Source organism: Bubalus kerabau, chromosome 2 (assembly GCF_029407905.1).
Source record: "Bubalus kerabau isolate K-KA32 ecotype Philippines breed swamp buffalo chromosome 2, PCC_UOA_SB_1v2, whole genome shotgun sequence".
NCBI lineage: Eukaryota > Metazoa > Chordata > Mammalia > Artiodactyla > Bovidae > Bubalus > Bubalus kerabau.
The window spans coordinates 24,650,118-24,794,296 of NC_073625.1; the positions used below are offsets into that span (position 1 = coordinate 24,650,118).

A 144,179-nucleotide genomic window follows, 5' to 3' on the forward strand; every position below is an offset into this window, starting at 1 on the left:
CATTCTCTGTTATTTGTGAGACTCCCATAATGCATGTTTTGGGCACCCTCCATGTACTTACATGCACCCTACACCATATTTTTACTTTTCTTTAGCTAATTCTTCATTTTGTTTAATGTACTATTAAATCCATTGAGTGAATTTTTCACTTTAATAGTTGTACTTTTCAAATCCAAAATTTCTGTCCTTTTTTTTTAACTTTTTACTGATATTCTGATTTTGTTAGTACACTGTTTTCAGTTTTCTTTAATTCTTTGTCTTTTTTTTTTAGCATAAACAGTTGTTTTAAAGTTTTTGTCAAATATCACATTGAACTTCCTCAGTGACTTTTCTGTCAAAGGTCATACTGTTCCTTTCACTAAATCCTACTTTTCTGTTTCTTTATACACCTTGTGATTTTTTTTGCTGAACACTGGACGTTTGAATATTATAATGTGGTACCTCTGAAAAGTAGATTCTCCCCCTTCCCAGTGAATTGCTGGGTTGTTTGTTTGTTTAAGGCTGTAGAAGTCTATCTTTCTTGTTACTTCCCTAAACAATTTTGCAAAACCTGTTTCTTGTGGGTAGTCACTAAAGCTTCTGTTCCTTAGCTTCTGTTCAGCTAGTGTTTTTGAATGCTAGGAGCTAAAACAACAAACAAACCTCTACCAAAAAAACCCCAAACATACCCAAAGAAAAGCAATAATAATAGCAAAACCCACCTCTTTCAGTATCTGCAGACTGGTTCTATGCTGAGGGGCTCCTTCAACACTTAATTACAAAACTACACTGCTGGAGTAAATTGCCCATGTATAACAATTAGAAGAGTGTACTGTGATGAAGTGCATTTTCAGCAGGCCATTTCCAGTAGTTGCAATTCCAACATAACATTTTTGCCTTTGCGAGTAAAAGGGCACTGAGTCTATTATCTGGGTATATTTGTGAAGACTTCAGGATATGAACAAATGCTTAAGACCATGCTTTTGTTTATCATCATTAAAGAAAGTATGGTAGGGCCATCCTGTACTAGTGTTTTTTCAATCACATGTTTCTCGAGTTGGGCTTATGAAACTTGAAAAGTATGTTTCTCAGAGCTGAGATTAAGCTGGATTTCAACAGAAATTGCTAGTTTTTCTACCCGTACATCTAGACAGCAGGGCACAGTCATTGAGTTATTGGATGAACTTGGTACTATTCTGGCTTCTCAGGGTCATCAACCCTTTGCTGCTGCTGCTGCTAAGTCACTTCAGTCATGTCCGACTCTGTGTGACCCCATAGACAGCAGCCCACCAGGCTCCCCCGTCCCTGGGATTCTCCAGGCAAGGACACTGGAGCGGGTTGCCATTTCCTTCTCCAATGCATGAAAGTGAAAAGTGAAAGTGAAGTCGCTCAGTCGTGTTCGACTCATAGCGACCCCATGGATTGCAGCCCACCAGGCTCCTCCGTCCATGGGATTTTCCAGGCAAGAGTACTGGAGAGGGGTGCCACTGCCTTCTCCCATCAACACTTTAGGGGTGAAGATTACCTCTCTCTCTCTGGGTTGTAAATATTGACTCTCTTAATGAAAGACTATAGAGATGGGTCATTGAAACTTCCTTCTGCAGGCAGGACATTTGCATGCTGTACATGTATACCTGTGGCGGATTCATTTTGATATTTGGCAAAACTAATACAATTTTGTAAAGTTTAAAAAAAATAAAAAATAAAACTGAGTAAGTAGATATACTTACCTTTTAAACACAGTCCTAGAATCATAACAAAGTAATTACTCATCTTAGTTCAAAATGTATAGCAAGCTGAGCTCTATGTTATAAAATGACATTTTTGACCTGCTAATTATATGGACACATACAGTGATGGTGGGCCTTTGCTTTTTCTCATATGTCTTGCTTTCAACTAACTTAATGGTTCAGTATAAAAGAAAAAAATAAAAACAACAAAACTGTCAACACTTGACCATGTCAAATAATCATGTTATTATTAATGACCATGTGATTAGTCATGTTAGTAATGACTTTGTCAATATTTGAGCAGGTAAAACCTGATGAGTTTTTCATCATGGCCAAAACATGTCATGAGCATTACTATCTAACTGCTAAGTTACTGCACAGAAATCTTGAACTAAGATTCTTCCTTTAGAAATGTGTATGGGTTGGAGATTTTGCCAACTTGGCACAAAAGAAAACATTCCAACCCTCTCATTATTCAAAAAGTAATTACATTAAAATCAGCTAAACAGATTACAAAGAAGGCAAAAATTGTGTCTTGTAATGAAGATACAAATTGTAGCCAGTGATTGGGATGTGTTTCCATCATCACTGGCATTTGTAATCCAGAAGCCTTAAACTTCAATATATGCAATTCAATATATAAGTCATTATATTAGAAAATGCCATTTAAAAACCTAGAGAAGTTGAAGTGGTTCTGGTATTTGAAGCAAATATGAAGCTATTTTATATGTTTATCCAGTGATTTTTAAATATTCCTTTTCTGTGGACAAAATTCTTAATTTCTTAAATATTAATTAAGCTGATTTTAGTGAAGCAAAGGAAAAAAATCACTTTGTAACAGTTTAAAAAATGTGAATGAAAATATGATGCATTATGTAGTGCAAGTGACCCCAGCATCTTCGTCATGCAAACAGGCTCTCACACCCCACTCTCTAATTCTGCACTCTTCAATGGATGATTCTTTCCCAAAACAAAATACTTCATTCAGCCATATTGGACCTGTACCTGCAAAAATCAGATACAACTGTATTAATAAGTATAGTTTAATGTTTATGTTTGCATGGAACAGTCATTAATTTATTCACTAATTTAACAAAAAATGTGTTGCTCATTATCCACACGCAAGCTCTGCACTCTATATTAAGATTCAAAAGTTAACTCCCTGCCCCAGAAAATTTTATTTTCCGTCAGTGTGTAAATGACAAAAACACTAAGTAATAAGAGCTTTCATGAAGTTCAGCTCTTCATACAGACTTTTATGAAATCATAGATTAATGAATTATTGGTTTTCTCTAAGGATTTAATAAAAATTTTATTTTAAAAAATAAGGAAGAAAATAAGCTTTACTAACAAATGGATATATGCTTAACTTAATGATCTAAACGTATCTGCTGCTGCTGCTGCTGAGTCACTTCAGTCGTGTGCGACTCTGTGCGACCCCATAGACGGCAGCCCACGAGGCTCCCCCGGCCCTGGGATTCTCCAGGCAAGAACACTGGAGTGGGGTGCCATTGCCTTCTCCAGTTCATGAAAGTGAACAGTGAAAGTGAAGTCGCTCAGTTGTGTCCGACCCTCAGCGACCCCATGGACTGCAGCCTACCAGGCTCCTCCATCCCTGAGATTTTCCAGGCAACAGTACTGGAGTGGGGTGTCATTGCCTTCTCCGAAACGTATCTGGTAGGAGGTATATCTAGAACATAAGCGACCCTGCAGTTCTTTTCTTAGCTTCCTGTGTGTTGCAGTTTGCATGTGTCTGGTTTACTGGGTATATTATCTATTTTTAATTAAACCAAGACTAACACGATCAGCAAAGGGCTAACAAACCTATCCTGCAAGAAGACTACAGATTATTAATTGCACACCCAAGCAAACAAGAAAATGGCAGAGGTAACACTTATACTGTTTGTCTGAAATCTTCCGCAGACACATTAGAAGGAAAAACAGGCTGTCAGCACAGGCTACCTAGGAGATAATTAACTAAACAAACTTAACTGCCACTTTCAAGATAAGCACATTATTTTATCAGTGAATAAGAAAACAACTCCTTTTTTTTTAAAGGAATTCATGGCAAGAAAAGATAACTTTAAAATGAATGTTTGGCAATGTTTTTCTGATAGTCTCTAAAGATTTTTTTAAGTTTATCAGATATAACAGTTTTTTCTTTCATACTTAAGACACTTGGGAACAGACTCTTTGAAAAACTTATAAATGAATGATTCCATTTGGTTTTGTTAAACATATAATATTGCAAACCTCCTGATGAATTTTCAAGAACATTTCATGTCATCAACAAACTGATGATTTAGCAGTGAAATTCCAATAAACACCTTTGCAAAACTGTGGATGGTAAATAAATATCTTAATACTGTAAGTATAATCAATAATGCACTTTTTCCATTTGGATCAATATGATGTTAAAGGGTTCTCTTTCAGTCACAAGAACTATATAAAGCATGTTTAGAAGCAAATTCAAAACCTAGAAACATACCTCTGTGGTAGCTCTAAAAGCTAAATGAAAATTTGTTTTTTACAGAGGAATATAAAATGGCACATATAATTCCATTACTCTTAACTGATTTTTCAAATAATCTGTGAGTTAAATAAAAGTTAATAATATGTGCATGGCTAGTGTGCATAATTGTATAGTAGTGGACAGGGCAGCCTGGCATGCTGCAGTTCATGGGGTCGCAAAGAGTCGGACACGACTGAACGACTGAACTGACTGAACTGATGTGCCTATAATATGCAACTAAATTAGCAGATACTGGAAATTTTGTAATCATGATGTGGATAATATTTGACCAAAGCTTAAAAAATGAATGAAGGTTTTCCATATATTGAAAAGATGTAATTCCATATAGTGGGGGCATCATGAAATGTATGATGTATTAAAACAGTGAATGATCTTCTGGCATCTGTAACAGAGTCCATTAATGGGCAGAGGAGGACTCTTTGTGAAGGTTTGATTGGAAGCTACGACCATGCTACAATAAACATTTTTGGATTGTAAGTCTCCAAAAAAATTAATAATATCATCAGAACTATATTTTAGAATTGTAAGTCTGGAAGAATGTGGAAGATGGATTGAAGAAAAAAAATCTAAAAGCTAAAGGAGCACTTAATAGGATGTTTACATAGACATTTTCTGTAAAGACATGTTTTTATTTACTTTTAGAATTAGGAAAGTGTAAGTTCCATATATAAAATAAATAGGTGTACTTACTTAATTTTTGAAAAATTTGTGCCTTCACTAGAAATATCCAAATAAAGACAAATATTAATAATATTTAGGTTTACATTTTCAAAGTAACTGGGAATAGTATATTTTTCATTTCACATAATAGTAATTAAATCATTAGTATCCAAATAATGTCTCTATTAGACAAGCAAAGGTTTTCCTGGGCTGATCAATTATGAGTAGCAACTTGGAGAGCTCAATTATTTTATGAAGTGTTTATAAGAGTAATAAGCCTTTTCAATTTGAATTTTTAAGGCAGATAAAAAGGAAAAAAGATTAGAGGAATATGATCTTAAAATCAGAAGCCTCACGAGTAATACTCTTTGGTTTTCAAATTGCTCTTACTAGGTATGTTGTGGTCCATTTTGTGTTTGTGAGTAATTGTGTGTATGAGCATGTTTGTGTGTGTGTGCATTTATTTTAAATATATAAGGTCTATCTAAACTTTTGCAAAACTGACCCAAAGAGCTACTCAACAAGATAAGCAAATAACAACAACTGGACAAATAATAAAGCTATTTCCCTGCTAACGCAGAAGGGAGCCAAAACAGTGGGGCATTTATAAATCGTATTTATTACAGTTCAGTTCAGTTTAGTTCAGTCGCTCAGTCCTGTCCGACTTTTTGCATCCCTATGGACTGCAGCATGCCTGGCCTCCCTGTTCATCACCAACTCCTCGAGTTTACTCAAACTCACATCCATTGAGTCAGTAATGCCATCCAACCATCTCATCCTCTGTCATCCACTTCTCCTCCCACCTTCAATCTTTCCCAGCATCAGGGTCTTTTCCAATGAGTCAGTTCTTCACATCAGTTAGCCAAAGTATTGGAGTTTCAGCTTCATCATCAGTCCTTCCAACGAATACTCAGGACTGATTTCTTTTAGGATGGACTGATTGGATCTCCTTGCAGTTCAAGGGACTCTCAAGGGTCTTCTCCAACACCATAGTTCAAAAGCATTAATTCTTCAGTGCTCAGCTTTCTTTATAGTCCAACTCTCACTTCCATACATGACTACTGGAAAAACCATAGCTTTGATGACAAAGTAATGTCTCTGCTTTTTAATATGCTGTCTGCTGCTGCTGCTAAGTCACTTCAGTCATGTCTGACTCTGTGCAACCCCATAGACGGCAGCCCACCAGGCTCCCCCTTCCCTGGGATTCTCCAGGCAAGAACACTGGAGTGGGTTGCCATTTCCTTCTCCAATGCATGAAAGTGAAAAGTGAAAGTGAAGATGCTCAGCCCTGCCCGACTCTTAGCGACCCCATGGACTGCAGCCCACCAGGCTCCTCCGTCCATGGGATTTTCCAGGCAAGAGTACTGGAGTGGGTTGCCATTGCCTTCTCCAAATATGCTGTCTAGGTTGGTCATAACTTGACTTCCAAGGAGCAAGCATCTATTAATTTCATGGCTGCAGTCACCATCCACAGTGATTTTGGAGCCCAAAAAATTAAAGTCTGTCACTGTTTTCATTGTTTCCCCACCTATTTGCCATGAAGTGATGGGACCAGATGCCATGATCTTAGTATTCTGAACATTGCGCTTTAAGCCAACTTTTTCACTCTCTTCTTTCACTTTCATCAAGAGGCTCTTTAGTTCCTCTTCACTTTCTGCCATAAGGGTGGTGTCATCTGCCTATCTGAGGTTACTGATATTTCTCCCTGTAATCTTGATTCCAGCTTGTGCTTCATCCAGCCCAGCGTTTCTCATGATGTACTCTGCATATAAGTTAAAGAAGCAGGGTGACGATATACAGCCTTGACGTACTCCTTTCCTAATTTGGAAACAGTCTGTTGTTCCATGTCCAGTTCTAACTACTGCTTCCTGACCTGCATACAGACTTCTCAAGAGGCAGGTCAGGTGGTTTGGTATTCCCATCTCTTTAAGGATTTTCCGGAGTTTATCATAATCCACATAGTTGGCACAGTTAATAAAGGAGAAATAGATGTTTTTCTGGAACTCTCTTGCTTTTTCCATGATCCAACCAATGTTGGTAATTTGATCTCTGGTTCCTCTGACTTTTCTAAATCCAGCTTGAACATCTGGAAGTTCATGGTTCACGGACTGTTGAAGCCTGGCTTGGAGAATTTTGAGCATTACTTTACTAGCATGTGAGATGAGTGCAATTGTGTAGTAGTTTGAGCGTTCTTTGGCATTGCTTTTCTTTGGGGTTGGAATGAAAACGGACCTTTTTTAATCCTGTGGCCACTGCTAAGCTTTCCAAATTTGCTGGCATATTGAGTGCAGCACTTTCATGGCATCATCTTTTAGGATTTGAAATAGCTCAGTTGGAATTCCATCATCTCCACTTGCTTTGTTCGTAGTGATGCTTTCAAAGGCCCACTTGACTTCACATTCCAGGATGTCTGGCTCTAGGTGAGTGATCATACCATCGTGATTATCTGGGTTGTGAAGATCTTTTTTGAAAGGGTTGTTATTTATTATAACTTATATAAATAAGCATGAATGAAACTTTTGGTTTTGTAGTTTTTGAGAGCATGAGAATAGCATGGTTCCATGGCCTCTGTACCCTGGGGACTGTGGTGCTTTCATTCTACAATTTGTAGATCTTGTCACCAGATTTATATCTTAGCAGTGCAGAATTTTTACAATCCAGGAAAAGAGAATTTAGTATGAGGATCCTCTCAATAGCTGAAGCGCCCAGAAGGGCCATCCCACAGGGGCAACTTAAGACGGATATTATTCAGCCATTGTGCTGCCATGTGAGTCTAAGTTTCTAGAAACCATAGTGGTGAAATTAATGAATATTAGAATGACAAAGGTGCAGTAAGAAATAAAAATGAACATGTAAGCCCACTGTTTTAAGGATTCATTGTGTGGCAGAAAATAGTCAAAGTACTTTTGAGCTGTTACCTTACTAAGTTCTCCATCTTAAAAAGTTAATAAATGCTATTTTGGGGTCATGATACTGTTATAGAAAGTGAAGGTCAGAGAGAAGAAGCCACTTTGCCCTAGGTCACATAGCTAGTGCATGATGGAGCCAGTATTCCTACCCTGGGTCTGCCTAGTGCCAGGGCCTTTCATCAGAGATTTACTGCAATCCCTTGCATCACTGTGTTGTGTTTGTGTGCTCAGTCGTGCCCGACTCTTTGCAGCCCCATGGACTGTGGCCCTCCAGGCTTCTCTGCCATGGGATTCCCCAGGCAAGAATACTGGAGTGGGTTGCCATGCCCTCCTCCAGGGGATCTTCCGTACCCGGGGATCAAACTTGCATCTCTTATGTCTCCTGTATTGGCAGGCGGATTCTTTACCACTGCACCACCTGGGAAGTCTCCCTTGCATTATTAGATTCCATCATTTAACAAATCTCCTTGCAGTACCTATATGAGTGAACAAAAATCAGAATCCATCCTCTCTTGGACTGACTTTCTAGTGAAGACCTTTGTTTTAGGTGAATGCAACAACTGAGGTCACAGAGATAATTAGTGGCAAAGCTGATTCCTGTATTTAGAACGCTTAACTCATGCATGCATGATAAGTTGCTTCAGTCGTGTCTGACTCTGTGTAACCCCGTGGACCATAGTCTCTCAGGCTCCTCTGTCCATGGGATTCTCCAGGCAAGAATGCTGGAGTGGGTTGCCATGCCCTCCTCCAGGGGATCTTCCTGACCCAGGGATCAAACCCATGTCTCTTAAGTCTCTTGCAGTGGCAGGCAGGTTCTTTACCACTAGCACCACCTGGGAAGCTCCCGCTTAGCCCATATTACAATGCTTTTCCCACTGAGAACACATAGATGTGATAAATACATTATGTAATTTAGTAACTCTGGTGTTACACTATACAGAAAAGACTCAGGCACAGTGAACATATTGAGTCTTTTTGTATATAATTTTACATATTTACTTCCAATAACTTTGTGAAATATTGGCAATTATTTCCATTTCACTGATAAATAAATTGAGACTCAGAAAGGATGTATGATTTTCTCAAAATAACAGAGAAAATAGGGGCAAGCAACAGAACATGATGACATTTAAAACTTGGTGCTATTCACTGACTATAGAGAAGCCCAAATAGAGTTATAAAAATTATTTTCAAGTATTTGCTATTTTATTTTTATATTAATATATTCAGGACTATCAACACTAAGGAAAAATTTATTTAATACTTACTTCCCATCTTCTTCCAAATTGTTTTCTGCATTAAAAATTAATGCCAAGGTAGAATAAAAGTCATAAAATTTTATCTTCATATGCACTTCAAAGATTAAAAAACAGATCTGTTTTTATTTCTGTAGGTAACAACAGTTACTGAAGGACTTTTGTCGTTGCTGCTGTCCTTGTTATTTTTTGCCTCTGAGCAATCCTTTCTACTAGTGGAAACCATGAAAAATTGATATATGTATTTTAGGGATGATTTTATTCTCTAATCCTACCTGTTTATCGTCTATTTCTCTATCTACCTAAACATCTATATAGCTACAATTTCCTTTACAATGTGAAAGCTGTATAGGAAGGAAAAACTGATTTTGTGTTTCCAAAAGCAGACAACAAAAACTGTCGTCCATGGCTTCTGCAGTTTTATGACTTGGTTTGTGATGCTTAACAGTGTGCTTGACAGAAGATACCATTTCCTCTTACTGCTAAGTCACTTCAGGCGTGTCCGACTCTGTGCAACCCCAGAGATGGCAGCCCACCAGGCTCCCCCGTCCCTGGGATTCTCCAGGCAAGAACACTGGAGTGGGTTGCCATTTCCTTCTCCAATGCATGAAAGCGAAAAGTGAAAGTGAAGTCGCTCAGTCGTGTCCGACGCTCAGCGTCCCTAGGCTCCTCCATCCATGGGATTTTCCAGGCAAGAGTACTGGAGTGGGGTGCCATTGCCTCCTCCGATTTCCTCTTAATACCTCTTTAAAACAAGACAAATATTGATATTTCTTTGAGGGACTTGAGTTTCTTTAATCTTTCATAACCACTGCTTTTATTTTTAAAAAGTAATCATATTTCAAAGAGTAGCCAGATACACAGTGACATGATGAGATTTGAGATTAGCTCCTGAATAAGATAAGTGAAGAAGCAAAAAATCACTAATGGTTAAAGCCTCTGAGTGAATTTTAATTACATCCAGTCAATGCTGGGTGACATGCATTTATATCACTTTTTAGACTTCTAGTTAGGAAGTGCTTTGTCAACAGCTTCTTCTTTGAGAAAAGCATTATTATTTTTTTTTTTTTTTAGGGAGTGGGGGGCCAATGTTAAAAATGAAGTGGGAATCAGACTAGAGAATGGGTAAACTTAGATTATAGTTCTAGATTCTAGTGTTTTGGTTTTGGAGAAGCCACTTATTTTCTCTGTTTTATTATATATGCAGAATAGAGGGGTGGGGCTGAAATAGCTCTAAGATTTCATTTACTTTTACAATTCTAAGATTCTGAAGAAGCAAGCTCTTTAGAAATGAGGTTTTTAAGGTTAAAGAACTTAGAAGGACTTTCTGTCCAGTGGAGAGACAAGGTAAGGCATGAAGGTTGACCCATGCCTCACAATCACCATAACACCTATGGAAATGTGGGTGTTTTGTGACAGTTCTGTCCGATTTCCTTAGTTTTCTAGGAAGAATGGGGCTATAACACCTTTCTCATAAGCACTGTGAGCACTAAATGAGATGGCATAGTAAACACTTGATAAACAGTATTATTTCATACTTAGTATTTCTTTGTTAGATAAGCAATGGAACAGGCATGTTACGAACTGTTAGGCTCTGTGAAAGTGAAAGTGATCATGTTAGCAGCTCAGTTGAATCTGCCAGGCTCCTCTGTCCATAGAATTCTTCAGGCAAGAATTCTGGAGTGGGCAGCCATTCCCTTTCTCCAGAGGCTCTTCCTGACCTAAGGATCGAACCCAAGTCTCCTGCATTGCAGGCGGATTCTTTACCATCTGAGTCACCAGGGAAGCCCTGCTTCTATACCAGCTTGCTGCTACTGCTGCTAAGTCGCTTCAGTCGTGTCCGACTCTGTGCAACCCCATAGACGGCAGCCCACCAGGCTCCCCCATCCCTGGGATTCTCCAGGCAAGAACACTGGAGTGGGTTGCCATTTCCTTCTCCAATGCATGAAAGCGAAAAGTGAAAGTGAAGTCGCTCAGTCGTGTCCGACTCTTAGCGACCTCATGGACTGCAGCCTACCAGGCTCCTCCGTCCAGGGTATTTTCCAGGCAAGAGTACTGGAGTGGGGTGCCATTGCCTTCTTACATAATTAACACATAAACATTTACATTTGAAAACTTTCAATGTGCAGGGATCAGAATGTAAGAATTGGCAGTTCTGATCTATTGATATATTTAATTTATCTTTGAGATTGTTTTCACTCCCAATCACTTAGGGATAGTTCAGAGACACAGAGTTTTATTTTTGATCTTCAATTTAGCTTTGTAATTCTTAAAATTCCACTCAGAAAATTGAATATGGAATGTGAAAGGGGTAATGTACAAAATACAGCATTTATGTTTAGAATTTTCTTCTGTTTCTGCTTTTACATTTGGAGCTTCAGCACCAACTCCTTTAAATTTAGGAGAAGATGAGATGGCTGCTCCAGAGCCAGTTCTTAGTTCGTTCATTAGCCTAGAGGCTCAGACATGCCTGAAACAAACTCTCGGACTACCACCGTCCCCTGATAAAGCTCATCCGAGTTTGCTACAGGGAGCCCACTGGGAGAGAAGAGGCTCCCTGCCTCCTCCTTGTTCCATGCAACAGCAAGCTCTCCTTAGGAAAAAGAAAGAACATTCCATTTGATGCAAAAGGTGCATCCAGATGAAAGAACCCATTTAAAGGCATGAGCTTTAAGCTTTGTTCCTATGAATCATTTTACTTGCAACACTAATTGTTCTTAAAAAGCTAATAAGGATTATCTCTAACAAGCCAGGTTTGCTATTTTAAAATGAGAAGGGAAAAAAAAAAAAGGAGAGGGGGAGACTGTGTCCAGAAAATGGTATTCTGTCTTTAACAGGAGAATTATACAAAGGAGGTAAATTTAAACTTTCATCTTCTTGTTTCAATTTTGATAATGTTGTACCATACAGCATTAATCTGATTCTTCTTACTTTCCTATGGGAATGACATGTAATTAAAACTTTAATGTACCTTCCTCCTCTTCTCTGCTCTACACCTCCCCACTCATACTTCTAAATTTCCTTGCCTGCTTCTCTTTTGCAGTCAAATTGCTTTCTTGTTTACCTCCTGAGTAAAACTGTAAATTTAAAATGGAAAAAGGAAGAGTTTAAACAGCTTCACATGAAATGATGGTTTGCCATGACTAATCCAGAATCAGTTTATGTTGTAAGCCTGTTTCTTAAAATACAGTGTACACTGAAGCAGATCATGAAGTTCATTTTTCAGATTCTTTTTCTTCAGAACAAATCACCTCAGTTCTATTTTTCTCCCAGCCCACCTTGCTTTACTATTTTAAACTTCTTATCATCATTCTTCAGTTGTTTGGGGCTGAAATCTCCACAGAGAGCTGCAACAGTGCTGGGTGTGTGTGTGCAGCAGAGCGGGGACCTTACTAGAGAACGTTACACAGAATGTTCTAAAGTCACACCTCCAAACTGCAGAAAACCACATTCAACTTTTCCACCCTTGGAACATCATGAATGTCACTCCACAATGTAACACCAATCTGACTTCTCTACCCTTCAACTTTCAGCTTCCCCGGTGGCTCAGACAGTCAAGAATCTGCCTGCAATGCAGGGAACCTGGGTTTGATCCCTGGGTTGGGAAGATCCCTTGGAAAAGGCAACAGCTACCCACTCCAATATTCTTGCCTGGAGAATTCCATGGACAGAGGAGCCTGGCAGGCTACAGTCCACGGGGTCACAAAGAGTTGGACATGACTTAGTGACTTTCACCTTTCAAAGAGGATGGTAAATGTGTAATTATACAGTTAGTCGTCTGCTCCCTGTGATCTTGTCACTCATGAGCAATGCTGTGAGTCTGGCTTCAAACTGGGCACTTTATAGATGCCACTTCTTTTCAGATTCAAAACAAATCTTTGCTGTTCAGTTGCTCCATCACGTTCGACTCTTTGCAATGCCATGGATGGCAGCACTTTGGGCTCCTCTGTCCTTTTACCATCTCCTGGAATTTGCTCAAACTTATGTCCATCGAGTCAGTGATGCTGCCCAACCATCTCATCCTCTGTCGTCCCCTTCTCCTCCCACCTTCAATCTTTCCCAGCATCAGGGTCTTTTCCAATGAGTCAGTTCTTCGCATCAGGTGGCCAAAGTACTGGAGTTTCAGCTTCAGCATCAGTCCTTCCAATGTATATTCAGGACTGATTTCCTCTAGGATGGACTAGTTGGATCTCCTTGTAGTCCAAGGGACTCTCAAGAGTCTTCTCCAACACCACAGTTCAAAAGCATCAGTTCTTTGGCGCTCAGCTTTCTTTATAGTTCAACTCTCACACACATACATGACCACTGGAAAATCCATAGCTTTGACTGCTAAGTCACTTCAGTCGTGTCCGACTCTGTGCCACCGCATAGACGGCAGCCACCAGGCTCCCCCGTCCCTGGGATTCTCCAGGCAAGAACACTGAAGTGGGTTGCCATTTCCTTCTCCAATGCATGAAAGTGAAAAGTGAAAGTAAAGTTGCTCAGTCGTGTCCGACTCTTAGCGACCCCATGGACCGCGGCCCACCAGGGTCCTCCGTCCATGGGATTTTCCAGGCAAGAATACTGGAGTGGGGTGCCATTGCCTTCTCCATAGCTTTGACTAGATGGACTTTTGTTGGCAAAGTAATGTCTCTGCTTTTTAATATGCTGTCTAAGTTTGTCATAGCTTTTCTTCCAAGGAGCAAGCGTCTTTTAATTTTAATGTAAATACATAGCCTCACTGAAAATGGATGCTAATTTTAGAGAAGTAGTCAGTATCTCGGAAAAATCTTGAGATGATTGTTTCCATATAGCCAAATGAATCATTTCACTTGAGACTAAACTCTATTTAAATAATAAGCTTCTTTTTTTTTTTTTTGGCTAGTATTTCAGAATCTTTATTTTATTCCTTTCTTACCAGTGTTTTAGACTAGAAATTCCTAGTGCTTTAGACTAGAAATCCCCAGAGGTATAAGTAAGAATGAATAAAATCTGGGGGAAAAGAGTATTTAACTTGTGAAACTAGGCCTTCAAGTTAATGTAATCTTAAGATAATAGTCTCCAGTTGTGTATTGACTGTACAGGCTTGAACCTCAATGGGAAAACAACTTTGAAATCTATAGCAAGGCTCTATATTCAGAAAAGGAATAGAGCCTGGGTATAATGTCTTATTCTGTTTCCTCCTACAGTTTATATTTGAAATGTTTTTTATACAATTATGTATTTTAAATAAATGGCTTTTCATGCTATAGATCCTAGTTACATAGAAATGGAATCTCTCTGAAAAAAACATTATAGAAACTCAGATGGGCAGATTAGTCTTCCTAAACAATTAACTGATTCATTTGATTTTCTAGTGATGAAGAGTTGGGGATTTTTGTCTTTTTCCCTTCTCTGGGGGAAAAGAATAAATCTATCTTTTCAGTGTTTAAAACATTTCACGTGGAGGTAAATTTTACAGGTACATGAATGATTTTGGTCTGACAATTTTCAAGCTGAGGAAGTTCTGAAAGTGTAGTGTAAATGGAAAAAACTGGAAATTCCAAAAATCTATTTGGTGGTGGCAACTTATGGATATTTTCTCTTTCCTTTGTTTCTTCTATTCAGAGCTTTAACACACAAATTAAAAACTGGTGGCCAGGGGCTTGAACAAAACAGAACAGAAACTTTCACCACTTTCTTTCTGTCTTGTCTTTAGCCTCTTTATGAAGTTAAATTATCCTTCTGGTCTTTAAAGACTTTGGAATCTAGATTCCTTCTAAAATTCATCTCTTAAATCTGATATAATAAATTCATTTAGGTAAAAGAATAAAGGATATAATTGTGATCTATTATTAATACTGCTTATGTGTTTAGCACAATGCATGACAGAGAGTTATTGCTCAGTAAATTGTAGCATAATAGTGCTAAACACAGGCTTCCCAGGTGACGCTAGTGCTAAAGGACCTGCCTGCCAGTGTGGGAGACGTAAGAGATGTGGGTTCACACCCTGGGTCAGGAAGATCTCCTGGAGGAGGAAATGGCCACCCACTCCAGTTTTCTTGCCTGGAGACTCCCATGGACAGAGGATTAACAATATGTTTCATTAATATATTTCATGAATTTAAGAAGTCTATCTTGTTTAGTCTTTTGATATAATAATTTGACATACTCCACTATTTTATTATTACACATAAGATTACCTGGTAATTGTTCAGTCGCCCAGTCGTGTCCTACTCTTTATGACCCATGGCCTGCAGCACACCAGGCATCCCTGTATTACATACCTGGTAATGCTGCTATGTTATGTCTATAATTCTGCATACAATCTCTATTGCCAATACCTCTCTAGAAGAATAACTAATGCAAGATGAAGTTGGTCAGATCTTTCTCTCTTTTTTGGTCACCATCAACTTCGGAGACACTAGTTACTTATCACATATGGACAGAAGAATAAATAAAGAGGAAATACTGACTTCAAAATTCTAGTTTATCTATATATGGCTACTTTCTTCTAACCTGTCCTTCAGAACTTATATATGTTTAATTATACATAAAACCTAATATAAGATGCCAGTGTAGGGGGAAAAAATGAGGTAGTAAAAATACCATGGGTAAACTTTCAAATATTTTATCCCCTGCAAATTTTCTCCCAAGCTCTTTCAATACATTCATAAAACATGTTACCAAGTCATCAGATGAAAATACACAAATTTACAGGCAGCAAAAGAACTACACAATTCAACCTCACATAGAGGGGAAAGTAACCTTTCCATTCCCTGTTTCCCATCACAGTCCTTAGAGGAGAAGTCATAACTGGCAGGCATAGGGAGCCCGTATAATTGCTCCTTTTTCTTTCAGAGTTTCTACTGCCCTTTCCGGAGAAGGAAATGGAAACCCACTCCGGTATTCTTACCTGGAGAATTCCATGGACAGAGGAGCCTGGCGGGCTACAGTTTATGGGTTCGCAAAGAGTCAGACAGGACTGAAGCGACTTGCAGGGCGTGGTGGCTGGGAGGTAAACGCAGAAACCGGTACCCCGCCCCGCCTCAGTTCCACAGAAGAGAGAATGGGGGAGCACAAGGCATTGCCCACAAGACCCAGAGAGGTCAGTGAGTGTCCCAGGAAGTCAGGCCTTGTCTGTAACTGACTGCTTCCTGTTCTGCTTTGCCGATCATTTCCCGCATTTCCTCTGTTACATTTTCTACTAACCAATTCAGTCTAAAGGATATGTAGACATTAAAAGGTGTCTAAGAGCATATGTCTTTTCCTTAAATCTCTTTCATTCCTACTTTCTAGGAAAGGCCTGTAAAAAAAAAAAGTCTACTTCCTTTTCTATATGTTCCTGTCTGTACTTGATTATACGTATTGGAGAATGCTTACATTTCATTAAAAAAAATTTACCTTTTCCAAAATAAGCTCGCTTATGCACACTTTGAACACCTTTGTATCCCAAGCTCCTGCAGACGACCAGTCCTCCACGCAGTTCCCAGCGGTCGTCACACACCGTACCCCACTGGCCTTCATGGAAAATCTCCACTCTGCCTTCGTGCGGGCCGCTGCCACCCACCAGTCGGACTGTATTAGACTGTCCTGTAACAGAAATAAACAGGGTTTAATTTTTTTATATATGCACATACTGCTTTATAATGCTTTTTCTTAAAAGAAAAAAAGCACAATTTTTCCAGGAAGTTCAATTACTGGAATAAGTGTTAAATTTTCTAGCCCCACCTATTGGTAAAGACTTTAATTGCAAACACTGTACTAGCAGACAAATCTGAAGAAGAAAGCTCTTCTTTCTTGTGAATCTCTTCCAGTAACTTTAAAATTTAACAGCCACAAGTCTGTTAATGTTATAGAGATTTTATGATATTTTATAATATCATAAACGTAAAAATAGGCCAAATACCCCATTCTTCACCAAGATAAAATAACTATAGTGACAACACGGATCTAGAAACAGCAAGGCTCTTCCTTGTTACAAGGTCCCTGGATTTTATCCCAAAGTGTTTTTCTTGTTTTGTAAAAGGATTAATGAGACCGGGATCAGATAATTTTTATTTTGAGAAATTGCTAAAGAAGTAAACTTTGGGAAGAAACATACCATGTCTAAATAGTAAAAGTAATTTTGCTCTGCAATGCCTAAGTAATTAAAATTGCCATACATGCTGTAAACTTTTATAAAATCTTAATCATGTGCAGCAATTAAAGTGTCTCTTTTTGCCTTCTTTAAAAGCAACATATACATTTCAAACCCAAGAACAGGTAAATAAAGTGGGTAATTAGTATTATAAAAAGTTTCACTTAGAGTTAGAAAATTTCTTTAAATAACCTGTACTGTTCTAGTAAGTTTTTGCTTAAGAATATTTGGCTAAAAATGAGGAAACAGAAAAGACAGAAAATAACTTTTAAAATGTATTTAGTGCTAAATAAAAATAACAATATTCTCTAATAATTAAAAAAGCCAATGAATTAAACACAATTCTACTTAAATATATCTTTTCAAATACAAGTTTGAAGGACATCATATTATAAAAAAGCACAATGTAACTGTTACAATAAAAGTATCTCTGTAATGTGAAAATGGAGTTTTAGGTTATGGGTTTTCAGAACTCAGTTACCTAAAGAAAGAGTAACTTTTTTTTTTCTAATTTCAGTAAATTTTGTTGGAACAGTAATCCAACAATGTGTAAAGGAAAATAAGCCATTTCCTACAAGCCTGACTGAGCCACTCAGAAACAGGAAAAGCAAACAAATTAAATGTAGTATTACAATTATTTTCTTGATTCTTCCAAAATGTTATTCAGTGCTAAATAATGAATTTATGCAATAATGCCCAGGTGCATAAGCCCTTTTTCACTTAATAAACATGAATTATAAGCATTAAAAACATTTTTTAAAAGGAAAATAGCTTGCTATTGCAGTATTCAAACTTCCAATTACTGAGTAACCCAATTGTTCACTGTAGATGCCTAAGAAATATGAAATGATCCAGCAGCAGATTGTGTAAAGTTTTAAAATGCTAGAGTCATATAATAGTAACTAGTGCCACTCCCAAATGTTTAAATTTTACACACGTCAGAAATACCTAAACACAATATGTTTACCACGATTCTATGAAAAAACAGATGTCACATTCAAACACGTGATTTTATGAGCTTGCCTTACTGCCCAAATAAGTGTACAGAAGTGTTCTCATTATGGGTTCTTACCCCCTTCAGTTCAGTTCAGTTGCTTAGTCGTGTCCAACTCTGCGACCCCATGAAAGGCAGCACGCCAGGCCTCCCTGTCCATCACCAACTCCCGGAGTTCACCCAAACCCATGTCCATTGAGTCGGTGATGCCATCCAACCAACTCATCCTCTGTTGTCCCCTTCTCCTCCTGCCCTCAATCTTTGCCGGCATCAGGGTCTTTTCAAATGAGTCAGCTCTTCGCATCAGGTGACCAAAGTATTGCAGTTTCAGCTTCACATCAGTCCTTCCAATGAACACCCAGGACTGATTTCCTTTAGGATGGACTGGTTGGATCTCCTTGCAGTCCAAGGGACTCTTCAAGAGTCTTCTCCAACACCACAGTTCAAAAGCATCAATTCTTCTGTGCTCAGCTTTCTTTATAGTCCAACTCTCACAATCATACATCACTTTTTCCCTTACATCTCTGAAAATGCCATTAAGGAAACTGGCTTGTCCTGGATCAGTGGTTCTCAAACTTTAGTTTGTCTTAGCTCAGGCTGCTACAACAAATATACCATAGGCCGATGGGTTAAGCAATATTAATTTCTCACAGTTCTGGAAGCTGGAAAGTCCACAAAACAAGGTGATGGCAGATTCAGGATTGGGTTTAGCCAACTTCTTGCAGCCAGCTGCCTCTTTCTGCTGTGCTCAGGTGGCCTTTCCTCAGTGTATGTTCATGCAAAAAAAGAAGTAGAGAATAGGTCTCTGGTCTCTTCTTGTAATACTACTAATAGAGGAAAACAGTAGAATGGGAAAGACTAGAGATACCAGGAAAATTTCTTCAGGAAAATTAGAGATACCAAGGGAACATTTCATGCAAAGATGGGCTCAATAAAGGACCAGAAATAGTATGGACCTAATAGAAGCAGAAGATATTAAGAAGAGGTGGCAAGAATACAGGGAAAACTACACTAAAAAGTTCTTAATGACTCAGATAACCACAATGGTATAATCACTCACCTAGAGCCAGATGTCCTGGTGTGCAAAGTCAAGTGAGCCTTAGGAAGCATCACTATGAACAAAGCTAGTGGAGGTGATGGAATTCCAGTTGAGCTATGTCAAACCCTAAAAGATGATGCTGTGAAAGTGCTGCACTCAGTATGCTAGCAAATTTAGAAAACTCATCAGTGGCCACAGGACTGTAAAAGGTCAGTTTTCATTCCAGTCACAGTGAAGGGCAATGCCAAAGAAGGTTCAAACTACCACCAACTACACTCATCTCACACACTAGCAAAGTAATGCTTAAAATTCTCCAAGCCAGGCTTCAACTGTACATGAACCGAGAACTTCCAGATGTTCAAGCTGGATTTAGAACAGGCAGAAGAACCAGAGATCAAATTGCCAACATCTGTTGGATCATTGAAAAAGCAAGAGAGTTCCAGAAAAACATCTACTTCTGCTTCGCTATGCTAAAGCCTTTGGGTGGATCACAACAAACTGTGGAAAATTCTTCAAGAGACAGGAATGCCAGACTACCTAACCTGCCTCCCAAGAAACCAGTATGCAGGTCAAGAAGCAACAGTTAGAACCAGACATGGAAGAAGGGACTGGTTCCAAATTGGGAAAGGAGTATGTCAAGGCTATATATTGTCACCCTGCTTATTTAACTTATATGCAGAGTACATCATGCAAAATGGCAGGATGGATGAAGCACAAGCTGGAATCAAGATTGCCAGGAGAAATATCAATAACCTCAGATATGCAGATGACTCCACCTGTATGGCAGAAAGCAAAGAGGAACTAAAGAGCCTCTTGATGAAAGTGAAAGAGGAAAATTAAAAAGCTGGCTTAAAACTCAACATTCAGAAAACTAAGATCATGGCATCCAGTCCCATCACTTAATGGCAAAAAGATGGGGAAGCAATGGAAACAGTGAGAGACTATTTTCTTGGGCTCCAAAATCACTGTGGATGGTGACTGCAGCAATGAAATTAAAAGCAGCTTGTTCCTTGGAAGAAAAACTATGACAAACCTAGACAGCATACTAAAAAGCAGGGACATTACTTTGTCAACAAAGGTCCATCTAGTCAAAGCTATGGTTTTTCCAGTAGTCATTTATGAATGTAAGAGTTTGGCCATAAAGAAAGCTGAGTGCCAAATAATTGATGCTTTTCAACTGTGGTTTGGAGAAGACTCTTGAGAGTCCCTTAGACTGCAAGGAGATCCAACCAGTCAATCCTAAAGGAGCTCAATCCTGAATATTCATTGGAAGGACTGATGCTGAAGCTGAAGCTCTAATACTTTGGCCATCTGATATGCAGAACTGACTCATTAGAAAAGACCTTGATGCTGGTAAAGATTGCAGTTGGGAGGAGAAGGGGATGACAGAGGATGAGATGGTTGAATGGCATCACCAACTCAATGGACATGAGTCTGAGCAAACTCTGGGAGTTGGTGATAGACAGGGAAGCCTGGCATGCTACAGTCCATGGAATTGCAAAGAGTCTGACATGACTGAGCAACTGAACTGAACTGAATCCCATGACAGCGACCCTACTCCTGACCTCGCTTAAACCTAATTAGCTCCTTAAAAGTCTACCTCCAAATACCATCCCATTAGGGTTTCAGTATATAAATATGAGGAGGGGGGCTCAAAGACTGTTGGTCTCACACCCAGAGTTTCTGATGCAGTAGGTTTTGAGTAGAACCCAAGAATCTGTGCTTTTCACAAGTTCCCAGGGACTTTCCCAGTGGTCCAGTGGTTAAGACTTCCTTTTCCCGGGCAGGGGGTGTGGGTTCGATCTGTGGTTGGGGAGCTCAGATCCCACATACCTTGCAGTCCAAAAAAACAAACCAAACAAAACAAAACCATAATACGGAAGTAATATTGTAACAATGCAAAAAAGTCTTTATCAAGTGGTCCACATTAAAAAAAATAAAATAAAAAACAACAACACAAGTTCCCAAGTGATGCTGATGCTATTAGGTTCCATACTTCGAGAAACACTAATCTAAAGTTCACGTTATACATTTTAAAGAGAAAGCACGTTATATAAGAAACAACTATTGATTCTTGTATTCAATCCTTTGACCTCATTTATTTCAAAAAGAATGGCTTGTAGATTTCTTCCAAATTCCCTGTGCTTGTAGGTGTTTAAGGGAGATTTAATTCCTTACTGCCAAATACGTTTGGATGTGCCTATGCTTATCTCTCACTTAAATATTTTGAGTTATAAATCAATTGCTGATAGCTGATCACACTTTGATGATCCCTGATCATCTCTGAACTAATAGAATGAAAAGAAGCAGGTCAACAGATTCATTCAAGTGTCAGTATCACACATGCAACTACTCTGTTTTGGAAAAAAGTTCATTTTATCATTTTGAAGTGCCTCAATCACAGCATGTTTCTCTATAAGATGGTAAATCAGAATTTTCTATGAATGTGGATGTAAATAATGTCTTGCTGCTGCCACTGCTAAGTCACTTCAGTCGTGTCCGACTCTTTGCGACCCCATAGACGGCAGCCCACCAGGCTCCCCTGTCCCTGGGATTCTCCAGGCAAGAACACTAGAGTGGGTTGCCATTTCCTTCTCCAAGGCATGAAAGTGAAAAGTGAAAGTGAAGACGCTCAGTCGTGTCCGACTCTTAGCGACCCTATAGACTGCAGCACACCAGGCTCCTCCGTCCATGGGATTTTCCAGGCAAGAGTACTGGAGTGGTGTGCCATTGCCTTCTCTGAAATAATGCCTTAGCATCACACTAATATAATTAGTCAGGTTTTTTTTTCCCTAATTGGGAAACTTTTTCCTTGTACTTAAGATTTAATAAGAGTAATTTTTATGATTTTTTTTTCTGGGTCACTATCTTAATTCCCTTCTTAACTTTATTAAATGTAGATTTTTTTTTCTAGAGTCAAATCACAGAAACACAGATAAACACTATGTGCCCACTTCATGACCCTCTGTATTAGTTATTACTTTGTAATTGGCTAAAAACAGAAACACAAATCAAAATGGGAAGAACTCCCCATGTCAAAGACCACAGGATTCTCTCAGAACTCAGTGATGCGAGAGTAGTCAGGCATCTGGACCAGCTAAATCAAGACGTGAACCTGCTCAGGACTCTCTCCAACTGTTATCCAAGAGTCTCTGTTATGTTGATTCATTCTTTTCTTTAATTGCCAGCTGGATATCTTTGTTCTTTAGAGAACATGTCTGTTATCAACTCTTAAATTTATATTTTACATTCTCTTTCTTACAGACAGTTCTAAAATACGAAGTCCTCTGATGGCCTAGTTTGGATGAGATTCCCATCTATGGACTCAACAGTTTGGGCCAAAGACATGGTCAGTTGTGTTCACATGGCATTCTTGGAATGGGGGAAGGAGAGAGGCATTTCCTGTGGAAGTTTTGAGCAAAGACAGTAAGCCCAGTTCATAAAACACTTCAATAACCTTGGTGTATTTATGATCACTAATTGTACTGTATGTTTAGCCTTGTGTTCTTTTTCATATCCCTGACTGTAGAGTATAACTGAAATTAAAAATGCAAGAGTTAGATAATCTGGATTCTACCTCTTCCTCTGACTCTGTTCATGTGAGCTATTAGACAGTTTAACCTCCAGTACCAAATTCTCCAACTGTTAAGAAAGAGTACATGATGTTTTCTCTTTTACTTAAACACATCTAAACACAACTTCTCTGTGCCAGGCATTTTCCTTGGTTCTATGAATTATTTGAATAAAGCATGTATCCTGTCCTCAAGACTCAAGAATCTTTGAGGCTATTATGAAGCTTAGTTTTGTAACAGGAGGGAAAGGGGCAGGGCACAACTTTGGAAAGAATGCCATAGCCCAGTAAAACTCATTCAGTCGTGTCTGACTCTTTGCGGCCCCATGGACTATACAGTCCATGGAATTCTCCAGCCCAGAATACTAGAGTGGGTAGCCTTTTCCTTCTCCAGGGGATCTTCCCAACCCAGGGATTGAACTCAGGTCTCCCACCTTGCAGGAGGATTCTTTACCAGCTGGGCCACAAGGGGAGCCCAAGGATACTGGAGTTGGTAGACTATCCCTTCTCCAGCAGATCTTCCTGACCCAGGAATTAAACTGGGGTTTCCTGCACTGCAGGAGGATTCTTTACCAACTTAGCTATCAGACATAGACCAAGGACACAACATAAACCGATTAGTATCAAATGGCTTCAAGATGGCAGACAAAGTCGACTTTGATTAGACCTTATCATCAATCAGCAAGCTAAATGTCGCATCCAGAGGCACCATGACAGTTCCAAGGCACTGTCAAAAGACTAAGGAGTGGGTGGAGGCTGATTTCTTGGAAATCTCCAACATTTCTGAAAAATAGTTGGAATAATTTTCCCACTCATTAGCATATGAAATTACCAAGCCTATAAAACGAACCATGCCACATTTTTGCAGAAAATCCTGCAGTATTCCAAAGGAGATTAGTGGAGACTTTTCAGTTCAGTTCAGTCACTCAGTCATGTCCAACTCTTTACAACCCCATGGACTGCAGCATGTCAGGCTTTCCTGTTCATCACCAACTCCTGGAACTTACACAAACTCATGTCCATCGAGTCAGGGATGCCATCCAACCATCTCATCCTCTGTCGTCCCCTTCTCCTCCTGCCTTCAATCTTTCCCAGCATCAGGGTCTTTTCAAAAGACTCAGCTCTTTGCATCAGGTGGCCAAATATTGCTGTTTCAGCTTCAGAATCAGTCCTTCCAATCAATATTCAGGACAGATTTCATTTAGAATGGACTGGTTGGATCTCCTTGCAGTCCAAGGGACTCTTCAAGATTCTTCTCCAACAACACAGTTCAAAAGCATCAATTCTTCAGCCCTCAGCTTTCTTTACAGTCCAACTCTCACATCCATACATGACTCCTGGAAAACCATAGCTTTGACTAGATGGATCTTTGCTAGCAAAGTAATGTCTCTTTCTAATATGCTGTCTAGGTTGCTCATAGCTTTTCTTCCAAGAAGCAGTTCAGTTCAGTTCAGTCAATCAGTCGTGTCTGAATCTTTGCAACCCCACAAACCACAGCATGCCAGGTCTCCCTGTACATCACCATCTCCTGGAGTTTACCCAAACTCATGTCCATTGAGTCGGTGATACCATCCAACCATCTCACCCTCTGTTGTCCCCTTCTCCTCCTACCCTCAATCTTTCCCAGCATCAGGGTCTTTTCAAGAGTCAGCTCTTCACATCAGGTGATCAAAGTATTGGAGTTTCAGCTTCAACATCAGTCCTTCCAATGAACACCCAGGCCTGATCTCCTTTAGGATGGACTGGTTGGATCTCCTTGCAGTCCAAGGGACTCTCAAGAGTCTTCTCCAACACCACAGTTCAAAAGCATCAATTGTTTGGCACTCAGCTTTCTTTATAGTCCAACTCTCACACCATAAATGACTACTGGAAAAACCATAGCCTTGATGAGATGGACCTTTGTGGACAAAATAATGTCTCTGCTTTTTAATATGCTATCTAGGTTGGTCATAACTTTCCTTCCAAGGAGTAAGTGTCTTTTAATTTCATGGCTGCAGTCACCATCTGCAGTGATTTTGGAGCCCCCCAAAATAAAGTCTGACACTGTTTCCACTGTTTCCCCATATATCTGCCATGAAATGATGGGACCAGATGCCATGACCTTAGTTTTCTAAATGTTGAGCTTTAAGCCAACTTTTTCACTCTCCTCTTTCACTTTTATCAAGAGGCTCTTTAGTTCCCCTTCACATTCTGCCATAAATGTTGTGTCATCTGCATATCTGAGCTTATTGATATATCTCCTGGCAATCTTGATTCCGGCTTGTCCTTCCTCCAGCCCAGCATTTCTCATGATGTACTCTGCATAAAAGTTAATTAAGCAGGGCAACAATATACAGCCTTGATGTACTCCTTTTCCTATTTGGAACCAGTCTATTATCCCATGTTCAATTCTAACTGTTGCTTCCTGACCTGCATACATGTTTCTCAAGAGGCAGGTCAGGTGGTCTGGTATTCCCATCTCTTTCAGAATATTCCACAGTTTGTTGTGATTCAGAGTCAAAGGCTTTGGCATAGTCAATAAAGCAGAAGTAGATGTTTTTCTGGAACTCTCTTGCCTTTTTGTTGATCCAACAGATGTTTGCAATTTGATCTCTGGTCCCTCTGCCTTTTCTAAATCCAGGTTGAATATCTGGAAGTTCACGGTTCATGTATTGTTGAAGCCTGACTTGGAGAATTTTAAGCATTACTCTGCTAGTGTGTGAGATGAGTGCAATTGTGTGGTAGTTTGAACATTCTTTGGCATTGCCTTCTTTGAGATTGGAATGAAAACCAACCTTTTCCAGTCCTGTGGTCACTGCTGAGTTTTCCAAATTTGCTGACATATTGAGTGCAGCACTTTCACAGCATCATCTTTTAGGATTTGAAATAGCTCGACTGGAATTCCATCACCTCCACTCACTTTGACCATAGTGATGATTCCTCAGGCCCACTTGACTTCACATTCCAGGACGTCTGGCTCTAGGTGAGTGATCACACCATCTTGGTTATCTGAGTCATGAAGATCTTTTTTGTACAGTTCTTCTGTGTATTCTTGCCACCTCTTAGTATCTTCTGCTTCTGTTAGGTCCATACTGTTTCTGTCTTATATTGAGCCCATCTTTGCATGAAACATTCCCTTAGTATCTCTAATTTTCCTGAAGAGATCTCTAGTCTTTCCCATTCTGTTGTTTTCCTCTATTTCTTTGCATTGAATGCTGAGCAAGGCTTTCTTATCTCTCCTTGCTATTCTTTGGAACTCTGCATTCAGAAGGGTATATCTTTCCTTTTCTCCTTTGCCTTTCCCTTCTCTTCTTTTCTCAGCTATTTGTAAGGCCTCCTCAGACAACCATTTTGCCTTTTTGCATTTCTTTTTCTGGGGATGGTCTTGATCAGTGCCCCTGAACAGTATCATGAACCTCTGAACATAGTTCTTCAGGCACTCTATCAGATCTAATCCCTCAAATCTATTTGTCACTTCCAGTGAATAATCATAAGGGAATTGATTTAGGTCATACCTGAATAGTCTAGTCGTTTTTCCTACTTTCTTCAATTTAACTCTGAATTTGGCAATAAGGAGTTCATGATCTGAGCCACAGTCAGCTCCTGGTCTTGTTTTTGCTGACTTTAAGGAGTTTCTCTATCTTCGACTGCAAAGAATATAGTCTATCTGATTTCGGTATTGACCATCGGGTGATGTCCATGTGTAGAGGCTTCTCTTGTGTTGTTGGAAGAGTTTATTTACTATGATCAGTGTGTTCTCTTAGAAAAACTTGATTAGCCTTTGCCCTGCTTCATTTTGTAGTCCAAGGCCAAATTTGCCCATTACTCCAGGTATCTCTTTACTTTCTACTTTTGCAATCCAGTCCCCTATAATGAAAAGGACATCTTTTTTGGGTGTTGCTGCTGCTGCTAAGTCACTTCAGTCGTATCTGATTCTGTGTGACCCCATAGACGGCAGCCCACCAGGCTCCCCCGTCCCTGGGATTCTCTAGGCAAGAACACTGGAGTGGGTTGCCATTTCCTTCTCCAATGCATGAAAGTGAAAAGTGAAAGTGAAGTCGCTCAGTCGTGTTCGACTCATAGCGACCCCATGGATTGCAGCCCAGCAGGCTCCTCCGTCCATGGGATTTTCCAGGCAGGAGTACTGGAGTGGGGTGCCATTGCCTTCTCTGTTTTTGGGTGTTAGTTCTAGAAGATCTTGTAGGTGTTCATAGAACTTCAACTTCTTCAGCATTCCTGTTCAGGGTATGGACTTGGATTACTGTGATATTGAATGGCTTGCTTTGGAAATGAACAGAGATCATTCTGTCATGTTTGAGATTGCATCCAAGAACTGCATTTCAGACTTTTTTGTTGACTATGAAGGCTAATCCATTTCTTCTTAGGGATTCCTGCCCACAGTAGTAGATATAATGGTCATCTGAGTTAAATTCACCCATTCCCATCCATTTCAGTTCACTGATTCCTAAAATGTCGATGTTCACTCTTGCCATCTCCTGTTTGCTCACTTCCAATTTACCTTGATTCATGGACCTGACATTCCAGGTTCCTATGCAGTATTTTTCTTTACCACATGGGACTTACTTCCATCACCAGTCACACCTACTACTGGGTGTTGTTTTTTCTTTGGCTCGCTCTCGTCATTCTTTCTGGAGTTATTTTTCCACTGTTCTCCAGTAGCATACTGGGCACCTACCAACCTGGGGAGTTCATCTTTCAGTATCCTTCCCCCCACCCCCCCATCATACTGTTTGTGGGGTTCTCAAGGCAAAAATACCAAAGTGGTTTACCATTCCCTTCTCCAGTGGACCACGTTTTGTCAGACATCTCCACTTTTAGGAGACTTTTAGTTCAGTTCAGCCCAGTGCAGTTGCTCAGTTGTGTCCAACTGTTTGTGACCCCTTGGACTGTAGCACACCAGGCTTCCCTGTCCATCACCAGCTCCTGAAGCTTCCTCAGACTCAAGTCCATTTAGTTGGTGATGCCATCCAACCATCTCATTCTCTGTCATCCCCTTCTCCTCCTGCCTTCAATATTTCCAAGCATCAGGGTCTTTTCCAATGAGTCAGTTCTTCACATCAGGTGGCCAAAGTATTGGAGACTTTTAGGAAGTATACAAATATGGATCCGTCCTCCCCTGAGGGACAAGTCCCCTTGGCTATGTATTTCATAGCCCAGTCTGCCCCAGACATCAGGCACAAAATTCAGAAAGCAACTTCTGGGCCTCAGACTCCAGTGAATCATTGGCTCCAATTGGCTTATTCAGTTTTTTAAAATATGGATATGGCCAAAAAGGCTGAACATACCCAGGAAAATATGCAAAAGACCCAAATGATTGCAATGGATTTTTCTGCTCAGAGACCACCAACTAATCTTCCCACTCATTAGCATATGAAATTGCCCAGCCTATAAAAACTAAACACAACACATTTCATATAGGAATTTGCCCTCTGTGATGGCCCACACGCTCTCTGTGGTGTGGATCTCTGAATCTGAGTAAATCCACTTCTTACCTATCACTTTGTCACTCACTAAATTCTTTTCACAATGATACATCAAGAACCTGAGCTTCATTAGGTCCTGAAACCAGGTACTGTGGGTTTTGGCAGGGTTCAAATCCCAGCACATGGGTTCAAGTTCCAATCTGAGGTACACAGTTTGAGTTTATTCTTCAAAATGAAATATAAATCTAAAGTTTTTACTTTTACAAGTTTTGAAAATTTTGAGATTTACATTTTAAGGTGAGAGTACTTGAATATATTATCATACTATTAAACACCTTACTTATTAATTTTTTAACTACTTTCTTATTTAATACTTAACCTTCTCAAAGAGGAGCTTTCAGCCCAATAGGTAGAACTTTAGCCGACAGACGAAGCTTACCCTATGGTTTCAGAAGGAATATATTTGACTTTTGTTATTTCCAAGCATGATGGATCTTGAAGAGGCTCATGGAGATCAGTAATGAGTAAAATACAGCCCTTAAGCCAATCCTAGCTTTCTGTTTATTTTGTAAATAAAGCTTTAGTTTATTTACTAAATAAACCTCAAAATTCTCCAAGCAAGGCTTCAACAATATGTGAACCAAGAACTTCCAGGTGTTCAAGCTGGATTTAGAAAAGGCAGAGGGACCAGAGATCAAATTGCCAACATCCATTGGATCATAGAAAAAAGGAGAGAGTTCCAGAAAAACAACTACTTCTGTTTTATTGACTACACCAAAGCCTTTGAGTGTGTGGATCACAACAAACTGTGGAAAATTCCAGAGACTGGAATACCAGACCACCTTACCTGCCTTCTGAGAAATTGGCATGCAGGTCAAGAGCCAACAGTTAGAACCAGACATGGAAAAACAGACTGGTTCCAAACTAGGAAAGGAGTATGCCAAGGCTGTATATTGTCACCCTGCTTATTTAACTTATATGCAGAGTACATCATGTGAAATGCCGGGCTGGATGAAGCCCAAGGTGGAATCAAGATGGCCAGGAGAAATATCAATAACCTCAGAGATGCAGATGACACCAGCCTTATGGCAGACAGCAAAGAACTAAAGAGCCTCTTGATGAAAGTGGAAGAGGAGAGTTACAAAGTTGGCTTATAACTCAACATTCAGAAAACTAAGATCATGGCATCCAGTCCCATCACCTCATGGCAAAAAGATGGGGAAACAATGGAAACAGTGACAACTTTATTTTCTTGGGGTCCAAAATCACTGTGGATGGTGACTGCAGCCCTATAATTTAAAAGACACTTGCGCCTTGGAAGAAAAGGTATAATCAACCTAGACAGCATATTAAAAAGGAGAGATATTACTTTGTCAACAATGGTCCATCTATTCAAAGCTATGGTTTTTCCAGTAGTTATGTATGGATGTGAGAGTTGGACTATAAAGAAAGCTGAGCACTGAAGAATTGATGCTTTTGAACTGTGTTGTTGGAGAAGACTCTTGAGAGCACTTTGGACTCCAAGGAGATCTAAGAAGTCCATCCTAAATGAAATCTGTCCTGAATATTGATTGGAAGAACTGATTCTGAAGCTGAAACTGCAATACTTTGGCCACCTGATGAGAAGAGCTGACTCACTGGAAAAGACCCTGATGCTAGGAAAGATTGAATGTAGGAGGAGAAGGGGATGACAGAGGATGAGTTGGTTGGATGGCATCACTGACTTGATGGACAGGACTTTTAGCAAGTTCAGTGAGTTAGTGATGGACAGGGAAGCCTGGCATGCTGCAGTCCATGGGGCTGCACAGAATTGAACATGACTGTGTGACCTAACTGAACTCAACTGAAAGCTTTAGTGGAAGGCATCCATGCCTGTTTGTTTACATATGATGTAGGTTTGCTTTCAGACTACACAGCAGAGTTAAATAGTCTAACAGAGACTTTCTGGCATGCAAACCAAAAATATTTACTAGCTGGTTCTTTTCTGAAAAAGCTTGGCAAGCCTTGGTATAATTGAAAACACAAGGCTAGTATGATAGTGGATTTCAGTAGGGAAAAACCTGCCACATGACCCCAGGAACCAATAAGGCTATAATTAATCTCTACTTACTTTTCCAGTTTAACGCTTTGGAAACCTCTTTGCCCCTCCTTTCTTGCTTCCTTTACTTCAGTTACATAATTACTCACATTTCCAAATAAGCCTTCCCTCCTTTATTCCTGGGGCTTTGGTGCCTCGATTCCCCCACACCCTCTCCTCCTCCCAGCCCCCCCAACACCTCCCATTTCTTCACCCCCAGCACCCAGTTTTGATAGGTACCCTTCTCAAGCTCGCACAGCACTGAAAGTGTTAGTTGCTCATCTTGTCTGACTCTTTGCCACCCATGGACTGTAGCTCACTAGGCTCCTCTGTCCATGGGATTCTCCAGGCAAGAACACTGGAGTGGGTTGCCATTTCCCTCTCCATGGGGTCTTCCCCACCCACGGATTGAACCCAGGTCTCTCACATTGCGGGCAGAGTCTTTACTGTTTGAGCTACCTGGAAGCACAGCACTACTGACCTACAAAGCACTGAAAACTGGTTTATTTTCACCCCCGAACTGACATCCTTCCAGTTATCTTTTCAATACCTGACCAAATATCACTTGATGAAGTGTGATGGTATAAGTGAATGAATTAATTTTGAGCTCCTCTTGATAGGTGATCTCTATTACCTGAGTGGATTAAATTGGCAAGTGTTTAAAATACCAAACACTGAAAGGAATAGAATTTAGTATGTCATCCGTCTCTAGAGAGAATGTTGTTTCTATGGGCAGAGCAGTAAAGGAAATTGCACAGGGAAGGTTGATTTTAAAAAAGAGTCATATTACAGGAAAAAAACCACATGGTCATCCACTAAGAGCCCTCTAATGTGGAATGGTCTGGTGGGAGGGTTTGATCAGAAGCCTCACAAATTCCAAAACCTGTTTTTGTAGGTTTAGCAGATTTATCTCTTAGTGGAAGACTAATGTTAAACAGAATCTTGGGACTAAATGGCAATTCAATTTACAACCAGAAATGTAATTGCTTCAAAAAACAGGAATATTTTTAACTACTTGACAAGGCCATTTTCTCTCTGTGGGCAATCTGTGCAAGAAGTCAAATCACAATCAGTGAATTATTCGTTTAATTAATTTATTAATTTACAATGAGGCATAGCAGTGAGATTTTGCCTCTGGGATTGGCCCATGCTCTTTTGCTTAACACATTTTTCTTTCTATATGTTAATATATTTCATCAGGTTAGGGGATTTTACATATCTCTGCTCTGATCCACTGTGGTTTAATTTTCTAAAGGCAGTCTTATTATACTTATTTCCTAGGGTTAGAAGGAAGAGTAGAGTACTGATAATTTTCATATATTTTTAAAAGTCTGCCTGTGGCGGATTCATTTTGATATTTGGCAAAACTAATACAATTTTGTAAAGTTTAAAAATAAAATAAAATTTAAAAAAAAGTCTGTAAGAAAGATAAAAACAATATGTGAAATACTTATTATACAAATAGCTCATTCATAGGTCTATAATCATAAGGTATCAAACAAAAAATAACGAGCAAGTAATTTACAGAAGAAGGTTTTTTAATCTGAGAAAATAACTTCAAATTAGTGCAAGTTAACCAGTTCAGTGGCCATTGTTGGTTTTTTTGTCTGTTTGTTTATTGAAGGCTTATTTTTAAAGGAAGAAGTAAAACAACTATATTAAATATTTGGAATAAAGGAATAGCTAAATTAATTATAGTATATACATTAGATGGATAGTTTTAGAGGCATTAAACATAACTGTCAAAGGAATAATGTAGAAAATGAAAAAAATGGTAATATAAAATTAAGTGATATTAATATTTTATTTTACTATGCCAAAAAGTTGATATTTAAAAAGACTAGAAGGAAGTATCCAAGAATATTGACAGTAATTTTGTATAGGAGACAGGAATTGAATATAAAATCTTTTTCTTATTTTCTGAAATTATAATATTTTTAAAATTAGGATTAATTAAAATAAGTGGTGGCCAGATATTCACTAATGTCCTTACTGTTTTAAAGGGTCTATTACTCAAATAAAGCCAAAATTCATAAAACTGAGGAAAAGAACAAGCTTAGAATGAGAGATCTTGTATAATGTTTTTTATATAAAAGAGAAAAAAATACCATCTACCATTTATGCAAACATACATATGTAGCAAATATACAGAAGCATGAATGGAAACAAACATGTAACTCCATGATGGAAATTTAACCTAGAAAACAAGACAGGCAAGCATAAATGTGACTTCAACTGTGCAAGTTAGCATACTTCTTAAAAAAAAAAAAAATATGTGCAGTCAGTATGGTAGAAAGACAACACCTCTAAAATGCAGGTGGTGTAGACATGATTATGTATCAGCTATTTGTTGTAAATGTTCTTTCTTCCTGTCTTTATATTTGAAATCTATTTTATTTAAAGAAATCTATTTTAAGTCTCATGTTCACAGGGCTACTGATGGAGCCATCCATGAGCCCAAAATAAATTATAGAAGTGCTTCATATGTAAGTCTTTTCTTGAAAGTTAGGAAAAAATATTATGAATCTGCATAGCATAGAACAGGAAGGCAGCAGGGCACAACCTTTAAAAGAATGACAGAGATGCTGAAGACACAGCATGGACTGGTTAGCACCAATGAGGTCCAAAATGGTGCACAAGTGAACTTCCACTAGACTTTCAGCCTCATTATGCACTCATTATAATACATCAGAAAGCTAAACTCACCTACAGACACCAGGACAGTTCTCAGCCCAGCCATAAAAAGCCTAAAGTGGGCAGTGCCCCAATTCCTGGAAATCTCCACTCCATCCCCAAAATAGTTGGAATAATACTCCCACTCATTAGCCTATAAAGACTAACCACCCCGTATTTTAGGGCCTCTTACCTTCTGAGATGGTCCAGACTCTATCTATGGAGTGTGTATCTTCCTGAATTAGCCATCTTTTACTTTACTATGACTCTTGAATTCTTTCCTGAGGGAAGCCAAGAACCCACACTAGGCACCGTCCCAGGGACTCGCCTGAGACCCCAGATGTGACCATCCTCTTGCACCCCACTTCCTTTCCTGCAACAAGCTCCAGCTTTCAAAATTTTAATTTGAAAAGTCAAGAAGAATGTGAATTCTGAGGCATCCCTGCATGTATCCAGCACTGCTACTTGAGTGGAAGAAAAGAATGGAGGTTAAAATGACTTGAGGAGTGTAGTTATTTCATTTCAAATATTATGATATTGCTTGCCTTATTGTCATGCTTTCTTTACTTTAAATCATTTAGTGGAATTACAATTTAGGTTTAAATTTATTACCCAATGGTGATTATTGTATCTGAGCTCCAAATGTAGCAAAAGTTTTTTGTAAAAGTCTAGTTGCAAGTTGACCCAGAAGTCCTTGTAATATAACAAAATTCCTCTGGAAAGGGACCTGATTTTTTTTTTAAGATAATTAGTCTAGTGAAGTACTTAACTATGAAAGGCACAATCTGGTGTGAAATAAAATTCATACTTTATGGCAAGATCAAAAAATTGAAACATAAAATTTTTTCTGCCCTTTGGCCTCTTCTGCCCCTAATGTTCACTGTATATCTGCATTGTGTATCAACCAGATCTCACCCATCAGCAGAAATACCTGCTCAACAATAAAGAGCAACAGTGTCCTAGCATCAAGACAATTCCTTAAAGATAACGTTCCCTCTAGAGCTTGTAAGGGGTCACATGACCTAACACAATGACCTGAAGATTTGGATTATGTAAACTATGAATAATAACATCATTTGATATACATCCCTCTGTCTCAAAAACTTACGCAACTGGGCCTTGACTTCTAATGGAGCTCTCTGAGATGCTCTTCCCAAGCTATCATCCTCAAATTTGGCTCAAATGAAAATTTCCATTTCTTCCTTCAATTGACAGATTAATTTTTCTTTTACAATGGATATCAGATGTCTGCAGAAATATGTTGAATTTCTTGGAAAAATAATTTAACAGATTTTGAATCTTGATCTGGAAGTTGAAGGAAACAAGTATTCTGGAAATCCCAAAACAAAGTAAAGAGGAGAAACAGGAGGGAGAAGATTCCAGCTGAGTAGGGGTGTGTAAAGTTTTTTGGCTGGAGGGTAGAGTCTGAGGATAGTGGCCAGTGAGGAAAATTTGGTGTCTAATCTAGTTGGTTTTCAACAGAGTCAAGTTCAAGGCTCAGCTTGAAGTTGTAGACTTTTCTGCTCACATTTCCTGTTAGGCATGATTATTCAGTAAAATTCTCTTACATCCCCAGGTAGAATTAGGGAACATTCTCAAATGAAGGGAGACATGTGGTGGTCATTGTTGGAAAGAGAGATGTGAGAGGGGGGGAAGCAACAACAAAGATGCGTGGGTGTGTGAGTTTCCTCAGGCTACTATAGTCAATGACCAACCCAGACAGCATATTCAAAAGCAGAGACATTACTTTGCCAACAAAGTTCCGTCTAGTCAAGGCTATGGTTTTTCCAGTGGTCATGTATGGATGTGAGAGTTGGACTATAAAGAAAGCTGAGTGCCAAAGAATTGATGCTTTTGAACTGTGGTGTTGGAGAAGATTCTTGAGAGTCCCTTGGACAGCAAGGAGATCCAACCAATCCATCCTAAAGGAAATCAGTCCTGGGTATTCATTGGAAGGACTGATGTTGAAGCTGAAACTCCAATATTTGGCCACCTGATGTGAAGAGCTGACTCATTGGAAAAGACCCTGATGCTGGGAAAGATTGAGGGCAGGAGGAGAAGGGGACAACAGAGGATGAGATGGTTGGATGGCATCACCAACTCGATGGACATGGGTTTGGGTAGACTCCAGGAGTTACTGAGAGACAGGGAGGCCTGGCGTGTTGTGATTCATGGGGTCGCCAAGAGTCGGACATGACTGAGTGAACTGAACTGAACTATAGTAAATGGTCACAAACTGTGCAGCTTAAAACAACAGAACTTTATTCTTGCAGTACTGGAGGGCAGAAGTCTGAAATCAAGATGGTGGCAGAGCCTTGTTTTCTTTGAAGCCTCTGGGGAGAATCTATCCTTCTTTGTCTTAAGTTTCTCATGGCTCCAGCAAGTCTTAGCATTCTTTGGCTTGTAACCAGATCACTCTAATCCTTGTCTCTGTCTCCACGTGGTCTTCACTGTGTCTCTATGGCATTCTCTTCTTTTCAAGGTGTCCATCGCTGGCTTCAGGGCCCACCAGAATCCAGTATGACCTCATCTTAGCTTAACTACACCTGCAAAGACCCTACTTCCTAATAAAGGCACATTCTGAGGTTTCAGGAGAAAAGGAATTGATAGAAACCCTATTAAACCCCCTATCACAGTTGTCACGGGGATTTGAAAGAGGAGATGAAGGGAATATAATTTTTTCATATTTTCATCAAACTGCTTTCTAAAGCAGGCACAATTCCAGGAGGTACTGGAATTGCCTTAGAATATGAGGGTGGTGCTCAATTTATTACAATTTTATTTCAGGATTAAAGGACTGACTGCCCGCCCTCACTGCGCCCCAGATTTCAGGACTGCGGAATAGCTGGGTAGCAGACATTTGGTTGCACTGGAAATTAGAGACTTAGCAAAATTAACAATGATGACAGTGAACACCCATAGTTCAATAACCAAAAGATTGAGAATATGTTGCATCAAAATAAATGTTAGTAAACCTTGATGATACTGAGTAAATATGTTACAACTTAAAAGTTCTTACTTTGCAGTGGATTAAGCAGGATGTGAGTGAGAACACAGCAGAATCGGGGGGGTGAGGGTAACCAGAGCGTCCAGGAAGGGTCCTGCAGGGTAAGCCACAGTGGGAGATATTTCTGGGACACTTCATGTGCAAGCAAGTAACTCCACTGGCTGTTCTAAGGAATCTGACCTTGAGATTCGCATTGTAGGGAGCACAGTAGCCAGAGAACCGGGTTAAGGGGGCAAATGATCCGTTGTGACCTGGGAATTCCCTGGTGGTCCAGTGGTTAGGACTCTGTGTGCTCACAAAAGAAACAATCTTGTATTAGTGTAAGATGATGTTTACTGCAGAACAGGAAGCCGGGACCCGGTTCTCTGAAGAAGGAAGGAAAGTCATTTGGACCTCCAAGCTTGTGGAGACATGGGAAGTGGCGTGTTGGGTCTCTCTGCTCCATCTGAACTCTAGCACATACCTGGGTGAATTACAAACTTTGCTGATGCAAAAGACCTGGCTGGAACTGTATTGATTTTGTTTTTGTTTTTTTCCTTCTCATTATCTCTGCTGAGAGTCAAGCTGTGAGACAGCTGGGATAGGTCCTAAACAGGACCAGTGCTAAGCCCTAGGCTCATTACTGATTTCAATCTCTAGTTCAGTTTACAAGACATATTAGTTATACACACTATTAAGGAATACATCTATTGCTTCTTAATGGAACACTATGTGTTTTTAGCAACCATTTGTGGAATCATATAAAGCTGAAAACACCACATAACTGTTGAGAATGATCAGTGTTTATGTAAGTTACGTGGAGCATCACTGCTCAGGGGACACTGCTCTGCTGAAGCCCAGTTGGGCCACTGAGGAAAGGACAGTGAGCAGTAAAACAAGAAACATGACGAAAGCAATGGGACATCCAAGCAGCAACATAATTGGGAAAAAAATGTGTTCAAATTGAGCCAGTTACTGAAATAAAGATAGAATATTAACAGGTAGCTTCTTCCTCTGGCACACATGAGTAGCTCTCAGCAAAGTAATGGAAGCTTGGTGAGCATTCCAGAAAGACTATGTTTCTGAGTTAATATTCTTTAGGGAGAGACTGGAGGCAGTGGCTGGAACAGGATATGAAGGAAGAAACATAAACAGAGATTAAATGAGAATACTTTCTTGGAATCTGACCTAGTGGAATTCATGTTTTAAGAACTTTTTCTTCCTTAAGGTCTTCAAATGATTACGGCCATCCTAGATAATCAAATTGCTCATTACAAATCTCTTTTTCTCCCTTCCTTCTCCCTCTCTCCACACCCTCCATATGATATATTCATGGTATTTATATATAAAAATATAGAAAACTAGTGTAGGAGTGTTGGATGGAGTCATAGAAACAAATAGGAACTTTGCAGATCAACACAGCAGGTTTTGCGTTTCTGTCCTACCACTTATTAGAGGTGAGCTTCAGTTTCTAATCTATAAAATGGGAATGATGATAAGACTTACCTCAAAGGCTCTTCTGAAGATCAGATGAGATAATGCATTAAAGCCCCTGGTGCTGAGCAAATGTTCTCCAAACACTCATTATTATAATTATTTTATGGTTGGAGAAGCAGCCTTGACTTTGGTCAGCTGATTGCTTTGAGAAAGACTGGGATTCATTCAAGGGTATGCTGAGTCCTCAGCAGTAATCAAATGAAAGACATACTGATATTTCATATCGTGCTATGAGTTTCATTGTATGTAGTCTTATTGGGTAAAAAGCACAGTAGAAAACATGGACATTAGTACTTGGTACCTTTAGGACAGAGCATCACACAAAGTATTTAATTGTACAGCAGGAATTCATTTGCCTGAAACACATACGCTTTGAAGTTAGGGTGAGAACACAGCAGACTGAGGACAAGCGTTAGAACTTGATGCAGACTTATTTTCTTTTTACTATATGTTATTAAATCGGGTGCCATGTGTGCATTTGAACTGGGCATTCAGCATCTACTTTTGTCTAGAGAAAAAGCCCTTCTGCCCTAATGTGGAAAGTTCAGGTTAGTATTTCACACATGTAAAGAAGTTCTTTGCAGTCTGGGGAGCCAGATAGCTTGTGAACTGAATCCCCTAGCATGGTGTCCCAGGGTGTCTGGGTTCAGGGTCATCCTGAGGCCAACGTAGACCAAGTCCTGTTGGAAGGAAAGATGGCTCTCAGCCGTCGCCTGGCCCCCAGCACAGAAAAAGGTAGGACATCCAATGAAACCATAGGCAAAGAGATCCGACTCATCTTCAGACATCTGCAATAATTGGCTCCTCAACGTTGCTAGTTTGCTAGCATTGAGGATGGGTGGTCTGATTGCTCCCTGCCCCTCTTCTCCTGGAGACCTTAGTGTCGAGCCAGCACAAACCCAGAGCACCACTGACAAATCTAATTTGTTTCAACCTTTCCTGGAGCTTTCTCATCAGCAGCGTCGTTGGCTCGTACTTCGTTCCTCAGAGCCCGAAACTCCTGTTTTATTAGCCTGACATTTTGTTCTGACCTGTGTTGACAGCTTCTGGCCTCTGGTGGGCACTCTGTTTAGTAGCTCCTTTTATTTATAACTTAACGCTCTTTACCTCGGCTCAGACAAACTCATTGATTTGTGATCTGGTCACACTTGCGTTGCTCTGTCTAATGTAAAATCTTATCCGAGTCTGCAGCATCTCTCTTTTTTGTCCATGGCATTTATTTGGCTTCTTGCATTTTCATTTGGCACACACTCATGTTCTGATTGTGGATTTAAATGTCTGCATTAGACCAGTGAGAAAGAATAGCTCCAGGTTAGAGAGACCCACCGGGAACTACGCCTTATGAGTGTTAAGCACGTCATGATTTTACAGAGCCATCTACATACATGGAGTATCTTATGTGACTCTCATGACAACCCTGTGAGGTGAGTGATACAATGCCCATTTCACAGGCGAGGGAATGAAAGTGGGCAGACACACAGGGATGCTACTGAGAATTCTCCTAGAACTTTAATATCCTGAATCCTGGGACTGTATGTGTTAAAACTTGAAGGGAAGGAAAGGTGAGGAAATTCCATCTTTTGATTAATAGAGAGAGATAGACATTCAAAATGAACAAGGAATCCCATAGCTTTCTTTTTTTGTAGTTTGTCTTTTCCTACTTTTTCTCCTTTCTCATTTTCAGCTTTTTTACCTACAAAAAATATCTCCAGTTTTGCTGAAATATTTCTTTTTCTCCAGGATCTATACAGAATATTTAAAGCACAAAGAATTGCTTAAAAAATGGTTTTCTTTATAGTTTTTATTGAGTAACATAACTAACACACTTAGAAACTTTGTTTTTACATGTGCGTTTACCAAGGATATTAAATGCAGCAGGCTGGTGAAAAGAGCTTTATAGAATAAAATAGTTTCAGCATTTTCTTCAGCATTATTTTTTTATGATCAAAATATTCTTGCTTGAAAGAGCCTGGTAATTTAAGGCAACAAATTTTGATTTTTTTTTTTTTTTGGCTAAAAAATGTTAAAGGAACTGCCCCAGCTCCACTTGACTTCATGATAAAACTTGAAAAACATATGCCATAAACTGGAGAATAAGAAGACAAAGTAAACGAAGCAAATCAAAGTCAATTTACCTTTTTAAAATTCTAAGGAATTGAAGACTCTTGATCCCCTCTGAACACCCACAGAGCCCAGTTCCTTCCCCCATCTAGCCCTGCTCTAATGCATAACTGCTTGTGTCCATGTCTATGTTTTTCAGGGACAATCAGTTCTGGAAGGCCAGAGACAACAGCTATCTTATTAGCTGTTAAGTCTAGCTCCAGGAGGTATATGGTAAACATATGCTGAACAAACAAATGGATTCCTTTATGGCATCACTATCTCTGGCTGAGACTGATATGTTTGAGGGTAAAGAACTCACATATAATCTGTTACCATGAAATTTCTCCTGGGAGCCAATGGATTCGGGAGACACTAGATGAGTGGGTAGCAGAGTGATCCTGGCCTGGCTCTGAGAAGGGTAGGAGAGAGCAGTCTGCAAGTCAATCCATGGAGGCATCCCAGCTCAGGGACAGTGGTCATGGAGAGGTGCTGGAGAGCGGACAGGTATGAGCAGGGGAGCAGAGGCCCCAACAGCACCAAAGGACCAGGAGAGGAAGGCATGCGGAAGCTGACACCACGTGGGAACCAAGGTCGTTTGGAGGAGCCACAAGGGAATCCTGGAGTCAGATGTGCTGATGACTTGTCCAAAGATGAAGGGCCTTTTAATGAGATGGTAGCACGGGGTGTCCCGCCCAACCCACCTGATCTTCAAAGGGGCCTGCCCTAATACGATCAGGGAGTTATCCTGGTCCTGACACATATATGAAAGAGGAAATAAGAATGAAATTAGAACATGCTCCAGCACCATACACAAAAATAAATGCAAAATGGATTAAAGGCCTAAATGTAAAACCAGGTACTATCAAAATCTTAGAGGAAAACATAGAACACTCTCTGACAAATATCATAGCAAGATCTTTTTTGACCTACCTCCTAGAGTAATGAGAATAAAAACAAAAATAAGCAAATAGGGCCTAAGTAAACTTATAAGCTTTGGCATAGCAAAGAAAATCATAAACAAAATGAAAAAACAACCCACAAAATGGGAGAAAATATTTGCAAAGTAACCGACAAGGGATTCATTTCCAAAAGATACAAACAGCTCATGGGGCTCAATACCAAGGAAACAAACAGCCCAATCAATAAATGAGCAGAAGATCTAAATAAACATTTCTTTAAAGAAGATACACACATGGCCAAGAGGCACATGAAAAGATGTTCAACATCACTAATTACCCGAGTGAAAGAAAGAAAGTGAAGTTGCTCAGTCGTGTCCGACTCTTTGCGACCCCATGGACTGTAGCCCACAGGCTCCTCCGTCCATGGGATTTTCCAAGCAAGAATACTGGAGTGGATTGCCATTTCCTTCTCCAGGAGATCTTCCCGACCTAGGGACTGAACCCGGGTCTTCTGCATTGTAAGCAGAAGCTTTAACATCTGAGCCACCAGGGAAGTCTGAGCCACCAGGGAATTACCAGAGTAATGCAAATCAAAACTACAATAAGGTATCACCTCACACAGGTCAGAATGGCCATCATTTAAAAATCTACAAATGATAAATGCTTGCAAGGGTGTGGAGAAAAGAGAACCCTCCTACACTGTTGGTGAGAATCTAAATTGGTATAGCCACTACTAAGAACAGTATGGAGGTTCCTTAAAAAACTAAAAATAGAACTACCATATGAGTCAGCATTCCCACTCCTGGGCATATATCCAGAGAAAGCCATAATTGGAAAAGACACATGTATCAGAGTGCTCATTGCAGGACTATTTACAGTAGCCAGGACATGGAAGCAATCTAAATGTCTATCAACAGAGGAATGGATAAAGAAGAGGTGGTGTGGAAAATTACTCAGCCATAAAAAAGAATAAAGTAATGCTGTTTGCAGCAACATGGTTGGAGCTAGAAATTGTCATACTAAATGAAGTAAGTCAGACACAGAAAGACAAATATCATAAGATACTGATTATATGTGGAATCTAAAAGAATGGTACAAATGAACCTATATGCAAAATGGAAACAGAGTCACAGATACAGAAAAGAAAAAAATATTAAAAAAAAAAATAACAGTTACCAAGCGGGGAAGGGATAACTTGGGAGACTGGGATTTTCATATACACTCCACTATATGTACAATAGATAACTAACAAGGACCTACTGTATAGCACAAGGAATTCTACTTTACACTCTGTAATGATCTATAAAGGAATAGAATCTAAAAAAGAGTGGATATATGTATATGCATAACTGATTCACTCTGCAGTATAGCAAAAACTAACACAACACTATAAATCGACTATGTGTGTGTGCACTAAGTCGCTTCAGTTGTGTCCAACTCTGCAACCCTATAGACCGTAGCCCTCTAGGCTCTTCTGTCCATGGGATTCTCCAGGCAAGAATACTGGAGTGGGTTGCCATGCCCTAGTCCAGGGGATCTTCCCGATCTAGGGATTGAACCCGAGTCTCTTATGTGTCCTACATTGGCAGGTGGGTTCTTTACTATTAGTGCCACCTGGGAAACCAAATCAACTATATTCAAATAAAACTTAATTAAAAAAAGCTGAACCCCCCCCAAACAAAATAGGAAGTCAATGATTATTTTCATTATATTTGAATCACACTTGAAAAATATTTTTAAAAATTATAGCAAAATAATTCAACATCAATTTTCATATATCAGAATTAATTGAAGATGTGGGGGATAAGGCACTTTCATACAGAATAAATTGGTGCAACCTTTTAGGAGCCATTTGGAAGAATCCACCAAATTGTAAAATGCATGTCACCTTTGAATTATTGATTCTACTTCTAGCAAATTCTCTATTAAAAAACATTCCCAAAAGATCATGTAAGAGAGTGCTGAAAGTAGCATTGTTTCTTAAAGCCAAGCTAAAGCAAACAAAAATCATCAAGTGTTCATCATTAGGGAATTGAATGACATATTATGCCAATTAGGGCAGCACTATATTAATGGAATAGTGTGTAGCCACTGAGAGAGAAAAAAGTACCCTAAGTATTGCCATGGCAGATGATTGGTATGCTAACTTAAATAAGAAGACAGACTACTCTGTGTAGATGTTTTTGGATATGATTCCTTCTGTGTTTCTGAAACAGTATGGAATTATATACTCTCCATGGGAGGATACATGGAGAGGAATCTGGAGGCTATGTACACACATTTACACATGGAAATTTCTCTTAACACTTATTCAAAGAAAGCAAGCACATAAACTTCAAAACAGCCATGAAAATATGTGTAACTGAAAACATTTCTGAACACATCTGAAAGCAAAAAATGCTCAAAGCATTTCCTCAAGTAACAAAAGAAAGGGTGGGTGTTTGGTTAAACAGGCTGCAAAATAAAGGTTTCCCTTATTTGCCAAGCTTGGCCACAGTCAAGGTTAAGAAACTCAGAGAATGTCTTAAGAAAAGACAAAGAGGAGATAAAGAACCAAAGATGGAGAGTCCCATGAACAGAGGAACCTGGCAGGCTACAGTTCTTGGGGTTGCAAGAGTCATACATGACTTAGTGACTAAACCACCACCAAAGGAAGAAATAAATTTTGAGATAAACATGCAGATAGAGAAGAATTACACAGGAGCTCAATGAAAATAAGTGGGTGATGGGGGAAAGGGGAAGAAATGGAATAAAAAGTAAACAGTTGATCAAAGTGATCACATCAAATAATAAATGGACACAAAGGAGACTTTTTCCTATCCATGGACTGTAGCCTGTCAGGCTCCTCTGTCCATGGGACTATCTTGGCAAGAATACTGGAGTGGGTTGCCATTTCCTTCTCCAGGGAATCTTCCTGATTCAGGGATCAAACCCACGTCTCCTGAATCTCCTGCATTGGCAGGCAGATTCTTTACCACTGAGCCACCTGAGAAGCCCTTGATACAATAACAACAACACTAATAATCACTGACTCACACTAAAACACTTTGAGGATAAACAATACTCAGTACTGTTCAATTTAAGGGCGCACACAGTTCAACAATGAAGCAATTACGGAAACGATTGTAGAAAGCATCATGTGGGTACACCACACTTAAATGGCTGGCATTCACAATGGTGACCCTAAGCTGCCTAATGTGTCATCCACACACACTATTAGGTTAAAATAATTATTTTTAATAAGACAGAAAAAATAGCACTGCAGTTTTAAAACAATAATTACAATGGAGAACTGCTAGATTTTTATGGTTCCATGAAAGGATTTGCCAAAATCTGTCTCAATCAGATTCCTGATGGGTAAAGATCATGATCATCTCTGTGTGTATCCCCTATTCTCACAGCACACACATATACACATTACACGCAGTGCCTAGCTGCAGGATGCAGAGGAGCAACGCATTGGTTTCTGAGAAGTCAAATGTGAATTCCCTTTCAAAATTTTTTCATTGTATCTGGTAGGTTCAGACTAGACATACAAGTGTTGACTTATAAAGATAAGTCATCTAATATTTAGTTTTCCAGGTCCGATTTACAAATCCTCTACACTAGAATATAAAATCACCATTCCATTCACAGAGAGTCCTGTTGTGGAATCTATGCTATTGCAGTTTTGAAAGTCTGGGATATTGAATATTACTTGTCAAGTTTTTAACAAAACAAAACACAAAAAATCCCAGCTGTCACAGAATTAGTCTGTCAGGGTTCTTAGATTGTGCAAATTCCTATATGTAACATTTCAGTTATTTTGGTTAGTAGGTAAGGAGGCTGTAATTGTTTCTATTCATAAGCTTGATTTTCCTTCAGCAGATTGCAATTGGCTTGAAAATTGAGCAATTTTCTGTGTGAAATTTTTAGAACATTACACTCATCACAAAAACTAAATACAAATGGGTAATGAGATTTAGAGTTGTGTAATTTAATCTATTTGCTTTATTCCAATTAGCACAGTTTACTTGTAGAAAACTGTGGCTGACTTTCAGAGCATCTATGGATCAACACTGAAGTTCTCAACCTCTACCTCAAGCGTAGCCCACCAGCGTCACAAGCTTGTTTATTACAGAGGCACAGAGGGAAAAAACCAAGAAATTATAAACTTACTTTGCATGCTTCCACTCCCTTTTTCTCCCTTCTGGCCTTTTTGTCCATTAAGTCCTTAAAAAAAAAAAAAGGGAAAAAAATTAATTTAGGCAATTCACAATGCTTGCCCTAAAAGGAGACAGAGCATGGTAAGGTCATCAAGAACATCAATGTATAACAACCTACAGATGCTCAGACATAATAATGTTGATGATGATGATGATGATGATGATGACAATAGCTATCATTTTAGAAGGCTATTATGAACTTGGCATTTTATGGGTAGGTCCTTTACATACATTATCTCCGATTCCTTACCAGGGCATTAAGTGTTCCATTTTCCTAAAGTAAGCAAAACTGAGGAGTAAGCAGTTTGTTTGGGGTGTGTGCATGCTCCTTTTTGTCCTTTTTATCTGTGTCTTCCTCCCTTCCCCAGAAAGTCTAGTGTCCACCATCTCATCCCAAACCTTGATTTTCCATTCCTTTACAATTTTTCTATCTTACTTTCTATTTCTTTTTTGTGTGGAGCCTCTCAAAGACTGAGCCATGAAAAGAACTGGGAGTACTGAGATCCTGATTACCTCAGTCCTGGGGAAAGCTGGGAAGGTTTGAGGGGGTGTCTAAACCTCTAGGCTTCAAGAAATTTTGAGAAATTTTGGCTTTGTGAAATTTCATTCACATAGTTAGAGGTGTGGTACAAAGGGTATTCTAATAAGGTTTAGGGCTTCAGATACTTACGGAAACATTGCTAAGACCCTGCTCTTTGCTAATGGGTTGCTATTTAACCCATGGTTCCATTCGGAAAGGTAGATCCAGAGGATCAGTCCTTAGCACCAACAAGAGACTTCACGAGGGACAATCCCGCCTCATGAGAGGGGTGCTACTCTTGCTTAATGATTCTCCTTCCAAGGGCCCTCAGTTGGCTGTCTTGCAAATAATAACCTTCCTGGTATAAAATGCATGACTGAGCACAGTGCCATCCAGCTCTAAGTCAAAATCTTTATTAACATTCTTGATTTCCTCCAATAACACCAAGGACTGCTCTCTCTTCATCCAAGAACTCAGAAAGCAGAGTTCAAAAACTCATGAGCTTTGGAATAATAACAATCATTTTAAAATCTCTTGTGTTGAATTATTTTGCTTGGCCACTTATTAGGTATGTGGCTCAGAACAGGTCTTTAAGCCTTTCTGAGCTGAAGTTTATTCTTCTTTCAAATGAAAAAAAAACAATACTTTCTATTGCAGAGTTGCCTGGAAAATTAGCAACCATGTTTATAAAAGGCCTTGCCCATAAGAGATGCATGTGAGAGATGGTAGCTCTCATTATTTGTTATACAACATCACTTAGCTAGAATGGTCTCCATGATTTTATTCTCAGTGAATCAGAGAGGATATTTTCATTTCAGTTCACTTTTTTATGGTACAATTATTTTAAACTTTATTTTTCAGTTTTACTTTTTATTTTGGATTTTATTTTTTTATCTGTTTTTTCCTCTAGTTTACTTTGCTTCATCTATGCTTTGTTTTTGAACACTTGTCCTTATTTGACTTTTAGAGAAGATTTTTTTTTGATCCCCAACTTACTACATTTAAAAAAATACAAAATAATGTGTGATTTTATTAAAAATTAAAATTTCATTAAAATTTTATTGCGAAGATTTCATGAAATACCAACCATTCTTTATCAGAGTATGATAAAGAGAAAGTCTCTAATTGTTTTACACCTATGATTACAATGTACATCATTACTTTTTACTTATGATTCAGTCATTTCAGGTAATACTAAATTGACAAGAAGCATTAATCTTGCACAAAGTACCCAAGACCATTTCTACTTTTTTGGGGGGGTGGATGGTAGGCTTTTATGAGATATAATAACAAAGATTTAGACTTCCTCAAGAGGAAAAATCTAAGATATTAAACAAAAATTGGGGATAGGGGTTTAAAACAGTGTAACTGGTCAGTTCTAATTCTTTTCAGAGAAGATAATAAACAATTTTATCATTCCAGCACTATTTTCACAATTAGAAAATAGTTGTAAGATGATTCTTGGACGTCTTTTCATACTGCAATTTGTCTTCAGTATTTGAACAACAGAACGGTTTAAACTAAAGATCTGAGCAAATGACCCACTTTTCTTCTTATAAATAAAAACGAATGTTTTATGTCATTTTAGCATGTTTCAGAGATTTCCTCACAGACGGCATTTGGAAATCTTTATTCACACCTGAACACATGAAAAATATCCTTTCTAGAGAACAGGGGCTCCTCTCTCCTTTATGAAGCAATGCCTTAGGCTAAAAGTGAGCCCAACAACTTTGTCAAAATCTGGAGTTAACCACCTCTTGTCAGATATGTCACTCTTTCATCAAAAATAAAGAACTAATATTTCTGACAATCACTGAAAAATAAGAAGTAGATGGTATGTAACGTACTGCCGCTTTAAATTCTAAGATCAGAGGAGCTATTCTCACCGATATCATTATGAAGACGGGCATTTTCAGAGCCCCTGCCAGGAGCCAGGCACTGGGTTCCCGTTTTCACACGCAGGCACACTCAGCTCAGCCAGCCTTTCCAGGTCGATTTAGACGTGACAGCCTCCCTCCTCGGCCCCCTCCTGCTTCTTCCTGTCTCCTAGATCCTTCCCCTTCCACCCTCTTCCTAACGTGTCACAGTCTGTTTCACCTTTCTTTCCTCTATATCTTCAGCAACTCCCGTATTTCATCTGGCCATCAGCCTTTAAACAGTATTCAAATTACCCTCCAAAGAAAACACAAAATCAAAAGAAAGAACTGAGCTCCCCCTCTCCCTAGGAAGAGCCTGACCTCTCTACCCCCATCTACAGTCCCTGTCACCAGCTACCTCTGGGCCTTCCCTAATCTGGCTTCCAGACAACCCCACCAAAAGTGCTCTCAATAAAGGCAACGTCCTCAGAGCAAAAAATGCCAAAAGCTTTCTGTGGGCTGCATCTTACTTGACCGACTTGTGCAACTGTCTGCCTTTTCCACTTCACCTTGTCTGGGCTCTCCTCCTCACTCGGGCTCATTTGCTCTTTCTGCTCTGTCTGTACTTCCAGAACCACTTCAGCCTTTATCCTAGGCCCCTTCTCTTCTCACTGACTACCCAAGAACTACTATTAAAATAAATGATTATTAAAATTCATTGACCTCAGTGAACATTTAAATGAGCCTGACTACAACTTTGTCTTTTTACATCTGGCTTCACCTCTGAGTTTCAAATCCATATATTCGACTATCTATAAATATCTCCATGAATGGCACAGAGAAAGTGTTTCATAATAGTTTGTCAAATAAATAAATGAATTTGTTATGGTCTATAGCTTTAGATACTCCTAAGAAAGACCATAACTCATTCTTAGAATCAGACTTTGAATGGATTCCACGAGAAGTAAATTATTTACATTGCTGGAAAATCTAGTTCATTTAAACAGGTTCTATTCAGAGTCCTTTAGGGATTTTAAATATATGTAAGGTTACACATCAATTAAATCTTCCAAACTCTCTTCAATAAACCTGTTGAGATAATAAATGCTCTATAAATCTGAGACGGATCAAGAAGAAAGTCTTCCCTTTTTCTGCTTATATGTTTATATTTTATCAGTTAAGGACTGTGTCTTCTTTACTTCTCATTCCCTTGTACCAAGCATTGTCCCTTGTGTGTGTGTGTGTATTTATATATATGGGGTGGGGGGTACTTAATACACATGGAAGAAAGAGGGCAGGGTGGGGAAGAAAAGGAGAGCAGGAGAGAAAATAGGAGAAAATAAATAGGATTGCTTTTTAAAAAACTTTTTTGCTTTGAAATCTGTTAATGCTTTGACATCACTCAGACAGTGCAGGCTGTCATTATTTAGAAGATGACAATTCATAGATTTTATTTCTAATTTTATTACTCTTTGGACTTTTGTATGGAAGAACTCGTTTACTGTTTTAATCTGAAGTATAACTAAACTAGTACCAGGCACTGCTGCTCACATTTCTAGCAAATTTGAATCTTTTAATAAGGAAGGGATATCCTGAGAATATCTTTGGTCAAGGGATTTATTACCTCTGTACAGAGTTACTGTTTCTCCACATTTCTTTACTGGAAATGTGGTTCTCAAACTCTGATAACTGGATCAGCATCATCACTATTACCTGGAAACTTGCGAAGAGTAAACATTCTTGGGGGAACCCAGTTCTTAACCTACTGTATTATAAACTCTGGAGTTGGTGCCCAGGAGCCCAGGAAGTTGTTTTAACAGGGCCCTACAGGTGATTCCAATGCCTGCTGAAGCCTGAAAACCACAGACAAAAATGGTATACTATGCATCTTTAGGCCAGCTCCCATAGCACTTTCTTTAACACCTTGTCCTGCTGTATGGAATTAATCACTCTACTGCCTACTTCCACCAGAGAAGGCAATGGCACCCCACTCCAGTACTCTTGCCTGGAAAATCCCATGGATGGAGGAGCCTGGTGGGCTGCAGTCCATGGGGTTGCGAAGAGTCGGACACGACTGAGAGACTTCACTTTCACTTTTCACTTTCATGCATTGGAGAAGGAAATGGCAACCCACTCCAATGTTCTTGCCTAGAGAATCCCATGGATGGGAGAGCCTGGTGGGCTACTGTCTATGGGGTTGCTCAGAGCCGGACACGACTGAAGCGATTTAGCAGCAGCAGCAGCAGCCTACTTCCACAGCATCCAGCTCCCATTACTTCTATCCTACTGTACAAATGTTTATTACTTACCACTTGGCAATATAGCTAATTGCTTCTGCATTTTTCTGCCCCTGCTCCCTTCTAAAATTTCTGTGCAAAGTTCACAATTCAGGCTTAGGCTACTGGCATAAGGAGTAGAAATAATATCATCGTGTATGCAAATTGTAATGGGCCCAAGCATGTTGATTATTAAGTACTAATAAAAGAACATCTGCTGGATCATCAAAAAAGCAAGAGAGTTCCAGAAAAACATCTGTTTCTGTTTTATTGACTATGCCAAAGCCTTTGACTGTGTGGATCACAATAAACTGTGGAAAATTCTGAAAGAGATGGGAATACCAGACCACCTGACCTGCCTCCTGAGAAACCTGTATGCAGGTCAGGAAGCAACAGTTAGAACTGGACATGGAACAACAGACTGGTTCCAAATAGGAAAAGGAGTATGTCAAGGCTGTATATTGTCACACTGCTTATTTAACTTCTATGCAGAGTACATCATGAGAAACACTGGGCTGGAGGAAGCACAAGCTGGAATCAAGATTGCCAGAAGAAATATCAGTAACCTCAGATATCCAGATGACACCACCCTTATGGCAGAAAGTGAAGAGGAACTAAAGAGCCTCTTAATGAAAGTGAAAGAGGAAAGAGAAAAAGTTGAGTTAAAGCTCAACATTCAGGAAACTAAGATCATGGCATCTGGTCCCATCACTTTATGGGAAATAGATGGGAAAACAGTGGAAACAGTGTCAGACTTTATTTTTCTGGGCTCCAAAATCACTGTAGATGTTGATTGCAGCCATGAAATTAAAAAATGCTTACTCCTTGGAAGGAAAGTTATGACCAACCTAGATAACATATTCGAAAGCAGAGACATTACTTTGTCAACAAAGGTCCGTCTAGTCAAGGCTATGGTTTTTCCAGTGGTCATGTATGGATGCGAGAGTTGACTATAAAGAAAGCTGAGCACAGAAGAATTGATGCTTTTGAACTGTGGTTTTGGAGAAGACTCTTGAGAGTCCCTTGGACTTCAAGGATATCCAACCAGTCCATCCTAAAGGAGATCGGTCCTGGGTGTTCATTGGAGGGACTGATGTTGAAGCTGAAACTCCAATACTTTGGCCACCTGATGTGAAGAGCTGACTCATTTGAAAAGACTCTGATGCTGGGAAAGATTGAGGGCAGGAAGAGAAGGGGACAGCAGAGGATGAGATGGTTGGATGGCATCACTGACTCGATGGACATGGGTTTGGGTAAACTCCAGGAGCTGGTGATGGACAGGGAGGTCTGGCATGCTGCAGTTCATGGGGTCGCAAGAGTCGGACACGACTGAGCGACTGAACTGAACTGATAGAGTAGGAGGCAAATTATCTTACAAAGGATAGGATTTCAGGTCTACCTGTGTTTTGCTAATTATAACTTAAGAGGATTTGAAGGGTTTTGGTTAAAGGGGGGCTAATTTTGTTTATTAATATTGGTTATTTGGTTAGTATTTTGCTTTTTCGTTTTCTTTGCCAGTCTCCCACTCTCTTTATTCTATGATAGATGGTGATTTATAATGGTGTGAAGCTGATAGATCCTCTGTTGTGGTTTTATATTAAACTGTTTTCCTTTAGTAAATAGAAGCCTTGCTCACATAGACAGAAATCAGTTTCAAAATGTTTCAGATCACAAAATAAACTGCATGTAACTGCTACTGTTCATACCATGATGACCATTGTTTTTGTTATCTAAGAAGTTGAAAGGAATATCAATGATCTGGTGTTTATTTTCATGGTCTATAGAGAGAATATGCATTATCAGAATACCTGGCTTCCCGGTCTTCCCCATTGGTCCTGGGAATCCTCGAATTCCAGGTAAACCAGAGATCCCCCGATCACCTTTAAGACCTGGAGTACCTACATGGTAAATGAAGGGGGGGAAAAAACGGTAATAATAATTCATTTTTCATAACAATTTGAGAAAATAATGAAGCAATCTAATTTCACTAATGGATATGAAAGAGTTGAATCTCCAAGGTGGAGGAATAATGTCTTTCCTAAAATTTCATGTGTAGAAACTGATAGATAACATCAACAATAAGTGGAAAAACATTAGTGCATACACAGCAGCTATTCAACAAGTAACATATTGTTAATAGAAATAAAAACACATGAGGAAACACATCTTAAAGTTTTAATTAGAAGGTTTATGTAGTCTAATCAGGTATCTTCAAATGGCAGGATTTTGCTGTGGCTGAAGTGATAACTTTGAAATGTAAGCTAAAAGTTGGATTTTTAAGATTTGTCCCAGAGAAATCACAACTCAAGCAATGGGAAATATCAAAGAATATTTATTAAAGAAAACTAGGTACTAGTGAAGGAATATATTACTCTATCTCGCATGCTCTTGTTTATACCTGCTGCTGTTGCTGCTAAGTCGCTTCAGTTGTGTCCGACTCTGTGCGACCCCATAGACGGCAGCCCACCAGGCCTCCCTGTCCCTGGGATTCTCCAGGCAAGAACACTGGAGTGGGTTGCCATTTCCTTCTCCAATGCATGAAAGTGAAAAGTGAAGTTATCCCAAACAATAATGTAACTGTGTGTGTGCGTGTGTCTCCCAGGCACAGGGAAAGTATTCAGTAAAAACTTTTTAAAATAAATTTTAAAGTAAAAGGTCATAGGTCATTCTCCTTGACATGCTGCCAAGGAAACAGCACACTGAAATGATTTTTTATTATATTATTTGAGATAAAGCACAGTTTAACATAATATCCACCCCAGTACATAAGTAACAATTATAATATATTTGCTGTATTGATTATTTTAAACTACTAAGATAAATAATGGACTCCAATATCCTTGCCTGGGAAATGCCACGGATAGAGGCGCTTGGTGGGCTGCAGTCCATGGGGTTGCAAAGAGTTGGACACAACTTGGAAACTGAACATCAGGATAAACACTTATTTTTCTCAGACTTTCATATCGTGGTTGAGTGTCAAGCTGAGTTTAGTGGGCTTAACTGCATGTATATGTGGGGTTTTAATAAACCTGCTTAAATCAGAAAGTAGAATTATCAAGACAGTCCATTATATACTTTTAAGCTCCTGATTCCAGTTCTACACATGAGGCAAATGGGCAATGTGGCAAAGAGCAAAACAGAATGCAGCAATTAGGTAGGAGAGATGCCTTATAACTTGAATATTTTTGCTGCAGTGCACCAAATCAAATGGCAACCTAATAATCTAAGAGTCAGTTTATCACTCCCACAGTGAAATCTGCTTCTCTTTAGAGGGGCCAGATAATGCTTGTTTGTGTACAGGAGCAGCACCAATAGCCACAGACTAAAGCCTCACTTAAAGAATCAAAGCAGCTTTGCAACAGTATCTGTTTATGGTATTAACAAAAACTGAAACTTTTAAATCCCTCTTTCTATTTCATACATCCATAGTTCCGAAACAGCTACAAAAGATGTTCCCAAGATGAAGCTTTGGACAGAAAGTTTTAGCCCAGACTGAACTTTTATGGTTGAGTTATAAAGCTTTGACAATTGCAATTCGTAACGGAGGAGCTGACAGACCTTTGACAATAGCCACTCTGGCAGATAATATAACACTGGTTACTTCCCCTGCTCATGACATTAACACACCATTGCTAAGCTCTGCCAGGTGCTAGTCAAGTGGAAAGACTTTTGAATAAAGGATCTTACCTGGTATTACTTTCAAAGGCACAGCAACAATTCACCCTATATATATATATTTTTTTTTTTTCTTTAAAGGAATTTAATTAAAAAAAAATGTAAATGTTATATACTGGCTTTAAACAGCAACCCACTCCAGTATTCATGCCTGGAAAATCCCATGGACCAAGGAGTCTGGTGGGCTACAATCCATGGGGTCGCAAAGAGTCGGACACGACTGAGCGACTTCTGTGTGTGTGTGTTTCAGCTCTATGATATAAAGGGCAGGCTTGTGTCAAATTCGTGCTTTTCATTTTTAAAAACTGTTTTTCTGATGTAAGCTTGGCTGGTTGATACATTGATCAGAAAGAAGGACATTTTGTATAATCAAAAGACAGAAAAATAAGATGAAATCCTTACTATTTAGGTATTTTGGGAGAGGGCAGAACAAACCATTTTAGTTGTAATAAGACTGTGCAATGTACTCCCCACCTTCAGAAATCATACAGGTATTTGCTTTTGAGCCATGAATAACATGGTGATCATGTTCTTGTTATTATCTTCTTTTTTTTTTAGAGCAAAAAAAGTTCATGATCTTTCTCTTTTTCTGTCTTCTATTATCTTCTTTCAAAATATTGCTTTCAAGATTACAAAATAGACTGAAGAAAGTAATTTGAAACATTTTGCTCCAAGTAAGATACAGAGAGTAACTGACAGCAAAGGTAAAATTCATCCATCTTCTAGTCAATCTTTATATTGAAACTGCAGAGGTTTAGGAGAAGGCAATGGCACCTCACTCCAGTACTCTTACCAAAATCCCATGGATGGAGGAGCCTGGTGGGCTGCAGTCCATGGGGTCGCTAAGAGTCGGACAAGACTGAATGGCTTCACTTTCACTTTTCATTTTCATGCATTGGAGAAGGAAATGGCAACCCCACTCCAGTGTTCTTGCCTGGAGAATCCCAAGGACGGGGGAGCCTGATGGGCTGCCATCTATGGGGTCGCACAGAGTCGGACACGACTGAAGTGACTTAGCAGCAGCAGCAGCAGAGGTTTAAGCAGGTATGTTCAGTTAAGGACTATATAAGGAATATGATCCAATTCGCCTTTGACTCATTTTATTTATTTATTTTTTGTATCTTTAAAACCAGATAATGTGTAAATATATTCAACGTGAAGGTAGTTTTCATATTTTCCTTCACCTGTGACTTCAAACTAGTTCTGCCAAATACTGTTTGCGGTCAGTGATATAGACAGCCCTCCCTAGAATTAACGAACAACCTCATGTTGTTAACATTCTTCGAAAATGAAGAATCAGTGCTTACCATTCTGAACATAGAGGTGATGAGGCTACCTGAACACTTAATATGCCCTCAATACACACATACACACACATGCATGCACACACACACATGCACACACACCCCACAGAGAACCAATCAAATATCTCAACCCTCCTTCCTCATACATGGCTGTACACTACTCAGCTCTGTGGTACATAGTGGAGTAGTTACTATTACCATACCTTTTAGACCTGGAAAGCCTGGTATACCATTTTGTCCAGGAGGGCCTCTATCTCCTTTTTCACCTGGAGGTCCAGGAGGACCTTTAAAAAAAATAAATGACAATTACTAATCATAGTTTTAAAGCAAGGGTAAAATAAATTTGTCACCTGTCAAGACAGTTACATAGGCAAATCCAAAGCCTTTTGTTTGTTGCACAGTTATACAGAACGAACGAGACTGACCTTCCTGGATGGAAGCCGTGTAGCCAGCCACTGAGTACTACAAAGAGATAGCCCTAAACTAGACAGCCTGATTACAGATTAAGTATTTATGTGTGCTGAGCACTGTTCTGCGTTCTCAGATCCTGGCGGCAGAGAGAGACACTGAGTCAATGACAGGACAAGTCCACATTAGTACTGTGTACCTACTGGGAATGAAACCCAGCACCCCTAAAACTGAGTTTCCTTGCCGAGTTTATGATTAACCTCTCTATCCAATATTTTATTCCCCTTCTTGTCTTACCCATGCTCCTCTCAGGATTGAGGAGCATCAAAGAAAAGGGGGATCAAGCAAGATCTTCGGGACCTACCCAGCCCAAGGCTCTCCAGGTTCCCTGTTTCTTGTTTGTTGAGAAGTCTTTAGTTTCCTAGGCCTTCCTTGAGCTCCAATGAGCAGGCACAAGCAGTTAACAATGAGACAAGTGAGGGGGTGCAGACAGAAAGCAGTAGTCCAGCAAGGTAGCTTCAAGTTCAGAGTCCTAGTTCTTTCCCAACAATATATGTAACAATCTGACACATGTCTGAGTTGATCTGCAGACACCAAGCTGCTCATGGAGGTGAAGGATGGTAACTATGTGTAGACCACTAGCATGGAGACCCCAGATTCACAGGAACCAGAAGGTTGATGATTAAGTTTCTGGGAACATCTCCCTGTTACCTCACCACCAGGCAGATTTCACTATATTAAGTTAGATGTTTTGTGGAAAATGTCCAAGTAGAGTCATGGGAAACAGAAGTCCATACAAAGTAGATAACCAAAACCATATTGTTGAAAATGATACCCTTGGGTATTTGTTAGAGAGATGCATGTCAGCATGAGGAGCAGTGGTCGAAAAGACTTGACTGAGGAGGTAGGATTGGAGTGGACTTTGAAGAATGGGTAGAATGAGAAGAAAGAATTCTGGATAAGTGGGAGAGATGTGGGGAAAGACAGTAAAGTGAAAATGAGTAAAGGAATAACTTTTTGAGTATAATATTAAGTAGAATCCCAAGTTGGATATAGATGTTATAAAATAAGATGGAGGTTGCGGGGGAAATTTTGACTACTTGGCATGGCAATTATTAATACCACAGTGTCCCCCAGTACTGAGTCCGATCAACACTGATTAAGTCACTTGAATTTTTTGTGTCCAAAAAACAGATGGCACTATGTCCCTCTTCTTCATAGAGTGCCACAGGACAAGTATTAATCTCTAAAACATAGCAATGTTTTAAAAGAAGCATTTTTCAACTTCCATGGTTCATCCACATACCCCAAGGACAATACACAGTCATAGTTACTGTCACTGGTTAAACAGCACTCGTTTACAAATTGTAATCAGGTGGGAAGATGTAAGACCTGAAAAATTCTAAGAAGGGGCTACATAAATAAAGATAATGTGATGAGTAAGTATATTCTGTCCATTTTCTTTGCTTCTTTTGAAATACTTGCCCCTGCTTTTCTCCATTTTCCTGAACTGTTTCTGATTTTGCAAGGTCCAAATTGGGTTTTAGGACCTTCCTTCCCTGATAACTTAATTTTCCAAATATCCACGGCACATTTTCCATTTCAATGGCACATTTTCCATTTCCCTTCATATACACCACTGGGCTATAATGTTTTATTGCATTTTAATTACAATAATAACTCTACATATTATAGGAAGGGTGAAAGCCTAGACAAAATGAGGAAAATCTAATTCATAATTCTATCATCTTAAGAGAATAACCTCTAACATTTATCTTTTCTATTTGTGTTGTATATTTTTTTGCCTCTTTGCTTTTTTAAAAATATAATCATCATGTAAATTACATACCACTGGGCATTAAATAGCTGTAGTAACAACCAGCAAGTTCTCCTAAGCTATAGCTTAATGTTGGAAACATATTTTTAGGTGTCCACAAGTGATGTCATGGTTCTATATCAATGGGAATCCATGCATCTCCTATTCCTGCAGCAAGTACTTCTTCCCAACAAAGGGGTTTTAACCCAACAACTGTGAACATGGCTATAGGTCATTCATCTCTGCACAGTGACAACAGAGCAGGAAAGTAGGCCAGAAAGACTCAATTTGCAGCTTGAATTTTGCTGAGCAAATTGAAGGGAAGCAAATCTACAGTACTCCAGGATGAATTTTGACAAAAAAGAGTGCATACGCAAAGACTTTGATTCAGTGATTAGGACCCTAAACCAAGATAGACATTTCAGGAAAAACTATACAGCGTGAGACAAAAAACAAGGGACACAGACTAGCTGTGGACTCTCAGCCTCTGAGATTAAGAGTTTTCACCATTTCTTTAATAAATCAATATTCAAAAAACTAAGATCATGGAACCCAGTCCCATCACTTCATGGCAAACAGATGGGAAACAATGGAAATAGTGACAGACTTAATTTTCTTGGGCTCCAAAAATCACTGCAGATAGTGACTGCAGCCATGAAATTAAAAGATGCTTGCTCCTTGGAAGAAAAGCTATGACCAACCTAGACAGCATTTTAAAAAGCAGAGACATTAGTATGCCAACAAAGGCCCATTTAATCAAAGCTATGGTTTTTCCAATAGTCATGTATGAATGTGAGAGTTGGACTATAAAGAAAGCTGAGAACCAAAGAATTGATGCTTTTGAACTGTGGTGTTGGAGAAGACTCTTGAGGGGCTCTTGGACTGCAAGGAGATCCAACCAATCCCTCCTAAAGGAAATCAGTCCTGAATATTCCTTGGAAGGACTGAGGCTGGAGCTGAAACTCCCAAAACTTTGGCCACCTGATGAGAAGAACTCACTCATTGGAAAAAACCCTGATGCTGGGAAAGATTGAAGGAAGGAGAAGGGGATGACAGAGGATGAGATGATTGGATGACATCACCGACTTGATGGACATGAGTTTGAGTAAGCTCAGGGAGTTGGTGATAGACAGGGAAGCCTGGCATGCTGCAGTCCATGGGGTTGCAAAGAGTCAGACACAACTGAGAGACTGAACTGAACTGAACTGATAGCCGATTAACAATGTTGTGATAGATTCAGTGAGGGGACTCAGCCACACATATACATGTATACATTCTCTCCCAAACTCCCCTCCATCCAAGCTGCCACATAACACTAAGCAGAGTTCCCTGTGCTATAAAGTAGGTCCCTATTGGTTATCAATTTTAAATATAGCAGAGAACAGTTATCTTAACACATCTTGAAAAGATCTCAAGACTCCTTCCTCTGGATATTTGTAATAAATATATGCTCCAAAACTGTTTGAAAACTATAGAATTTCCAATACCAAATTTCTACATGTATCAGTACATCTTAGTATATCATTTTATGGAGGAATGAGAAGATATGTTACCTTGGAGTAAAGTGATATTTTTCAATGTCTGAGAATGTTCCCAATCCTTCAGCCTCAGATCATTAGTGATATTATTCAACAGTTTCACTTCCCCTTTTATTTCCTGTTCCAAATATACTTGTTTTTCATCTAGAGACTTAATTTCTGCTGATGCATTGTATATACGCTCCTCTAATTTACGCATCTCCTGTGAAACACAAGCCAACATCAGCAATTTCTGTTACATACACAATTATCAAATATATAAGTTTAAGAAGCCCTACAAGTCAGATTTTTTAAAAATGGATAATATTACAATAATATTATGGATAAGAATATGGAAATTAGAGAATAACTTTAAAACAGTAATTCTTTGGTTTTGAAGCATTTCCTCTTTTAACTGAATGGCTTATTTCTACACTCTGCCAGAAAAAAAAAAAAGGTTAAATATATATATATCTTAGACATGGTTCTATTCCTAAATATCTACATGTCAAAATGCTAAAACTAAAATCAAATTTGAAACTTGGCATATGGTTTTAAATTCATCTAAAGTTAAACTCTTTATGCTGTACTTGAGTAATTCCAATTCTATCAACTCAATAAATTTGTATATTAAATTGTTTTACTACAATAGCAAAGCTTAATGTCACAACTCTCAGTGGTAATGACCATTAAGGATAGCTTTTCAGATTCGATAAAATCTCAACTAGCATATTAACAATATCTTATGTTCAGGTTTTTTGCCTCTGTATTTGAGATTTCATTATTTTATGTTTTCAAATGCACATATCGATTGTGGGCATTTATATACATGCACACATATCTGAAAACTACGAACAAGAGAAATGGCATCATGTTCTGGATTATGACTTTATTTTTCACTCAATAATATATTAAGAATATTTACCTATTAAAATATTTAGAAACTGCTTTATTTTCTATAATTTAGTAGAATTATATTGTATGTTTCATAATTTGATTCCTATTGATAAAGAGTTTTGAGCTGCACATAAATAATGCTGCAATGAACACAATTTTATATGTATCTACATATTTATACAAGCACTTTTATAGGACAGTTTCCTGGAAGTGGATCTGATCAAAGGGACTAAGTATAAAAATTTTTGTTCACCACTGCCCTACCACCTTATAAATATACAGGACAATTAAAAAAAAAAATCTTACTTAATGTATCTGAATGCCTACTTTTTGCACTCAAACCCTGCGTATCATCAATGCATTTAATTTTTCAGAGTAAGAGTAGATGTAATAAAATCTTGTTCAATTTGCTTTTCAAATTGTGATGAGGTTAAGTATCCAGTTGTAAAGTTTTTGACAATATATATTTTTTAATTACTTTTCCTTTCAAGTCATTTCCTGGGTTTTCCTTTGGGAGCTGGGCTTTCTCTTTCCAGGGTACCTATCTTTCTCATCTATCTTGGTAACATTTTCTATTTCTCTGTTCTACTTACCTTGTGTCCTGTCTTCATGGTATGATTTATACTTTTCTAATGACTTCTATGTTTAATTGCTGATAGAGTCTCATTTCCCAATTGCACAAAGAAATAAATCAGTGGTGTACTGTTCCTTAATCCAGGTGTGAAAAGAAAATTTCACCTCACTTGACTGGACTGGACAAGTCAAAGTGAGAGGGTCCAAAGTGTCAACTAAAACCTTTGGAAAGAAATGCAAGTGTACCCAGATTTGCCTGTACAAGAGCACTGCACTCAAATAGAGATACGCCAGTTTTTACCACTCTGACTGTGCCTTCCCCCATCCAAAACCTTGTTCTAGATTAGGATGTCTCTACCCTCTGTGGCCCCCCTCCCCATTTAGTTTTTTCTGTACAATATGGTACATATATACATGAAATAATGAACATGGATATTTTATAGAGCATAAGAACATGATAAATATGCTTGACATCATTGATGTGGCTGCAGATTTCCCCAGCTGGCAGGATATCCACAGATATCCTGTGATATCCTGATATCCTGTTATCAGCTCCTGATATCCACAGAGAAAAGGTCAAGGGACTAGTTGGTGATTTTTGCTCCCTAAACCTTAGGAGTCACTCATGTTTTTCATACCTAAAGCTGAGGCTGCCTTTTTTCCCCCTTCTTTGAAAATTCTATATAGCGCTCATATTAACCACACTTTACTTGAAACAGGTTTTATTGGGAGGAGAGAAAGTTCATTTGATATATCTTTAAAAGTCCTGTATAGCAAGGGTCTCCAGCTAACAGGATCTAATGCCTGACGATCTGAGGTGGAACTGATGCAATAATAATAGAAATAAAGTGTACAATAAAAGTAAAAGTAAAGTGCACAATAAAAGAATCATCCTGAAACCAAATCCCACCAGCCCCCATCTGAGGGAAAATTGTTTTCCACGAAACCGTCCCTGGAGCCAAAAAGGCTGGAGACTGCTGCTCTACAGTAACTGCACACACTGCCCATCCACCACCAGCAGCTCTGCTAGAAACAAGCATTTAATTTTGCGTTCTTACAGTCCTTTCTATGTAAAACAGAGATGATAAATCCCGCCGCTCTCTTTCATTTAGTCAGTATTCTTCTTTCTTTCAAATTAATGCCTGGTCTGTCCTTGATAAACATATGCTGGTATTACTTATAAGCCTTTTATTCAAACAATTACTGATTGAGGCATTTATTTAATTTACTTATTCCTGCATTGGGCTAAAGATTCAAAGATGAATCCAATTGTTTTAAGCAATGGGAACAAGACTATAAATACTATTTTCAGTGAGCAAGCGTGCATGCACACACACATGCTAGCACTCACATAGACTTCAAATCTCTACAAATGACTACTGTCTTACAAAAAAAGAGCTTTAAAAAAATTAACCTTGCAAGTTCCTCCTTTCCCTTGTACCTCCATCTCTAATGCTGGGACCACTTCCAAAACGAAAGTGCAATCTATTCCAACTCAATGATCGATTATTACCAGATTCCAGCTGTTTCTATTATATATCATTTCCAGGCTCCCTGGTGGCTCAGAGGGTAAAGAATCTGCCTGCAATGTGGGAGGCCTCGGTTCAATCCCTGGGTTGGGAAGATCCCCTGGAGAAGGGCATGGTGACCTACTCCAGTATTCTTGCCTGGAGAATCCCCATGGACAGTCCATGGGGTCGCAAAGAGCCAGACACGACTGAGCAACTAAATGCACACACATGTATCACTTCAAACATGTTCAGCATTTCTACTATCTTCCAAATGGTTTCCTATTTGGTTTTAACTCTTCATTTATGTGGATTCATGAAAGTGATTAAAATGGAAGTCTCTCAGTCCTGTCCGACTCTTTGTGATCCCATGAACTGAATTCTCCAGACCAGAATACTGGAGTGGGTAATCGTTTGCTTCTCCAGGGGATATTCCCAACCCAAGGATCAAACCTAGGTCTCCCGCTTTGCAGGTAGATTCTTTACCAGCTGAGCCAGTTCACAGATAATCTATAATCTCTGAGGACTTGGGGACATTACCAATATCAAGTAAATTCTTATTCTTTCGTTGTGTCCATCTTCATTCTCTTCTCACCCTGTCTCATTGCCCCTCTGATCTTCAGTTTAGTTCAGTTGCTCAGTCATATCCGACTACTTGTGACTCCATGAACTGCAGCACGCCAGGCTTCCCTGTCTATCACCAACTCCTGAGTGAGTAATGCCATCCAACCATCTCATCCGCTGTTGTCCCCTTCTCCTCCTGCCTTCAATCTGTCCCAGATCAGGGTCTTTTCCAATGAGCTGGCTCTTTGCATCAGGTGGCCAAAGTATTGGAGCTTCAGCTTCAGCATCAGTCCTTCCAATGAATATTCAGGACTGATTTCCTTTAGGATGGACTGGTTGGATCTCCTTGCAGTCCAAGGGACTCTCAAGAGTCTTATCCAACACCACCAGTTCAAAAGCAACAATTCTTCAATTCTCAGCTTTCTTTATGGTTCAACTCTCACATCCATACATGATTACTGGAAAAATCATAGCTTTGACTAGATGGACCTTTGTTGGCAAAGTAATGTCTCTGCTTTTTAATATGCTTTATAGGTTGGCCATAGCTTTTCTTCCAAGAAGCAAACGTCTTTTAATTTCATGACTGAAGTCACCACCTACAGTGATTTTTGAGCCCAAGAAAATAAAGTCTGTCACTGTTTCCATTGTTTCCCCATCTATTTGCCATGAAGTGATGGGACTGCATGCCATAATCTTACTTTTCTGAATGTTGAGTTTTAAGCCAACTTTTTCACTCTCTTCTTTCACTTTCATCAAGAGGCTCTTTAGTTCCTCTTAGCTTTCTGTCATAAGGCTGGTGTAATCTGCATATTTTGTGGTTATTGGTATTTCTCCCGGCAATCTTAATTCCAGCTTGTGCTTCATCCAGACCAGCATGTCTCATGATGTACTCTGCATATAAGTTAAATAAGCGGGGTGACAATATACAGCCTTGATGTACTCCTTTCCCTATTTGGAACCAGTCTGTTGTTCCATGTCCAGTTCTAACTGTTGCTTCTTGACCTGCATACAGATTTCTCAGGAGGCAGGTAAGGTAGTCTGGTGTTCCCATCTCTTTAAGAATTTTCCACAGTTTGTTGTGATCCACACAGTCAGATTTTAGAGTAGTTAATCTTGTTTTCACACAAAGTAATGTTTCTTCTCCTATCCTCTTTCCCTCATATTTAATCAGTTTCTATTCCCACAGCTGATACTTTATTTTCCTCTGTCTCTCAAGGTTCTCAGCCCTGTGGACAGTTTCTTCTTTGTGCACTCTTTCTAAACCCTCCATAGCCAGAGTTATTGATATTCCAATAACATTTGTATATGTTTAGATACTTACTAACCATGGGGGAGAGAGGAACAGTCAGTATTTGGAAGATGTGACAAGGATACAACACTGACTATCGAGGCTGACGTTGGGATGAGGTTCACCAGTGGTTTCTATATTTAAACAGCAATGCCATTGTCTTCTCAGTGATTGCATCTTACAATAAATAAATATTAAAATGTGCTTTTTCAACCTGTTTAGTCTATTCTCTAGTCAATAATTTAATTGGTTTTCACGTGATGTTAAAACTTTAGAGGCTTCTCTTTGCTCTCTATAAGGGACATCTATTTACAAAAATCACCACTGCATAACACTGTATCTATATAGAAAACAACCTCATTAATTAAGACATAGTCTATTCAAGTAAAATATACTACGAAGATGGCAGCCTTACTGAGCTAATGGTGGAAAGTTTACACATTTCACATTATGATCTTAGGGCTTAGATACCATGTAATATGAAGATTAATTTTTTTCACACAAGTAATAAAGCTTTATCCATGAGCTTGTTTTTTTCACAAATGGAACAATTATAACTACCTAACAACAAAAAATAATCCAATTCTGAACTAAACAACTTGCTTCTTAATTCCTTCTCTTCAATAAAAAGTAACTCAGAGGGTTGGCCACAGAGTAGTTTAGAGCAAAGTTAAGAAAAATTTTGACCCATGGGTCAAAGTCTATTTTTGTAAAGAAAGATTTATTGGATCACATTTCCTAAGAGTTACATCTGGGCCTTTGCAAAAAAACTTTGGCTGGCAAGTGGTCTAGAAGATGTCTTGCTCTCTTGTGTTTGATCCTGTGATGGTAAAAAGATGTTGATGCATTATTCAAATTCTTTACTTAGAGTTATCTCTACACATAAAACTTTAGCCATACTTCTTGTGAGTGACAAACTATTTTAAAATTTAGATTTTACAATTTACCCATGTAAATAAGCTTTTCATTCTTTTCATGATAAAGATATTCTGGGTTTCTTTTGAAATTTGCAAAAACTGTGTCTATCTGTCCAAATATGCTAAGATAATCTACCAACTGTAATTGGTTTAGAGAATCTCAAGAGGCATTCTGAAAGTATTTATAAAATTAAAACATGCTAAGAGAGTCTATATTTGATGAAAAACAAACAAACTCCGCCTTCGGCTAGGAATTTGGAAGAGGCAGTAGGTAAATCCATTTGGAACTTTCTGGTGAGACTGCAAGAGAAATCAGGTAAGTAGAATGATGTTAAAACAGATTTTGCCATGGCAAAATCAATACAATATAGTAAAGTTAAAAAACAAACAAACAGGTTTTGCAACTTTTTCTCTGCCCTGGACTATCTGAGGAGATAGGTTACAGATGGATTCACTCCCAGCATATGACTTTCCAGTACAAAAACTCTTACCTCTTGTTGTTTAAATGCATTCTCTTGGACTCTGCCATTCAGTGTTTCAATATTGAACTGCAAATCAAGTACTGTGGTGTTCAGACCTACTAATGACTTGGAGATATCAGCTATGATATTCTCATGTTCCTGGATGGAGGAAAGTAAGGAATTTAGCTGGAAAAGAACATCATTAAATCTTTGATCAGTTGTTATGCTGAAATTTTGGAAATTCTTAGAATCGAGGAGATTGGCTTCATTATCTGAAAGATACTGGATTCTGTTTTCCATGTTGCTCATGCGTTCCATCAAAACTTCTCGAAATCTCATTTCATCTTCACTGCCATTTCCTTTGCCTTCCAGACTTGGAGATATATCTGCATTAACTGAGCCAACTGTGCAATTCTTCATTTCCCATTTCAGGAGCTGAGCTGCATATTTAAGTAAAAATAAACAGAGTCATGCCCTGTATCCTTAAATGCATCCACCGTTCCATTCCACATCACTTCATCCCATTCTAACATTCTGAATGCTATCCTAAATCAGGTGTTTATTTCAAACATACAAAGTATGAACCAAGGTAGGCAGAGTGCTGAGAGGGAAACAGTCTCCTTTTCCCATTTTATATTAGAATTTATTCCACAGTTAAGTCATTCTTTCTGACTTGCTGCTTAGATCAATCTTCTGGGTCGCTGCATTTAGCTATGAGAGCAAGAGTAAATGCTACAGATTATGAGGTACACTGTATCCTTGTCCTCAGGTGTGCTGTTAGGATAAGATGAGATAATGCTTAACACAGCATCTGAAGTAAACATGTTGAATATGTTAGCTATTATGAAGATTAATGATGATGTGACAAAAACAATATGTAGTAAAAGTAGAAATATTAGTGTTATCCATAGTATGAATAAATTGTTGGCTCATCTTCCTTATGCTATTACTAAGCTACCAGAGAGTTATCACTTTCAGTTTCTGCAGATCTAATTTATTGTTGGTAGAGAAGGAAATTGGATAAAAAGTTTTTTAACTTTAAAAAATACTGTTCTTTCAAGACTCCTCTTTACTTATTATAAAATATATACTTGTAGAGGAAAACTTAGAAAATATGACTAGTGAAAATAATTTACCATTAATCTCATGGTGCAGAATTAAGTGCTAACATTTTAGTATATGCATATCAGATTTCTGATTCCACTATCATATTATTATTATACAATCAAGAGCTTATATATAATTTGGAAACTAGCTTTCAATTCGCATCTATCATAAAGACCCTTGCATATTACTTAATATTGTTTTACTAAAATAATTTGAATAACTACATTATTATTCTATGTGTGGTTCTGCCATATTTAACAAAACTCCTATATTCAGTTTGCTTCTATTTCTACTAATATATTTAACCCTTCGATGAACCATCTTATGAGCAATTATTTCCTGAATATAAAAATTCTATTAAATGGTGTTTGAGGCATAGAGCTGCTAATATATATTCCCAAATGGGCATATGTTCTCTAAACAAGCTAATTATCCTTATGAAAGGATCTATAGCAATATGTTTACAGTTTCAAAAATGAAAAGTATAAATATTACTTTTGCAGATAAAATAATACATTAATTGAAACACCATGAAGAAAATGTTAAGCACCATTTTATTTCTAGTTAATGATGGTTAAGATTTTATGGTTTCATCTCTCTCTATATATATATCGATATGATTTATACCTTTTATCTACACATATATCAGTCTCTTATCTATATTAATTTGAATATATAAGACTTTACGTATTTGACCATTATTGAGCAGTAAAGAGTAACTTCATATGGTTTAAAAGTATATCTATATAACAGCAATAACTGACCTGTCAATTTTCTTTAAAGTGATATGACAATAGTTATTAGCTTTACAGGTTTTGAGACTTAACTGAAGTAACACATGAAAAGCCCTGAATTCCACCCTGAGCTCAGGGTACGTGTTATACAAATGAGAGCTTGGTGTTTACCTAGGAACAAGCTGCCCAATTCTGGAATCTAGTCCCACTCCTTAGTTACTAACTAGGTTACTCTGAGCAAGTTATATTTCTTCTTAATTAGGCTTCCCCAAAGACCTAAGAGTAATAACTGTCTTACAGTGGTGCTGAGAATGAATGAGATAAAGCAAGTAAATCCCATAGCACACAGATGGCACATATGAAAACTACTCAAATTAAACTGCCTTATCTTTGAAAGTTATTATCTTAGTTACAAAGTCTTCACCACCATCACTTAAAGAAGGTGTTTCATGACGGCTGTCATTGTAGCTCTTATTAAGCATTAAACTACATATTCAATTAAATCACAATTTTAAAATATATATATTATTTGTTCCTAGTTATATTCTCTTTAAAATTAGCTTACTTGATTTAATAAAATATGTGGCTACATTTTGATACAATCCACAACAGAGGCCATATTGAGTGTACATTATTTTATTAATACTTTGGACAAAATAGTATATTTCTTAGTTGGATCTCGTAACATTTATTAAATTAAGTGTAGAGAGCAAGTTTTGGATTGACAGCTTCATTTATGCGTTTGCCAGTTCCATGATTTATTTATTGAGTACTTACCGTATATAAAGCACTGCTCGAGTAACTCTGGGAATAGAAAACTGACTGGGAATGGAATTTGACTTTAACAATCAGAAACCCTAACTAACAATATTTGCAAAATTATCTCTAAGTTAGCCCTTAAAATTTTTCTTTTATGATGATTACTGCTTTTTCAGGTAGCAGTTAATAATACAGGCTCTAGATGGGAACTGCCTGGATTCTTGCTCTTTCCTTCATAAACTGTGCCCTTGAGTAAATTAATCAGGCTATCATTTCACTACCTTATAAATGGGATACTACTAGTCAGTGTTAATAATTAAATGAGCTGATATATGTAAAGTGCTCAGATCTTTCCCTGGCACATAATACACATTTGATACTTTTCCTTTTTTAATTATTATTAATATTTTGGATTCATTATCTGCATGCCCAATACTGATACAAGCAGGAGTTAATATTATGTAATATAAAAAATTGGGAGGAAGTTGGGTGCTCCATGAGAAAGATAGTATCTGTACTTTATTTTAATAGGCATACTGATTTAATTATTCAACCATATAATTTTTACTTTCACTAGAAATGCTTTTTATTTCATAGGGATAAAACAAAACCTCTTCATAGTGTAGAAAGGGAAGATTTGATTTGATAAAATGTCATGTGACCAAAGATTTTTATTCAATATCAAGTTCAACATGAACTGATAATAAAGGCTATATTTTGCTTACAGATTTAAAAATGCAATATTGCTTGTTTTCCCAAATCTTGAATGAAACCTAATTTAATCCTTACTTTCTTTAAAAACGTTTAATTGCGATACAGATGATATAGGTATGTGTATCGCAAATCTAGGTATGGAATGCTAGAGTTCATATTTTCAAATGTTCATTTCTTTCATTATCATCAGAGAGATGGCATTTTGTGACTTTTCTATCTTACATTTGAAAGGAGACAAATTTTATGACTTGTACAATATGGAGAAGGTTATATTTGACCTTACAGATCACATATACTCCTCCATGTTGGCAATACCTTCTTCTACCAAAAATTTGTATTATTTTGAGCTCAAGGATCTTCAGTTTGTCAGCAATTTATATACATTAACCTTAGGCTTAACCTTATCTTATTCTTCAGAGACATTATTATATGTTGTTATACTGTAATAGAAATGCAGTAGCTTCTTGGAAAAAAGGTAGCTTGTGGCAAAGACTATAATTAAGACATATTTTTCAGTACATAAGACACTTTAGTTTTCATGCACAACGTTTTATTTCATCTACTTATTTATATTTGCCAAAACAGAATAATTTCTATCATTATAGGGATATATTTTGTCTACATTTTAATTTTTTTTATTATATAGAGTTAATTTATTGCATTTTAGCTTTCTTTTGGAAAAATTCTAAAACTTTCAGCTGTAAATGTATAGTCAATTGTTTATTATTCAAGTATGATAAACACAGGAGATCTAAACTCTGGTGAATTGGGGTGCTCATGTGAACTTGCAAGATTTGAATACTTTTAGCTTTTGTACATGCCACAGTTTAAGGAAACAAAACTACTTTAGGTCAATCATTGTCAACCCTAGAACAACTGTGTTGACTTAGTAGCATTTGGTAACAGCCCGGAGATTTTGAACCTGGTTAGAACCCTGATATTTTCAAACTTCAGTTCACATTGTGCATGGGCCAAAAGAAGTTGCATTCACTGAGGTTGGTTCTGCAGGCCATGGTTTACATAAAAGCAATGAAAGTGAGTCACTCAGTCGTGCCCAACTCCTTGCAACCCCATGGACTAGATACAATCCATGAAATTCTCCAGGCCAGAATACTGGAGTGGGTAGTCATTTCCTTCTCCAGAGGATCTTCCCAACCCCAGGATCGAACCCAGGCCTTCCACACTGCAGGCAGATTCTTTACCTGCTGAGCCATCAGGGAAGCCCAAGAATACTGGAGTGGGTAGCCTATTCCTTCTCCAATGGATCTTCCCAACCCAGCAATCAAACCAGGGTTTCCTTTGTTGCAGGTGGATACTTTACCAACTGAACCACCAAGGAAGCCCCATAAAAGTGATAAAATTATGCAAATTCTAACTGGCTGATAGCTAATGATCCCAAACAATGATGCATCTTTCAGTTAAGCACTTCAAACTGATAAGCATAAACATAAACAACATATAGATAACCTGGTTATCAGGAAGTTGTTGTTTAATGACAGACACATCAGGTTCTTTTATTTAAATGGCTCTGGTTGGTTTGATTGGTTGGTTGGTTGTGGTTGGCTTTTGTTTTTGACATCCAAAATGGTATTTGACTTTTACATATGGAAAATATTTTCCTGGCTGATGTTACAACAAGTTAATTTTTTAGTGGCCAATCATAGTTTGTTCTAAACACCTGATTGTACTGGGAGATAGTAGACCACAGAGGATAGGAGTCAGGAGTCATGGTAGGAACTTCAATTCCATCACTGAACAGTTTTCTTTTGTGGATGATGAGGGTAAGCATATGTCTGTCCAAGGGTTATTGTGAGGTGTCTTAAGATAATCTGTGGAAAATGTATAGCCCAGGGCCTGAACATAGTAAACGCTCAAAAATGTTACAAAAATATTAAAGCCATTGTTGCTTTCATTATCATTTCTTCCTTAGTAAAATTTTGGTTCTGTCTTGGAATATCCTTTTGACAGAGGAGGTATGGCCTTATATTAGGAGCATTTCCTTGTTAAGCTGATTAGCATGTACATGAAAACACACCTTCCTCCCAGCCTGTCTCTTGTTCAAGCATGTGTCAAGACATTTTGTCACTCTCGGAGAAAAAGGGAGCTACAAGGCAAATAAATTCAAATGTCAATCAAATCCCTCAAAAATAGTCCTGAGGGAAATAATGTTTATAAATTTGCTTAAGTTACATGAAAGCTATCCATCCCTGTATGCTGCTGCTGCTGCTGCTGCTAAGTCGCTTCAGTCGTGTCCGACTCTGTGCGACCCCATAGACAGCAGCCCACCAGGCCCCGCCATCCCTGGGATTCTCCAGGCAAGAACACTGGATCAGATCAGATCAGATCAGTCACTCAGTCGTATCCGACTCTTCGTGACCCCATGAATTGCAGCACGCCAGGTCTCCCTGTCCATCACCAACTCCCAGAGTTCACCCAGACTCACGTCCATCGAGTCAGTGATGCCATCCAGCCATCTAATCCTCTATCGTCCCCTTCTCCTCCTGCCCCCAATCCCTCCCAGCATCAGAGTCTTTTCCAATGAGTCAATTCTTCGCATGAGGTGGCCAAAGTACTGGAGTTTCAGCTTTAGCATCAGTCCTTCCAAAGAAATCCCAGGGCTGATCTCCTTCAGAATGCACTGGTTAGATCTCCTTGCAGTCCAAGGGACTCGCAAGAGTCTTCTCCAACACCACAGTTCAAAAGCATCAGTTCTTCGGTGCTCAGCCTTCTTCACAGTCCAACTCTCACATCCATACATGACCACAGGAAAAACCATAGCTTTGACTAGACGAACCTTTGTTGGCAAAGTAATGTCTCTGCTTTTGAATATGCTATCTAGGTTGGTCATAACTTTCCTTCCAAGAAGTAAGCGTCTTTTAATTTCATGGCTGCAGTCACCATCTGTAGTGATTTTGGAGCCCAGAAAAATAAAGTCTGACACTGTTTCCACTGTTTACCCATCTATTTCCCATGAAGTGGTGGGATCGGATGCCATGATCTTCATTTTCTGAATGTTGAGCTTTAAGCCAACTTTTTCACTCTCCACTTTCACTTTCATCAAGAGGCTTTTGAGTTCCTCTTCACTTTCTGCCATAAGGGTGGTGTCATCTGCATATCTGAGGTTATTGATATTTCTCCCGGCAATCTTGATTCCAGCTTGTGTTTCTTCCAGTCCAGTGTTTCTCATGATGTACTCTGCATATAAGTTAAATAAACAGGGTGACAATATACAGCCTTGATGAACTCCTTTTCCTATTTGGAACCAGTCTGTTGTTCCATGTCCAGTTCTAACTGTTGCTTCCTGACCTGCATACAAATTTCTCAAGAGGCAGATCAGGTGGTCTGGTATTCCCATCTCTTGAAGATTTTTCCACAGTTTATTGTGATCCACACAGTCAAAGGCTTTGGCATAGCCAATAAAGCAGAAATAGATGTTTTTCTGGAACTCTCTTGCTTTTTCCATGATCCAGTGGATGTTGGCAATTTGATCTCTGGAGTGGGTTGCCATTTCCTCCTCCAATGCATGAAAGTGAAAAGTGAAAGTGAAGTCGCTCAGTCGTGTCCGACTCTTAGCGACCACATGGACTGCAGCCTACCAGGCTCCTTCATCCATGGGATTTTCCAGGCAAGAGTACTGGAGTGGGGTGCCATTGCCTACTCCCATCCTGTATAAACTCTTTAAATGTATCCCCAACTCAAGACAAACTCTTCAAAACAAATATATACCTGAAAAACATCATGTAGGACCCAAGCAAAGTGTTCTATTTTTTTGTTGTTTTTGTTTGTTTGAAAGGATGCTATCAGTTCATTTATATAGAGGTTTTAAATAAAACCCTCATGAAATATGTGACCATATAAAGGACAAATACTGCTGAGGGATAGGTCATTAGTTTCTGAGGTTTCCCCTGAAGACTTGTAGGGATATTTCTTTCTGCTCTCAATGCTAGGAATAAAAGTATTTTTCCAGGACAACTGGCTTGTTTTTATATTTTAGGCATCGCTAATATAAACAATCATGTTTATATCATCACATTTGCAACTAGAATGCTTACCATGAAATTTATGATGCATCATCAAAACTTCATAGGACTTCAGATGATAACATTGCTGAAACGGTCAATTCTTTCCATCTTACCTTTACATATTCATATTTTTATCTTAAAGTTCCATTGTCTAGGCTATTTAAGTTTTTTTATGCAATAACTTTGCAGAATCTGTTTTTTTTTTTCCATGAAATAAATTTGAGGAACATTTTTTGATCTTAAGTTCAAATTCTTACATATTTGCCATATACCAAAGACTGAATGCTTCTTTCTGCTTCTGTAGTAAATAATTTACCAGATGAGTTTCAGAACTAGAGTACTGTACCTGCCACTATGCCAATGATGGGCACGAGAACTACAAACACAATGAGATAAAGGGTGATCAGTGCAGCTTTATAAGACTTCATCCTCTCTTGAAGAGTTGGGCCATTTTTAGGATCTAAAAAACAAAAGTCCAATCTCCTGTTAGAGAACTTACTCATCTTACTTAATTAAAACTTTTTAAAATGTCCCATTATATGGTTAGTATCAAACCTACTGGAATAAAAAATGAACCAAGAAATAGGTTCTCATTTATTCAGCAGGAAGTAAAAGGGACAGTCAAAAGGAGAAATCAATACAGAAACTGCTGTGGACATTTGATCTATCCACTGACTAAACATCCAGGACAAAGTTACTATCTTCTCCAAGCCATACTTGTCTCACTGGATACATTCATTGATAAATTTTAATACTTATAACATACCAACACACACACAAACATAAATTTTATTCTTCTGTTTCACATGGGAATGTGAACATTCTGGATGAAAATAAAGCTCCTCGAGCAACCATATATTAATAATTATATATATATATATTTTCAGATTTTAAGTGGAATAAGAAAAACATTACTTTTGATGGTAATTATGCAAATTTTCTTTTCTCATTCTACCTCAATAGTTTTGTATTTGGATGGCTCCTGTGATTTGAATACAAGTTGAAAAAAAAAGAAATAACAAAATTCACACTTTGATTAAATGTTGGAATGGATCAGTAAAGCCCATCCTCTGGATATTTCAGAATATACTAATATTTTAGTATTATTTCTTTATATGAACCAGCAATTCATATGTTGAGATGCTAATTTTAGAAAAGTTAACTCGATATAGAGGGAATCTTACTAGCAGAAGAAGATGTTTCTCTGGTTAAGTGAATAAAATATCCATTAAAACATTCTTTCCTATGGCCATTGCTTTTGTTGTTTAGCAAAAAAGAAGGAAATTTTGTTTTCAGGTTGCAAACTAAAAAGAAATTTTAGGTATTGTTCAATAATCTTCTATGAGGAATTAAACAGAAAAAGGAGGAAAAAAATTAGGTAAAGAAAATAAAAAAAATAAGGAAAAGGGGGGAAATGAAGGAAAAAAGAGAAGGAGCAACCACAATACAAACAAGATGGGATATTCCATCTGTCAGGTGACTAAGACTGAGACCCAACCAGGCAGATAGAGTAAGTCTCATGACCATAATTTTACAGTCTCACTAACTCCAAGGACAATGTCCATGAGCACCTCCCTTATTCTACTTACGGGGAGGAAGCAAAGCTGTCACTGAGCGAGCATCGAACTTCACAGACTCTGTACAGCTGTCAGCGTCCTCTTGCTGATCAGGAAAGTCATCCCACTGTGCCATACTTCTATCAAACACATGCAAAAACATGTTAATTACACATGGAATTGCTAAGGCCCTTTGGCATCATGGTTTACATTGAAATTTACAGTTAAAATCCAATTTTAGCCAGGGAACAAGTATAATTAATTAAATTTACATACATCTCTGTCATATATATGCCAACATATTATAACTACCCATTAATTTCATTTCCACATTAAAAGACAGACTTATATGGAACCCACTCACGAGTTTTTCCATGTACAAATGTACACTTGTGATTGAAGTATGTGGGTTTTTTATAGTGAGAGGTAACTTTGCTCTCTTTAGCTAAAAAAGGAAAAATTCCCAACTGGCAGAAAACAACTGTTTAGCCAAAAAGTTAAATAGACTTTCCCTTAGAACAAGTAGTAGCTGAAAATTTTAAACAAATATTTCCCGTGATCTTTTATCAGAGCTTTATCAGCCAAATTTTCTTCTGCTAAGGCATCTGTTTATCCCTTTAGAAACAGAAAACAAAATCCGGTCACAAGATAAGGAGCCACAGGAAAAACTTAGTTTTTATTTCCCTTTCCTTTCCTTTCCCTTCTTTCCCTTTTTTTAAAAAAAATTTCTCATATATTTTCCTATCAAAGCTTCCCTCACTATATACATTGCCAGCACCTCAAATATGTGCTTGTACCTTTTAAAACACATTTGCAAAGAGCTGGATACAACTGAGCATACACACACATATTTTATGACCCAGTCTATATCTATGTCTCTTTAAGATGCATCAGAATCATTTAAAAGGCTTACTTTAAAACAGATTGATGGTCCCTACCTGCAAAATTTCTGATATTTAGGGTAGGGATCAACAACTTGCAGGCTTCCCTGGTGGTTCAATAGTAAAGAATCTGCCTGCCAAGGCAAGAGACGTGGGGTTCAATCCCCAATCAGGGAAGGTCCTCTGGAGAAGGAAATGGCAACCCACTCTAGTATTCCTGCTTGGGAAATCCCATGGACAGAGAAGCCTGGCAGGGTACCGTCCATGGGGCCGCAGAAGAGTTGGACACGACTTAGAGACTAAACAACAACAACAATCTGCAATTCAGACAAGTTTTCTAGTCATGCTGCTGCTGCCAGTCTGAGGACCACAACTTTAAGAACATTTGTCAAAAGAAGCTGTATGACTTTTTCTTGGAAACAGTTCAGTTCATTTGATTGATAAGTTTAGCATAAAGCCAACATCTTCTGATCATTGTTTATTTTCTCTAATGCTGAGTTATGGATTTAACACAGCTGAAGTTGCAACTGCATACCCTGGAAACTTCAGGACACTGAACTCTTATCTCCTCCAGAAAATGGGCAATCATTCATATGCAAATGTTCATCCTGCTTTGGGAATCCTTAACTCCTGTCAATATATTTAAAAAAAATATTTCCAAGGAATTATTTTATTTTGCAGTTTGTACATACATCATTCTGTAAATCGGTTTTACTTTTTTGTAAGTCCGGTCGATCTAACCAAGGAGTATATTCTTTAAACGCTTCGGTCACTGTGGAGGAAGCTGGCAGAGGGGAAGTTAGAACGACATCCCCTTTTCTTAGGCAGAGGTGAAACTAAATAAACAATTATCGGGGAACACTATTATAGGAAACCAAACTGATTAATTCAGACCCAGATTCTCCTGCCATTCCCCCCCTTTTAATTCACTCCATTATTTGATTTGGATGACAGTTTTTAACTTGCCATGGGAAACAAATCAGAAACATGACTTTCAAAAATGAGATGACAATGAAACAGCTAAATTCTTTTTAAAACTACAGTTCAAAGCATTGGGACTCTGGCAAAGCTTTTAACATTTGAACTCAGTTTATAAAGGATGGGCTCACAAAGTCTACCTTTTTTTTTTTTTTTGCTGTATCCCATGGCATGCAGGATCTTAGCTCTCTGACTAGGGAACAAACCTACATTCCCTGCATTGGAAGCCCAGAGTCTTAACAATTCGACAGCCAGGTATACATTTAGGTACCCCTGCTATGCACCTAGAAATATATTCCTGTCAGTCTGCTCACAGGTCCCTTCTCAATGTGTTTGACTCTGGTTCTGGTCCCAATAGCTGAGATATTATGACTCCATTTTCACTTATATACAAAGGAAACATATTACTCAGTCTTCTAGATGGGAATTTATTTGTAAAAAATATTTTTGCAAAATTTTGAAAACTTTAAATTTGATAAATCTCACTAGACTGTGAGCTATAGAAGAGGTGGGACCATGTCTAGTTTTGTTCAATGTTATATTGCCAGAGCCCAAAGCAATCTGGAGTATAGACTATGCTTGATATATACTTGTTGAATATTTGGGCACTACTACAGAGACTAAGTTCAGTTTTGTTTTTCTTTAGGCCTTTATACTTTGATCTATCTTTTATGGGCTTTAGATGATAATATACATCTTCTAGATTACTGGATTTCAAACTATGATTTCTTTGGGTAGATTTTAAATCTTTGAAAAAAAAAAAAAAAACCCTCCAATAAATGTCTACAAGTGGGTTAGACTGAATGACCACATGTGGACAACAGAGGTACAGAGAGCTGAAAGTGAGATGAACACTAAAATCTGTTGAGTGGAGTGAATATGGAACTTTTCTTCTTCCAGGGTTTCTGATGTTGGCATGCCACCCATTTATATCATCTGTTTTTTATTATAATCCTGGGCTAATTTAATAGCTCCCAATAGGTCTCTCTGGCTTCCTGGATAGCTCAGTTGGTAAAGAATCCTACCTGAAATGCAGGAGACTCTAGTTAAATTTCTAGGTTGGGAAGATCAGTATCCTTGGGCTTCCCTGGTGGCTCAACTGGTAAAGAATCCGCCTACAATGTGGGAGACCTGGGTTTGATGCCTGGGTTGGGAAGATTCCCTGGAGAAGGGAAAGGCTACCCACTCCAGTATCCTGGCTTAGAGAATTCCATGGACTATACAGTCCATGGGGTCGCAAAGAGTCAGATATGACTGAGTGACTTTCACTTTCACTTTTTCATAGGTCTCTCAGCTTCATGTTAATCCTTCCATTCTATTTTCCACACAGCTTCTAGAATGGTCCTCTTCAAAATTAAGTCAGATTGACATCATGACCAAGTGGCTTTTATCCCAGGGATGCAAGGACTCTTTAATATTTGCAAATCAGTCCATAGGATATACCACATTAACAAATTGAAAGATAAAAATCATATGATTATCTCAATAGAGGCAGAGAAAGCCTTTGACAAAATTCAACATCCATTTATGATAAAAAAAACCCTCCAGAAAGCAGGCATGGGAGAAATATACCTCAACATAATAAAATCCATTTATGATAAACTCACAGCAAACATTATCCTTAATGGTGGAAAATTGAAAGCATTCCCCCTAAAATCAGGAACAAGACAAGGGTGCCCATTCTCACCACTACTATTCAACATAGTTTTGGAAGTATTAGCCACAGCAATCAGAGGAGAAAAAGAAATAAAAGGAATCCAAATTGGAAAAGAAGTAAAACTCTCACTGTTTGCAGATGACATGATCCTCTACATAGAAAACCCTAAAGACAACACCAGAAAACTTCTAGAGCTAATCAATGAATACAGTAAAGTTGCAGGATATAAAATTAACACACAGAAATCCCTTGCAATCCTATACACTAACAATGAGAAAAACAGAAAGAGAAATTAAGGAAACAATTCCATCCACCATTGCAATGAAAAAAATAAAATAGGAATAAATCTACCTAAAGAAACAAAAGAAAACTATTTATAGAAAACTATAAAACACTGATGAAAGAAATCAAAGATGACACAAATAGATGGAGAAATATACCATGTTCATGGATTGGAAGAATCAGTATAGTGAAAATAAGTATATTACCCAAAGCAATCTATAGATTCAATGCAATCCCTATCAAGCTATCAACAGTATTTTTCAGAGAACTGGAACAAATAATTTCACAATTTGTATGGAAATACAAAAAAATACCTCAAATAGCCAAAGTAATCTTGAGAATGAAAAATGCAACTGGAGGAATCAACCTGACTTTAGACTATACTACAAAGCTACGGTCATCAAGACAGTATGGTAGTGGCACAAAGACAGAAATATAGATCAATGGAACAAAATAGAAAGCCCAGAGATAAATCCATGCACCTATGGACACCTTATCTCTGATAAAGGAGGCAAGAATATACAATGGAGAAAAGACAATCTCTTTAACAAGTGGTACTGGGAAAACTGGTCAACCACTTGTAAAAGAATGAAACTAGAACACTTTCTAACACCATACACAAAAATAAACTCAAAATGGATTAAAGATCTAAACATAAGACCAGAAACTATAAAACTCCTAGAGGAAAACATATGCAAAACACTTTCTGACATAAATCACAGCAGGATCCTCTATGACCCACCTCCCAGAGTAATGGAAATAAAAACAAAAATAAAAAAATGGGACCTAATTAAACTTAAAAGTTTTTGCACAACGAAAGAAACTATAAGCAAGGTGAAAAGACAGCCTTCAGAATGGGAGAAAATAATAGCAAACAAAGCAACTGACAAAGAATTAATCTCAAAAATATACAAGCAGCTCATGCAGCTCAATTCCAGAAAGATAAACAAACCAATCAAAAAATAGGCCAAAGAACTAAACAGACATTTCTCCACAGAAGACATACAGATGGCTAACAAACACATGAAAAGACACCCAACATCTCTCATTATCAGAAAAATGCACATCAAAACCACAATGAGGTATCATCTCATGCCAGTCAATGTCTGCTATCAAAAAGTCTACAAACAATTAATGCTGGAGAGGGTGTGGAGAAAAGGGAATCCTCTTACACTGTTGGTAGGAATGCAAACTAGTTCAGCCACTATGGAGAACAGTGTGGAGATTCCTTAAAAAACTGGAAATAGAACTGCCATATGACCCAGCAATCCCACTGCTGGGCATACACACTGAGGATACCAGAATTGAAAGAGACATGTGTACCCCAATGTTCATTCCAGCACTGTTTACAATAACTAGGACATGGAAGCAACCTAGATGTCCATTGGCAGATGAATGGATAAGAAAGCTGTGGTACATATACACAATGGAATATTACTCAGCTGTTAAAAAGAATGCATTTGAATCTGTTCTAATGAGGTGGATGAAACTGGAGCCTATTATACAGAGTGAAGTAAGTCAGAAAGAAAAACACCAATACAGTATACTAATGCATATATATGGAATTTAGAAAGATGGTAATGATGACCCTGTATACAAGACAGAAAAAGAGAACCAGATGTAAAGAATAGACTTTTGGACTCTGTGGTAGAAGGTGAGGGTGGGATGATTTGAGAGAATAGCTTTGAAACATGTATATTACCATATGTGAAATAGATCAACAGTCCAGGTTCAATGCATGAGACAGGGTGCTTAGGGCTGGTGCACTGGGATGACCCTGAGGGATGGGATAGGGAGGGAGGTGGGAGGGGAGTTCAGGATGGGGAACACATGTACACCCATGGCTGATTCATGTCAATGTATGGCAAAACCCACTACAATATTGTAAAGTATTTAGCCTCTAATTAAAATAAATATTTTTTTTAAGTAAGTCAGATTGTATCACTCTGCTCAAATCCTATAAATACCTTCCCATCTCACTCACTCAGACAGACTTTTCTCCAGCATCAGATCTGAAATAGCAACCTACCTCTTTCACTTCCTCTTCTCCTTCTTGCCTTGATTTGCCCCCCACCACCAACTTATCACCATCCAACATGAAATGCATTTCCCTTATTTATCTTGTCTATTGTTTGTCTCTTCTTACACAAGTTAGAGTCAGGATTCAGGGATTTTTATCTCTGGTTCAATGAATAGAGTTCCTGTCACTTAGTAGGTGTTCATCATGTACATAAGAACATTAGGAGAAATTCCACAAATAAATGCAAGACAAAATAGTTTGCAAGATGACTGGATTTTATACCTGGAGTCATGCTTCAAGGAAAGTTTGCATTGGTGAAATGCAGAAATGTAAAAACCTGTTCTGCTATCTATTGGAAAATGAAAGGTTTTTCTTTGAATCCTGTGTCAACAGGAAACTGAAACAAAAAATCTCACCCACGAGGTTCCCACTTTTGCCTCAGAGGGATTTGTTAGACTTACTGGATTCCTTCAGTTCCTTACTCTATCAGTGCTGTTTGTTTAGGAATGTTGGAAAACATACACATGTGAGGCTTTGTTAGAAGCCAGAGGACAATTCACAAAATCCAAATGAGCCTTAAACTGCTTTTTCCAAAGTTAAAAGAAAAAGTAACCTCACATAATGTTACAGCTTCCTATCAAACGTCAATGCACTGACAAAGAACTGCGAAATCTTCTGAGTGTATGTAATCTATTAAAATCACGTTCTCATGAGAAGTGAAACAGCTCTCTGCAGTATCAGCTCTTCATGAAGAGGGTGAAAAGTTTATAGCAGCTACAACAGGAAAACCTTAATGAAAGAAATTCAGTATTATTCTGCTTGGAAACATACTTTTCTTTATTCCTGTTTTTATTATAAAAATGTAACACTATTGAAGACAAGTTGGGACAAAATTTCTATCATTTCATCACCCCAATAAAGAAAAAAATTGAGTGTATCCACATTACAAATTAATACTATAATGTATGTTATCATCTGGTTTTTCGTATTTCCCTTAAATTCATATCAGTATCTCTATACTTGAAACTATTTTTTCAAGTTTAAAATGATGGGCCACATAATAATTCATTGACTATATGTACCTTATTTATGCAGCCATTTTCTTATAATTCTTCAAAATAAGATATGTTCCCTGTTCTTTGAAGGGCAATGTTTTACTGATACAGATGCTGCTGCTGGAAATATTTGCATAACTTAGGTTTCTTCTTTTTAGCCTAAATGTTTCTTTAGGCTAATTCATTATATGATGAACTATCAGATAACAGGAATACTATCTCAAACTTCTTAGTATCCACTGTCTGACTTCTCTTTAAAAAGATTGTACACATTTACAGAGAGTCACTTATGTTTTAAACCAAATTCACCACTGTTCAGTAACAATGCTTATTTTAGAATCACTTAATTTTAGTGAGAGCTAAATGATATCTCAGATATATATCTATATACACACAGACATATATGGTTATAATAAGAATTTAAAAATTATTATAAGGATTAAAAATAATTTTTATAAATTGTCTGATACATAGACAACCACAAATAAATGAATCACCATTATTTTAAACCATCGTTTTTTGTTTTTTAATATGAAGTTTTCTTATTTCATCCTCACAACAGCACCATGAGGTATGTTCTCAATGTTACAAGCTGGGAAACCAAGGCCTAAAACATTTAAGTATCCAGTTAATGTTAGACAACTAGTGAACGGGGAAGTTGGGACCTGAAGGTAGGCAGTGTATGACCAGAAAAACAGCTCCTAATCCCTGTATAAAACATTTATAATCTCAGTTTTATGACTTTTCTATCACTATTTTCACATGGCTAATGAGAATGCTAATCGCATTTTATGCTGTGTAAATCTTAACCATTCTTCGAGATGAATGTAAATTCTAACAGCTCCATGAAGATTCTTCTTTCTCCTCTTGAAGTAATTTTGGCCTCTCCTGTATTCTCATAGTAGTTACATATAGCACTTGCACACCACTTTTATGGTGCTCAAATTATATTCTGCCAATTTGCCTTAGATCTTGATTTTCTTGAAGACAGAGACTTTTATTTTTTATATCCCTTCCTTACATCTAGAAAGTTCACACAGTAGATGCCCAACCAATATTTGTTATATGAACAATAGAGGTAATAAAAATATTAAAGTCAAAATTATTATGTAAAAACTAAAATTAGACTAAGATATATTTAATCACACTGAGTAAAGCCAATAATTTGCAACAAAATATGCACATTTATATGCCCAAAATTTCTTGCTAGTTCAACTTACAAAATATATATTATATATATATATATTTCATATATATTTGTGCACATATATACATTTTTTCACCCACAGAAAACCTAGCAGAAATCTCTATTTATCATTGAAACAATCAAAACAAATTATTAGTGATAGGATAAAAAACTGTACCAAAAATTACTGATCACATATGTAAACAGCTCTCTCATATCACATACACACACACATGTAGACACACAAAAATACACAGAATAGACCCATATATTCAACAGAAGCAATTTGGAAGAAAATACAAATAAAACTTCTTTTACCATATGTCCTAAAGACGGCAGCACTGATTTATCCACTTCCCTCTTGTAACAATTGAAACCTAAAACCTTTATCACATAATATTTCAGCACAGCACAAGAAGAAAGGAAATGACACATTTGTATGTTGAAAATCTTTCTTAACAGTGTATTTCAATTCTTCTCAGTGCACAAGTTTGCAGAATCTAAATTTGTCAGATAACTCATTCCTCTTTCCATCTAGGACATTACAGAAGAAAAAGAGAAGTCAAATGAAAAACAATTGGGGTTATTGTAACAGTGTACATAACCTATGTAAGATTAATATTTTCCTTTTTGTAAGATAGGTCTGCTTTCTATAATATTCTCATTACTATTAATCTTCTATTAATCTCAATATCTTCCACTAATACTCATGATCTCTTTCATACTGTATAACCTTGAGGGAAGACTCTATGTTTAAGAGATTTGTTTTTCTTAATCCTTTTCCCTAGATCCCTTATCTCTAGCTTCAAACACAAAGCAGAGGAGGAAAGGATACCCACCAAGTAAAAGCAGCAATCCCTTACTGCTCACTTCAGCTCTGTCTATAGTGATGTTAGCAATTTCTGTAGATCCCTTTGAGCATCTAAAAAGTTATTTATTTCCTGAGAAGTATAATAGAAGAAAGGGGTCTCGGGCATGGGATCTGAACAAAGGAATGACTTTCATCTTCCATACCTGTCAGAGTTTTACATATTTTTTAATCTCATTTATTTAATCACATTCCAATTCCAATAAGACATGTAAAAAAAAATACACTAATGAGCTAATTTTTAGATTTGATTCTCTTGGGGAAAAGTGTTTAGTTTATGTTTCATGGGTACTTCATGGTGCTCAAAGAGGGAGGGATCCTACTTTCTATCAAGAGATGGTCAAAATGTCCTTGCCATGCCCACTGGCACCACAGAACACTAACCCCTGGTAGAGAGAACCCAGGAATAGTGCACAGTGCTTGAAAAAAGAAAGCAGAAAAGAAAGTAGCAGTGTATTAGCAATAGTAACAGGCAATGAAGCTGGCCCCACAAATGCTGGCCAGGCAGCTTGAGCCAAGAATAGGATCGCAGACATCAACCCAGGCTAGACGAACATGAAGGCTACTCTGTGACCACACTAGGTCACCAGATTCTAGGAGAAGACCTGGAGACTAACATCAGAACTCACTGTATTTTCTTTTTATCTGCTTCTATATGTTTTTGTTGTCCAGTCATTAAGTCATGTCCAACTCTTTGCAATCCCATGGACTGAAGCAAACCAGGCTGTTCTTTCCTCCACTATCTCCTGGAGTTTGCTCAAATTCATGCCCATTAAGTCAGTGATGCTATCTAACCATCTCATCCTCTGCCATCCTCTTCTCCTTTTGTCTTCAATCTTTCCCAGCATCAGGGTATTTTCCAAACTCATTGGAAAATATTGGAGTTTCAGTCAAAGTATTGGAGTTTCAGCTTCAGCATTAGTTCTTCCAATCAGGAAGAACTGAATATTCCAATCAGGAAGAACGAATATTCAGGGTTGATTTCCTTTAGGAAGGACTGGTTGGATCTCCTTGTTGTCCAACTACTCTCAAGAGTCTGCTCCAGCACCACAGTTTGAAAGCATCAATTCTTTGGTGCTCAGCTTTCTTTATGGTCCAACTCTCATGTTTCTACAGGACTACTGGAAAAACCATAGCTTTCACTATACGAACCTTTGTTGGCAAACTGATGTCTCTGGTTTTTAGTATGTTGTTTCAGTTTGCTATAGCTTTCCTTCCAAGGAGCAAGCGTCTTTTAATTTCACGGTTTCAGTCACTGTCCACAGTGATTTTAGAGCCCAAGAAAATAAAAGCTGTCATGTTTCCACCTTTTCCCTTTCTATCTTCCATGAAGTAGTAGGACCAGATGTCATGATCTTAGTTTTTTGGATGCTGAGTTTCAAGTCAGCCTTTTCACTCTCTTCTTTCGTCCTCATCAAGAGGCTCTTTAGTTCCTCTTCACTTTCCGCCATAAAGGTGGTATTATCTGTGTATGTGAAGTTGTTGATATTTCTCCCAGAAATCTTGATTCCAGCATGTGATTCATCTAGCTTGGCATTTCACATGATGTAAACAGAATATGTTAAATAAGCATGGTGACAACATACAGCCTTGACATACTCCTTTCCCAATTTTGAACAAGTCTGTTGTTCCATATCCAGTTCTAACTGTTGCTTTCTTGACCTGCATACAGGTTTCTCAGGAGACAGGTAAGGTGGTCTGGTATTCCCATCTCTAAGAATTTTAAGATCACAGTTTGTTGTGATCCACACAGCCAAAGGTTTAGTGCAGTAAATGAAGCAGATGTTTCTCTAGAATTCTCTTGCTTTCTCTATAATCTCTCTATAAATTTCAGATGCTGGCAATTTGATCTCTGGTTCTTTGTCCTTTAATAAATCCAGCTTGTACGCCTGGAAGTTCTCAGTTCACGTACTGCTGAAGCCTAGGTTGAAGGATTCTGACCATAACTTTGCTAGCATGTGAAATGAGCACAATTGCAGTGTAGTTTGTACATTCTTTGACATGGCCCTTCTTTGGGATTAGAATGAGAACTGATCTTTTCCAGTCCTGTGGCCACTGCTGAGTTTCCAAAGTTGCTGGCATATTTAGAGCAGTACTTAAACAGCATCATCTTTGAGGATTTGAAATAGCTTAGCTGGAATTCTATCACTCTCACCAGCTTTGTTCATAGTAATGCTTCCTAAGGGCCACTTGACTTTACACTCCAGGATGTCTGGCTCTAGGTTAGTGACAACACCATTGTGGTTATCCAGGTCATTAAGACTTTTTTGCTTATTTTTTCTGTGTATTCTTGCTACCTATTCTTAATCTCTTCTTTTTCTGTTAGGTCCTTACTGTTTCTCTCCTTCTTCATGTCCTTCTTTGCATGAAATATGCCCTTGGTATCTCCAATTTTTTTTAAAGAGCTCTCTAGTCTTTCTCATTCTATTGTTTTCCTCTATTTCTTTGCATTGTTCATTTAAGAAGGCCTACTTATCTCTCCTTGCTATTTTCTGGAACTCGGCATTCAGTTGGGTTTATTTTTCTCTTTCTCTCTTGCTTTTCACTTCTCTTCTTTCCTCAGCTATTTATAAAGCTTTCTCAGACAACAGCTTTGTCTTCTTGCGTTTCTTTTCCCTGGGATGGTTTTGGTCACTGCCTCCTACACAATGTTACAACTTCTGTCCAGGCACTCTGTCTACCAGGTCTAATCCTTAAAGCTATTCATCACCTTCACTGTATAATCATAGGGGATTTGATTTAGGTCATACCTGAATAGCCTAGTGGTTTTCCCCACTTTCTTCAATTTAAGTCTGAATTTTGCAATAAGGAGCTGATTATCTGAGCCACAGTCAGTTTCAGGTCTTGTTTCTGCTTACTGTATAGAGCTTATCCATAATTGGCTGCAAAGAACATAATAAATCTGATTTTGGTATTGACCATTTGGTGATGCCCATATGTAGAGTCATTTCTTGTGTCACTGGAAAAGGCTGTTTGCTATGACCAGTGTGTTCTATTGACAAAACTCTGTTAGCCTTTGCCCTGTTTCATTTTGTATTCAAAGGCCAAATTTGCCTGTTAGTCTAGGTATCTCTTGACTTCCTGCTTTTGCATTCTAATCTCTATGAGAAAAAGGACGTTTTTTCTTGGTGTTAGTTCTAGAAGGTCTTGTAGGTCTTCAAAGAACCAGTCAACTTCAGTTTCTTTGGTATTAGTGGTTGGGGCATTGACTTGGATTACTGTATGTTGAATGGTTTGCCTTGGAAATGAACCAAGATCATTTTGTCATTTTTGAGATTGTACCCAAGTACTGCATTTTGGACTCTCTTGTAGACTATGAGGACTACTCCATTTCTTCTAAGGAATTCTTGTCCACAGTAGTAGATATAACGGTCATCTGAGTTAAATTCATCCATTCCATCCATTTTAGTTCACTGATTCCTATGATGCCAATGCTCAATCTTGACATCTCCTGCTTGACCACATCAAATTTACCTTGATTCAAGGACCTAACCCTCCAGGTTCTTATACAATACTGTTCTTGACAGCACCGGATTTTACTTTCACCACTAGAAATATTCACAATTGAGTGTCATTTCTCCTTTGGCCCAGCTGCTTCATTCTATCTGAAGCTATCAATAATTGCCCTCCACTCTTACCCAGTAGCATATTGGACACCTTCTAACTGGGGTGCTTCATCTTCTGTAGTCATATCTTTGTGTCTTTTCACACTGTTCATCCATTGGGTTCTCTAGGGAATACTGGAGTGGGTTGCCATGTCCTCCTTCTGTGGACCATGTTTTGTTAGGACTCTTCACCAGGACTCATCATCTTAAGTAGCCCTGTGTCAGTTCAGTTGCTTAGTCATGTCCAACTCTTTGAGACCCCATTGACTGCAGGACGCCAGGCTTCCTTGTCCATCACCAACTCCAGGAGCTTACTCAAATTATGTCCATCAAGTCGGTGATGCCATCCAACCATCTCATCTCTTCTCATCCAGTTCTCCTCCTGCCCTCAATCTTTCCCAGCATCTGGGTCTTTTCCAATGAGTCCGTTCTTCACATCAGGTGGCCAAAGTATTGGAGTTTTAGCTTCAGCATCAGTCCTTCCAATGAATATTCAGGACTGACTTCCTTTAGGATCAACTGATTTGATCTCCTTGCAATCAAAGGGACTCTCAAGAGTCTTCTCCAACACCACAGTCCAAAAACATCAATTCTTTGGTGTTCAGGTTTCTTTATGGTCTGACTCTCACATCCATACATGACTACTGGAAAAACCATAGCTTTGACTAGACAGACCTTTGTTGGCAAAGTAATGTCTCTGCTTTTTAATATGCTGTCTAGGTTGGTCATAGCTTTTCTTCAAGGAGCAAACATCTTTTAATTTCATGGCTGAAGTCACCATCCACAGTGATTTTGGAGCCCAAGAAAATAAATTCTGTCACTGTTTCCTTTGTTTCTCCATCTATTTGCCATGAAGTGATAGGACCAGATGCCATGAACTTTGTTTTTTGAATGTTGAGTTTTAAGCCAACTTTTTCACTCTCCTCTTTCATTTTCATCAAGAGGCTCATTAGTTCCTCTTCACTTTCTGCTATAAGGGTGGTGTCATCTGCATATCTGAGGTTATTGATAATTTTTCTTGATTCCAGCTTGTGTTTCATCCAATCCAGCATTTCGCATGATGTACTCTACATTTAAGTTAAATAAGCAAGGTGACAGTGTACAGCCTTGATGTACTTCATTCCCAATTTTGAACTAGTCTATTGTTCCATGTCTGGTTCTGACTGTTGCTTCTTGACCTGCATACAGATTTCTCGGGAGGTAGGTAAGATGGTCTGGTATTTCCATCTCTTCAAGAATTTTCCACACAGAATTCTTCTAGAATTTTCCACCCTGTTGTGAGCCACACAATCAAAGGTTTTAGCACAGTCAATAATGCTGATGTTCTTCTGGAATTCTCTTGCTTTTTCTATGATCCAATGGATGTTGGCAATTTGATATCTGGTTCCTCTGTCTTTCCTAAATCCAGCTTGAACACCTGGAAGTTCTTGGTTCACGTACTGCTGAAGCCTAACTTGGAGAATTTTGAGCATTATTTTGCTAACTTGTGAGATGAGTGCTAGAGTGTGAGATGAGACTCCTATGCAAGGGGTCGGGACAGAGTGTCTCTGAGGGGTGAAGGGCAATCTTGTCGGCCTATCCCTACTTGAAACAAACAAACCCTGTCCACATCAGGACCAAGGAGAAAGGAGAAGTGGCCCTACAAGAGACAAAGCCAGACTTGCCTTGAGTGTCCAGCCTTGTGTGACATGGCTTATAGATTCACTGAGTAAGCCCCTTAGCCACAAGGCTGTGACCCACGAAGGGACTGCTTCTATATACATCTTATTATAGACTATGGTCCTTTTGAGGTCTTTAAAAAAAAGTCTAGAGTTTAAGAATTCCTTAGTCTATTGCTAAATTTGGATACCCCTGTCAGTACTATGTGATCAGAGAAGTCAGACTCAGTAAAAAACAATCTAAGACACCAACTTTCTAAAATTCTTCCTAATAAGATTCATTTCTTTTAAAGTGGGCTATATTTCTAGGATGTCTCTATTAATATTGTTTGGTATACATCTTTACTTTAGCAATAGTAACCACTTTTCTATTTGATATTTCCACATTCTTCAGTCAATCTAGTCATTCATTTAAAACAAAAAAACTCTGCAAGTGTGTACAGGGTATCACATAATATATTATATTCCATGATATTATCTATTAGGGCTTAATATATGTAAGATAGGGTCCATGGGGTTGCTAAGAATCGGATACGACTGAGCGATTTTACTTTCACTTTTCACTTTCATGCATTGGAGAAGGAAATGGCAACCCACTCCAGTGTTCTTGCCTGGAGAATCCCCGGGATGGGGGAGCCTGGTGGGCTGCCGTCTGTGGGGTCGCACAGAGTCGGACACGGCTGAAGTGACTTAGCAGTATATGTAAGATACCTTACCAGGGAACATGGAGAAAATGTTTAGGTCAAACTAATGGTTCACTGAAAGAAAAGAGGGGAGGGAATGGATCTTTACATCCACTGAGTCATTTGAATTCACAGCAACCTTATCAGGTCATTTTCCTGGTTAAGAAACTGAAGCTTAGACATTGAGTAAACTTGTCAAGATCATAGAGATATAAGTCATCAGAGCTGGTAGTCACACCCAATTAACCTGATTTCAAAACTCAACAAAAATATACATTTGTCTCAGTTTGAGATCAGTGTATGCATTATCAGTCACCTTCATGACAAATGTTATTTTGAAAACAAACTACAAACACAGACAAATTCCAGATCATCAGAATAGCTGCCTTCTCATCAGTTACTGCCATGCGATTCTTTGACTTCATTTTTGTTGCTTATGGAATATATGTCTAGCACAAAGACTATTATAACATTATGCCTAATGTTCAAATAAAGTTTCAAAATTAAATAAGTGGGTTGAAAAACCTTACTTGAGTCCCATAGAGTTCTTTGTGTTAGAGGAATGCAAGCTGAATTCATAGGAAGACATATTTTATATTCATAAAGTGATACATTTGAATGTCTAATACTGTAACAGGTCATTAGTTATAAGGTACATGATACCATATATTTATGTGATAAATCTGCACAAAGATAACATTTTTCCTATTCTTGACTCAAAATAATAAGTAGATAGTAATGTTTACTATCTACTTATTCTTTTAATAATTAAAAGTTTGAATAACATTACATTGGACACATCACTCCATGTGAATATAATGCCTTAAATAATTATCAAAAGAACCTCATCAAAATCAATATTGAAAAATTACATGCTAATAGAGCTTTTGTTTGATGATCATCAATAGGAAAAAGGAAGAATTTTTATGGTAACTGTATCATTTTATATAACTCTATACTGAACAGAACTTTTCTACAGAAGTATTATTGAAGTTAAAATACATAAACAGACAAGTACAGCATCAGAACCAACTATATCTTCCTTCTGTGAAGCCTATCAAAACTGTTCTGGTTCAATCACATGATCCTAAAGTGATACAGCTGATTAAAGTTTTAGTATTTTTGTAGGGTTTAATGTAATTTACAAATGCATTATATCTATAAAATATATTTGTAACCAAAAATTGGTTAAGAACCATAGACCTATAGACCTATGGAATTTAGGTCTAAATTTATGTTTCTATGTTTTAATATATAATTATAATAAAATATCAACACTCAGTGAGATAAACGGACTAAAATACTTATTTCCCTTGGAGACACAATGCACTTCTACCATACTGTTTTAAAAACCATACAGTTTTTAAAAGAAAGGGCAGATATCTAAAGAGCTCAGATGTCCCTACAATAAGAAAAAAATAACCTGAATAAACTGAAAATCAATGCAGACAGCAGAGCCTTGAGGTCTCAGGACAAACTTTAGAGAGGGAACCGAAAGAACTCACAGCTGGGTTTAGCTTCCCTGGAGCAGAAGCCGCTAGAATCAGAAACTGGCAAGGACCTGTAAATGGTAATTTGAACGAATGGCTGGAGAGCTGAGGGAGGGACAGTGTGAGAGTGAAACTCCTGGGGCTGCAGTCTTGGGGGGCTTTATGCTCAGGAACCCCACCAGGTTCTCACAGGGAAGAGCCAAGAAAAATCACCTGGTGCCTGTGGCAGAGGGAGGGGAAAGAAACCATTTTAGAATGCCCCCAGAGCATTCTCCATAATAAAGGCTTCCTCTCCAGGGCAAAGGGCTTCCCTGGTGGCTTCCAGTGGTCGGAAGATCCCCTGGAGAAAGAAAGGACAACAACGCGGTCCAGTGCCCTTGCCTGGGAAATCCCACGGACAGAGGAGCCTGGTGGGCTACAGTACATGGAGTCTCACAGAGTCGGACACGACTGAGTGACTAACACTGTCACTTTTTTACTTTCACAGCTGACCGACCCTGAAAAGTTCTCTTTTTACAGGGAAGTTTGTAGGGAAATCCCAAAACTAGAGGAGACAAAAACAAGGACACTAGAAGAAATTTTAGCCTCTGACAGCTTAGCTCCAGCAAGTATTAAACACAGCCCAACTCCTATCCAGGGAATCATAAAATTTCATACCCAAATGCCCATTTACCTCAGTTCCTAAACCTGTCTTGACCAACTCCAGTTTTCAACAAAAGACATGCTACAAATCAACGAAGTGTGTGCCAGGTAGATAGTGGGGGTGCGGAGGATAAAGTATGCACAAAATCCTAGTGACCAGTTACCCTCAAGCAATATTAGCAAATCACCCCTTCCTCATGACTCGTGTCTAATTAAGGAGACACAAAATGCCAGTTAAGAAAAAAATGAATATGAGCTCATTTTTAAGTAATATTTTTAAAACATGAATGCCCTGAGTTTAGGGAAGTTTGGTTTCAAAACTAGAGTGACAGACTCATCTAGTTTAAATAAGCTTTAAAGTGGTTAAAATGTCAATTTATTTAAGCCTGAACAAACTTCATAAAGCAGGAATTCAGTTCCAGACCAGGTATCAAACCTAGACCCTAAGCAGTGACACCATAGAGTCATAACTACTGGACCACTAGGCGATTACCTCATTAAACAAATTCTTACCCAGAAATCTCCTGGAATCATTACGAGATGTCAGCCTAGGGGCTCAAAAGCAGAATGGACCTTTCTACCACAGCTAAGGGAACTGAGGTAAACTGAGTATCACTCACGTTATAGCAACTTCACATGTGCTGTAGTTTTTCCTACTCATGGCTAGGAAAAAAAGAAAAAAAAAAAAAACCTCTTTGAAAATGAGAGAATAAAAACTCTTCAAAAAATTTATCTAGGGTCACTTGGTCAGTGACAGAGTATGTTCTAGAACCTATATTCTATGATGTTCTTTTCACTTGGACCCTTAGCTTCCATGAACACACATAATTACTCATCTAAACATCTCCATTCTCTCCCATAATGTCTTCAGAAGCTACTGATAGTTTCCAAGAGGCATCAAAGCCGAGCTCTGTCTTTGCTGTTTGATCTCCCTGCATTTGCTTTCAGAGAATAAAGAGCTCTCACTTTTGACTTCCAACTCTCTTGAAAGCACTACTCCTTAGCCAACTCGCACCAAGAATCACACGGGAAAGGTGATCCTGAGCAATGTAGTTCCTGGAACCTCCCGCGGGACACAGAAAAGACAGTAAAGCGTATAGGGAGGCAAAAAACAATAGTGGATGTCTACATGATCTGACAACTCAGAAAGGAACACTTACCATCCAAAGAGGGAATGGAAACTGAATTGCTGAAAAGGGAGAAAGAACAGCGGGGGTGGAGAAAACAATGCATCCAAATGCCTGAAAAAAGACAGGAACACGAGAACATCAACGACCAGAGTAAGGCCAATGTGGCTACAGTAAAAATTCCAGATGTGGGAAGCAAGGTTTCAGCTAAAGCTGAGCTGTAGGTAGGAAGCCACGGATTGAGGAGTTTATCTTCAGAGCAGCAGAAAGACATTAGTGCTTTGGAAGTGGGATGAATGAGACATATTTCAATTTTAAAAGTTGACTGTCATGTGGAGGTGGGGAAGTGTGGTTGACCACAAGTCGACTGGTTAGGAAATTATTACAGTGGTGTCAGGGAAAATTGATGAAACCATCTGACTTGGAGGATGTCAGTGGTAAAGGGGAGAAGTGGGGAGATATTAAAAGGCGAATTTAGTGGGCGTTGATGATGGATTTGATGGTGAGAGTTGGTGAGCTTAAAATTTTCTCATTTACTACTCCAGATTCACTCTCCACTTTCTCTGCTGCTGCTGCTGCTGCTAAGTCGCTTCAGTTGTGTCTGACTCTGTGCGACCCCATAGACAGTAGCCCACCAGGCTTTCCCGTCCCTGGGATTCTCCAGGCAAGAACACTGGAGTGGGTTGCCATTTCCTTCTCCAATGCATTAAAGTGAGAAGTGAAAGTGAAGTTGCTCAGTCGTGTCCGACTCTTAGCGACCCCATGGACTACAGCCTACCAGGCTCCTCCGTCCATGGGATTTTCCAGGCAAGAGTACTGGAGTGGGGTGCCATTGCCTTCTCTGCTACTTTCTCTATCCTTCTACTTTTTGAACTGAGAGTTATGGAACACATAACTCTCTTGATCTCTGGCTTCTGATGTGAAGTGAAGTTGTTCAGTCATGTGTGACTCTTTGCGACCCCATGGACTGCAGCCCACCACGCTCCTCCATCCATGGGATATTCCAGGCAAAAGTACTGGAGTGGGTTGCTTTTTCCTTCTCCAGAGCATCTTCCTGACCCAGGGATCAAACCCGGGTCTTCTGCATTGTAGGCAGACGCTTTACCATCTGAGCCACCAAGGAAGGCTCCTGATGAGGTGTGACAAATGGGTAGCCCAGCAGGATATTTGTGAAAGGAAAGAGTTAGTTCTTCATGCTAAATGTCTAGAAATGAAATAAATACTTATAACCTGGGAATATTGAGTAGCCTCTTAAAGGGCTACTTGACCTATATAAGCAGAAAATGTCTGGGTCTGCTAGGCAATAACCTAACCCTCACTATTGTGGAGGTTTCAATGTCATACCCATTTCCAGAACAGTGATAGTAAAAAAAAAAAAAAAAAAAACAAAACTACTTTTTAAGAATAAACAAGGCCTGGTGATAAGACTATGGTTGGCAGAAAATCCTCTCCCCCAGAAAGCTATCCACATCCTAATTCCCAGAAGAATGTTATATTTCAAGGCAAAGGAGAATTGAGTCTGCACATGGATTTAAGGTTGCTCATCAGCTGACAAGATAAGGAGATTATTCTGGATTTATCTGAGTGGGTCCAAGATAATAACCAGGATCCACAAAAGTAGAGGAGGGAGGCAGAAGAAGGTCAGAGGAAGTGATGATGGAAGAAAGGCCAAAGAGATACAGTTTCTGGTTTTGATGATGAAGGAAAAAAGGCCATAGACTAAACTCTGTGAGTGTCCTCTAGAGGCTGCGAAAGGCAAGAACATAGATTTTTCCCTTAAACTGTTGAGAAAGTAAGGCAGCTCATTGACAACTTACAATTAGAACAGCAAGATCTGTGGAAACTAGAGAACTGTAAAAAAAAAAAAAAAATGCATTTGCATTCTTTTAAAGCCACTGGATTTGTGTTAATGTGTTAGTGAGGCAGTAGAAAACTAACTCAGGACTCTGTTAGAGCTGCCATATTAAAGCACCACATTGAATGGACTGGGTGGCTCAAACAACAGAAATTTAGTTTTTACAGTTCTGGAGGCTGAAGCCCAAGCTCAGGGTGTCAGCAGGTCTGGTTTTTCCTGAGGCTTCTCTTCTTGACTTGCACATGGCTACCCTCTTGCTTCTTTACATGGTTGTCCCTCGGTGCTCACACTCCCCTCTAGGGATATGTAACACAAATAGAAGACAGGCTTTGTGATCTGTAGTAATGACCTATTTAAAAATATGTACTCAATCCTTGGTGACTTAAAGGTAAACTCTTCAGTTTACCATGTGTGTTAGTCTCCCAGTCGTGTCCGACTCTTTGCAACCCTATGGCCTGTAGCCCACCAGCCTCCTGTGTCCATGGACTTCTCCAGGCAAGAATACTGGAGTGGGTTGCCATTTCCTCCTCCAGGGGATTTTCCTGACCTAGGGACTGAATTCAGGTCTCTGTCATTACATCTGGTCTAATTTACCGCATCTATACTGAAAACAATCATTCAGTTCAGTTCAGTTCAGTTGCTCAGTTGTGTCAGACTCTTTGAGATCCTGTGACTCACAGCACGCCAGGCCTCCCTGTCCATCACCAACTCCTGGAGTTCACTCAAACTCATGTCCATCAAGTAGGTGATGCCATACAGCCATCTCATCCTCTGTCGTCCCCTTCTCCTCCTGCCCCCAATCCCTCCCAGCAACAGAGTCTTTTCCAATGAGTCAACTCTTCGCATGAGGTGGCCAAAGTACTGGAGTTTCAGCTTTAGCATCAGTCCTTCCAATGAACACCCAGGACTGATCTCCTTTAGAATGGACTGGTTGGATCTCCTTGCAAGGTTAGAACGTTGTTAATACGGCTCAGATACCTGAACAGATCTGACGGAGTTAGCAGCTCTCTACAGGACAGGACATCATCCAAAAAGCACCCAAGTCAGTAGAGAATCCACCTGTAATACGGGAGACCTGGCTTCAGTCTCTGGGTTGGGAAGATGCCCTGGAGGAGGGCATGGCAACCCACTCCAGTGTTCTTGCCTGGAGAATCCCCATGGACAGAGGAGCCTGGCGGGCTATAGTCATGGAGTCGCAAAGAGTCAGACATGACTGAGTGACTAAGCACACACAAGGAGAACAATGAACGTGATAATGAGCATGAAAGGAATTGGCAACTTTTTATCATCAGCCCAAGTGAAGAAACCCCACAAAGGACAAAAAGCAACACCATCTTCTGAATAATAGTTCAAAGAAGAGGATGATTCAGAAAAATAAAGAAAAGGAGCTCCCGTAACCTGTAATATAAATGGCAATCGCAATGCTTAGTCTTGAGGCACCTGCTTTTAGATATGAATACAAATTATCCTAAGAAAATTCCTTTGCAAGGCAAGAGTTTTTGAAATTTAAATGAGTTCTCTCCCATCTGTCATAATGCTTTCAACAAATTTACACAGACTTCACACTGCATTGATTTAACCAAAGGGAACAGCCTTCCTTGGCTGTTTTCACATCATATCGAAGAGATTCTGTTTGTTTACTTGTTCATTTCATTTTGTTTTTACCGTGGTACACACTGGCATAGCAAATATTCCAGCCTGTCTCCAAAACCTATATCAAAAGCACTGTATTTCTTATATTTTAAAATATTTATTAGCTGAGGCAGATTAAGGAGAATTGTTAGAAAATTGGTTACTGGAATTATTTTATTTATGTCTCAAAATAAGCTCTTTGCATCCAAATAACTTGCTATATTCATACAACATAGGAAAAAACAAAAAAAATGAGTAAAATGAGGCCTTCAAAGATAGAATATAAATGCTATAAAATGCTATTCAATAAAGAAGCATGGCACTATTCATTTAAGAAAGACGAGAGAATTTTCACTGTTCCTAGAAACAGGAACTCAATATTTTTATTTTTTATGATTTATTTGTTATTATATACAAGATCCTTATTTAAAGAACATGGAAGATACAGTATGGACACTAAGAAAGCCTTCCAAGATTTTGAATCCTGCCTCTAAACTTGCTAGCCATGACATGAGGCAAGTCATTTTATCTCAGTTTTTCATCAGTAAGCTGATTTTCAAAAAGATCCTTTAGAACTAAGTTCATATTTGTAAAGCATACCTAACAGTGCTCCGCATGTAGTATGTCCCCTGTAAGCATATTGCTTATAGTAAATTAAAATGTTAAAATTGGAAAACGTGAAGCCAACATCAAATCTTCTTAATATTATAATACTTATTTTTAAAAGAGTAATCTGTAAGAAAAGATTAACTGATTCACAAAATTTTATATCTCTAACTCCTTTTTAATATCGGTATGCTTTTTCACCCAGTAAATTCAACTGAGATATACTTTGTTGTAAACAATATGGAATGTTACATTTCTATTCTCTTATTTCTTCTCTCCTGACAGAATTATTTTTGCCCTTGATAATTTAGCAATTTAAATGAAAGATTTATATCTTAAAATGACTGGAAAGATTCTCGTTATGTATTCCATAATGGTTGATTGGCTTATGAAGTCTAGCATTTTAACATGATGGGGAAAAAAAATCACAGATTCTGAAAAAAATCACAACACTTCCTGGCTTCAAATTCTGGATCTCTTCTTACTAGCTACGTGACTGTGGGCAAGATATTTAACCTCAGTGTGCTGCGGTCTTCCTCACCTAGAAAAATGGATGAAAGAAAAAGTTATCTCTTACATTTGTTGAGAAAATTGATTACATTTATAGCTGTGCTTTTACAAAGCAGATAATCTTAAGTATTCATTGGTATTGCTATAATATCAATGATTATCAATATTATTACAATAATTCTTGCTATGAGGTCATTATATTTAATTTTTGTGTCCATTTTGGGACCCATGAAATGTATACTTGCTGTAATTTTTTGAAGATGTCAACTTCTTTGACACCATCAATATTTCAAAAATATGTTTATTGAGGATCTGTTATAAGTTGCTGTTCAGTCGCTCAGTCGTCTCCGACTCTTTGCGACCCCATGGACTGCAGCATGTCAGGCTTTCCTGTCCTTCACCATCTCCTGGAGCTTGCTCAAACTCATGTCCATTAAGTTGGTGATGCTATCCAGCCATCTTGTCCTCTGTCATCCCCTTCTTCTCCTGCCTTCAATCTTTCCCAGCATCGGGTTCTTTTCCAATGAGTCAGCTCTTTGCATCAGGTGGCCAAAGTATTGGAGCTTGAGCATCAGTTGTTCCAATGAATATTCAGGACCGATTTCCTATAGGATTGACCGGTTGGATCTCCTTGTAGTCCAAGGGACTCTCAAGAATCTTCTCCAACACCACAGTTAAAAAGCATCAATTCTTCAGCACTCAGCTCTTTATGGTCCAACTCTCACATCCATACATGATTACTAGAAAAATCATAGCTTTGACTAGACAGACTTTTGTTAGCGAAGCAATGTCATTGCTTTTTAATAGCAGAGACTGTCTAGGTTGGTCATAACTTTTCTTCCAAGGAGCAAGCGTCTTTTAATTTCAGAGCTGCAGTCACCATCTGTAGTGATTTTGGAGCTCAAGAAAATAAAATCTCTCATAGTTTCCATTGTTTCCCCATCTATTTGCCATGAAGAGATGGGACTGGATGCCATTATCTTTGTTTTTTGAATGTTATGTTTTAAGCCATATTTTTCACTCTCCTCTTTCACTTTCATCAAGAGGCTCTTTAGTTCCTCTTTGCTTTCTGCCATAAGGGTGGTGTCATCTGCATATCTGAGGTTATTGATATTTCTTCTGGCAATTTTGATTCTAGCTTGTGCTTCATCCAGCCTAGCATTTCATATGATGTAGTGTGCATATAAGTTAAATAAGCAGGGTAACAATATACAGCCTTGATGTACCCCTTCCCAATTTGGAACCAGTCTGTTGTTTCACGTCTGGTTCTAACTCTTGACCTGCATACAGATTTCTCAGGAGGCAGGTAAGGTGGTCTGGTATTCCCATCTCTTTAAAATTTCCACTGTACTCTGTGATCCACACAGTCAAAGGTTTTAGCATAGTCTATGAACACAAGTAGATGTTTTTCTGGAATACCTATGCTTTTTCTATGATCCAATGGATGTTGACAATTTGATCTCTGGTTCCTCTGCCTTTTCTAAATCCAGCTTGAACATCTGAAGTTCTTGGTTCACACACTGTTGAAGCCTGGCTTATAAGTTAGCTAATGCCATTTTGTAAGTTGTGATCTGAAAGAGGGTGATCAAGAAACTAAATACAAACACATCATTTTAAAATTCAAATAACTTATAATTAAATTAAATTGATATACATTTAGTGACACATTTAATCAAAGGCATGGTGAATATTCAAATAGAGTAGTTCTCAAAAATGATTTAATTGGAATTCTTTGACATAATTAAGTTGGTTTGCTTAGTCTGTTTTCCCATTGTAAGTTCCGTTTATCTATAAGCAATATCAATATTGACAGTTTCCCATGGTACCAGGATAGCATTTGCCCTGCATTTTGTGGTTGTGTGCACAAAGATTAAAAGACAAGTCAAGATTTAATTCCCTAGACTCTGAGATTGCTTTGTCCCTAGCCTGCTTTTATGTCACAGAACTATAAATGCTCTGTTTAGCATTTCTGTAATCTGAGTCTCTGGTTCACTGCACATTCCTTATACCCTTATTAAAATTTGAAGATAAATTCGGATAGACTAGATATGAGGCTTTTTTTTATTATAACTGGCTTAACATTTCTGTTTTGAAATTTATTATAATTTCTAAACATTAGCATGCAGCATTATGTCTACATTTCTAGAAAAACAAAGGCACGTGCCACTATCTTATTTATTCAACATTCTGAACCCCAGTTTGGATATTTAAATTAGTCTCGAAATCATTCTGGAAAATAACAAGGCACATTTTTGGAAAACCATGAGGTAGAAACAGGGCTTGTTCCTTCCCCATTGCTTCCTCCACTCTAACGCGCACATTGACAACATTGTATTAAGTTCAAACAGTAGTCTAGCAGGCTTCTCTTCACTAGAGAGGCACAGTATTAAGGGTAATGCTCTTTTGTGCAGCATCTAAGGTTTCCATTAGACACCTCTTGTGTAGCAGTGCACAGTCTGAGCTCCAGTTTTTGCTCTGGCTGCTACTGAAGAATCCAGTTCATGGTGGGCTTCACCCACACACTGGGCATGCCACAGGTATGCCCAAAGCTCTTACCATGTACCTCTTGTTTTCTATCCCAGAGTTTTTGCTAACACTGTCACTCTGATATCAGGGTCACCTAAAACCTCGAAGGTTGTCGTTTGAAGAAGTAGGGTTATCCTTGACCAATGGGGCAGAAACTGGAGGATAATGCTCTTCTTCCTATCCTCAGGTAGGCTATTCTGAGTCATGTTTAATTAAGTCTCTTCAGGTCTGGACTTGAGCACAAGTCACCTATAATATTGGCCAACTTGATAAAAGATCTTATGCTGTCTTAACTCCTTCTGTTTTTTTCATCTTTCCAGGTCTCTTCCTAGGGTCAGTCAAAAATTAAAACTAAAACAATTGGAAACAAAAAACTGCTTGCACATGAGTGTTTGTATCAGATGGTCCTTGGACATGGGAAGTGGGAGAGGGCAACTAAAATGAAGTAAATGGCATTAAGTTGTTCCCTGTATATGCATATTTTAATCCTCTGCCTGAAGTAAAGCTGAAATTAAAGACTGAATGAGAATGGTTATAAGCCATCTATCAAGACGAAATTGTTCCTCACAGACAACACCTACCATGCCTTCTCCAATAGCTTCAAATCCTCTGTGTACTTTTATCTGGCCTGTGTCAACTGGCTCCTCTCTTGCTGAGCTAGGGAAGTCTGTTGTCTCTAGGTGCACAGCAGACCATCAGCTATCCTCCCCATATCTTTCGAATCTTTCACCTTTCTTTATACACAATCCAGAGGAAATGTTAATGATAAATGTTTGAAAGAATGGATCAAAAAATAATTGTACTCAATCTTAGGTGGTCACTCAGGTGGCAACAAACTAAGTTAATTCTTCCTCCACTAAATGATAATGCAGATGGAAGGAAATTTTCAAAGAACCAGAGGACAGGCTATCTTCTTCCCTCATTATCCCCCTTCTTTATGGAAGATTGCAAGATGAGTTTCAATAGGTTTTACTGTAATTGGCCGTAACTGTGTGGGACTAAGTGTCAGTCTAGAAATGTGACAGCAATACATTGTACCAATTAAGAAACTGTATCTTGAAATATTGGTACAGACCAAACTATAATATTAAATTTAGATTTCTTACATGGCAACTGCAAGGTATAAATACGAAAGTTTCCCCCTTGATGAAGAATGGGAATTATGTCATGAATAAGAATTACCACATGAAAACTTTTAAAAAAGTTTTTAACTTTATGAATAATTAGTCACCATATTAAAGTGTTTATGCATACTCACATAGAGCCTTATATAAATATATATTTGTACATACCAGGATGGATCTTGAATCTCAAAATAAACAATGAAGCCAAGTCTACATAAAAATTTGGGATGGAAGTAAAACACTTGACTTATTTGTAGCTTTACATGGTTCAGCATTTTGAAAACACCACAACTGCATTTTAATGTGACAATTTAAAAATTAAAATTTATTTTGCACCTAGAGATATCATACTAGGTGAAGTAAGTCAGGAAGACAAATACCATATGATATTACTTATATGTGGAATCTGAGCTGTGACACAAATGAACTTATCTACAAAGCAGAAAAGAACCCACCTGCAATGCCAGAGACTTGGGTCTGATCCCTGAGTTGGGAAGATCCTCTGGAGGAGGGCAACCCACTCCAGTGTTCTTGCCTGGAGAATCCCCATGGACAGAGGATCCTGGCAGGCTATAGTTCATGGGGTCGCAAAGTGTCAGACATGACTGATCAACACTCACTGTCACTTTCACCAAAGAGAATAAACATGTGGCTGCCAAGTTAGAGGGCTGGACTAAGAGTTTGGGACCAGCAGATGCAAGCTATTACATGCAGAGTGGATCAACAAGGCCCTGCTGTACAGCACAGGGAACTATATTCAATATCCTATAATAAACCATAATAGAAAAGAAAAAAATTTATTCTAAATCACACAAAACCTGTGTCTATACCTACACTGAGATTTTATTCCCAAGACAATTGTCTTTACTTACCTTACTATGAAGAAAGTATATATTAATGCTCACACCAAGTCTTTATGGCTTCATATATACAAGAAATGGATGAGAAAAGAAAATAACTTTTGTATTCATGATCAATCTCTAATTCTTGGAAAGATTCCAAGAATTATGGAAAGAATTCCTTAGCTATTTGAACACCAAATTCAATAATATCAAGAGCTTTCCATTTCCAATCTATGCACTTCTTACTAAAAACATATACCTATGTCCATTTCACAGACTGCCCCACAGTTGAATACATTAAAAAACTGGAGACTCAGTAAGTGCATGAAATGCGGGCCTTAAATACATTTCATAACTCAGTAGGAAATAGAACAAAGTATACATATGCTTGAAGTTTCTAAATGGTGGATACAAATATGTACTCTACTCATATTCCACATTTGTATAGATTCATCCTGAGGCCTTTAGAATTTAAATTGACCTTGGGGTTGGGTTTTACTCTGCCTTATCTAGAATGGCCCAATAATTTGGGTAAGAAACAATTCTCTACTTCCTTTCTTACTTTTGAAATAGCTATGGTGTAAACAGTTACTGTTTTGTTCATTATTAGAGATAAGTTTTATAAATGTTTATTCCGCTCTTGACTTGAAGAAAGCAAGAAAATAAAATGCATCGAAGACTTTCAAAATAATGCTAGAATTCAAAGTTAATAGCTTAATTTTAAGAATCTTACTATAGATATTTTTATTGGCTTTCTTATTGAGGTTAACAGATTGTACATTTGTGGTGTAATTTAACTTATCCTTGGTATTTCTGAGGAAATGGCAACCCACTCCAGTGTTCTTGCCTGGAGAATCCCAGGGATGGGGGAGCCTGGTGGGCTGCCATCTATGGGGTTGCACAGAGTCAGACATGACTGAGCGACTTCACTTCACTTTCACTTTAGTATTTCTATTAAATAAGTTCTTTATGAATCATTTGAACTGTTCTTTAAATTTACTTTTAGACTTTTATTTAGGGTCAATATAAACAATATTACTATAAAGATTATTATATGTGTGTTTCAGTATGTTCCCACTATATAAAAATATCTTTTAACACTAATACTTTTTCATGAATACAAAAATGAAATTTATAGATAACAGAGTATGCAAATATTCAGATATAATAGATAATGATGAGCAATTTTTTCAAAGTATTTATACCAATTTATACCCATGCTATCAAGAAATTAGTTTTCAGATGCTTTCCTTTCTTATCAAATTTGGTATTTTCTGCCTTTTTGTATTAGCCACTCTGTTATATATGTGACTTTAGTTTGCCTTTCTCTGATGACTAATCAATTTGAACACCATTTTATATGTTTATCAGCTTTTGGATATCCTCATTTATGAAATCCTGTTTGAGGTTTTGGTCCATTTTTCTGCTGGGTTGATACCTTTTGACTTATAGGAAATTTTCTGTGTTTTATATAAGTCCTTTGTCAAACATATATAGAAAGTATCTTCTTTGAGGATAGTAGTTAGCTTTGTTTCTTTTAAGTCTTCTTTGTAGCTTTTTGAAGAAATCTCTTTGCCTTTATCGAGGTCTTCAGGGTATTCTCTTCTGCTTTCTCCTAAAAGCTTTATTATTTATTTCAATATTAGCTCCATAATACAGCTGGAACTGATTGTTGTGTTTTGTGTAATAGAGATCTGATTTGGCCACCTGATGCAAAGAACTGACTCACTGGAAAAGACCCTGATGCTGGGAAAGATTGAAGGCAGGAGGAGAAGGGGATGACAGAGGATGAGATGGTTGGATGGCATCACCAACTCAATGGACATGAGTTTGAGCAAGCTTTGGGAGTTGGTGATGGACAGGGAAGCCTGGCGTGCTGCAGTCCATGGGGTTGCAGAGAATTGGACATGACTGAGTGACTGAGCTGAACTGATCTGATTTGGCCATTTCCATGCAGATATCTAATTAACCTAGTAGCATTTATTTAAAAGATATTATTTTCCCAACAGTACCACATTACAATCTATGTCACAGATCAAATGACCCTCTATGTATAATGGGTTTGCTACTGGGCTCTTGTTCTGTTTCATTGGTCTTTCTGTTGTACTCTTTTAAATATCTAGCTAATCAAGAAGTTTTCAGTATATTATTAGCTAATATCTCAAACATGGAATCCATTTTGAGATTTATTTTTTTTTAATTTTATTTTATTTTTAAACTTTACATAATTGTATTAGTTTTGCTAAATATCAAAATGAATCCGCCACAGGTATACATGTGTTCCCCATCCTGAACCCTCCTCCCTCCTCCCTCCCCATACCATCATCCCTCTGGGTCGTCCCAGTGCACCAGCCCCAAGCATCCTGTATCGTGCATCGAACCTGGACTGGCAACTCGTTTCATACATGATATTTTACATGTTTCAATGCCATAAATCCAGTTTATTTTTTCACAATAATAAGTGTGATTTTATACTTTAGAACACTCATTAATTTAATTTCTTTTTTGGTAACTTATCATTTTAGATTAGGTCATCAAGGTTTCAGCCTCATAATGGAGCTGATAAAGAGTTCATGTTTAGTGCAGACATGACAACAAAACAATTTTCTTATTATTCTTTTGCCCTTAAAAATCTTCAACATATGGTTTGTCTTGGTGAATTTTTTAGAATACTTGGCCATTCATTGTCATTAAAACTAGATAACAGGAACTCCCCATATGCTTAATTATAAACATTAATTTCAATACTCTGCAAAGGAAATAAGGCCCCTACCAACTGCCTTGCAATAAGAAACAGTTTTATCTCAAGATAACCCCTGATGCAGCATGTGACAGAAGAACTAAATGAAACTGCCAGTTTCAATATGAATATTAAATACAGATGTAAATTTTAAGTTTCTCTTGTTTCTTCTTTTACTAAGATGGAAAATAAACAGAACTTCTGCTTCCAGTCATGATGGATTAACAGGAACTAAATTTCTCCTCTTGCCCCAATAACTCTAAAACTAGATAAAAATGAAAACAATTTTCAGATAATAGACATATGACAGCACACAAGACAGCGAAGGATGAGAGACAGAAAACTGCAAGATGAGCCGCGCTGGTGCCTCGGCTAGTGGTCTGAAGTGCAGAGTGAAGCAGAGATGCTTTAACCCGAGGCGGAAGAATCTTTAAAAGTTGTGGAATTTGTAAAGAACAGGGACTGGTGGCTCCAGAACCTTACTACAAATCATTAAATTCTGAATTGCTGTGGGGATTTTAGAGAAGCATCCCTTGTATTCACATCTTAGATCCAAAATGCAATAAAGAATGAGGCTCTTGGCTTGTACATGAGGCCAAAGGCTGGTGAAGTCACAGAGAAACATATTTGAGTAATTAAATTCAACTCTCATCTGGTGTGAAACCCAGTGAAACCCTTTCCTAGGTAATGGCATTTTTCCCTAGACCCACACTTTGACGTACCCCTTGAGGGGCACAAGACCAGAGAAAAAGACTTCTTACAATTCCTCTATTCAGAAGTGCACGAGTCCAAGGAGCATCCTGAGCCACTCCAGAAAGTCATGAGACAGCTGTATGAGGCCAGAGGAGCACAGAAAGTGAAGGAATAATGGGAAGGAGCTTACAAGGAGAATTTCATTAGCTCTGGATATGAGCGTACCCGTACTGTTTTGATAACGGTGCCAGGAGACAACCTGGGTGGTTGAGTTGCAGAGAGAGACCAAGAGTCAAAGACTTGGACCTCTGGCAGGGAGAGGAAGTGCTCTTGGAAGAGTGATTCACTGAGAGATGGGAGGAAATGAGTCTAAAGTGAAAGCAGCAGAGTTCCAAACTTTAGAAATATTTCAGAAGAAGGGATTAATGACAAAAGCATGTGGGAGCATAGGAGGAAAGAAACCCAATTCTAACACAGAAGTTTTGCAGGTGACAGTTAAGCTGTGTCACGGGATCCTGTATTTATTGAGGGAAACAGTTCCATCACTGCTAGAGACCATGAACAGGGATATTTAATGATGTGACTGTCTCCATTCCAAAAGAGAGAACAGGCATCCCGACACAGCTAGAAAAACTCAGATGTGTACCTCCAGGGAGGCCTCATCAATATCAGGACAGACACTGAGTCTTAGGAAAAGACAATAAAAGGGATTATAAGAAGTGAGAAATGTTTTTCAAATGAAGTTACCAATGGCTAAGAATAGTTCCTATAGGAGTTAAATACTTAATAAGAAAAACATCAAGATTAAAAAATAAATAAGTAGAAATAAAAAGCAGAGGGGTCTCTTATGAGTACAAAGAATAAGAGATGGCACTACTCTCCCACCAGGAGTAGGGCAGGAAACTCTTACAATCTAAGTATTTCCTCCTATTGACCCAATGAGAATGGCGATAAATGTGATGTTAATGGCTCCTCATGGATATGACTTGGCTGTGCTCTCTTGGCCAATTTGTGGCTTCCATTAGAACTAGAGTAGGACTGGGTCATATCCAGACAAAATGAAATGTTGTAAGCTAAGAACTGAAGTCCTACCCAAACTGGTACTACTCCATGTTTAATGGCCCATCTACTACAAGGATGTTATATAAGATGCAGGGTCTAAAATCTTACTGCTTTATTGACTCTTAAACCAGATTAAAATTGCTTTGGCTTGCTGATGGATTAAAACCAGTCCAAAGTTGTCTTCAACTCATTAATTCAAGACCTAGCATTCTAACTCAAGCATACTTAATAAATGAACCTAATTATATTCACTAAAATTCTCATTTCACCTTTCTTAAAGAAGAGATAATTGACAATATTCTTTAGGAAATTCATAGTGCATATTCTTGAAATGAGCTAAAGAAGATACATTTGAGAGTTCAGACAAGAACAGGAAACTCAGCATTCCCTCCAAAGTAGACTCAAAAAGTTATAACTTTAATACATATTAAACATCAATTTATATTCTGCTATATTTTACCTCATGTTTTAGGATAATTTTTAAAGTCTTTATTGAGTTTCTCCCAACACTGCTTCTGTTTCCTGTTTTGGTTTTTTGGCCACAAGGCATCTGGGCTTTTAGCTCCCCAACCAGGGATTGCACCCAAGCAACTTGCATTGGAAGGTGAAGCCTTAACCATTGGATTGCCTGGGAGGCTCCTGGGATAATTAGTTTTATATATTATTGCATACTCCATTTGTTTCACAAAAAAGTAAAGTGAGTGTTGATGGTTCAGTGCTTGATATTCCCATAAATAAAAACCTAAGTAAACCAGTGGTATTTGATTTGAAGGCAGAGGAAGTAAACGACCAAATGATAAAGGCAGACAGCAAAAACTTGTCAAAAGGCTAGAATTCGTTTAAACAAAAATATAAGCCTTGGCATATTTATTTAGTTAACACATATTTCTTCAACAACTACTGTTGTCTCAGAAACTGTGTTGAACCCTGAAGATGCAAACATTAAGGCATAATTCTGATGTCAAAGCTTCCATTTTGAGGTTAAAATACACACCAGGAAAACAAATGCATGTTAGGAAACAAAGATGAAAATCCTAGCATGAAGAGTCCTCGTAGCACAAGACTGCTGACTTTGTCACTGGAACATTTCACAGGGACGCTGAGCTCAGACTGCTGTGCGGAGGGTAGAGTCCTAACAAGCGGAATTAAACGAAAGGAGACGGGGAACAGAGAAAGGTTTTCTGTATAGAAAGAGAGACTTAAACTAAGGTGATGGTAGAAAATATAAAATCTTTAAGAAACTACAAATAATTGAGTATAGAAGAAATGAGGACAGGACAAAAAATATATATACCAATAGTTTTATAATCTGGGGTTGAGAAACAGCTTTCTAACATAAAAGTATATTAGGCAGCAGAGAAGAGAAGGGCACGACATAGACTTTCAGCCCTGACTGCAGTGGTTCATATCTTAACTAATAAAAATGACCTGGAAAAATCAGTTCCTTGGATTTCATCACTTCAGCTTCCTCTTGTGAAAACTGGAAATAATAAACCATTTTTTTAACTTGCATGCAAGTTTATTTTGAGGAGCAGTGAATTAATATTTTTAGAAGTATCTAGAACAGTGTCTGACAAATAATAAGCATTCAGTAAGTGTTAGATATTATTAATATTAGCCAAATCGGAAACCAGAAAAGCATTGATCGATTTGTCTGTAGTAAAAACACAAATTTCCATGCGTTATTGATAAAATTGCCTTGTGTCATTGACACTACTTGGGAACAAACATGGACTTCTCAGTGCACACAGAGTCATGCAGCTCTTAAAAAGGCACAAAGATAGACAGGAAGAGGAGAAAGTGAGCACAGGCAGCGCTGGATCAGAGGGGTTTTCAGGTGCAGCCTGCAGAGGCCTGTCTTGGGAACCCAGGAAGAGGTTCCTCTTCTGAGACAAGCCTTGGGAATCTCAGCTGCAGTGAGGCAACGTTTCCCAGGAGATCTTTTCTGACCCACTGGTCACATAGCCAAGGCAGGCAGTGAAACTGGTAAAATCAGGTCTAAGGCATCATTCCATATATTCTGAAATAATGCAAAAAGGCTTGCCTCTGGTGTCTGAAGGACAGGCTTGAACTTTACACAGCACATCATCAATCACTAATCAGAGCATCTCATCCTAATTTTGGCTAGGAAGCAGTGCCAGAATTCTAAGTATCTCCAAAGATAAGCAGAGAACTGCCCCAATTCAGTGGAGGATAACCACTTTATACATTCACCACTTCTGACTTATGTTCACATTTTTATAATTATAAACTGTTCATTATCACATTTCTGTAACTTTTGTACCATTTATAAAACAGAAAAAGCAAAGAACAAAAATGCTAATTACTTGTACCCTTCAATGAAATATATTGTTTCAAAGAACCATTTCCATTTCCAAATATTCTAACCCTAACTTGATTGTAATCATGCAAAACTTGACAATATACAGACAAGGAAGAAGCCGGCATAAAGGGTATCAATAGCAGCATTGTGAATTATAACAGAAAATAACAAACAAAAAATTCAAATAAAGATCCAAATATCCAACTACAGTAGGATGAACAATTAAATTAGATCTATTGACTTAAAGGTTTACTATAAGAAGAGAAATTGAATAAACAAGATCTAATCAGCATAAATGAATTTCAGGAATACGTTGAGAAAAAAATACTAATTCTAGATGAACACATATAATTAGGTTACATTTATGAAAAATTTAAAACTGGAAAAAAATAATTTATTTTGGAGGATACTGGAAAAAACATAAAGGAAAACAGATGAATTATTAACTCAAAATCCAGACTCATGAGTGGGTAAATTTCAACCTGCAATCTAGGGGAACATCAGAGAGTTTCAGAAATACGGGTGATACACTTGACTTTTTTTCATTCATAGATTTATCATTTAGAACAGCGTCTAGGTTCATAAATACTGAGCAGAAAGTACTGAGATTTCCTATGAGTCCCTCCCCTTCAACTCTTCCCCAGTTTTTTTTTTCTGATTATTAACATCTTACATTAGTGTGGTATATTTGTTAGAACTGACTAGCCAATATCGATACATTATTATTAACTAAAGTTCACAGTTTACATTAAGGTTCAGTCTTTTGTGTCTCACATTCTGGAAGTTTTGACAATGGACCAGATATGTATCCATCATTACAGAGTCACACACTGCATGAACACAATAGTTTCAATGCCCTAAAAGTCCCCTCTGTTCCACCTATTCATCCCTCCTCCTTCCCACAACTTCTGGCAACCATTGCTCTTTTTACTGTCTCCATAGTTTTGCCTTTTCCAGAATGTTATACAGTTAGAATCACACAAAACAAAGCCTTTTCAGATTGGCGTCATTTGCTTAGCAATATGCCTTTAAAGTTCCTCTGCATTTTCTTGTGACCTAAGAACTCATTTATTTTTATCATTGAATAACAGTCCATTGCATGAATGTACCACAGTTGTTTTTTCATTTAATGTATTGAAGGATACTTGGTTGCTTCCAAGCTTTGGCAATTATAAATAATCTATTTTTAAAGTGTGTGTGGGGCATAGAAATATGTTAGTATTATTACTTACATTTTATCATATATATTACTGCATTTTTTTTATACATTTCATGAGTGACATATAAAAAACTAAATTATTCAATTGTTAATATTATGACATATGCCTCTAGTACATATGCCTACATATATGTACCTATATAAATATGTAGCAATTACTAAAATAAAGATATGTATCTATATAGATATCTATATGTATGTTTCTATATTTATTGACATCCAAAATTTTCATGACATTTTATCAGGGAAAAAAAGCCAGGTTGTAAAAGTGTATTCTTAGTGATTATGATTTTCTAGATGTATAGCTAGAGAGAGATTTGGATACGTAGATAATATCTGAAATTATGTTCATCCAAATAGTTACAGTATTTGCCTGAGTTGTAGAAGAAATACCTGGAGTAAGAGGCAAATTTGGCCTTGGAGTACAGAATGAAGCAGGGCAAAGGCTAATAGAGTTTTGCCAAGAGAACGCACTGGTCATAGCAAACACCCTCTTTGAACAACACAAGAGAAGACTTAACACATGGACATCACCAGATGGTCAACACTGAAACCAGGTTGATTATATTCTTTGCAGCCAAAGATGGAGAAGTTCTATACAGTCAGCAAAAACAAGACTGGGAGCTGACTGTGGCTCAGATCATGAACTCTTTATTGTCAAATTCAGACTTAAATTGAAGAAAGTAGGGAAAACCACTAGACCATTCAGGTATGGCCTAAATCAAATCCCTTATGATTATACAGTGGAAGTGACAAATAGATTCAAGGGATTAGATTTGTTAGACAGAATTCCTGAAAAACTATGGATGGAGGTTCCTGACATTGTATAGGAGGCAGGGAAAAAGACCATACCCAAGAACAGGAAATGCAAGAAGGCAAAATGGTTGTCTGAGGAGGCCTTACAGATAGCTGTGAATAGATGAGAAAAGTCAAAGTGAAGTCACTCAGTCGTGTCTGACTCTTTGCAAGCCCACAGACTGTACCCTACCAGCCTTCTCAGTCCATGGGATTTTCCAGGCAAGAGTACTGGATTGGGTTGCCATTTCCTTCTCCAGGGGATCTTCCCGACCCAGGGATCGAACCCAGGTCTCCCACATTGTAGGCAGATGCTTTACCCTCTGAGCCACAGGGAAGCCCGAATAGAAGAGAAGCAAAAGGCAAATGAGAAAAGGAAAGATATACCCATCTGAATGCAGAGTTCCAAAGAATAGCAAGGAGAGAGATAAGAAAGCCTTCCTCAGTGATCAATTCAAAGAAATAGAGGAAAACAATAGAATTGGAAAGACTAGAGATCTCTTCAAGAAAATTAGAGATACCAAGGGAATATTTCATGCAAAGATGGGCTCGATAAAGGACAGAAATGGTATGAACCTAACAGAAGCAGAAGATATTAAGAAGAGGTGGCAAGAATGCACAGAAGAACTGTACAAAGATCTTCATGACCCAGATAATCACAATAGTGTGATCACTAACCTAGAGATAGATATTCTGGAATGCGAAGTCAAGTGGGCCTTAAGAAGCATCACTATGAACAAAGCTAGTGGAGGTGATGGAATTTACGTTGAGCTATTTCAAATCCTGGGAGATGATGCTGTGAAAGTACTGCACTCAATATGCCAGCAACTTTGGAAAACTCAGCAGTGGCCACAGGACTGGAAAAGATCAGTTTTAATTCCAATCCCAAAGAAAGGCAATGCCAAGGAATGCTCAAACTACTGCACAATTGTACTCATCTCACACGCTAGTAAAGTAATGCTCAAAATTCTCCAAGCCAGGCTTCAACAGTACATGAACTATGAATTTCCAGATGTTCAAGATTGGATTTAGAAAAGGCAGAGGAACCAGAGATCAAATTGCCAACATCTGTTGGATTATCGAAAAAGCAAGAGAGTTCCAGAAAAACATCTATTTCTGCTTTACTGACTATGCCAAAGCCTTTGACTGTGTGGACCACAACAAACTGTGGAAAATTCTTAAAGAGATGGGAATACCTGACCACCTGAGTTGCCTCTTGAGAAATGTGTATGCAGGTCAGGAAGCAACAGTTAGAACTGGACATGGAACAACAGACTGGTTCCAAATAGGAAAAGAAGTACATCAAGTCTGTATATTGTCACCTTGCTTATTTAACCTATATGCAGAGTACATCATGGGAAACACTGGGCTGGAAGAAGCACAAGCTGGAATCAAGGTTACCAGGAGAAATATCAATCACCTCAGATATGCAGATGACACCACCCTTATGGCAGAAAGTGAAGAAGAACTAAAGAGCCTTTTGATGAAAGTGAAAGAGGAGAGTGAAAAAGTTGGCTTAAAACTAAACATTCAGAAAACTAAAATCATGGCATCCGGTCCCATGACTTCCAGATGGAGAAACAGTGGAAATAGTGGCAGACTTTATTTTTGGGGTCTCTAAAATCATTGCAGATGGTGACTGCAGCCATGAAATCAAAAGAGGCTTGCTCCTTGGAAGAAAAGTTATAATCAGCCTAGACAGCATATTAAAAAAGGGACATTATTTTTCCAACAAAGGTCTGTCTAGTCAAAGCTATGTTTTTCCCAGTAGTCATGTATGGATGTGAGAGTTGAACTATAAAGAAAGCTGAGTGCCCGAAGAACTGATGCTTTTGAACTGTGGTGTTGGAGAAGACTCTTGAGAGTCCCTTGGACTGCAAGGAATTCCAGCTAGTCCATCCTAAAGGAAATCAGTCCTGAATATTCATTGAAAGGACTGATGCTGAAGCTTAAACTTCACCATCTGATGCAAAGAACTGACTCATTAGAGAAGACCCTGATGCTGGGAGAGATTCAAGGCAGGAGGAGAAGGGGATGACAGAGGATGAGATCATTGGATGGCATCACCGACACAATGGACATGAGTTTGAGTAAACTCTGGGAGTTGGCAAAGGATAGGAAGGCCTGGCATGCTGCAGTCCATGGAGTAGCAAAGAGTTGGACACGACTGAACGACCGAACTGTACTGAACTAACTCCTTTTATTTGTAGGGTGAACTTTCATCATTAATATCATCCTTTTCATTTTGAAATAAAATTTAAGTCACTTGTATTAGTGTATGGAAATATAAAACTTAAATTCAGAAAAAAAAAAGCATAAAAGGTTCTTAGAGAATTGTTTTTGTTCAGTCAGTCATTCGTGTCCAACTCTGCAACCCCATGCCAGGCTTCCTTGACAGAGAAAAGAGACCAAAATAATGCCCTTAAAGTGTAAATTGATTGTAAAATGTTAGAGGAGGATGAAATCTACAGAAAAAATATTTTATATATAAACTAACATATGTAATCTACAATACATAAAATAATACAATGCTAATCAAGTTAAATCCAATCATTTTCAATAAGTCCTTCTGTGAAAGAGTTAAAACCTGAAAAGAGACATCAAATGAGTTTTGGCGAATAGCAATTGCTCTTGACTCTACCTTCTAATAAATTTAACTTTTCAATTTTTGATTGAAAAACAAAACCAAACAAAACCCAGGACTTCCCTGACAATCCAGTGGTTGAGTCTCCAAGCTTCCACTGCAGGGGACAGGAGTTTAATTCCTAGTCAAGGGCTTCCCTGGTGGCTCAGCGGTAAAGAATCCATCTGCGATGCAGGAGATACAGAGACGTAGATTCAATTTCTGGGTCGGGAAGATGAAGATTCGATTTCCTGGAGGAGGAAATGGCAACCCACTCCAGTCTTCTTGCCTGGCGGGTTAGATGCCATGCGGTTGCAAAGGGTTGGACACAACTGAAGGGACTGAGCACGCACTGAACACGCAGGGAACTAAGACCTGCATGTTGTACATAGCAGCCAAAAAACCCAACAAAATCAAACAAAAAAAATCCCCTGTGAACTGATTTTTAAAGGATTCTGAGGCCAAATCTTCACACATGTACTGAGTCACTGATAACGGAATTTTACTAGATTTAGTTAGCAAATGAATTTTCATAGTTCATGTAGATAGGAAAGATACTACATTAAAATCGACAAGATAACACAGGATCAGAGAGAGGGCAATGGAGTGGGACGATCTGGGGAATGAAGCGGAGAGCTTCTCACCGACTGAACCCTTCAGGTCCGATTGCTTCTTATTTCAACAAAGGCTCTTTTTGTGCAGAACAAATAGAGGAAGTCAGTGTGTTAGCAGGAATTCTGTTTCTATTTTCACACTGAATCTATATAAGACATAAAGTATAAATCAATTTGAGATATTTTTAAAATATTGGGTTGGCCAAAAAGTTCATTCAGGATTTTCTGTAACATCTAATGGAAAAACTCACACGAAACTTTTGGTGAACGCAATAGCATAATCATGTGAGAAATATAAGGAAAGTCAGCTGATGTTAAAAAATAGAGCTTTGAAACATGTAAAATATCATGTATGAAACGAGTTGCCAGTCCAGGTTCGATGCACGATACTGGATGCTTGGGGCTAGTGCACTGGGATGACCCAGAGGGATGGTATGGGGAGGGAGGAGGGAGGAGGGTTCAGGGTGGGGAACACATGTATGCCTGTGGCAGATTCATTTTGATATTTGGCAAAACTAATACAATTATGTAAAGTTTAAAAATAAAATAAAATTTAAAAAAAATAGAGCTTTGTAACAGGCTAATGATATGGGTTGACTTGTATAGCCCCAAATTCACATGTAAGTCGTAATACCCAGTAACTCAGAATGTGACCTTACTTGGAGATAGGTATTTACAGAGCTAATCAAGTTAACACAAGGTTCTTCAGGCAGGCTCCAGTCCAGTATGACTGGTGTGTGTGTTAGTCACTCAGTCATGTCTGACTCTTTGTGACCCCACCAGGCTCCTTTGTCCATGAAACTGTCCAGGCAAGAATACTGGAGTGGGTTGTCATTTCCTTCCCCAGGAGATCTTCCCGACCCAGGGATTGAACCTGGGTCTCCAGCATTGCAGGCTGCTTCTTTACTGTCTGAGCTGGTGTCTTTAGTAAAAGGGGAAATTTGGAGTTAAAAATAGGTGCAGGGAAGATAATGTGACAAGATAGGAGTAAAGGACAGCCATTTACAAGCCGAAGATTTGCAACTGACCCTTCCCTCACAGTCCTCAGGGGGACCCAACCCTGCAATGTCTTGATCTGGGGCTTGTCCCTTCCAGCACCGTGAGACAACCAGTCTCTTGTTTAAACCACCCCGTTTGTGGTATCTTGTTGTCACAACCTTAGCTAACTAATATCTCAGCCCATATGAAAATTTACCTGGAGGTTTGAAATGATACATTGCTGGTTGTTTAGAATTTTTTTCATCAGTTTGCAGACACAGTTTTTAAAGATAAAGCTACCAAGTATTTCAATGCTTTTAAAAGATATTATTTTACTTTTGATGCATTTCTCTAAAATATGAAGGCCAGTATTCAAAAAGAAATTCAGAAACATGTTTAGATTGGAAGATATGGATTACTCATGAGTAATTCTTCATAAATATTTAAAGAATTTGGAGGAAGAAAAATAATGTTTTATAAATTAAAGACAATATAAAGAAAAAAAGTACATAACCAAGGGCAACTCAGTTCAAAATGCAACATCCTCCTGAGGAAACCAGTAAAATTATTTTTGCTTTTATAATTTAGGCACGTAATGTGTCTTTGAGTATTCCTGTCACCTTCCCTCAGGAAATATATTCTTAATAAGCCATAACAGATAACACTAAATGTATACTAAAGATCTCCAGCAGGCTGCTTTGCATTTTGGAAAGTAATGATATTTCGAACATATATTGAGTTATACCTAAAATAATTTTTAAAACATATATATGAAAATTTTAAATAATTTTTAAAACATATATATGGAATATATTAAAACATATATATTTTTAAAATATGTATATGTAATCTCAAGAAATAACTAAAGAAGCATTTACCATCTCAAGACAAAGACAGCAAACAAAAGGAACTACAAGGGGAAAAAAGATTGCAAATTACTTAGCTGAAAAAAGAATTGAAATCATGTAACATTTAATCATGTTATGATTAACATTTTAGTCATAAAATAAAATGTCATTTTCTGAAATGATGGCAGAGGAGTCATAGCATAACTTTGTAGAAGGACCCTTCACATCATTTCCATGTAAAGACAATAACCCACCATTGATTTATTAAGCAAGTGCAATGGCAGATTCCATGGCTTCACAGCTACGGAGTCCCTGGAATTAGAAATAAGGCAGGTGTAGAAGAAACTTCTAGGCACTCACATAAAATTATTTGTAAATAAGTAAGATACTGTCACACATCAATAGTTGCTGTGCAGAATATAGGCCATGCCACCAAATGCTGAAGTTACTAAGACATGGGTGAGGGTACCAAGGTGTGGGCAGAGAGAAACTTTTGAAAGGTGGATCCATTATTATGTCTCTGAGGAGCTGACTTTATGGCTGACATGGAGAGCCTCACATGAAAAGGCCCTGTGGTAGGCACAGACGTGGTGTATAAGAGTAGAAAGCCCTGGGTGTCTGGAGAGTGGTGATCAAATGGTAACCTACGTAGCAGAGCCTTAAAAGAACCAGAGATCAGGAAGGACCCTGGCAAATGTTGGCCCAGAGCCTGGACTAGTGCATTTAAAAGCTGCTTGAGGGTTTAACTATAGAAATGGCATTTTCTGATTTATGATTTTAAAACCCCATTTTGGCTGCTCTGAGAAGAATGGATTCTAAGGCGGGGGTGGGGGAAATGCAATGATGGAGATCAGCTCGAAAACCTATGCAGTACTGTGCCCTCACTGGCTAACTCACAAATACTCAGAAGAAATGAATGAATTTTTGGGTTACACGGGAAAGAGGTGACAAGTCCATGGAATTGTATGTTTAAAAATGAATAGTTTTTAAAGACACAGCAGTCTTATATATCTCTGGCTTGCACACAGACTAATATCTATGGAGATATGGAATCGTAGTTTGAGCAGCATCCGTGAACACTCATTGGTAAAATATACAAAAGGAAAGAAATAGAAAAAAGAGGCAGAAAATGACCTCAATACACAGTGAATTTCCAGAGCCTATGAATCAGAAACAGCAGCATGTGAATTTTTAATTGACTAGTACGCTTCTCTGCAATTATACATCTGCTATGTTATGGGTCCCCAAGGATAATACAGCTTCTTCATTAATGATGATCCAATAGAAAACATATTTTATCTTATTAAAATTCATTTAGCAAGCAATCACACATCTCCTAATTTTTCCGAGGACTGTAAAAAGAAGACTAAAGCCCAGTCCTTGCAACCAGTGTCCAGCTGAGGACACTGCCACCCTCAGGCCCGGTCACATCTTCCTCAAACGTTGAAACCCAAGGACTTTTATTTTTTTCCCCTGATTTGGTCTTATGAGAAAGTGATGTGGAAGTTCAGCAGCATAGTGAACCAAGGGAAACTGCAGAGGCAGAAGTGAGTCCCCCAGGCAAGAGGATACAGCACTTCTGCCTCTGCAGTTTCCCAGCGTGCGGGGAGCGTGGCCCGGGGACGGCGTGGCCATGCTTTCCATGGCTAGTCTCTCCAAATCACCCAGCACAGCGTCTAAGCAGACCGGTTCTGCAGATGACCATGCACCCACCTTCCCCTCTGCCCAAGTGGAGGCATTTAGAATTGCTGGAAAACTGGTTTTAAAAGGGCAGTCTTAGGGAGAGAAAGCCACCCATCACTCAGGTCCCCGTGGTGGTTCAGGCAGCTCTCGTCCTGCGCCGGGCTCGCCTTTGGCCAGCCCTCCTCAGAGGCTTAGAGGTCACAGGGCTGGAGGAGGGGCTGGGTGGTGGAACTCAGCTCTTCAGCTTTAGGCTGCAGGAGATGAGGGCTACTCCAGCTGAGCTGGCTGCCGGGTCCTGGGGTGAAACTGAGGCTGGACACTGGAGGTAATTTAGAACTTTAAACATTACAGACATAAATACATGAGCCTCCTTCTTTATACTCACAAACATCAAGTGAGCCTACCGAAGTGACTGGAAAAATAACCATATAAAAGATGATAGGGTAGGACTACTATCATGCCATCCCTATAAGGTAGGGAATGGCCTGGGTGTGGGGCCAGTCAAAACGGGCAGTGAATGATGGGTGTCCCTCCCAACGGTTGTGTTTCACTTCACGAATGATCCTTGTCTGCCTCTCTGAGTCTCAGCAGCTTTAAGCACAGGGAGTTAGAAACAACATCTGCTCCACACAGTGTGGCCCTGAGGATGAATAGTGGCACAAGGCTGAAGCTACCCACCCAGGAACAGTGCTCAAAACAGTTTAGCGCACCACCCTGAAACTGGGTGCAACGGAAGATGGCAGGGAGACAGATTCTTCTTCCCAGGGGGTCACAGTCACAGAAGGCTTCAAAGAAAGGAAGGCACTGAATACGGTCTTAAAAACAAAGCATCAGAAGAGAAATAAAATGAGCAGAAGTATGAAGTATGCAAAATGCCTGACTCAGCTGGGAGCTGACTGTGGGGCTCGTGGTAGAAGCTACAGACAGAATGACTGGTCTGTGAAATAACATGTGTACCATATACAATGTACTGAGAGGTTTTACACTGTGGACAACTGTGTATTGTTGAGATTGTTTGCTTGCTTGTTTGTCTGTTTGTTTAATGAGGGCAACGACCTGATTGAAAAAAAAAAGTTTCAGGAAAGTAATTTCTACTTCACGCTGACATCTCCAAAAAGAACTGTGGACCGTCATTTTCTTAATGCTAAAGTTACCACAAAACCTACAGGGAAGGAGCCAAATGGTGGTGCCCACGGATCAAAAGTGGGAATAAAACATTTCCAAGGAAACCCAAGGGTTAGTTGCTGAATGTGTAAGCTGGGATATTTACATTTTTTTTTCCTTTTGTTTACAATTATGTTCACAGTTTATTTCCACATAACTTGTGTTTTAGACCCTACATCAATGAGGTTTATGCTTTAGACTCTTTGTGACAATAAAAATAAAATATTAAAAACTCAGAAGAAAAGTTATGTCGCATTGACTGCAGTAGCTAAACATCTAAAACTGCCAAGAGGGAGCATGTGGCTTGGTTCCTAGAAAACTTCAATTGGATTGGATTTCTGAGGTTTTTAAATACTTTAGATTTTAATGCTACAGTTTTGCTCTGGAGGAAGTAAGCTGTCTCATGCTTTGCTTTTCCTTCTCAGATTCCATTTTAAATAAAGCCAAGCTACATAGTAATGAAGGAAAGTGGGAAAGAACAGACCAGAAAGAATACTTAGTATTTCACTGCTTTAACTTTACAACCCAAAGGTTTTGAATAATTTATTGACCATAAAATAAGGCCCCCTTCTCTGTTTCTAAGCACTGGATGCCAAACAGCAAATATGAATAACAAAATCCTAGTCACTTTTATCACAACTTTATTGCCCCTGTGTGGCAATTTTCTGGGCGTTTTATTGTTTTCCACTTTTGTCCAAGTTAATAAAAGAGCTTGATAACCTCTTTCCTATCTAAACAATTCAGCAGCAACTGGGGGGATAATAAAAGATGATTTACAATCCATTTGGATAATTTCTTGATGCAGGTTTAGAGCTGGATCATAATTCTCAACCTAATGTGAAATAATATAATTCATCAAATCCTGGAGTGGAAACGAGAAAAGAGTCCAGTATGAAGCATCATGTGCTATTTGCGTGGAGTGATGCCTTGGTCATTCTCATCAGAATTATTCTCTATCATTTGCAAAATAGAAGGAAAAGAAAATATTTTGTGTCGCAGTGTTTTAACAAATATTTGAGAAAATTTTGCTACTATATGAACTGATATTAGAAAGACCAAAAAATTTACTATCCAATGTGGGAAATATCAGTAATTTTTCTGGGACAACATGGATAAATCAGGAAAATTCCTTACAAACCAGGATTTGTTATCACTAACCAATACTTCTTTCTAAAAATGTGACTATGGAACTCTTTCCCTTCTTTTTTTGCCCTTAGAGTCTCTGCTGTGCATATTATTTCCCTACTTAAAAGTCTTCAGTGGCCTCTCACTGCAGTGGAGACATATTCTTAATTATAAATCAGGTCAGTAATACTCACACAACCCATTCCAGTGGTGTCTCCCTTACCCTGGCTGTTGCCACTAAGACTGCTCTAGCCATATGGCTTTTTACCATTCCCTGAGCTTGCCAAGCTAATTTCTTTCCATTCCTCTGTCCGAGTTGCGTTTCTCCTGCATCTTTGCAGGTCTGGTTCCTTCCCCTCACTCAGGTTTCACTCCACATGAGGACTCTCTGACAGGTGCTCTGAGAGGTCTTCCCAGCCCTGACTTCTCAGGCTCTCTTCATCTCCTTGCCATGTTGACTTTTTTCTGCGGCACTTAACACTGATTGAACTTTTCAGGATCTCTATCTTATCTAATGTGGCAACATTAGAAAAATTGACTTTCTGGCCCTTTTGACATACGTCCTTCACAGGGCATCTTATCACCTAGGTTTCTTCTTACTTTTTTGGTTATTCCTATTGACTCCTTTCCTATTTCCTTCTCATGTTAACCTCTAAATCTGTAACCCCAGTCTCAGTTGCTGACCTCTTTCCTTTCCTATGTACGGTGACCCTCTAAGAGATTTCATCCATTCTCATTGCTTCTCATCTATAACTTGATAACTCCTCCATTTACACCAGCAGCTCTGTGTCTCCCCTGAACTTCCGGTCTGCATGTCCGTATCAGTCTAACTGGTGTCTCCACGTGCACGTCTAGGGGACACCCTTTCCCTGTTCTCTTGCAGAACTTCTGCCGCTCTCAGCCATCCACATCTCACGTAATAGCAATCAATTCTTTCCCTTGCTGATGTTTAAAACTTCTGCCCACCTTCCACTCCTCCTTTTTCGAGCTAAAGCCTCATCTGCTCCATCAGCAAATCCTACCTGCTCTTCCTTAAAAAGAAACACAGAATTCTATCACAAGTCAGGACGAACCCAGCAGGCACCATGCTGATCTTGGCACCATATTCTCTCTTCAGTTATTGTAGTAGGCTCCCGACCGATCTTCTGACGTCTGCCTTGGCTCCAGGGAGTGTTCCCAGCACCACACTCACTGGGATCCTGTTAAAACATGAGTCTTGGCCTGTCCTTTCCCCAGTGTCTGCCTGTCTCAGAGTAAAAGACATATTCTCCACAGTGACTCCCCGGTATGCTAGAATGTGTGGGTTCCATGTATCTGTCTGATTTTCGCTAGTTTTATTCTTCCTCATTTGGCTACAGTAGCTTTTACTTCTGTAGGTGGAAGGCATCAGACCCGCTCTCACTTCCGAGACATTGTACTTGAATTTCCTTCTCACTGAGATGCTCTTCTTGAAAAGTCACAAGGTAGCTCTCGCCTGAAAAATCCCATGGACGGAGGAGCCTGGTAGGCTGCAGTCCATGGGGTCGCGAAGAGTCGGACACGACTGAGCGACTTCACTTTCACTTTTCACTTTCATGCATTGAAGAAGGAAATGGCAACCCACTCCAGTATTCTTGCCTGGAGAATCCCAGGGACGGGGGAGCCTGGTGGGCTGCCGTCTATGGGGTCACACAGAGTCGGACACGACTGAAGTGACTTAGCAGCAGCAGCTCTCTCGTTCCTTTCAGGTCCTTACTCAAAAGCCCTGTTTCTCTGAGAGACCCATCTCCAATTACACCTGCCATTTTATATAGCCCTTCTCTGATTTTTTGCTTTATTTTTCTCATTAGTGTTTATCACCAGGTAATATATTATACATTATACTTAATTATTGAGAATATTTTCTATCTTCCACCACTGGGACGTTAGCTCCATGAGAAGACAGGTTTTCTCAGTCTCAGGCAGTGTTGTGGTCCCATTACTTGGAAGAGGACCTGGACCACAGAATTACTTAACTCATGTTTGTTGACTGTTGTAATGAAACAGAAGCTCTTCTTAACTCTGCATTCTTTGTTGTCATGTTCCTGCTTTCTGCTTCAATTGAGACTCTACCCAAAAGAGCTGAAGGCACAGGCACACCTTCTACCTTCTTACCTACAACTCACTCTGCAGCGCACTCCAGTCTGATGTGGTCCTCAACGTTCACCAAAGCACTTCTTGTCAGTGTCACCAATGGCCTACCTACCAGCAATCCTATCCAAAAGCTCCAATCATTATTAGACTTGTAATTTAGAATATTTCACACGGTTTACCACTTTTAACATAATCACTGACTTCTGTGATTCTGTATTCTCCATGGTTTCATCAACAATCTCTGCCCCCTTTTACTGGCCTCCTTTGCCAGTTCATCCTTTATCTAATATCTCAATTTCAAGTTTCTCAAGCCCCTGCTTTTTTAAATTTTCTAACTTTATAGAATGCACTTCAATAGCATTCAATAGCATTACATTCTACCCATTGGATAAAATGTATATTTACATCTGCAGGCTGTAAACTCTTCAGAGATAAAAGGATAAACATGGACTTCAGCATTGCTGACTTCAACAGCACCGTATTTGTTTCAGTCTCCCCATGGTATTTACCATTCCTCTGTAATCTCACAGTGCGTTGCATTACACAGAAGAAGACATTCAAACTTGGTGGGAAGCACAAAATTTTCCAGGGAAAGAAATTAAGCTATATGTCCCTTGAACTGCAAAGAGAGCAAACCAGTCCATCCTTAAAGGAAATCAACCCTGAATATTTGTTGGAAGGACTGATGCTGAAGCTGAAGCTCCAGTACTTTAGCCACCTGAGTCAGCTCACTGGAAAAGATCCTGATGCTGGGAAAGACTGAGGGCAGGAGGAGAAAGGGGAGACAGAGGGTGAGATGGTTGGGTGGCATCACTGACTCAATAGACATGAGGTTGAGGAAACTGGGAGAAAGTGAAAGACAGGGAAGCCTGGTGTGCTGCAGTCCATGGTGTTGCAAAGAATTGGGACACGACTTAGCAACTGAACAACATTTGCCCAGTTGTACCTTTCAGTCTTATAGACATTAATATGAAATCCTGTTACTAATGATGAAAAATGTCCAGTGGGGATATCAGTTCAGTTCAGTCACTCAGTCATGTCTGACTCTTTGCAACCCCATGGACTGCAGCATGCCAGGCCTCCCTGTCCATCGCCAACTCCCATAGTTTACTCAAACTCATGTCCATTGAGTGGGTGATACCATCCAACCATCTCATCCTCTGTCATCCCTTTCTCCTCCTGCCTTCAATCTTTCCCAGCATCAGGGTCTTTTCAAATGAGTCAGTTCTTCACATCAGGTGGCCAAAGTACTGGAGTTTCAGCTTTAGCATCAGTCCCACCAGTGAATATTCAGGACCGATTTCCAGTGGGGACATGGATATGTCTAAAAAGATGCACCTGTATAGTTTAGATACAGGAAGACTATTTGAGAAAAGAAGTAGGATGTGTTCCTTCTGTATCATGGATGTTGTTTTCAAAGAACACACATTTATTCAATGCTAGCTCTCTACTTTTTTGCTAACTCAACACTGTATTATGAATCACTACAAAAATACATACTCTTTTTTATTTCCTTCATGTTCTGAGAGGCATTTCATTATTTATTTTATACTTAGATTGAACTTATATCCCATTTGTTACCATTCCTCAGAGAAATATATTATGTATCTTTTTATTAAACAATTTATTTTTACCAAGATGCTATGCATGTTGCAAAATGAATGTCTTTAGAATTTTTGAAAAATTAAAAAGAGGAAGGAGGATTCTGAAATTCTCTACAGAGGCCTATAAATAATTGCTTTTCTCTTAGGCAATCTTCAGTGAGACTGCTTTTTCATTTTATTGGCTGTTTTTACTGTCATAAGGCCACAAATAAATGAAAAAAAAACAGAAAAAATAAAATCAGTATGTATATGATTGAACATAAAATCAATATGACATTCTTATTAAATTTAAGTTCAATTTCCCAAACGGGTATGTGAGAAATCTAGAAACATTCCTTAATCTTTGCCTTATCTATGCTGTTCCTTCTCTCTGGACTGAAACAGAGCATAATTCAAAGGAAAGTTCAGGTGTTTCTCTACTCCAAATATAAATAGCCTATGCATTCTAGGGTAGGTAACTTGGCTTGTGTGAAGTACAAGATGATATTGTAATATTATGCCAATGTCAGCAAATCTAATTTATACTATAGCCCTCTTGAAAAGTTAATTACAAGGAAAGGTGAGCCAGTGGAATGGGGCCAAATATAACTGTTGCTTTATTATGATTATTACAAGAGCAGGTTTCTACTATTCCACACTGATTTTATTACTTACACAGTCCTGGTCATGAAAAACATGGATGGACAGGACAAAGAGACAGAGAGAAGAAGGCAAGAAAGGCGTGAAGAAACAGGTCCTGCAGAAGGACATGCCTTTTCAATGCAGTCATTCATGGAGGGTGCAGTGTCCATTGGTTCACTTAAGGATCTAAACCAATGAGTGGGTAATATGCAAGGATCCTGCTGTCTAACAAATGAAAACCAGAAAACCCTTAACTGACCATCACTGTTAGAGACAGATAATTAGCAGTAAAACTTAGTGAACCTTCTCTGTTGTTGTTCAGTCTCTAAGTCGTGTCTGACTCTTCACGATCCCATGGACTGCAGCATGCCAGGTTCCCATCCTTCACCTTGTCTAAAGAAAAATAAAACAGGAAACAAACCATGAGTGTACACTGGATCTGGTAGTGGTCAGCAACAGGAAGCTAGAGAACCAACCTTGTTTGACAGTGAATGCTCCTGACAATGTTACCACCCAAACACAGAGCCCTGGCCCAGCAGCTAGGCCTGGGAACTACACCTGGGCACCCAGACGGTGCTGACGGACTCAAAGAAGGAGAAAGTGCTGCCATTTTCCTCCTTCAAATATTTCAATTTGAAGTATGCCAACTTCTAGCAAAAGCAGATGTAAAATTTCCCTGGCAGAGAACATTCCCAATATAACTACTCGTTAGTCATGCAGATGGAGAATAAGCAGATATGACTTCACACAGGTATCAGCAAGAACACAGGGGGCAAGGCACTAAGAGGGAGCACCAGCGCAAACAGTGAACAACTGCCCAGGCCCAAAAGGAATTTTGAGGATGATAGTGTCAGAGAACACACAGTTGCCAAGTAGAATAACCATGTATAAAATGACTAAAGAAATGTAAGGTAGCATGTGCTTAGTCACTCAGTGGTGTTTGACTCTTTGCAATCCCATGGACTGTAGACCACCAGGCTCCTCTGTCCATGGGGGATTCTTCAGGCAAGAATACTGGAGTGGGTTGCCATGCCCTCCTCCAGGGGATCTTCCCAAACCAGGGATCGAACCCAGGTCTCCCACATTGCAGGTGGATTCTTTACCATCTGAACCACCAGGGAACCCCAAGGTAGCATATGAGGCAGCAATTAGATTACCAAGAAAGAACAGGAATATAGGAAAAGAATCAAATAGAACTTCCAGAAATGTAATTTTAACTTCCAGAAAACTGTAATTTTTGAGATTGAAAGATGAAGATTCAATAGACGGATTAAACAGAAGATAAGAAATGGCTGAACAGGGAATCGCTGAACAGAAATATTGATCTGAAGGAAGGAAACAAAATTCAGTATAGGGGAGGGGGAAAGGAGGCTATGTCAATGACACCACGAATTCAAATGTCTAATATCTCCTTTACTGGAGCTTTAGACAAAAGAGACAATATTGAAGAGAAAATGATTGAGATTTTCCAAAATCACTGAAATTTCTCTTAATCATCTTGTTTAAACTAATTTCATTTCAAAATCTGAAACCTAAATCTACTGGGTAAAACATACACAAAAAAGAAAACTTAAAAGATTATGCATCAATCTACATATGGCAGCATCCTTGTTATCTCCAATAATGATTTTTCCAAATCATGAAGATTAATAATATATAAGTAGTTTAAAAATAAATGATGGTGAGCAAGGAATATTACAGTGAGTGCTTTAAAGAATACTTTTACATTAATTTGAATAGAAATGATTCCGTAGAAATTAATACCTAACACTATTTTTATTGCTATAAAGAAAATGTATATATCACAGTAAATTGTTGGAATGGCTTTTTGTTCACTATAAAGCATTCATCTTACTCATTAAAAAATGTTTTCTATGTTTTATAATTTCTCTTTGTGTTATTGATCCTTTCTCCCACATAAATATTCACATTTTTATTCTCTATGAGTTACCAAAATGTTTGATACCGTCAGCAGAGCTGGGATTTGTAAGCAAACTCAAAAGCTCTGCTATATTCTGATATTTCTTAAAGCAATTCTCTATTCAGCTTCATTCACATCTGGTTCATTCTTTGTTTAAAACAAAATAAATTATAATAATGTAAGCTTAGACTATTTCAACCATGTTATTGGTTTTGTTATTCAGTTGCCCAGTTGTGTCCAATTCTGCAACCCCGTGGACTGCAGCACACTAGGCCTCTCTGTCCCTCACCACCTCCTGAAGTTTGCCCAAGTTCATGTCCATTGCATTGGTGATACGATCCAGCCATCTCATCCTCTGACAGCCCTATTCTCCCTCTGCCCTCAATCTTTCTCAGCATCAGGGACTTTTCCAGTGAGCCATCTGTTTATATCAGATGACCAAAATACTGGAGTTTCAGCATCAGCATCAGTCCTTCAAATGAGTATTCAGGGTTGATTTCCCTTAAGATTGACTGGTTTGATCTCCTTGCTGTCAAGGGACTCTGAGCAGTTCCAACACCACAGTTCAAAGGCATCCATTCTTCAGCACTCTGTCTTCTTTACAGTCCAGCGCTGGCAACAGCCCATGACCACTGGGAAGACCATAGCCTTGACTATATAGACCTTTGTTGGCAAAGCAGTGTCTCTGCTGTTCAACACACTGTCTACGTTTGTTATAGCCTTCCTGCCAAGAAGCAACTGTCTTCTGATTTCATGGCCACAGTCACCATCCGCAATGATCTTAGAGCCCAAGAAAATGAAATCTGTCACTACTTAAACCTTTTCTCCCTCAATTTGTCATGAAGTAATGGGACAAGATGCCATGATCTTAGTTTTTTTTTAAATAGTTTTAAGCTGGCTCTTTCATTCTCCTCCTTCATCCTCATCAAGAGGCCCTTTAGTTCCTCTTTGCTTTCTGCCATTAGAGCAGTATCATCCGCAAATCTAAGGTCACTGATGTTTCTCCTACCTATTACACTTATTCCAGCTTGTAATTTACCCAGCCCAGCATTTTTCAAGATGTGCTCAGCATATGGATTAAACAAACAGGGTGATAGCAGACAGCCCTGCTGTACTCCTTTCTCAATCCTGAGACAATCAGTTGTTACATAAAGGGTTCTAAATGTTGCTTCTTGACCTGCATACAGGTTCTTCAGGAGACAGGTAAGATAGTCTAGAATTACTATTACATGCATTTTAGAGAAGAGAAAACTGAGGTACAGAAAAATGAAATATTTGGTTTCATTAGGCATTTCATTGGTATTTCTAATCACTCTAAAAGGTGACCGAGTAGTCTGCAGAACTTTGTCCCCCATTCTCACTAATTTTTATGACTCTAGGAGAGACTTACTTACATGTTCTACTGATGATTTTTCTCTTCATTCCTCTCTCAACGTTTATGTTATTTTTATGAGGAAGAAAATTGCATGAGATGATTCTGATAAATCCCTTTGCTCGGTGTTGTCCAAAAAAAGTAACTGCTCCATTATATGTTTATGATGTGGATGCTGATAGCAAAAATTTAGGATAACAGAGAGTATTTTGTAAGCTTTAAGCAAGGTTCTAACAATTTGTAAATTTCAGGTAGATTGTCTACAAATGAATTCCTGGAATACAGCCTTTCTATTAGCAGTAAAGTCACTTTTTTATTCCTTTGAAATATAAAACCTGTGTTAATGTGTGGTGGATGGATGACAAAAGGGTACACAAACAGCTGCTGTATTACAGGTAAAATGAAATTGCTTTCGACAGGATGGGCGAAAGAAACCCCAGCAGGCTACAGGGCAAGATGCAGTGTCAGCTTGCATAAGCACCCACACCGAATGGATGCAAAGAAGCTGGGGCAAGACAGTAGCACACAACCCAGAAACATCAGACAACTTGGCGGCTCACTGTGGAAGGAAGAAAGAGAAAGGCAACGCTGTTGGACAACAGAGTAAAATCAGTCTTCATTTGTATCAGCTGGAGACAAGGGCCTGTTGGCTTTCACTAGCCTTTTAAACCAGATTTGCACAGACAGATAGCAACATTATCTACATACGATACGAAAGCAAAGGACAGTCATACATGTGTTAATCCTTCTACCTTTATCCCACTGGTTTGAAAATTCTCCAAAAAATTCTTAAATTCAACAAAATAATTCAAGTGTCCAAGGGACAAGTGAAGTCACTCCCCAGCCTGGATGACACTGAAAAGATATTCCCTTCTTGATGGATACAAGGACAATTTAATGGCAGACCAGACACTAGCTATTCCAGGCAGAAGAGGAATTATATTTGGAATTATGAAAAGATTGTGGCTACCTTCATCCCAGAGTTTAAGATGACATCTCACTTTACTCAAAGTTTTTGTAGTGCTTGTGAACAACTGTCAGAATTAACTTATTTCTATGCAAATACAAGATCACATGCTGACAGAGACGTTTCTCCTTGAACTTGGAAATAACAACCCTGCTAAATTGAAGCCCATATAAGTAAGAAGACAAAAATGCAAATGTCTATTACTCAGGAGAGGTGCTAGAATCTGCTTGAATTGTCAAAGCATCAAAGGAAGGATCTCTAAATCATGCTGGAAGTTAAGGTACCAGCAGAGTGCACAGACATCCAATGTCATCTACTTGTTTAGTGACAAATTTTATAAGAGAGAAGAAAACAAAATTAAATGATCTGGGTAATGTGACAATAATGCCTTTCATTTTCTGACTTTTTTTTCTTTAATGGGAAATGTCTTCATTTATATGATAAAGAAGGTCTCCTCTTCCCTCTGACTGGAGGGTTTGGCCAATTCTCTGCTCAAGTGCTTTTATCTCCTGATTAATTGGCAATTGGACAGAATCATATTTTCAATTGCACTCTAGGCTCTCTATATTCAATTTAGGATAAATTGCCTTCAAAACAAATAAAACATTAGTTGAAAGTAACAAAAAGTACTTTATGTTATATGCAAGGTCATTTTCCCTGTAACAACCACATTAACAATAAAAAGGAAATACAAAGGCTTGAACAATTTGTCTTGCAATGGTCTATTTGAAATTCCATGCAAAGCCAATGAAAGAGATGTCTGTGGCTTAAGGTCCTGGGAGGCACTGGAATGTTTCATTATGACACAAGCCGGCCACTCATCCTTTTTGCTGGCAGAGCGATGGCCTCCCAGCAGGTGGAATGGATTTGTGGCCTTTTCGGGCATTTTGTTCTCTGCTCTCTGGTCATGTATCTCTCCTTTTCCAGAAATTGATGCAGCGATGATTCTTCACATTTTTACAACAGCCTCAGACTAATTAAAATATAAAGTGCCTTAAGAATTTCTTGATTATCAAGGATTTCTTAAAAAATTATTGACAACACTTGAATGGAAACGTCTATGACGAGAATATGTGTTTCTTTCCTTAAATTAAGAACTACAGTGACTGAGCGTGAGTATGAGTTATGCATTAATTGATTATGTTTATTTTACAAAAAGTTATGGGGCAAATATTTATTATCTACTGATATTAGGCAGTAGGCTATATGCGACTAGAGGCAAATAACTTAATAGAATTTAATTCTTCATTTGCAAAACAAACATGTGCTAAGTCACTTCAGTCATGGACTGACTCTTTGTGACCCCATGGACTGTAGCTCGCAAGGCTCCTCTGTTCATGGGGTTCCCCAGGCAAGAATACTGGAGTGGGTCACCACTTTCTTCTCCACAAAATGAACATATTTACCTAAATTACCAAAATATCTCTCTTTAGCTCTACCAAAAAAAGGTATGTGTTACTGTTCTTTTCATTTTTTCAAGATAAAGCCACATATACTACCTATAATGATGAATTTAAAATGTTAAGCAAAATATTCCATTCGCAATAGCATGAAGAATTAAACAACATTTTAAAATTACAAAATTGTCAGAAATATTATAGGAAAGATATGAAGAGTCACAAAATTTACTCAAAGAGGGATTGATTATTGAGAGTATTCTACATAGTTAGATGAAGAGATTAAATACTTTAAAGATGCCAATACTGAATAATTCTTTTCTAATTAGATTAGAAATGAAAGGATTTGTTTGTATATTTTGTTTTACATACACCTTCCTGAACTAATCATAAAGTTACCTGGAAGAATAATAATTACAACTCATTCAAAATTACTTTTTAATGAAAATAATGAAGGAAGACTTTTATCTCCTGATGCTATTTATTCCAAAATACACAATGAATATAATAAGTCTGCTGCTGCTGCTGCTGCTGCTAAGTCACTTCAGTCATGTCTGACTCTGTGCGACCCCATAGACGGCAGCCCACCAGGCTCCCCTGTCCCTGGGATTCTCCAGGCAAGAACACTGGAGTGGGTTGCCATTTCCTTCTCCAAAGCATGAAAGTGAAAAGTGAAAGTGAAGTTGTTCGGTCTTGTCCAACTCCTAGAGACCCCATGGACTGCAGCCTACCAGGGTCCTCCGTCCATGGGATATGAAATAATTTGGAATATAATAGAAATGTAAAATTAATTGGGAAAAGGATGAATAATTTATACTTCAGAAAAACCCAAATGAAAGACAGCTACATAGGAAGAAGGAAATAAGTATTTACAAAACTGGCAACAAGAAGCAATCCCTGTAATATGTGAATACTATGCAGAATAGCATAAAATAAATTCATAATATATTTATTCTTTCTATACATTCAAATCAAGTATTTCTATAGCAAAATAAATCTCTGCAATAATATATAATATTTGTTTTACTTGAATACTATTCCATTGCAAGGGAACAGTCTACTCAACTAATTAACAACGTGTACTTTCAATCAATTGAAAAATTATATAATTTTTTGTAATCTTTGGGGAATATTTCTATATTGAAACATGTTTCTAATACTTGAACCATTTCCGTGGTGAAAGTGAAAGTGAAGTCACTCAGTCGTGTCCGATTCTTTGCAACCCCCTGGACTATAGCCTACCTGGCTCCTCCATCCATGGGATTCTCCAGGCAAGAATACTGGAGTGGGGTGCTATTCCCTTCTCCAGGGGATCTTCCTGACCCAGGGATTGAACCCAGGTCTCCTGCATCAGGGGCAGATGCTTTAACATACATTTCTAAATATACAAGTGCCTCACAAAATTGTTAGGACTTTTTACTAGTTTGTTACCAAGTCATCAAATGAAAAGGCTATACTAACAGTATGCCAGAAGCCTCACCTTTAAAATGGATATTATCATTTTCCCACCAATTTTATGCTCCTAATGGTATTTTATTTCTTTTCTATACATCTTATAACTAATCCAGTTGAAATTTTTAATGTATTGTCATTTGTGAGTTATATGAATAAGCCTTTCCAAGGCTGATTAACTCTGAATTGGTATTTGCATTTTTTCTTATTAAAATGAGACATTAAGATGTTTGATATGTAGCAAACCTCTGTCTATAATATAAGCTGCAAAAAGTTTCCCAAATCGTTTCTGTGTACCAGATCATCACTTTAGATTATGAAGGGTAGTTTCAATTCGAAAACACCATAGTGCTATGCTTTCCCTTTTCATACGAAATTTTAATATTCTATAATTGTCTCTTAGAATATGTTTTCTAAAAAATGAAATTAATTCCTCAATACTTGAATGCTTTCAGAAAAAGAGTTTATTATAGATGAGGTAAATGTTTAAAAGCTATGTGTAGTCAAAGCTATGGTTTTTCCAGTAGTCAGGTATACATGGAAGAGCTGGACCATAAAGAAGGCTGAGTGCTAAAGAATTGATGCTTTTGAATTGTGGTGTTGGAGAAGACTCTTGAGCATGGATGGCATCATCAACTCAATGGACATGAGTCTGAGCAAGCTCTGGGAGATAGTGAAGGACAGGGAAGCCTGGAGTGCTGCAGTCCATGGGGTTGCAAAAAGCTGGACATGACTGAGCGACTGAACAACAACAAAAATGTCTTCCAGACATTTCGTTTAATCACAATTTTGTTTTGTTTGATTACGTATTTGAGACTTGCATTCTCTCCACATGATATTTGGTTTATACTAGTTCTTCCTTGTCTGCTAATTAGGTTCAAGTAGCTGATAAGTGTGTATTTTGTCAAAGCAATGAACTACTCAGTTTTACTGAAAAAATTTTTATACAACTTTTATTTTTTATTTTTATAATTTGATGTATTTATTTTGGGCTGTGGTGAGTCTTCGTTGCTACACTGGCTTTTTCTGTAGCTGAGGCAAGCAGTTGTGGTGTGCTGGCTTCTCATTGCAGTGGCTTCTCTGGATGCAGAGAACAGGCTCCAGGGCACGTGGCCTCAGTGGTTGCGGCACACGGGTTCAGTAGCCGTGGCTCCTAGACGCCACAGCACAGGCTCAAGACTTGTGGCCCATGGACTTGAGCTGCCCCACAGCATGTGTAATCCTCCTGGGCCAGGGAATGAACCCATGTCTCCTGCACTGGCAGGTGAATTCTTTACCACTGAGCCACCAGGGATAGAAAGCCTTTAAAAAAGCACTTGGAGTTTAACCCAAAACATGCAAACTAAGCTCTGCTCAGTTCACACTTAAATTTATGAAAGTGTTTCAGGGTGCATCACCGTGTCACCTTGCTGGGTTCCAGTTCCATTTGGAGTCTTGCTTTTAATAACCGAGGAGGTGAAAAGTTTTCCTCTTTTTGCATTTCTCATTATGAATTACTGAAATGGTTTTATGCTGTTCAGTAAACTATGTCAGACTAACTATTGCAAATCATGACCTGGCTCGGTGCCTAACTTCCTCTGCTTTTAAAAAGTTACCTACAGAGGTAGTAGCATCCTCTTCCTAAAAATGTAGTAAAGATTAAATTTGCTGTCATAAGGTTTTCAAAACATTTTGTACTTCAAAGCAGAAATAAGCCTGGTTAATGAAATCTTCTATATAAGGTATCCCTTAACCCATTATTCTTGGCTGCAATAGTTAAGTATGATCCATTATGTATACTGATGGATAATAGTACTGAACAATATCTTGTAGCTTTATAATTATCACAATAAGAGATACAAGGCTAATGAATATTTCGGATTTTCTGCATAACACAGCGATATTACCTTCAATGATGGCAGTTTCATTTCTTCTTTTCTAATCCTTACATTTAAAAAATTTCTTGCTTCACTGTATTTTCAAGGAGCTCTGATATAATGAAGACTGGAAGCATTCTTGTGTTGTTCCCAGTCTGAATGGAAAGCTTTTTACTATTTCACCATTAAAGGTGATGTTGGTTAATGACTTTTTGTTCCAACTGTCTACTGAATTTTGTTTCCTTTTATACCGAATTGGCTCAGATTTTTTTCTCTTATTATAAATGAATATTAAATTTTATCAAATAATTTACCTGTATCCTTGAGATGATCATATATATTTCTTCCTTTATTTTTTTAATATAGTGAATTATATTGATTTTCAAATGTGAAACCAACCTAGCTATCCTGGGATACTTGGTCTTGGCATGTTACCATTTTTATATATCGTTGGATTTTAATTTGCTAATACTTTGCATAGAAATTTTGATTCTATCCATCTCAGGTTTTCTCTGTGTGTTACCTTTCCACTGCTTCCTACTTTTGTGGTAATGATAAAAGTTCAGTATTCTCTTTTCTTTGCAAGAGAGTAGATTTTCCATTAGATTGAAGTTGCTAAAAAGATTCCTCATGAGTCAAAACATGCTACTATAGTTCCTGAGATGAAATAACCTGGAGGTTTTACTGATTAACTGTTTTGGACCAACAAACTTATAGGCTGTTCCTTGCAGGTGAAGGTACTACATAAACTAATTCTTTGATTAATTCATGATAATTTTGATAGACATGGAGAAATTAACCAAAAACTATGTTTTTATTCTTTACCAAATGAGAACATAACATATGTATATTTAGATAAAGGAAAATGCCCCCCAAAATTAAAAAAAAAAAAAGTAGATTATCCATTAGTAGTAAGCAAAGAACATTTTATCTTATATTCTTCCTCTACATTGCCTGGAATTAAGTTTTTAAATCTGTCTAAAAGTTTGATCTATATCATGGGAACTTTAAAATCACTTTTGCCAAATAAGAACTGAACATATATTTTGTTTTTAAAAAAATTTTAGGTCATATATAAAAAAAATTATTAGGACATCACACGATGCTTCAAACATTGATACTTTCCTTAAATCTCAGAATTTCTAATATAATGTTAATGCTATTTGGTGTTTACAAAACAGAGCAAAAAAAAAAAATAGATGTGCCCACTAAATCTTCTGAGAATCTTTCGTACCTTATAAGGGCCCCTATCTTCAACAGAGATGATGAAATTGGTACACAGCAAGAAAAGAACAAACAGCAGGGCAGTTGAGATGCCCAAAGGATAAGTTTCCCAGAAATAATCAGCTTTGAGAGTCAGTAAGAGTCTTCCAGACACATCTAAGAGACAAAATCTCAAGCCTTCAAGCAGCATTATACTTTACCACTGTTATAAATATTTGTTTAAAGTGACTGTTAAAAGTTGGTAAAAACCAGTTTACACATACAGGAAAAGAAATAGAAACTAAATAATCCAATAATTGATAATATTCTAGTCTTTCTTTCAAATAGCAATCAGTAATATTAATGGGAAAAAAACCCAGGTATTTCATCTGCAACAAAAGATGTGAAAATATTTTCTGAATTCAGTTTTACTTTATAAAGTATAAAGCTTTTATTGCTTTAATTTGAAAGCTTCTAAGAACACTTGTAATTATTGTTGCTTCTGTGGCTAATTGTAGTTTTATCACCTGCGTCACGGGTGCTTAGAGGAGTCTCAACACCTTATGTTGAGAAGAAAAGTTTTCATTATTTCTCAGCTGCTGCTTTCAAATGTGTGATGCTGAAACTTTCTTCACTGCCGGATAGTTGGTCTCTTCACAGCATACAGCTGCATTTCCACAGAGGCAGCTCAGGTTCCAGGGGACAACATAACCTCCTCAGTTTCTGCAACCCAATGCACCAGTCCCCAGAATCAGCTCACTTCACAGCACAGCCCAACACCAGGTCTGAGACGAACACAACGGAAAAAAGGACAAGATCTTGAGTTGCTTCTGGACAGAACCACAGATGCCTGTGTGGGTGGCGCATAAGTTCGTTGTGAACATGGAATCTCACTTGCTTCATTTGACTTACCTCCCTCCAGACACAGCACACGCTCAAGGGCAATGGCGCCTTATCAAACCTGACCCTCAGGGCCTCCACTCCAACAGCTGGAGCTAAGACCCTGTCCAAGGGCTGTGATAACCACAGAGCAAAGAGGAGGCCCTGCCCCACATCCAGTGCAGGCTCTGCACACTTTCACATCAGTCACATCACTCTCAAGGGAAATGGCCAGCATGCTGAGGAAAGATGTGGCTGGCATTCATATCCAAAAAGCCCCTGCAGCAGATATGTTGGACCTACACAGTATACATAGGGATGCTTCCACAAAAAATATTCCTTAAAGGCCACAATAGATACCTGTTTCTCCCAAATTTATAGGGACAGAGAAAGATAGGTAAAGATAGGTAAATGAAAAGACAAAAGAACTACTATCAATTAAAGGAAGAGAAATCCCCTGAAAGAACAAATAATAAAATGGACCCCCCAGTCTATTCGACCTTGAATTCATAAAGGAGGTAATAAAAATGCTAAAAGAAAGATTATCAATAGATAATCACTAGAAGTGAAACAGAATCTGGAAGAAAACTCCCTGCAACCAAAAGTCCAGGAAAAATGGCTTCACTGGAGAATTCTACCAAAACATACAAAGAAGAACTTATGCCTATCCTTCTCAAAGTATTCCAAAACCAAAACCACAATGAGGTATCACCTCACACCAGTCAGAACTACTATCATCAAAAAGTCTACAAATAATCCAGCAGCTTGGACTCTAATTAAACTTGAACACTTTTGTACAGCAAAGAAAACCATAAACAGGACAAAAAGACAACTCTCAGAATGAGAGAAAACATTTGCAAATGAAGCAATAGACAAGGAATTAATCTCCAAAATATACAAACAGCTCATGAAGCTCAATATCAAAAGAACAAACAACACAATTAAAAAATGGGCAGAAGGTCTAAACAGACATTTCTCCAAAGGAAACATACAGATGGCCAACACACACATGCAAAGATGCCCAACATCACTAAATTATTAGTGAGAAATGCAAGTCAAAACTACAATGAGGTATCACTTTACACTGGTCAGAATAGCCATCAAAAAATCTACAAACAACAAATGTTGGAAAGTGTGTTGAGAAAAGGGAACCCTTTTACATTGTTGATGGGAATGTAAATTGATACAGCCACTAAGCAGAAGAGTATGGAGGTTCCTTAAAAACTAAAAATGGAACTATCATATGACCCAGCAATCCCACTCCTGGGCATATACCCTGGGAAAACCATAATTCAAAAAGATGCATTACCCCAATGTTCCTCACAGCACTGTGTGCAGCAGTAGCCAGCACACGGAAGCAACCTAGATGTCCCCTGACAGATGAACGGATAAATAAGATGTAGTATATATATACAATGAAATATTACTCAGTCAGAGAAAGGAACAAAACTGGGCCATTTGTAGAAATGTGGAATGGACCTAGTGTCTGTTGTACAGAGTGAAGTAAGCTAGAAAGAAAAAAACCAATATCATATCTTAACACATATATGTGGAATCTAGAAAAATAGTATCGATGAAACTATTTGCCAAACAGAAGCAGAGACACAGACATAGAGAATGGATGTGTGGACAGCGGGGAGTGGAGTGAACTGGGAGATTGGGATTGACAAATGTGCACTGCCATGTGTAAAACAGACGACTAGCGGGAACCTGCTGAATAGCACAGGGAGCTCAGCTCGGTGCTCCGAGGTTCCTTAGATGGGCAGGATAGGGGCTTGGGTGGGACAGAGGTTCAGGAGGGAGGGGATATATGTGTACATATAGCTGATTCACTTCACTGTACAACAAAAACTAACACAACATTCCAAAGCAACCCTATCCCAATTAGAAAAGAGTCTACAAATAATAAATGCTGGAAAGGGTGTAGGGAAAAGGGAACCTTCTCACACTGTTGGTGGGAATGTAAACTGAGGCAAAACAGTATGGAGGTTCCTTAAAAATTAAAAATAGAGCTACTATCATGGGCTTCCCTGGTACCTCAGCTGGTAAAGAATCTGCCTGCAATGTAGGAGACCCTGGTTCAATTTCTCGGTTGGGAAGATCCCCTGGAGAAGGGATAGGCTACCCATTCCAGTATTCTTGGATTTCCCTGATGGCTCAGACAGTAAAGAATCTGCCTGCAATGCGGGAGACCTGGGTTTGATCCCTGGGTTGGGACGATCCCCTGGAGGAGTGCATGGCAACCCACTCCAGTATTCTTACCTGGAGAATCCCCATGGACAGAGGAGCCTGGAGGACTACAGTCCATGGGATCACAAAGAGTCAGGCATGACTGAGTGACTAACCACAGAACATAATTCTTCTTCTTAAAGTCGCTCAGTTGTGTCTGACTCTTTGCGACCCCATGGACTATACAGAACATGGAATTCTCCAGGCCAGAATACTGGAGTGGGTAGCCGTTCCCTTCTCCAGGGGATCTTCCCAACCCAGGGATTGAACCCAGGTCTCCCTCATTGCAGGCGGATTCTTTACCAGCTGAGCCACAACAGAAGCCCATCACAGCACATCATTTGATTTAGCAACTCCACTCCTGTCTGTCCCGAAAAGGCAAAATCTCAAATTTGAAAAGACATATGCACCGTTATGTCCATAGCAGTACTATTTATAATAAACAAATACTTAACCAACCCAAGTACTTATCAACAGACAACTGGTTTTAGAAGATGTGGTGTATATACAACAGATTATTACTCAGCCATAAGAAAATGAAATATGGCCATTTGCAGCAACAAGGATGTATTTAGAGAATATCTTACTAAATGAAATAAATCAGACAGAGAGACAAATACTATATCACTTACATATGGAATCTAAAAAAATTATAAATAAAATACAGATAAATCTATATACAAAGCAGAAATAGACTCACAGACATATAAAACCAACTTTTGGTTACCGAAGATAAAAAAAGGGAAGAGAAGAGAATGATAAACTAGGAATATGTGATTAAGAGATACAAACTACTACTATACATAAAATAGATAAGCAATAAAGATTTACTGTATAGCACAGGGAAATATATTCACTATATGTGATAACCTATAATGAAAATTAATCTGAAAAAAAAATATACATATGTAACTGAATCACCCTGCTATATATACCCAAAACTAACACAATACTGTATATCGACTATAGTTCATTTTTTAAAACATAATGGCAGCTGACAACTGTATCCTTGGAATGACAACATTAGCCGTAGTTTACTGTGGTACCCCTCTACAATGAAATGTGCAATCAGTATGGAAATCTTTTCCATTCTGTTTGTTTTTTTCTTGCAACAGGCATCATATAAATTCTCAACAAAACAGATATCCATATACACTTCAATTACAAGAATCAGTAAGTTGTTTTAAGAATGACAAAACGATTTTATTTCATTGGAAACTGAAAATAGGTCAATTAACATTTTTACTTATGTGTAAAAAAAAAGCAATTTCTGATTTATTGATAGTTTTTCTCACAGTTTCCTTTTAATACAGCCTTTTTGGGAAAAGACAGGGAACTTAACTACCCATAATTGGTTCTGGCAATACATAACATAGTCACTAGGACACATTATAATTGATATTTTTCCCAAGGCATAAGCTATAACTTTTGAGCAAATTAGCTTTGGAAGCATTTTTAACTCTTTCAGAAGTCCAGAGTATTTGAATAGAATGGTGCAGAGTTTAAGTCACAATTACATGCTTGAAAAATCAAGCTCAATTATTAATTTGGAAAACATCTGAAGCAAGTTGAGCCTTATTTTCTAAGTATGCCTCTATCACTTGGCCAAAAAATTTAGCATCTTGCAAATATTTCATATCTTTTATATAAGTTAGACGTAAACTTATACAGCTAAACTAAATTATGAAATTGTATATAATATAAAAATGGATTCTAACACTTCACTTTCATGCAGCTATTTCTGAGATAGTACAGGTTAGAATATCTTAAGTACATTCTATATTTATGTTTTATTACTCCTATATACTTGGGAAACCATTGGTGGAGTTATATATATTTTCTAGCAAAATGGTTCTAAGGAAAATTAGAACAGTACTTGATTAACTAGCTTCCCTGGTGGCTCAGACGGTAAAGTGTCTGCCTGCAATGTGGGAGACCCGGGTTCAATCCCTGGGTTGGGAAGACTCCCTGGAGAAGGAAATGGCACCCCACTCCGGTATGCTTGCCTGGAAAATCCCATGGACGGAGGAGCCTGGTAGGCTACAGTCCACGGGGTCGCAAAGAGTCAGACATGACTGAGTGACTTCACTTTCTTTTCTTTGATTAATATTCAACCTAATGGCAAAGAGCATTTATAATTTCATCACATTGAGAGGACTTAAAATAGTTCACAAGAATTAGAGATCTTATCTTATGAAAGAATTAAGTCTCTGGTCAATATTAATGGGAGGCAGGTTGCTTCCTCTTCACAATTGTTCATAGAAAAAGCAAGGGATCGGAAGGGAAATATGTTGTCTTATGTTCAGGGTCCTAATCTCACATAAAACTCAGCTTTTAGGGACTCACAAAGCAGAAGTCATTGAAAATTATATTGTGCAATTTCATATGTCCAGTTGTTCTTCCAATTCTCATTTATAATATACTTAAGTCATCCATAGTTAAAGCATTTTCAAGTAGTTTCAAGTAAATGTTTTAAAATTAAATCAACTTGTACTTGGAAAGAGATTCCAGTTACACAGAATGATTGCATTGGTCAGTTTAACCAAAACTATTAATTTATCAAACTGGGTTTCGACACAATTCAATTTTACAGCATGCAAACGGGATGTTTTAAATGCACCCATTTGCTATCCATATAGTGAATAGATGAAGTTGGCCTTCGTAACAGAAATAATTGGTTTTTGTTATAGATTTATTCAGTAAAAAAGAAACCCAATATATCCTTTCTCTTTCAGCACCATTTCTCTACCTTTTACAGCTTTCAAACATCTTTTGCTATACCACTGGGGGCCATGGGGGGACACTTTTCAAGTAAAGAAACAGCCAGTTAGTGGTTAGAATTTAAATCATACTGTTCTTTTCCTGTCTCAACCCTCTTGTCAACTTAATGATTGTGGGACATATGCTACTCTTTGCCTTCTTCAAGGCTTAGGCTATTGTGATTTAAAATACTCTTGATAGTTAAAATCTTCTAATTTTAAGATTATTTCCTCTGCTTTGAATTTTGAAAATCTATTCATCCTCAAAAATGATAATATTCATCAGAACGTTTCAGCATAAAGGTCCCTTGGTGAAAGGGCCATGAGCAGAAAAACAAACACCCAGAAATTAAAATAAATCTGTTAATATATCAATGTTACTATATTAAACATTTATTGAGAAAAACTAAAGTCCTTATGCAAAAAAGTCCTTAGGAAAAAATAAAAAACTGAAAGCAAAAATGTTATTTGTAGAGAAATATGATTATATTCTTTCTGTGTGTGTGTGTGTGTGCGCGCGCGCGTGCGTGTGTTTTAACTACCAAATTGATCTGATCTAATAAAGCACAATCTTCATAAAAACTGTTTTTGGTGTCTACTCAAGATTTATAGGATATAAAGACTCTGTTATTTCCCTATTTTATGAATTACCATTGTTTAGGGGGAATTAAAAAGATTGTTAAAGGAGAAAACACAGATTCTTCAGCCTATGAAAGAAGCTTATCAAAATTGCATCATTTCTTTTATAGATGCTACCACAAATAATTTGCCCTGCAACTTTTCCAAATTATACTCAACTAAGATTGAGGGCAGGAGGAGAGGGGACGACAGAGGATGGAATGGTTGGATGGCATCGCTGACTCAATGGACATGGGTTTGGGTGGACTCTGGGAGTTGGTGATGGACAGGGAAGCCTGGTGTGCTGAGGTTCAGGGGGTTGCAAAGAGTCGGACTCAACTGAGTGACTGAACTGACTGAGATAAAATCCTTTTGATGAACCAGAGAAAAAACAGCCTGAATTTCCCTTTAAGTTATTGTTGAGTTTCTCCTCAACAATTTAGATTGAAAGCATTTGACTCATCTGAGTTACCAACTGGACAAGATATATATTTGATTGGCCACTATGGTGGCTGAGGAGAAGGCAATGGCACCCCACTCCAGTACTCTTGCCTGGAAAATCCCATGGACAGAGGAGCCTGGTGGGCTGCAGTCCATGCGGTCGCCAAGAGTCAGACACGACTGAGCAGCTTCACTTTCACTTTTCACTTTCACGCATTGGAGAAGGAAATGGCAACTCACTCCAGTGTTCTTGCCTGGAGAATCCCAGGGATGGTGCCTGGTAGGCTGCCGTCTATGGGGTCGCACAGAGTCGGACACGACTGAAGTGACTTAGCAGCATGGTGGCTGAGATGATAAAGAATCTGCCTGCAATGTGGGAGACCTGGGTTCAATCCCTGGGTCCAGAAAATCCCCTGGAGAAGGGAAAGGCTACCCACTCCAGTATTCCTACCTGGAGAATTCCATGGACAGAGGAGTCTGGCAGGCTACAGTCCATGGGATCACAAAGAGTCAGACATGACTGAGTGACTTTCACTTTCATGCTACTCACACTTCTTAGAAGGAGGTGACTTTATGTAAAAAATCTCTTTTATCAAATCTTTTCTTTCTTTGTAAAGGAAAAACAGATTTAAAAAAACTATCATTCCATTTTTTTTCCTTTTTAACAAAACCATGGAAATTAGAAACAGACTTTGTGCAGGTGTGCTAAATTGTTTCGGTTGTGTCCAATTCTGTGCGACCCTATAGACTGTAAATTGCCACACTCCTCTGTCCATGCTGTTTTCTGTCAAACCTCAACATGAATCAGTCATAGGTATCCACATATCCCCTCCCTTTTGAATCTCCCTCCCATCTTCCTCCATCCCACCCCTCTAGGTTGATACAGAGCCCCTGTTTAAAAAGATAGCTAGCAAATAAAGAGGAAAAGGGGAAGTAAACACAATCCTGCTGTGAGAGAATTTATGATAAATGGCTTTCAAGTGTTTAACACATCCTCTGAAACTAAAGAAGACAAGCACCAGTGGAAATGAGTTTTTATTCTATGTGTGGTCTATTCTCAGACCACACATTATAGTTTAGGAAAGAGTGTGACAAAGGTATTATTTGATAATCTTACTTTTTTGGAAAAAGGAGTAAATGAGCACACGTTTTTTGAGAATGTAGAAGGTGACTTGTGGAGCTTGAGGAGATTTATAACAGGTTGATATTTTAATGAACTTTAGTAATAAAATCCATTTAAAATAAAAACATAGTAAATTGTCACATCTTCTTATGTATTAAAATACTCATCAACACACATATTTTATTACGAGAAGGGAATTCATGCAAATGTATAAACTATAAGGGGATATAGTTTACTTATTTATAATAGTTTATATCTATAGATATAGTTTATTTATATATATTTCTTTCTAAGCATGATCCCTCACCCTGCATTATAGAAAAAATAATGGAAAAATGGACATTACCAGGCAAAAAGTAAAAACACCATATGCTTAAGAAATTTTAAGCACTATAAAAGCACTTGATATGGGATACACAGAATTCTAGAAGTAAATATAGAAAAGTATCTGAACATTTATTAACCAAAGTTAGTCAGAGTGGGGACGTTATAAATTATTTCTCTCTATTTCTAGTAATTCTGGAATAAAAGTATATTGGCATAAATATAATCATATTTTAATATATTTAATTAAAGATATTCCTTTAATTAAACATACCTAAATATAAATTCCTTTCAACAAAAATACCCCATAAGCCTTGGCATAAGAGTAAACATAAAAGCAATCTGTTATATAATCCTTGCCTTTAAGAATTTTATAGGCAAAGGAAGAAAAAGGATTGATCTTTGGTCTAGGGAACAATCTGAAACCAAATCCTTTTGGTTAAAGTTTTATTTATAATGATGAAAACATGAGTAAAATGAAAATTAAGAGCATTGCAGTTTCTCTGTTTCCGGTTTTGAGTCCAAATTTAGCTTGACGATTATAAATATGCACAGAGATATTCATCCATGACATTGCTTATGTCCTTTGCAAAAAAAAAGGAAGTCATCAAAAGTTCTTTATGCAGTGGTAAGCCTTGGGTAAAAATAGCACCCTTTAAATAAGAAATAAAAAGAAACCAAAGTATGTATATTTTTAAATAGCATTTTCCTTTTCATATAAATATGTTTATTGTTAATAACTCAGAAGTTTTAAAAAACCAAATGAAAAGTTTATCATTTCATCCTACTAAACAAAGATAATATATGAAGTATGATGAAATATTTTGCAGTTTTTCTCTATGAACTTACACATATTTAAAAATTTTATGTTTAAGAAACAGTATAATACTGATCAGATTTTCATTTAGTTTTATTCATTTTAAGTATATTTTCTACTCAATATATATTTTAAAATTATTTTCATTACTTCATTTTATAAATAATAAATCAGCCCATCATAATTTATTTAGCCCATTCCTATTTGTCGGCTATTTGGTTCCTGATGACTTCTATTTAATAACACCATGTTGTGAACCTGATTTAATAAAATTTTTGCATACATTTTCACAGAGAGAACTCCAAATAGTGGAATTATGGCATCATGGAGAATATAAATATTGAGGCTTTTACTATTAGCATTTTTTAAAATGTAGATTAGAGAGTGTGGATCAGAATAGACTACTTACCTTTAGATCAGAAACAAGACCATATAACCCTGTTTGTACTCAGAAAATTATAAGATTAAGAGGCTGAATAATGACTTGTGTTTTAAAGGCTGTGTTTTAATGATCTGTGTTAAGAAGGCTGTCATTTGCTGAATACAAAGAATCCATTGCAGTTATGGCAATAAATAATAGAGCCAGACTAAAAAAGAAAAATATTAATAGAAACATATGGAAAGGATTCTAATATAGGATGGAGGAGGAAGACAGTGTGTGGTCAGACACTTGTTCCTGACATGAATGGCAGAAATGTCCAGAGGAACTAAAAATGACCAAGGCAAACAGAGGTCAACTGAAAGCAAAATATAATTAAAAGGAAAGCACTTAAAATTTTTTTAATCTATGATTGTTATTTATCAAATCTTTAATTATTATTATTATTATTATTCTTTTGCCATGCAGAACTGGTTTAGGAATGGATTACATATTGACAATTATATTGCATTGATGAGAATGCAAGACAAAAAATGTATCTTTGATAATCACAAAATTTTCCATTTACAAAATACACTTTTCTCAAAACTGTGAAGCCATTGTAAGTCTGGACTATTAAAGAAATCTCTTTCCTTAAGAACTTTTAATTAGTTTTGAGAGGACAATGTTTGCTCCTTGGTAAAAAAAAAAAAAAAAAAAAAAAAAGATTACATTATTATCTTCCTTTAGTCACAAATCCTTTATCTAATATGTTGCTGATGTCCAGGACTCATTAATTCTATTGTTCTCCTTGTTGTTAGCGCTCATTACTTTGCTCATTTGAAATCAGAACAGGTTACGAAGGTTTAAAACTTTTTTAAAACCTGTGTCCTGAAAATAAACAGCCTATGAGATAAAGTTGAATGCCTGAGCATTTGATGTATTACATCTCAGTAGTATCTGACAACCCTTACTCCCTGGCAATGCAATTTTTTCTTAATAATTTAGTCTCAGTCTATTAAAAGACAATTACAGATAATGCACACAGGCAAGTGGTAAAGGATGTCTAGAATAGCTTCTGTAGAGAGGTTATCAAAACACGACTCACCAACAGGATTTTTGCATTGATTTTTTAAAAAATTATTCCAAAACCATACAGTTACAGAGATTCTTAAAGGACTACGTGTAACAACAAAAGATGGAAAGGATTCCCTCTTTGCTACTTCATAAAATACATTTTTCAAACCATAAGGTAAATGTTATAATAGCTACTTATTGCCTTATTATAATAAGAAGATGCTTATTCTTTGCTGCTGTGTACACTTCTGAATATTTAGCATATTTGAGGATACCAATGTGATTTCATAGCTTTCCTGCTGGTCCTTCACCTTGGACCTCTCCATGTTTAACTCTGAAGAAGGGCATGATCAAAACAGTGGTCATTGCCAATGGGTTAGACTATTGCATCACGACATCCTACAACAAAATGTAGAAACCTCTTGGGACAATTCTAAGTATATTCCATGGAAACCATTGTGTTCACTCACGTAGGCCTCTAGAGAATTTAAAATATACTGATAAATGGCAGCAACTCTGAGTAGTACCTGAGAAATACACTCACTTCTGAAATTCTTTTTGATCGCCTCTTTTGCATATGAGATAGTGGCGCTCTCCTTGCTTTGTTGCCTAGGAAGCTATAGTGTATGGAAACTCACCACATGGCCCATGTGTGAGTTTTGTGAAAATAAGACATACCCCTTAAGATATCATTCTCTGCACCCCACAAGGAGGGGCTGCTTAAATCAGGATGTTTTTCTAAATTGAGACTGATCGTTTCTGGAATGAGTTCAGAAAAATCAGAAGCCTCTCTTTCTATTTCATGTAGACTGAATTTGGATTGCACCCCTATTGGAAGCAAACTTCTTGGA

General features: G+C 38.2%; 1 protein-coding gene across 2 annotated transcripts; it reads right to left on the minus strand.

Moving 5' to 3' along the window:
• Positions 1–1,972: 1,972 nt before the first annotated feature.
• MSR1 (macrophage scavenger receptor 1) lies at positions 1,973–81,565 on the minus strand. Of its 2 annotated transcripts, XM_055567257.1 has the most exons (10): positions 81,482–81,565; positions 73,138–73,244; positions 71,895–72,008; positions 64,243–64,652; positions 58,041–58,227; positions 54,467–54,547; positions 51,093–51,182; positions 44,586–44,639; positions 16,430–16,618; positions 1,973–2,714 (listed from the first exon to the last, which is right to left on the minus strand). In XM_055567257.1, exons 2-10 carry the CDS (start codon positions 73,238–73,240, stop codon positions 2,581–2,583), a joined length of 1,362 nt encoding a protein of 453 aa, XP_055423232.1. In that variant the 5' UTR covers positions 73,241–73,244; positions 81,482–81,565; the 3' UTR covers positions 1,973–2,580. The 2 variants fall into 2 exon arrangements, with proteins under 2 accessions (XP_055423232.1, XP_055423233.1); XM_055567258.1 differs by lacking the exons at positions 1,973–2,714; positions 16,430–16,618 and adding an exon at positions 39,252–40,279.
• Between the last annotated feature and the right edge of the window lie 62,614 nt (positions 81,566–144,179).

What these genes read in the sequence shown, in the direction of transcription:
- MSR1 (XM_055567257.1), bottom strand. Translation starts at nt 73,240, where the DNA reads ATGGCACAGTGGGATGACTTTCCTGATCAGCAAGAGGACGCTGACAGC. An exon ending in ATGCATTTAAACAACAAGAG is followed by an intron (nt 58,228 to 64,242) that starts GTAAGAGTTTTT and finishes TGTGTTTCACAG; the next exon opens with GAGATGCGTAAATTAGAGGA. An exon ending in AGGCTTTCCAGGTCTAAAAG is followed by an intron (nt 51,183 to 54,466) that starts GTATGGTAATAG and finishes TTTACCATGTAG; the next exon opens with GTACTCCAGGTCTTAAAGGT.